General features: G+C 42.0%; 4 protein-coding genes across 8 annotated transcripts; 2 read left to right on the plus strand and 2 right to left on the minus strand.

The window, feature by feature from the left end:
* Positions 1-712: 712 nt before the first annotated feature.
* Positions 713-7154, minus strand: TMEM69 (transmembrane protein 69). Of its 2 annotated transcripts, XM_028123362.2 has the most exons (3): positions 7077-7154; positions 4485-4624; positions 718-2248 (listed from the first exon to the last, which is right to left on the minus strand). In XM_028123362.2, exons 2-3 carry the CDS (start codon positions 4524-4526, stop codon positions 1541-1543), a joined length of 750 nt encoding a protein of 249 aa, XP_027979163.1. In that variant the 5' UTR covers positions 4527-4624; positions 7077-7154; the 3' UTR covers positions 718-1540. The 2 variants fall into 2 exon arrangements, with proteins under 2 accessions (XP_087878570.1, XP_027979163.1); XM_088022444.1 differs by lacking the exon at positions 7077-7154 and having other exon boundaries at positions 713-2248; positions 4485-4549.
* Positions 7155-8140: 986 nt separating this feature from the next.
* Positions 8141-67713, plus strand: GPBP1L1 (GC-rich promoter binding protein 1 like 1). Of its 3 annotated transcripts, none has more exons than XM_028123346.2 (12): positions 8141-8271; positions 33231-34237; positions 34827-34941; positions 38393-38522; positions 39067-39353; positions 52774-52846; positions 54074-54267; positions 61239-61379; positions 62236-62394; positions 63184-63308; positions 64738-64840; positions 65738-67713. In XM_028123346.2, the coding sequence occupies exons 3-12, from the start codon at positions 34882-34884 to the stop codon at positions 65888-65890; spliced, it is 1425 nt and encodes a 474-aa protein (XP_027979147.1). In that variant the 5' UTR covers positions 8141-8271; positions 33231-34237; positions 34827-34881; the 3' UTR covers positions 65891-67713. The 3 variants fall into 3 exon arrangements, with proteins under 3 accessions (XP_027979147.1, XP_027979146.1, XP_087878571.1); XM_028123345.2 differs by lacking the exon at positions 8141-8271 and adding an exon at positions 8775-8914; XM_088022445.1 differs by lacking the exon at positions 8141-8271 and adding an exon at positions 9328-9346.
* Positions 67714-68280: 567 nt separating this feature from the next.
* On the plus strand, positions 68281-72852 carry CCDC17 (coiled-coil domain containing 17). The gene is given in 14 exon segments (XM_088022446.1): positions 68281-69051; positions 69160-69234; positions 69338-69560; positions 69668-69830; positions 70050-70133; positions 70221-70366; positions 70587-70703; positions 70936-71081; positions 71188-71285; positions 71433-71636; positions 71790-72030; positions 72032-72214; positions 72421-72502; positions 72505-72852. Coding segments are annotated over 14 exon segments (1980 nt in total). The 5' UTR covers positions 68281-68907; the 3' UTR covers positions 72579-72852.
* Positions 72853-74476: 1624 nt separating this feature from the next.
* NASP (nuclear autoantigenic sperm protein) lies at positions 74477-115218 on the minus strand. Of its 2 annotated transcripts, XM_028123343.2 has the most exons (15): positions 115046-115218; positions 92161-92211; positions 89405-89515; positions 86934-87014; positions 85111-85220; positions 83398-84408; positions 78474-78553; positions 78022-78107; positions 77832-77905; positions 77082-77270; positions 76796-76962; positions 76111-76167; positions 75944-76021; positions 75134-75262; positions 74477-74665 (listed from the first exon to the last, which is right to left on the minus strand). In XM_028123343.2, the coding sequence occupies exons 1-15, from the start codon at positions 115102-115104 to the stop codon at positions 74585-74587; spliced, it is 2364 nt and encodes a 787-aa protein (XP_027979144.1). In that variant the 5' UTR covers positions 115105-115218; the 3' UTR covers positions 74477-74584. The 2 variants fall into 2 exon arrangements, with proteins under 2 accessions (XP_027979144.1, XP_027979143.1); XM_028123342.2 differs by lacking the exon at positions 83398-84408 and having other exon boundaries at positions 115046-115217.
* Positions 115219-115697: the final 479 nt, after the last annotated feature.

Raw genomic sequence — 115697 nt, forward strand, 5'->3', positions numbered from 1 at the left:
CTATGGGCTTTCATTGGTAGGCTTCTCAATGCTCAGAACAAGGTCTAGCTCCGTGGGTGTTGTGCTTGTTTGCTAGGACTGCTGTAACAAAGTACCACAGAAATTTAAATGGAATTTTTTGTCTCTTGTCTAAAATCAGGGTGTTGGTAGTTGGTTCCTTCTGAGTGCTAAAAGGCAGGCATCTATTCCAGGCTTCTCTCCTTGGAATGTAGATGGCTACTTTCATGTACACGTGGCATTTTCCCCGTATGCATGTTTATCTCTAATTTCCCTTGTTATAAGAATACCAGTAATATTACATTACAGCCTACCCTTAGGATCTCATTTTAGCACTATAACCTCTGTAAAGACCTGTCTCCAAATAAGGTCACATTCTGAGATACTGGGACAAGGACTTCAACATACAATTAAGCTTATGAAATTCAAGTTAACTAATATTTGAATACCTGTATTATACAAAGATAACATATACCAGGTGATACCATTTACTGATTTATATTCTTATGCCATTTAAAATGTTTTTTTCCTTTTCTATAAGACTAAGAATCTCAAGAGACCAAGTTTTCAAGTTAGATTCTAAGGTGTTGCTTTTGCTTGTTTTAAAAAAGCTTCTCTGGGGGCACCTGGGTGGCCCAGATGGTTAAGCATCTGCCTTTGGCTCAGGTCATGATCCCAGGGTCCTGGGATCAAGCCCCACATCGAGCCCCTGGCTCAGCATGGAGCCTGCTTCTCCCTCTCCTTCTGCCTCTCCCCTTCCTCATGCTCTCTCTATCTTTGTGTCTCAAATGAATAAATAAAATCTTTACCAAAAAAAAAAAAAGCTTCTCTTTGAGTTAATGTGTAAAACTAGATAGCCCCGCTTGTAAGAACATCAAGATGGCTCCAGCTTGACTTTTCCTATTTATATATACTAGTGACTTTATTCTTTTAAATTTTTTGACTAGCTGGTGTTATGTGGAGATGGAGTTGTGTCTATAAAAACTGGAAAATATGTTCAGCTTTTCTTTGAACATGGCTTCCCCTCATGACACTGCTCCCTACTGACTTTAGAGCCACAGATCCTTCCAGCTCATATAACTAGATTATACCAGATGAAACGAGCTTGGAAATGCAATTCCCAGGGCAATTGCAATGAAAACTCCACACTGGAACCACCTATTATTTTCAGACACTAATGGATATGAAGTTTTCCTCTTGTGGGAGAATGTGCCTGTCTTTTGCCAATGATCATAAGGCTCTAACAAAAAGGATTTCCATTTTTATTATTTTACATTCTTCAAAACAAGTAAAACATTAAAATGTATAATTCATAAACTAAAAACTGTAATCTAAAGTGAAAATGACTTGTTAGGGATTTTCAAACTGTTGTCAGGTAATTCCTATGAAATAAAGAAATGAAAAAAAATCTGTGAAGAAGAAATAAACATTGATGGAGGAAAAGAGCTGTTAAACAGGAGAAGTATAAAAAGGTGATGGCAAAATACAACCTTCCAAGGCTTATAGCCAACATGCTAACGTCATCTACAGAGTAGTTTTGTATTTATTCTACTTGAACAGGTCTCTTGGGTCCTTTCTCTGGATAAGTATCTTTAAGTAATAAAGTGATTATAAATGAAAACAAGGCCACTAAAGTGACTACTATCTTAAGGGCTTTGAACCAATTGGGATAATGTGGCAAGAGAAAAAGTTCAATGTGTAATGCTATCCCCAAACCTATTATTACTGTGACTATAGCTTCACTGAGTCTTTCAGAAATAAGGAAGGCAAACCATGAAAACACAACAGGAGCTGTACTATTAGCTAAATTGAGGAAGTCTGGTTTGGCTGTACTACCTTCTGGCAGAGCAAAACCCCATCTGATCCCTCCCAAGAAAGATAGGAAACTGGCTCCATAAGCCATCTGAGTAAAAGCTAATAAGGGGATGTAAGTCTTTGTCATCACCATGACCAGTGGTGGAGCAACAAAGGGGATTAGTCCTGCCAGAGTTATGTATAATGCTGGCTTTGGGCTGTCAAGCAGGTAAGTGATGGTGCTTGCTGGCTTGGCTGGAGGTATTTCTTGCTTTTGCTTCTTAAAGCTGCATGGGGAAGTATGATAGTATTGTGTCTTCCTCATATACACTGGTAATGAAGAGAAAAACCAAGGCCTTGGAAACAAAGGGGTAAAGTTCTGCTGGTGACATGTCTTGAGAGAAAGTGTTTCTATTTTGCTGGCTCCTACTCGGACTGGGAAAGGGTACTTCAGCATCTATAGAGAAAACAAAACCAACAGACAAAAACAGATTTTTAAATAACCACATGTTAGTTAATCCCAAACTGAAACAATATAAAAACAAACCATCTGCTTTCTATTAGTACATCAAACTTTGCGGAAAGGTTGGACTACAGGGTGCTATTAATGCTAGCTAAGACAAGCAAACAGCTATACAACATGCAAAAGATACTACTGGAAAGAAACCTAGTGATGTATTTTGGCCTACCACTAATTTTATCCCATGAGAGGAATATCTGAAAGAATAGGTAAAGACTATATCTTTAGTATCTGGCATTTTAAACTGTCTCTTCTATTTATAACGTGCAAAAAGGAGCAGCATTAATTACTGTGGGAATGCTGTTTTGTATAAAGTAATCTACCTTCCAGTTTAGCTTTAGAGACACTAAATACTTTCCATAGCTCCATTACTTCCTATATGTCTTTGCCTAGAATTCTAACATACTACTTTTTTTTTTTTTTTTTTTTGAGGCAGGGAGTGGGGAGGGGCAAAGGGAGAGGGGGAGAGAGAGAATCTCAAGCAGGCTCCAAGTCCAGTGTGGAGCCTGATCCCACTACCCTGAGATCAACACCTGAGCTGAAATCATGAGTCAGATGCTTAACTGACTGGCTACCTAGGCGCCCCCTAACATACTACTTTTCTATCTAGGGAACCTATCTTTTAAAATTCAGCATGAAGGTTTCCCCAATCTCAATTAATACTCCTATAAGTACCTTATGCACACTCCTATCATAATTCTCACGGTGAATTTAAATCATGTGTTGGTCAGGGTGCCTGGTGGCTCTGTGGGTTAAACGTCTGCCTTCGGCTCAGGTCATGATCCCAGGGTCCCTGGATTGAGCCTGCTTCTCCCTCTCCCACTCCCCCTGCTTGTGCTCGTGCCCTCTCTCTCTCAAATAAATGAATAAAATCTTAAAAAAAAAAAAAATCATGTGTTTGTCTGTCTCAGTATACTTGAGGGCCAGGCCAGTAATTTTTTCTTTGCCTTAAAAAAAAAAAAAAAAAAAAAAAAACACAAAAAAACCCTCCCCAGTGCCTTTCATGGTACATGGCCAAAGTAATAACCTTTCCTGCTGATTCTGTGCTTTAGTGAGCAGATTCCAGACTTCAACTAGTTAATAGATGAAGAGTAACTCAAAAAGCACTGGATGAAAGAAAAAAATGAAAGTTATTTAAGAATCTTGGTGACTCCTTAAAATGCTAGGAATTATTCCATCCTGGGGCCTTTTCTTCCTTTTGTTTGGAATGTTCTTCCCTGAGCTACTTGCATGGCTAATTCTCTCTCTTCTTACCTCTCTAGTTTTTTAAAAACAGATTAATTTAGGGTGCCTGGATGGCCTAGTTGGTTAAGCGACTACCTTCGGCTCATATCATGATCCTGGAGTCCCAGGATCAAGTACCGCATCAGGCTCCCTGCTCAGCGGGGAGTCTGCTTCTCCCTCTGACCCTCCCCCCTCTCATGCTCTCTCTCTCAAATAAATAAAATCTTTTTAAAAAATAGATTTATTTGTTTACTGGGGGGAGGGGGAAAGAATCTTCAAGCAGACTCCCCTGAGGGTGGAGTCCAATGTGGGGCTCAATCCCAGGACTCTGAGATCATGACCTGAGCTGAAATCGAGTCGGATGCCTAACTGACTGAGATACCAAGGTGCCCCTATTTTTTGTTTTAAGATTTTTTATTTTTAAGTGATCTCTACCCCCAACATGGGGCTTGAACTTACTACCCTGAGATCAAGAGTCAACACCCCTGGCCCCTCTATTTTTTTTAAGATTTTATTTATTTGAGAGAGCACGAAAGAGCACATGAGCAGTGGGGGAGGGACACGGGGAGAGGGAAAAGCAGACTCCCTTCTAAGCAGGGAGCCCCACATCAGGCTGGATCCCAGGACCCTGATATCAGGGCCCCAGCTGAAGACAGATGCTTAACTGACTGGGCCCAGGCACCCCTGACCCCTCTATTTTTAAATGCAATCCTAAGTCTATTGTTGATAGTCCCTATTCCCCTTCCCTGCTCTTATAGTTCTCCAGAGGACTTACCCCTTGCAGTATTAAATACTATATACAAATACTTATACAAATAAAAATACTTGTTTGTATTTTATCCACCCTTTCCCCCATCACCTAAACATACGAGGATAAGGATTTGTCTTTTTTTTCATTGCTATTGCCCCAGCAAAGCACTGCCAGCAAGTATTTGCTGAATAAACCAACCTTTGAAGATGCTTGAGAAAATTTCTGGATGAAATGAAGCATACTGGGTCCTACTGAAAGTCTTGCTCAGGAAGATGCCAGGCAGTTCTGATTAATGCGTTTTTACAGCTAAGTGGAGGAGCTGAATGAGAAGCATGTTGCTGTGTATAAAACAAGATGTCACTTAATTTTTTTCATTTTATGCATAATTTTTTATAAGTAGGAACTCGAGAATTTTTTCCATATAACACACTTACCTTTGAAAACAATCATTAATGTTTTCTGGAAATCACTAATACATTAAGTAAATAATCCTTTTCTTCTCTGAACCATTCTTTTAGCTTTTGCTAAAAGCTGGTGTAACAGAAAAAGTATTGCCAGAGACAGAAGATCTGTATTTTACAAATACCTCTATAGGGCGCCTGGGTGGCTCAGTCGGTTAAGTGGCTGCCTTCGGCTCAGGTCATGATCTCAGGGTCCTAGGATCGAGCCCCGCATCGGGCTCCCTGCTCAGCGCAAAGCCTGCTTCTCCCTCTCCCACTCCCCGTTTGGGTTCCTGCTCTCGCTGTCAAATAAATAAAATCTTAAAAAAACAAAAACAAAAAAACAGATACCTCTATAATTCCCCAGCTGTGTGACCTTGGGTAAATTGCTTCCCTGAAGTGTAGTTTTCTCATCTTTATTTTTTTTAAGATTTTATTGACAGAGAGAGACACAGTGAGAGAGGGAACACAAGCAGGGGGAGTGGGAGAGGGAGAAGCAGGCTTCCCGCAGCAGGGAGCACGATGCGGGGCTTGATCCCAGGACCCTGGCACCATGACCTTAGCTGAAGGCAGACGCTTAACGACAGCCACCCAGGCGCCCCTAGTTTTCTCATCTCTAAAACTGAAGGTTATAGCTTCTCTGTTCTCTTTTTCAACTTAGTTATCTATTTTGGGGCTTAGATGTTTACAGCTCAAAATAATGATGGTAGCAATTAATACAATTTAGCTGTGAACCAAGCACTGTAACTAGTGTTTTATATGCATTAACTCATTTATTTTGTTTTTTTTTAAAGATTTTATTTATTTATTTGAGAGAGAGAGAACGAGAGATAGAGAGCACGAGAGGGAAGAGGGTCAGAGGGAGAAGCAGATTCCCTGCTGAGCAGGGAGCCCGATGTGGGACTCGATCCCGGGACTCCAGGATCATGACCTGAGCCGAAGGCAGTCGCTTAACCAACTGAGCCACCCAGGCGCCCCTTATTTTGTTTTTAAGATATTTTTAAGTTATCTCTACACCCAATGTGGGGCTTGAACTCATAACTCCAACATCAAGAGTCACACGCTCCCACTGAGCCTGCCAGGTGCCCCTGCATTAACTCATTTAATACAATAACCTCATCAACTTGGTGCTGAGAGACAGTATAGCCTGTTGGGTTAGAGTGAAGATTTTGGAGTCAATTTGTGTTGGGATCACGGCTCCACGACTTACTTATTAGGTATGTGATTTTGTACAACGTATTTAATTTTGTTATGTTGTAGTTCACTCACTTTTGAAACAATTAAAATAACTACATAGCTTCGTTGTAAAAATTAAATGAATTAATATATGTAAAGAGCTGCAAACTGTCTCTGACACCAAGTAAGCGTTCAAAAAATAATAGCTATGGGGCGCCTGGGTGGCTCAGCCGGTAACAGCCGGTAAGCGTCTGCCTTCGGCTCAGGTCATGATCCCAGGATCCTGGGATCGAGCTCCACAACGGGCTCCCTGCCCCACGGAAAGCCTGCTTCTCCCTCTCCCACTCCCGCTGCTTGTGTTCCCTCTCTCGCTGTGTCTCTGTCAAATAAATTAAAAAATCTTTTAAAAAAATAATAGCTATATTCCCACCCTACACAAGAGGAAATGGTTAAGAACTCTAACGTAAGCAACCAGTAAGTGGTTGAGAATATGAATCTCGATCTGTCTTACATGAGTTTCATTCTTAAACAGGAGAATGAGGTGTCTAAAAGATCCAAAAACCACATTTGCTACCTAATTAAATATTTTAATGAACTGATTTCTAGGTCACAGCTCTTAGGGCCGGGTAGAGGAATCTATATACCAAAGACTTATCTTGGGCCTCTGACTACATCTTAGATAGCACCTAACATCCACCTCCTGACTTCAAACACATATCTGCAGGGCCCACACACTCACTGTTGGTCAAAAGCACCTGCGTAAGGGCTTTCCAGACCACCCCACTTAAAAATCTCAACGCTCTCTTCACATTTGGAATTCTCTATGCACTGTGACCATGTGCTTTCCAACTCATGGGTGTTAAATGTAAAGAGTGATAGCCTGTATCTCGGGGACGGCCACTGGTGAGGAAATGAAGGGCAAAGACCTAAGGGTTAATCCGCTCAATTTAGGTTAAAACGCCCGATACTGCCACTGCCCCAGAGGAAATAGTTGCAAACTGCATGCCTCAGAGCCGACTTCTGAGAAAAGGGCGCGCTGTGAGAATACAAGGATCCTCGGGAAACTGCCTGACATTCCCCGCGGCTTTGATTTACTCTCAACCCTTGGTGCCCCCTCCCCCCAATTTGTACACTGTGGCAGCAGCCCTGCTGTCATATATATAAGTATACTTGCCAGTGTCGAACGGGGGTTGGAGAGCTGAGTTGCCAGAACAGCCAGGTACTCACGAAAAGGCACTTCCGGCAGGTGGGGTTTAGCAGTCTCCCCCCCCCACTTCCGGAGAACAGACAAAAAAAGAGTCCGGGTGGGGACTTGACCGGCGCTAACTGGTTCCCGGGCAGGGCTTTCCATCTTGAGTCATTCTTTTAAATCTGAAATTCTGGAAGCTGGCTTTTGAAGTCTGTAGGGTACCTGAATGGTCCTTGCCTCTCTCCTCCAGGTTTCCCAGCCCCCAGAATCTGGCCCTCAGAATTCGGAAAGGTAGGGCAGAACTACTGAAACAATCTCAAGTGATGGTGTTGTAGGAAGTTTGGAGAAATTCGGAGTCTAGGCCAAGTGAGACTTGGCCAAATTGCTTGCCATCTCTGGAACTCATAACAGGGTTTCTAGGATAGATGGGGCACATCTTACTCTGTGTTAGGGTCCTAAACTACTAACACTAAGAAAAACAAAACTGTTACTTCCATTCTCTTTGCTTGGACCTGGAAACTCCATTAAGAAATAAGAGCACAAAGGGCAGGATTTTCGCTTCCATAAGTGTGGTGATAACAGTCTTGGGCTTAGGGTTGATCTGAAAAGTTAGATCATTTTCTGTCACCCTTTGCTTTAACTTTTATTTGTTGGTTCTGTGACCTTGGACAAGTCTTTCTTCTCTGGGCCTCCGGCCTCCATTTTCATAGTCTATCAAGGACACAGCACCAGACAATTTGAGCGTCGTTGGCCAGTTCCTCCATTCCCCCGGATTCTGGTTAATGTAGCTTCGTGGTTGTCGGCCATCATATGGCTTAGCGTCCCTTGCAGAATGGGCCCATTGCGAATTCTTCGTAATAGTAACCGCTTCTAATCCCAATAGGCTTTCACTTTTATTTCCTTCTCTGTCTGTCACGGCAGCGCCGCCCCTTCTAGTAGTGCGATACCCAATGAGACTTTAGGTCAGAGAAACAGCTCCTCCGCCCTGGCATAGGAGCGGGCTGCGGACAGATATCCGCCTTGCGCGGGGCCAGGGGCCTGACGCCAGCGGTCGGGCGGAACTACCACTCCCAGCGGGTAGCGCGTCAGGCCTAGCCGCGCAGGCCTCCAGAGCACGGCGGTGTGGCCCGCTGGGCGCTGGAGTCTTAATGTGCGCACTGAAGGAAGGAAGGAGCGGAAGGTGGGAAGGGTCGGAAAAAACGATCCTACGAAGCCGGTTTGCTAGTACTTGTACGGGTAGTTTGGGGACGCGAGCATACCCAGAAGTGGGGTACGGGAGGGTGAAGGGGCGGGGAAAACGGTACACACATACACACCCACCCACTTATTCACACGCTTCCAGGCCCTGTGTTGGGCCAGGGAATAATAAGAGGGGTTCCAAACTCGGCTGGTCGCCCCCTCTGAGGCGGCGCAACGAAAGGCAGAGCATTCAATTCTGCAGAGGGGTGGGGGCAACTACGCACAGCCTCAAGCCCCGGTGAGGGGGGTTGGGGAACCGCGCAGGGAGTAACTGCCGTTCACGCGGCGGGACGTCGGCGGCGTGAGGCGTCGGCAGGGTCACCCGAACAGGGCTCCTGCGCTTGCGCTCCTGTGGGCGGTGCGAGTGGGTGGGCGTGTGGGGGGCGGGGTCGGAGGGGGGGAGGGCCAGGCTGGTCGTCGCTCCTCCCACCCTGCCCCTCCGGGGCCGTGTGGGCCGGGCAGCCATTTTGGGAAGAGCTTTGTTATGGTTGTGGGCTCTCAACCTCTGCAGGATCAGGAAGCTGGGGACGCGCCCTCAGACGCTGCGTCTGGTCGGTCCCTAGCTGTAGCCCCACTGCAGTCGGGTAAGTGGGGGTTCCGGAGAACTGGGCGGTGGGGGATCTTGAGTCGTTCCGGCGCGGGGCTCCGCCCGGTGCCCAACCAACCGGCTGTTGAAACTAGTTGAAGGAGGCTCTCACACAGGTGGTTGGTGTCGGTCGGCCTGGGGTGGGGCAGAGAAGCCGAGGGGCCAGCGGTCCTGTAGGTCGGATGGGGCACCTCCCTCCGCGCGAGGAGCTTTGCAGTCGAGTGTCGCCGCGGCTTTGCCCGAGCGCTCCTACTTCAACTTTGGTCTTCGGGTCGGAACGCTCACCTGCGGCTCTTTGGCTCCTGTCCAGGCGTTCCGGCTTGTCGGTGGTTGAGTGGCTTGGTTTACGGGTTTCTTTTTCTTTCCTCCCTGATTTAGAGCCAAGGGCTTTTGTTTTCCAACGAAGGAAAATTTAAGAGGAAAAAATCGTGTAAGTCAACTGTGGGGCAACTGAGGGGAAAAGAAGAGCTTTAACCACCAACGTTTAGGTTCTTGGTTTCGAGGTGTTTTCTTTGATTTAGATTAAGTCGGTATCCAGCACCTACAGATTGCCTCCCTCCCCCGAAAAAAAGCTGGTCGATCTTGAAGAGTTTTAAGGAGGATTTTTTTCTGTTTTAAATCTACCTCTCTCCACCCCCGTGAAATTCAAAAGAAAGGCTGAATCTAAAATGGCTGTAGCTTGGGGAAGTGCCCTAAGCTTCGGTAACTTAAATACGTTACCGTGTCTTAAATTTTTGGTTGTTTCACTTATGAGGACAGCAACTGAATCTTTTGATATTTTGGTCTTCCTGCAATTGCTGTCTTGTCTTGAAGAGTCCTTTTAGGTGAAAACAAAGGTGAGGCTAAAGAAGTTTGCTTACTCCAAAAGTTTACGTAAGAGTGGGTGCGGTTTTGTGTGTGGGGGGGTGTGTTTTGTGGTTGCTTATAGTTTTGAAATTGTGCTAGGATGGTAATTTTATCAGCCAACTTTGTGCTCTGAGGTTGGTTTGCATTATTTGTCGAAATACGCTCTTAACGTTGATACTTATTGCTTACCAGGAAAAAAAAAAAGTTAATCGTGGTTCATGTTTTAGTTTAGTAACAAGTCACACGTTTCTTTGTAAATCCCATCCAAAAGTAAAGTGATTGGTAGTCTTCAAAAGACTTAGATTTGTAATTTGGCGGACTTCTGGCCTTTTCTGTGTAATATTTGAAAAGGAATCAGAGTGCTCTTAAGTTTAGGACATTTATTGCAATGGTGAGACAAGTGAAAACGAACTTTAGATGTGGAGCTCCTGATTGTTGTGCCCTTTCAAACAAAAGGCTGTCTTTTTGTTTGCCTTTTTTTTTTTTTTTTTTTAAACCATTAGATCCAGAAGTTTAACTGAAAACACAAAGGCATACAATGGAAACCAAGAACAGATAACTTCAGTGTTTGGGAAGGTGCTTCACTTTCAGGTGCAATCTCTCTAAAAGATAAAAATAATGAAATCCTAGTTGTGAATGAGAACTTGGGAATTAATAGTTAAAATAAGCTGTCATCTTCCCTGGGGAGTCAGTTTCACTTTACCTTCCTACATTCTTTCAACACACAAGTTTATCTTTGTTAGTTCCCCTGGGATTTTTTTGTTTTTAAATTATTTTGTTGATTTTATAGGAAAAACATTTGAAGTGCCCTATAGAAATAACAAGTCCATTGCTTTATTTTTTGCCATTTGCCTACTGAACCCATAAACTTGGGTACTCAAAATGGTTTGTACATGTTGATACATTTTTTTCGTTTGATTGTGGATAGTATCTTATCAGAGTTCTTGAAATGGGGGGTTGATGTTAGGAAGCCTTTTTATTTTGAACAAAATGCAACTCACCAGTTTTCTCATCAGTAGCTGCTTAAAAGCTTGGCTGAAGGGGGCACATGCAACCATTTTAATAAGTTTGGAATGATATGGAGTCTGGAACACATTTCTGTTTATAATTCATTTTTAAATTCTCAGTTAAAGATATGATACACAATTATGAATCATACTTCAACAGATTGCATATCTTTGTTTTATGGTTAATTTGTAAGTACTTGGTAACAGTGATAACAAATGTGCACGGACCTAAGCAATCTGTTTCTAAGTCATTAATCATTATGGGTGCTGTCTTTATGAAAATAAGACTATTGGAAAGGTGAAAGGCACAACAATTTTAAAGGATCCCAATTAAAAGAATACTTAATGGAAAAGGTAAATTTTGCGGTGGGTTGTTTATGGTTTTTCAAATAGATGGGAGGAAAAATCTAGGTAGCACATTGATATCATGTTTCCTCACATACCACTATAGTTGCCATTGTTTGGAATTTAATATTTGGTATGCTGAGACCTAGTTATCCAGGTCGTTTCTAAATCAGACTCTGATTTTTATTTCCCATTGAAATCTGCTCCAAAACAAAACTGGCTACAATCAGACTTGAAGAGTAGTTCTGTAAGAATAATCTGAACTTATTTTGTCCAGGGGTAATCTTAACTAAGGAGGTAAAATATTGCTAATGTTACGTAATATGAATTTTTATAGGTGATTTCAAATATACTGGGCGAACATTTCAAGAAGTCAAATAGCTCTTTTCCTTTACTAAAGCAATCAGCTTTTTCTCTTTCTCATTTCAAGAAAAGCTACAGGCTCTACTGTGGTGCCAGTTTTGGTGTGCTAAAGGCTAGAAATGCCTAAATAACATAAAACATTTTGTCAACAAAGAACTTAGTTTAACAGATAAGTGGACAGTGTTACAGGATGACAAACATAGAAAGCTGTCTTTCTTAAAGAAGTTGGCTTTTAACATACTCATTATGTTTACCTTCCTTTTCTGTGATAAAACTGCTTTGCCTTATGTTAACCAGATATCAGGCTAGAGAATCACCAGCATGAACAAAGTTTTAGTACACTTTTCTGAACAGTAGGTCTATTTATGTGGAATATATTTTGCTTTCAGAAAAATCAAATTCATTTAAGTTGAGCTATACTTCAGATTTCAAACTCTTGTTTCTGCTGATTGTAAGTTTAAATTTCATTATATAAAAAACTCTCTTCTGAATTATTGCTACCTTTGAAGTATATTGAAAAGTTGTTTGGGGGGGCTCTTTGGCTAGTTAATTAAAAGGTAGAGCCATTCCAGTGTTCCTGCTATATGTTTATGAATTATTAGCTCTACTTTTTAATTAGTCTTACGAGGTCTGATGGAAAGGGTAGTTTATTGTGGGCTTCATAAGCTAGAGGCTGTAATAGAGTCCAATATATATAATCTCCTTCTTCAAAATACTTTTTAGAAATAGATATTAACCCTTCTACAGTGAGTGTACAGAGGTTCCAAGAAGTTAAGTAATTTACATAACATAATGAGAAATCTGGATTCAGGGAGCTTTCCCTGATTCTAAAGCTCAGTTTCTACCACATCATATAGAGAGATGGTATGGTAATTAAGGGCCTCAACTATACAGCCTGGATTGGAATCTCTGCATTGCCATTTACTGCTTGGTGACCTTGGGAGAGTTTAAAGTGAACTTTGTGCCTGTTTCTTCCTTTGTTAAATGGGGGATAATAGTAACTTCTCACAGGATTATTGTGGCAAATAAATAAAATACTATTTGTAGAGTTCTTAAAACAATGTACTTCATAATTGTTAAAGAAACTGTATAAAATTGTCTTAATGAATGTCCTTTTACCAATCAAATGAAATTCATTAAAATCTGAACATTGTTGCACATGGAGGTTCTTATTTTTCTTTCTTGGGTATTATTTTTCTGTTCATTTTTCTAGTTTATTTGAATCAGAATCCAGTTCCCACTACTATAACTGGCATTCTTTCAAACCTCTTAATTTGTATGTTTCTTCTGTGTGTTTTTTTCCCTTGCACTTTGTTGAAGAAGCCAGTTTATTTATCCTGCACAATTGCCACATTTGAGATTTTCCTGAATTCCTGTAAATTGGCATTTGGATATTGAGGCTTACATTGAGATTTGATGGGGGTGGGGAGGAGAAGACTAACTTCATAGGTGATTTGTGCATTTGGTTTTTTTTTTTTTTTCTGGTTTGTTCAGTGGTTCTCATGTATCATTTACTTAAAATTTCTCTGTTGAACAGCACAGAGTAGTTAGAAGAGTTATTTACCCTCCTTTGTTATGCATGTAAAATGGAGTGTTAGGTTTGCCAACTTAGAATACTAACTTTTCCAGGCAGTGTTTTTCCTGTCCTTTTTTTCTTCATAGTTTGCATTTTTGTATAAAAATTGAGCCAAGTATCCTGGGTTTGCAGTGGTTTTGTTTTCTGATTTTGGTTACTGGTGAGTAGTTTTCTTAACCTATTTGGTTTGAAAATTTTTCTTATCAAAACTGTTTTTCCCAGGGCACCTGGGGGCACAGTTGGTTGAGCATCAGACTCTTGGTTTCAGCTCAGGTCGTGGATCTCTGGGTCCTGAGGTTCTGCGCTCTTGAGGAGTCTGCTTGAAACTCTCTCTCCCTCTCCCTCTGCCCCTCCCCTCTGCACTCTCTCTCAAATAAATAAATTTTTTTTTAAGATTTTATTTATTTATTTGGCAGAGACAGAGCAGGAGAGCACAAGCAGTGGGAGTGGCAGAGAGGGAGAAGGAGAAGCAGGCTTCCCGTGGAGCAGGGAGCCCGATGCGGAGCTCGATCCCAGGACCCTGGAATCATGACCTGAGCCGAAGGCAGTCACTTAACCAACTGAGCCACCCAGGCACCCCTGAAATAAATAAATCTAAGAACAAAACACTTTTTCCCCTATTGCTTATGCCCCCCTCCCAACGCCCTTAAGCGTTTTATTCTTAACACCTATTGACCTTCTCCCCCCACACCCCAGGGGAAAACATCCAAGCGTATTCTTAACACTACCAATATTCACCATTTTTTTTTAAAGATTTTATTTCTTTATTTGAAAGAGAGAGAGATCACGAATGGGGGATAGGTGCAGAGGGAGAGGGAGAAGCAGACTCCCTGCTGAGCAGGGAGTCCGATGCGGCCTCCATCCCAGGACCCTAGGATCATGACCTGAGCTGAAGGCAGATGCTTAACCAACTGAGCCAACCAGGTGCCCCTATATTCACCATTTAATCATCAACTTTCCAACAGTCCCCAAATTATAGATAAAGATTTGAAGCAAAAAGAGGTGGAGTGACTTTCCCAAAGTTACACAGCTAGTCCATGGCAGAACTAGCTAGATCTAGTCTGCTCTTCTACCTTAAAAGTAATGTTTGGATTGAGGGGTGCCAGGGTGGCTCAGTCATAAAGCATCTGCCCTCGGCTCAGGTCATGATCCCAGTGTCCTGGGATTGAGCCCCGCATCGGGCTCCCTGGAGCCCGCTTCTCCCTCTTCCACTTCCCCCTGCTTGTGTTCCCTCTCTCCCTGTCTCTCTCTGATAAATAAATAAAATCTTAAAAAAAAAAAGTAATGTTTGTGTTGAAAGCAAAGTTTATGCTTGAGAAGAGATTTTTAGAAATGCTTGTAAGTAAAATGAACGTGAAGTAAAAATGTATGTCTGGTGATACAGTGTTCACTGTTACACCTCTCAGTTATAAAAATGATGTATAGTTTTTTAGATGTGACAAAAAGTTTGTTCCCTATTAGGGAACTGGAGCCTTTCAGGGTCAGTGTAGCTGCAAATATTTGATAAAAGTTATCACTACTGAATGGCTTGTTTGTAGTATAGTTGATACAGTGACTTTTGGAGCAAATGCTTTAAAACCATTTTTGCTGGTTCTGAAACCTTAGTTTCAGGTATTTGCATAAATCTAATGCACTTAGTTACCTCAATCTTACAGCCAGAATTTAATGTGTCAAATTGCATTAGGTAATAAATTTCTATAACATACTATTCTTACTTGGAACTCCTGATTTAAGTAAATTCCCTTTTTTTCAGTGGGTTAGTGAATGTTTAGTTATGGCTGCAGCAAGTGTTCATGACTGTTGAATGACACAGTATTGGAAAGGAGATTACCTGAAAAAGGTTAATAAATTTTACTCTTGAAAAATTTTGCATTTTGTGAAATTACTTTCAGGAAATGTTTTTTGGAACAATGAAGCAGAAGGTGGCACAATGATTAAAGTTTATTACTGATGGTAAGACTGGCAAGATTCCTGTGTTGGACGTTCTAATTGGGTTTTAAAGTGACCTTTGTTGTTTCTTTTGACCATTTACCATTTTAACCCCTTTCGTATACTGCCTTTTTGTGAATCTTAGTAGGAGAGGAAGCTGGAAAGGCTGTGTGTATGTAACTTGATGTGTACACACATATACATACCTTATACATACAGTTTCTGTCCTGAACACCTGGCATTTGTGACCCAAGTTGTGCCAGTCACGGACACTTGACTGGGGACTTGGATCTGGAGTGAGAGATGCAGAGGAATCAAGGACAGTTCAGAATCCATTCCGTAGGCTTGTGTTATTAGCAGTGGCAGTGTTAGCAGGGCAGTTTCCTAAGCAACTCTTGCTGTGGTGTGACCTTGACTGGTGATTTTAGACTGCTTAGCTTTACTCGGTTTCTACATGTTTGCAAAGTCAAGGAGGCTCTCAGTCATTCTCTGAACTCCCAATATATTTCTGATAAATTCCTTTTCTGTTTATCTAAGTATAGTTTCTTTTTTTCAACCAAAGACCCTGATTTATAAAATTGACTTATATAATTTGCTCCTTCTAGAAGATTTTGTTTGTGACTGCCTCTATTAGGGTAGTCTCCTAACTCATGAAGTGAAAAATCTATATGAATGTATTTTTTAAAGACAATCTTGGACAAGAATTTTCCTTTTTCTCTACTCCCAATTTTTTAAAGCAGTAGTTGTCAGCCTTTTAAAATTTAGCTGGAGTAAGGCCCGTGTACTGTTTATTAAAGTTCCCGATGTGACTTTCTGTCTTTTAAAGATTCTTTTATTATTACAAAAGCAGTATTATGCTAGATAGAATATTAGGAAATATACATATGCAAAAGTAAAAATATTCTCCTCATCCAGAAATCACTACTGTAACTTGTGGTGCACTTTTTCCAGATCTTTCTCTAAGCACATATACGTAGGTTTTTATTTTTATTTTACTAAAATGAGATTAACTTGCAACTTGCTTTTTTTTTTAAAGATTTTATTTATTTATTAGAGACACAGCGAGAGAGGGAACACAGCAGGGGGAGTAGGAGAGGGAGAAGCAGGCTCCCTGCCAAGCAGGGAGCCCAATGCGGGGCTTGATCCCAGGACCCTGGGATCATGACCTGAGCCGAAGGCAGACACTTAATGACTGAGCCAGCCAGGCACCCCGCAACTTGCTTTTTAGTTGGTGATACCCATTCTTTAGTGTGAATAAATGTTTATTTCTTCTAATATCCAGGTGCAGTTTAAATTCCCCCAGGGGCCCTTGGGTTGTTGAGGCGGTTAAGCATTTGACTCTTGGTTTCAGCTCAGGTCTTGATCTCATGGGTCACGGAATTGGGCTCCACGCTCAGCAGGGAGTCTGCGTGAACATTCTCTCCCTCTGCCCGTCCTCCCCGCCCTCAAATAAATAATCTTAAAAAAAAATAAAAATGCATAAGTGAATTCCCCCAGGTGATAGCTATTCAGTACTAGCTAGCTATTCAATACTAGTATCTGATCCAAGACCTTGTTACATATAACACTTTAATTTCCTTATGTCTCTTTAATCTAGCATAGTCATTTTTCAGTGACACTGAGTTTGAGACTGCTCTATCTGTCCTGAAATGGTTTTGTACAGTTGTGTTCTGTGTTGTCATTTAGTTTGTCCCTTTAATTCTTATATTTTTCTCTAAGGTGTACATCTAAAAATTTGATAGATTCACATCAAAACATTTTTGGCCAGAATACATTGTAGATATATCATTCTGCATTTTATTTATAAAACATGTAATACCCGTTGACCTACTTTCACAGTGCTAAGATTGAGCCTTAGATTAAGGTGATAGTAGTCTGATCCATATATTAAACAGTGAGTCTTCTCTCCTTGCAACAAGAAAATAATTTGCATGAGGTTACTTTGCATTAGAAGTTCCCAGTCCCTTATCAGTCATTGTCCTAATTTTTTTAAGACAGCTTTATTGAGATATAATTTACATAATCTAAAATTCACATTTTTTTAAAGATTTTATTTATTTGAGAGAGCAAGCATGAGCAGGGGGAGGGGCAGAAGGAGAGGGAGAAGCAGACTCCCCGCTGAGCAGGGAGCCCGATGCAGGGCTCCATCCCAGGACTCTGGGATCATGACCTGAGTCAAAGGCAAACACTTAACCATCTGAGCCAGCTGTTCTTTTTTATGGCTAAATAATAGTCTGTGTGTGGTGAGGGTGGCACATTTTCATTCTTTTCTTTTTTGAGATTATTTATTTTAGAGAGTGGGAGAGCAAGCAACGGGGAGGGGCAAAAGGAAAGGGAAAGAGAAACTTAAGCAGACTCCTGCTGAGTGCGGAGCCAGATGCAGGGCTCCATCTCACAACCCTGAGATCAAGGCCTGAGCCGAAACCAAGAGTTGGACACTTAACCGACAGTGCCACCCAGGCTCCCCTCTGTATCCATTCATCCATATGTGGACACTTGGGTTGTTTTCATATCTTATCTAAGTCTTTGGGTTGTCTTTTCACTTTCTTGAGGGTGTCTGTCTTTTAAAGCACACTTTTTTTTTAAGTTTTATTTATTTAATCTCTACACCCAACATGGGACTCAAACTCAACGACCCAGAGATCAAGAATCACACACCCTTCTGAGCGCACCAGCCTGGCGCCCCTGAAGCACAAACATTTTTAATTTTGATGATATCTAATTGATCATTGCCTAACCTAAGATCACAAAGATTTACTTACGTTTACTTTTAGCTCTTACATTCAGGCCTTTGATCCACTTAAAGTTAAATTTTTTTTTTAAAGATCTTATTTATTTACTTGAGAGAGAATGAGAGAGAGCTCACAAGCAGGGGGGAGGAGCAGAGGGAGAAGCAGATTCCCCGCTGAGTAGGGAGCCTGATGCAGGACCCAATCCCAGGACCCTGGGATCATAACCTGAGTTTAAGGCAGATGCCTGAGCCATCCAGGCACCCTAAAGTTAATTTTTTTAAAAGCTTTATTTATTTTAGAGAGGGAGAGATAGAGCACAAGTGAGCTGGGGGAGAGAAAGAATTCTGAAGCAGATTTCAAGTGCGAGTCCGATACAGAACTCGATCCCAGGACCCTGAGATCGTGAGGTGTGGAGCCTGCTTAAGATTCTCTACCCCTCCCCCCCATCCCATCCCACCCCCCAGCTTATGGGTGCTCTCTCGGGGGGGGGGGTAGGAGGGGGAGCTTTTTTTTTTTCCTTTTTTTAAAGAGTTTATTTATTTGAAAGAGCATGAGCAGAGGGAAGGGCAGAGGGAGAGAGAATGTGTTTTTGAGAGAGAGAGAGAGAGAGAGGGTGCATGTATGCACAGTACGGAGTGAAGGGGCAGAGGAAGAGGGAGAGAGAGAATCCCAGGTAGGCTCCACACTCAGCACAAGCCTAACACAGGACTGATTCCCACGACCCTGAGATCACCACCCAAGCTGAAACCAAGAATCAGTCGCTCAACTTACTGAGCCACCCAGATGCCCCAAGCCAAAACCAAGAGTCAGCAGCCTGGCTGCTTAACCAACTGAGCCACCTAGGTGCCCCTGAATGTGATTTCTAAGACTGTCGTATATGGTTTGTTATATCAGTGCCACTCACTTCTTTGAATTCTTTCAGTTGGCTCAACCAACTGAGCCAACCAGGCGCCCACAAAAAGGTGTTTTTATTAAAGCATGGGGACAAGACCCATGGGCAGAAAGAGCTGCCAGTTTTTACAACTTTTTTAATTTTGTGAGCTTCATCAGTTTTGTTTATGTGTATCTAACCATTTCCTGCTATGCAGTATTGTACAAATATACCACAATTTAATCATTATCCTGTTGGTGGACATTTAGTGATTTAATTTTTTGTCTATTGTATACAGTGCTATAGTGAACAGTTTTATATTTTTTGTGTGGTGTTCATGTGTGATTAAAATTAGTGGTCAGGGTGCCTGGGTGGCTCAATTGGTTGGGCCTCCGACTCTTGATTTCGGCTTGGGTCGTGGGATCCAGCCACACATCAGGCTCTGCACTTAGCAGAGAGTCTGCTTGAGATTCTCCCTCTCTGTCTGCCCGCCCCCCAAAAAATAAATAAATCTTTTTTAAAAAATGGTGGGTCACAGAGGTTGCACAACTTCTTTATATTTGCCAAACTTTTCCAAAGTGGTTGTATGGGTTTACAGTCCCATCAGCAATATATAAGAATTTCTTGTTCACTTTACATGTTTACCAACACTTGATAGTTCAGAATTTGTTTTTGCCAGTTTGGTAGGTGTAAAATAGTATGTCATGATTTGACTCAGGTTTTAAAAGTATGAATTTGTGATTAATTCAAAGTAATGTTTTATATCATGCTTTATATTATTTCAGTAGAGCATTTGCATATCACATGCATATCTCTTATGGGCAAGGTAATCTGTTAAATGTCTAGTTATGGTTTTTGACAGAAATAACTTTGTTGTCATTGAGTTTATGTACTAGAAATAGATTTTGTGTTGTTGTTTATTGGACCCTAATCATATAATAGCAGACATCACTTATCCATATTAATAACCATGGAATTAAGTATTTTCTTTTTTTTTTTAAGATTTTATTTATTAATTTGACAGAGAGAGAGAGAGCAAGAGCAGGAACACAAGCAGGGGGAGTGGGAGAGGGAGAAGCAGGCTTCCCGCCAAGCAGGGAGCCTGATGTGAGACTCGATCCCCTGGGATTATGACCTGAGCCAAAGGCAGACGCTTAACGACTGAGCCACCCAGGCGCCTGGAATTAAGTATTTTCTTAACAGACAGAAATGCTCTAGTGGAAAAAAGTCTTTTTTCGTTGTTGTTTATAAAAATGCATTTAATACAGCAAAGCAAAATACTTGAAAAGTAACTTTTAAAAATTAAGTAGAGAGAAAACAAGGTAAATGCTGGTGTTAGGTAAGCTTACATAAAGCATGCCTTAAGTTCCATACATAGATGTTCTAGGGACAACCACACGTGTGTCTCAAAGCTTCCTAGCCATCAATGCCTGGCTTTCTACTGGTCTGATTGGATCCAGAGAGGAGTCTGCAAAGTCTATGCTGCAGTGTACAATATAGTAGTCACTAGCCGCATGCAACTATGGCATGTGAAATGCAGTTAGTGGAAAAAATCTTAGAGGTGTCCTGTATCCCTTTTTAGTACATTGAAAGACATGCTCAAATTTTATGTCCTTTAGAAATTCTTAGGTAGGGGGTGCCTGGGTGGCTCAGTCGTTAAGTGTCTGCCTTCGGCTCAGGTCATGATCCCAGGGTCCTGGGATCGAGCCCCGCATCGGGCTCCCCGCTCTGTGGGAGGCCTGCTTCTCCCTCTCCCACTCCCCCTGCTTGTGTTCCCTCTCTCGCTGTGTCTCTCTCTGTCAAATAAATAAATCTTTAAAAAAAAAAAAAGAAATTCTTAGGTAGGAATTTGTCTTCTCTAAAACTAAAGTACTTAAATACTAAGGTAGAAAATGACTTTGGGCTCTTTCCTGTCTGAAGTATCAACATGAGGATGGATTAAAGATGAACTAAGCAATGCACCAGTAACCCTGGTATTCTTCTTATTGAGGACTTAAGGAGGAAAAATTGATGTGCAGACAGTTAGGAAGCGATTATAGACTATGTAGGGTGACTCAGTCCTTTAGATGAAGTGAAAGTGGTAGGCTAAAGACCTTATTAGTTTTCTTTTCAAATCCTGGGATTTGTTTGTTTGTTTGTTTGTTTATGCAATCTCCATTCCTAACAGGGGGCTCAAACTCATGACCCTGAGATCAAGAGCTGCATGCTCCACTGACTGAGCCAGCCTGGTGCCCCTCAAATCCTGAGATTTAGAAAGGACTTATTAAAGCCAGTGAATATATGAAGGTATACATAGGTATAGGCTTGGGCTCTGCAGTTTAAGTAATGTTCAAGGAGAGGTTTTAACAGTAAGATAAAGGAAAATACCAATTGATGAAATTGTCAACATCTCTTAAAAAAAGAAGTTATTATTTAATGGGTATGCTATCTGTACTAAAAAATTATCCCATTTGCTATTAATCCCTACCCAAGTGTGCCCTGTTTGTAGGGGAGATAAATACATAAACAGGTAAACGTAATGCATTGTGATAGATGCTTGAGTATAGGTATATGTGTGATAAAATGCTTCATGAAGTGCCACTTAGAGATGAGAAGTGCCTGGGTGGCTCAGTGGTTAAGCGTCTGCCTTCAGCTCAGGTCATGATCCCAGGGCCCTGGGATCGAGCCCCGCATCGGGCTCCCTGCTCCGCGGGAAGCCTGCTTCTCCCTCTCCCACTCCCCCTGCTTGTGTTCCTGCTCTGGCTCTCTCTCTCTGTCAAATAAATAATAAAATCTTAAAAAAAAAACACAAAACCCTGCTTTAAAAAAAAATGAGTGAGACAGTGAAGAAATTACAGAGAAACAAAGTGCTGTATCAAAGCTTTTAAGTAGCCATTACATTTACAGGGCAAAAGGAAAAAGTAGTAATCACAGGGATCATAGGGAGAGGACCACGGTATCTTAATGCATCGGTTGCCACTCACGCTGCTCTGAGAATTATTTCACCAGTTCTTTATGAAGAGTATACGTGTAAGGATGCCAACTTGTTTTTTTCTTAAGGTGAGCTGTCCTTTTTTCCCCAGATTTGTCTGTCTTCTACAACATTTATTGCCTTTTCTCTTATGAAGTGGTATTAGGATTTTTTTTAAATGTTTTGCTTATCCAAATAAAATTTACAACCAGTATCAACCCTTGAAACATACTTTGAAATTTTATATAGCTTTCTGCAGTCCACCAATGAAAACTGCTGGTCTAGTGATGTAATGTGATGGAAACCATGAGAAGGCATTTTAAGAGGGGATTGGCAGGGCACCTGGGTAGCTCAGTCAGTTAAGCATCTGACTCTTGGTTTCAGCTCAGGTCATGATCTCAGGGTTGTGAAATCGAGACCCACATCAGGCTCCATGCTAGGTGTGGAGCCTGCTTAAGATTCTCTCTCTACGCCTCCCCCCCATCCCATCCCACCTCCCAGCTAATGGGTGCTCTCTCGGGGGGGGGGGCGTAGGAGGGGGAGCTTTTTTTTCCCTTTTTTTAAAGATTTTATTTATTTGAGAGAGCATGAGCAGAGGGAAGGGCAGAGGGAGAGAGAATTTTTTTTTTTTTTTGAGAGAGAGAGAGGGTACATGTATGCACAGTGCGGAGTGAAGGGGCAGAGGAAGAGGGAGAGAGAGAATCCCAGGCAGGCTCCACACTCAGCACAAGCCTAACACAGGACTGAGTCCCATGACCCTGAGATCACCACCCAAGCTGAAACCAAGAATCAGTCGCTCAACTTACTGAGCCACCCAGACGCCCCAAGCCAAAATCAAGAGTCAGCAGCCTGGCTACTTAACCAACTGAGCCACCTAGGTGCCCCTGAATGTGATTTCTAAGACTGTCGTATATGGTTTGTTATATCAGCGCCACTCACTTCTTTGAATTCTTTCAGTTATTTACCAAGAATCATTTCACAGTCATCAAAAATTATTTTTAGTGATCTCTTAGCTGAGAACTAGGTTATATCCTTTTTCAGTTCTGTGAAATACAGGCATACCTTGTTTTATTGCACTTCACAGATACTGCGTTTTTTTCAAATTGAAGATTTATGGCAACCTTGTGTTGAGCAAGTCTTTTGGTGCCATTTTTCCAACAGCATTTTCTCACTTCTTGTCTCTCTCTCACATTTTGGTAATTCTCACAATATTTCAAACTTTTTCTTTTTTTTCTTTTAAAGATTTTATTTGAGAGTACGTTCATGAGAGAGAGTGTGCCAGGACTCTGGGATCATGACCTGAGCCGAAGGCAGACTCTTAACCAACCGAGCCATGCAGGCGCCCCTATTTCAAACTTTTTCGTTATTACTATATTTGTTATGGGTGATCTGTGATCAATGATCTTTGATGTTACCATTGTAATTATTTTGGGGCATCACTGAGATGGCAAACTTAATAAATGTTTGTTCTGACTGCTCCCGTTTCTCTCCCTCCCCTCAGGCCTCCCTATTCCCTGAGACACAACAATGTTGAAATTAGGCCAGTTAATAACCCCACAATGGCCTCTGAGTGTTCCTGTGAAAGGAAGAGTCGCAGGTGTCTCACTTTAAATCAAAAGCTATAAATGATTAAGCATGTGGGGAAGGCAAGTTTAAAGCTGAGACAGACCAAAAGCTAGGCCCCTTGAGCCAAACAGTTAGCCAAGTTGTGACTAAAGGAAAAGTTCTTGAAGAAAATTAAAAGTGCTACTGCAGTGAATGCATGAATGTCAAGAAAGTGGAATGGCCTTATTGCTAACATGAAGAAAGTTTGAGTGGCCTGAATAGAAGATCAGACCAGCCATAGTAACATTCCCTTATGCCAAAACCTGATCCAGAGCAATACCCTAACTCTCTTCAATTCTCTGAAGGCCGAAAGAGGGGAGGAAGCTGCAGAAGAAAAGTTCAAAGCCAGCAGAGGTAGGTTCATGAGATTTGAGGAAAGAAACCATCTCTGTAACAGAAAAGTGCAAGGTGAAGCAGTAAGTGCTGATGTAGAAGCTGCAAGAACAATCCAAGTCAGGACCCTCCAGCAGCAAAAAGATTATGACTAGTTGGAAAATCAAATGATGGTTAGCATTTTTTAGCAATACAGTGTTTTTAATTAAGCTATATGTACATTATTTTTTAAGCATAATGCTATTCACACTTTATAATACAGTATAGTGTAAACAACTTAGGTGTACCATGAAACCAAAGAATTCATTTAACTAGTTCTGTGGTGATACTTGCTTTATTGTGGTAGTCTGGAACTGAATCTATAATATCTCCAAAGTATGCCTGTACACAGACTGTAAACTACCTGATCTGTTTAATGATTTGTCACCCAGTCATTAAATTTGTCAGTTTCTAAGAGACCCAAAAGCCTTTTCTAAAGAAGGCTTACCAAATGACTATATCTATTACTCTTGTACTTACAGGAACTTTATGAAGCTAAAATCAAACACAAGACTGGTTAAAAATTAGACACTGCATATTTTTGGATTTTCCCATAGATTATTTAAAATTTATATTAGAGGGGCACCTTGGTGGCTCAGTCAGTTGAGCGTCTGATTGTTGAGTTCCGCTTGGGTTGTGATCTCAGGGTGGTGAGATCAAGCCCTGCATCGGGCTCCCCACTCAGTGTGGAGTCTGCTTGGGATTCTCCCTCTTCACCCTGCCCCCACCCCACGCATGTTTTCTCTCTCTAAAATAAATAAATAAAATTTTAAAAAATATTAGAGCCAAACCTCAGTGGTGAAATGGAAGTAACTTTTGAATTATTGCATCTAGTGCAGGTAGAAATGGAAATTTCATTTCGTGGTTGAAAATGTGCTTATAATTATGTTTTAGAATTAAAATGGGATGTCCACATCTGAGGGGAAGAAATTACTGGAATTAAATGAAGTGGTTTTTGTTTTTATTAAGTTTAAGGCGTTATAGCCTAGATTGCATTTCAGGACCGCTTGTCCTACCTAACATATAGATGTAGGTGTTCTGTTTTTAAGAGTGTGATTTATTTTGCTAGGAACTTTTTGAAACAGTAGAATTCACAAAGTCACTTTATATTAAGCAAATAAGTGTATGGTAGGAATGAGTAAATGTGCATTGAAATGTTTGACAGTGAACGAAAGATTTGCACTTAAAAATGAAATCCTTCAGCAAAAGTTAATTGAAATGTTTCTTCATGTCCTGAATACGTAGTCAAGAAAATGTAATATAGGGAGGCCTGGGTGGCTCAGTCAGTTGCGCGTCTGCCTTCGGCTCAGGTCATGATCCCAGTGTCCTGGGATGGATTCCTGCATTGGGCTCCTTGCTCAGCAGGGAGCCTGCTTTTCCCTCTGCCTGCCACTCCCCCTGCTTGTCCCCCACCCCCGACAAATAAATAAAATCTTTTTAAAAAAAGGTAATATAAACCCCCAACATATGTTTAATATATTTCTTTTTTTAAAAAAACACGTTTTCAAAGTTTATGATATGTTCCTTTTATTCAGATATATAACATTGATCTCTTGGAAGTAAATTTGGACCTTCTCACCCTCAACAACTTAGAACCGTGTGAAATGTAAAACTGGGACATGTTCTTGGTGTAACTTGGACACAGTTTTAGACACACTTCAACAAGTCCTCACTGAGCTTCACAAAAGATTGGTTTTCCCAGCATGCTTTACCAGGAGCATTACTGAGTCTGTTAACTACATGAAATAATGCTCTATACCTTATCCACATTTTCTATGCTTGTCATATTTGCTTTCAGAAGCAAAGCATTCTTTGATATTAGTAAGGGGTCCGAGATGAGATCATTAAACAGAAATTCCTGTCATGACACTTGACAATTAAAATACTCCAACATGAATTAAAAGACTTTATTTTTCTTTTTAATATACTTAAGGTGGTATATCATAGTAAGATGGGTGAGAAGGGGAAAGGCACTTTTGAACCAGGGAGATGGGAAAAAAGAACCAACATGATTCCTTGACTACAGGTGCCTTCTCAGATCAGTTTTATTTTTTAAGTTTTTAAAGATTTATTTATTTAATTTTAGAGTGAAAGCACATGTGAATGGTGGTAGGGGGTGGGGGTGTTCTCCAGCAGACTTCTTGCCAAGCACGGATCCGAATGTGGGGCCTAAGACCGTGACCCGAGCTGAAACCAAGTCGGACACTCAACCAACTCAACTACCCAGGCTCAGATCAGTTTTAAAGAAGTGAGCATAGAAGTGGAAGGTAGGGAAGTTCCTTTCAAACTCTTCAAATCCACTTACCCCTTTTAGCTGGTCATTTGGCATAAGCCTGATAATCTTTTGCAGAAAGAACCCCTTGTGGCTTCTTCGCTTTCTTTTCTCAGCTAGATGTGAATATGGCAGGTCCTTGGAGCTTCATGGCTCAGTAGTACATGTTTTGAATTATTTTCCCTATAATGGAGTTGGATTTATGGGTCCTGTTCTTTTAGGATTCTCATGGCTAAGGACATGAGATTGAAGTTTTATTAAGATGAGGAGCCATGTGCTTACCAGCCACATTTCAGTGTGTGTTTTTTTCTTAGCACAAAAAGGTATTATTTTTCAAGTCTTTGAGTTTTGCCTGGAAGCCAGACTTGGCTAACACAAAGAGAGGGGTACAAAAAGAAAGGCAAAAAAACCCCATATTTACATTAATTAACATCCCTATTTAGTACACTTGCTCCATAAGACTCTAAGGAGTTCTGTTTTTCTGATCATAGGAATCATACTTTATGACTGGAGAATAAGAACCACAGTGTAATTCAGAAGGCAGTGAAGTTAGAAGACTTGGTTCCAGGCCTGACTTTACTGATGATTAGATGTGTTACCTCGGACAAGTCCCTTACCATTTTAGAGCCTGCCTTTGTTTGTTTTTTTTGTTTGTCGAGCTCTACACCCAGTGTGGGGCTTGAACGCACAACCCCAAGATCAAGAGTCACATGTTCTACTAATTGAGCCCACCAGGTGCTCCTGCCTCATTTTGTTGTTAACCTCCGGAATGGATGGCTAATCTGGCATCAGTGGGAGGAGAGAGGAAAGGGTAAAGTGTGTTAGGAGTTATATAGATCAGTGTTTGAAGAATTCTCCCGGAATAGTACTAAATAGTTCATCTGCCTTTGTGTTTAGTTTCATCCGTCCTTCAATTAAGAATCAATTAAAATGTGATGTTTCTCATGTTTTTATGTTTGGTTTAATTAATCTTCAAAGCAACATGTGAAACAGTACAACTTTCATTCTAGAGGTAAAGAGACTGGGAGCTACCCATCAGATTTTGGAATTAGGACGTATCTGTGTTTCTTGGAGTTGTGAGGGAAAAGTAGTTTGCTATGGCCCAAGGAATAAATGGGTGAGAAGATGAAGACACTAAGGATACACTGCTTTTTATAGAAGTTTATTAAGACTGAAGGGACGGTGCCTGGGTGGTTCAGTTGGTTAAGTGACTGCCTTCGGCTCAGGTCCTGATTCTGGAGTCCTGGGATCGAGTCCCACATTGGGCTCCCCGCTCAGCAGGGAGCCTGCTTCTCCCTCTGATCCTCTCCCGTCTCATGCTGTTTCTCTCTCTCTCTTTCTCTCTCAAATAAATAAATAAAATCTTAAAAAAAAAAAAAAAGACTGAAGGGAAGTAAACATAATTACCTAGAGGGAAATACAGACTCTAGGAAGGGGTTTTGTTTAAAGCTGGGGGAGAGGTGGTTGTGGGGTTTTTTTTGTTGTTGTTAATTCAGGTGAAACCGGTGTAGCTAGAGGGTGAAGTTATCAGGAGTAGTAGATGGTGACACTGCTGGACTGTGAAGAAAATGATGGATTGAAATCAACATAGTGGTAAAGGGAGCCTAAGGTAGAAGAGCTTGAGGGAAAGTCCTTGGCAGGAACATTTACTCCTTGCATTACAAGCTTAATTATAAAGGATAAAATTAGATCATGTTGTGAAGTACTTTGTAGATTGCTAGGCATATATGAGCCCAAGGCGGATGCTTAACCAACCAAGCCACCCAGGTGCCCTCAGGTCAGATCTTGATCTCAGGGTTCTGAGTTCAAGCCCTGTGTTGGGCTCCATGCTGGGTGTGGAGCCTGCTTTAAAACATACACACACACACACACACACACACACACACACACACACACACATATATTATTTAATAAAATGTTAATATGTGAATATAATACATATTTTATATATAATACATATTTTAGAAATCTTGATCTCGGGGCGCCTGGGTGGCTCAGTCATTAAGCGTCTGCCTTCGGCCCAGGTCATGATCTCAGGGTCCTGGGATCGAGCCCCACATCAGGCTCCCTGCTCGGCGGGAAGCCTGCTTCTCCCTCTCCCACTCCCCCCCTGCTTGTGTTCCCTCTCTCGCTGTGTCTCTCTCTGTCAAATAAATAAAATCTTAAAAAAAAAAAAGAAATCTTGATCTCCCCTCCAGTTTAGTCTTGTGCAATGTTTTTTAAAGTTCTAAGGAAGTTTTAAGTGATGTATTTTTCCTTTCCATATTTCTCAGTAGTTTGCAGAAGCGCCTTCAATTAGTCACTCTAGAAAGATAGCCACAGGGCGCCTGGGTGGCTCAGTTGGTTAAGCGACTGCCTTCTACTCAGGTCATGATCCTGGAGTCCTGGGATCGAGTCCCGCGTCGGGCTCCCTGCTGGACAGGGAGTCTGCTTCTCCCTCTGACCCTACCCCCTCTTGTCCTCTCTCTTTCCTCAAATAAATAAATAAATAAATAAATAAAATAAAAATCTTTTTTTAAAAAAAGAAGGAAGATAGGCACAGCTCCAAAAGTCATCACCAGAGAATAAAATTTTCCAAAAAATCACAAAGTAATTTCATTACAGAAACATTGACTAATAGGGAAGATAAAACAAAATGCCCATAGTTCCACCATCCTAATAAAACCATTATTGGCATTTTGTAATGTTTCTCTTTAATCTTTTGCTTCCAGAACAGGAATTTCTTTTTTGTCCTCTTTCATCTTTTATTTGTTCCCTTCTACTAAACACTCCCATTTGTCATCTATCTCCTCCCCACTAGATACTCTGCACATATGTGTATAGACCACACTCTTACATAACTTTACATACTCGGTGTCAGTATATATTCAGGATGGTGGATAAGTAGTTATGGGATATATGTCAGCTTTAGAACTTTCACACCAGTAGCAAAGCATTGCTGATTAATATTTCCTCTGCAATGACTGCCTCAACTGGGACTCTGCTAGAGATATTTGGAATTGAGAATTGATTGAAAAGATGGTATATAAGTGTCAGTTGGGAGCCTGGAATGTGCCTAGTGGGGTTTGAATAGGAACTGTTCATGTTTAAAATTGAGGTATTTTCCTTTGTGTCTAACAGCTTAATAACCTAATGGGTGATTCACCTCCTTGCCTTGAATTTCATGTTCTCTGTGGTTTAAACCAAAATTCTTTTTTTTTTTTTTTTTTTTTTAAGATTTTATTTGAGAGAGAGAAGTGAGCATGTGCTCAGGGGCGGGGGGTGGCGGGGGCAGAGGGAGAGGAACAAGCAAACTGTGTGCTCAGCGTGGAGCCCGACACAGGGCTCAATTCCAGGACCTGGAGATCATGACCTGAACCGGAATCAAGAGTCTAACGCTCAGTTGACTGAGCCACCCAGGTGCCCCTAAACCAAGATTCTTTTTTTTTTTTTAAGATTTTATTTATTCATTTGAGAGAGAGCATGAGTGGAGGCAGAGGGAGAAGGAGAAACAGATGCCCCACTGAGCAGGGAGCGGATATGGGACTCGATCCGGGATCATGACCCAAGCCGAAGGCTGTGCTCAACCAACTGAGCCACCCAGGTGCCCCTAAACCAAGATTCTTAAGATAAAAATCATGCAGCAGTTATGTCTTGTTCATAAAAACCTATTACGTGGGTATTGTTATCGTACACTTATTACTGGGAGTTATAGGTATAGACCTTCATAAAAAAAAAATTCTGGGGGTTCCTGGCTTGCTTGGTTGGTGGAACATGTGACTCTTGGTTTCAGGTTGTGGGTTTGAGCCCCACATTGGGGTGTAGAGATTACTTAAAAATAAAATCTTAAAAAATAACTCTTGGAGTTACACTGAAGGAACAGTAACCAGTCAGCTTTTACTCCCTATATTAATGAATGATGTGATGGTCATCTGCATAGTTTGACAAGCTAGAAATGAGCCTATATTTCTCCTTTACACCCACCCCCATATCCCATCAGTTATGAAGTTCTGTTTATTTTTCTTCTTCCTAAATATTTTGTGAATTGGCTTCTTTTAATTTGTTTATATTAAAAGCTGGTCTTTTCTAGAGTGTGTCTTGCAGTCACTCCTGATTTTAAAAATCTCTAGCCTGGGCCACTGAACCATATCAAGGGATGGTACTTGAATTAGCTGTTCCTCTTGTGCAAGCTGGTCCAAACTTTAAGTCTGGGCCAAAGTGCTAACCGCCCTGTCCCAGTTCACTAACGAGGCATCTCTTTGCTAACCAAGAGCAAATTACAGGCAGAGATTCAGCTTCTCTTCTTCACCTGGGACCCTTTTGAAAAGGGGAGTTTCCTGATTCATATTTAAGAGTCTTTGCTGTATAACAATATATACAGGTCTGTTCAAGTTTTCTACTGTGCCAGATTTGCCAGGTAATAGAAATTATCTAAGATTTTCAAATTTATTAGCATATAAATTGCTCATGATACTGTTTTCCTCATATTTCTTAATCTGTTGTGTTTATGTCCCCTTTTTCTTTTCTTTCTTTTTTTTTTTAAAGATTTTATTTATTTATTTGACAGAGAGAGATACAGCGAGAGAGGGAACACAAGCAGGGGGAGCAGGCGAGGGAGAAGCAGGTTTCCCGCAGAGCAGGGAGCCCGATGTGGGGCTTGATCCCAGGACCTTGGGATCATTACCTGAGCTGAAGGCAGACACTTAACGACTGAGCCACCCAGGCGCCTCTATGTCCCCTTTTTATGCTGTCTTTTTTATATGTATCTTTTTCCCCCAAGCAGTTTTACCAGTTTGTCTCTTATTACTCTTTTAATTATAAATTTTTAAAATTATCTCCATTTTTTCTTTCTTTTTTTTGCTTCTCTCCTGGCTTTTGGGGTTTTTTGGGGGGGGGGGGTTTGATTTTGGTTTGCTTTGATTTTGGTTTTGGTTTTTTTGTCTGTTTTTTGAGAGAGGGAGAGAGATGACCTGAGCCGAAATCAAGAATCAAAAGCTTAACCAACTCAGCCACCCGGCCGCCCCTTTAGTCTTTTTTTTTCTAAGTGTTCTTAAAGCTTATTTTCCATTAAGTACTGTTCCACCTATTGCAGATTTATTCATAGTGGTTTTTTGTAATTCTGCTTAAGTGTTTTGAAAGTTTCTTTATCAGCTCATCCTTTCTCCCACAGTAAGAAATCTGTCTCCTGTACTTTTCAGTACCCAGTATGTAACTAACTCCAGTTATTTCTCCTTCCCTTACATGAATTCCTTCCTTACCACACCCATACCTGTACAAAGCACTTTGCTGCATGGAAGCCAACTTGCTTGCCCTTGTCCTTCTGCCAGGAGCCTTCCTCATTCTACTTAGGCTCCTGCACCCTGAATTGGGCTGCCCTCCTACTCGGACACTTGCCTTATGTTTCCTAATGGGCTCTGACATCCTGCACTGGTCTACTGCCATACACACATTTCCCTGTCCTTCACCCTGCATGGGCATACTTCACATCCTGGTTAGGCCCCAGCACCCTGCTTTGTGCCTCTGCTGCCCATAGATCATACCTTACTTGGCCCCACCTAATGGCTTTGGACAGGATCTCTTCAGGAAGGTGAAGGAGAGTGGGAACTTAAAGAGAAAAGTTATTTTCTAAGTTTAATACAGTATGGTTAGAGGACAAGGAATATTTTATCCTTTGGAACCAAGACTTTTAGCTAGTATAAGGTCAGCTTTTATGACTTCTATATGTGTTGAAGGAATATATGTACTCTGGGTGATTGATACGTGTCTATGTGTATGTATATGTATGTATTCACCTTATAAATTGCAAATCTTTTACTTTTTTATGCTTGCTCTGTTACTATTTTAAGTATTACAAGTATATAAAAAGTGTAGAGAATGGTGAACATGTGGCGATTGGGGGGAGCGATGCACCTGGAGAGAGCTCAGAAGCTCTTACACGTCTCACCTCACCCTAAGTATCTCTTACATCTGGCTGTTGATTCATGTTTTTTATCATATTCTTTAATAAACTGGTAAATGTTTTAAAAAAAGTGAAGACACGGGATGCCTGGGTGGCTCAGGTCATGATCCCAGGCTTCTGGGATTGAGTCCCACATCTGGCTCCTTGCTCAGCGAGGAGCCTGCTTCTCCTCTGCCTCCCACGCCCCCTGCTTGGGCTCGCGCGCGCTCTCTCTCTCCCTCTCTCTCTCTCTCTAACAAATCAATAAAATCTTTAGAAAAATGAAAAAGTGTAGACAACAAGTGAATAGCCATGTATCACTCACCTAAGAAGTAATGCATTACAGGCATGCCTGGGTGGCTCGGCTGGTTGAACGTCTGCCTTTGCCCAGGTCATGATCCCAAGGTCCAGGGATCGAGTCCCGCATTGGGCTCCTTGCTCGGTAGGGAGCCTGCTTCTCCCTCTGCCTGCCATTCCCCCTGCTTGTGCACTCTCTCTCTCTCTGACAAATCAGTAAAATCTAAAAAAAAGAAAATTCTAAAAGAAGGAAGGCATTACAGATGCAGTTGAAGCCACCAAGACCTCTTTTGATTCCTTTCCTTTCATTTCCCCACAGAGGTATTTACTGTCCCAAATTTGGTATTTCTTATTCCTGTGAACTTAAAACAGTAGATCAAGGCTGCCAATTTATTATATGAGAAATATCCTCCACACTAGACTTTACCAATAGAGACCAGAATTGCCTACAGATGCAAGCCTCCTCTTACATCAAAAAACTTTGTAGCCCCTGGAAGAATGTTGGGAATTTGCCAAAGAAATATTTATGTCATCTCTTACAGTATATCTTAAGTCAGAGCCTAAGAGCTTAAGTCTCTCAGTTGATAACTAGATATCTGAAAAGGAAGGAATGCTATGACAAATGACTTGTTTTTAAAGATCTAGCTGTAGGGCGCCTGGGTGGCTATAAGCATCTGCCTTCGGCTCAGGTCATGATCCCAAGGTCCTGGGATTGAGTCCCTCATTGGGGAGCCTGCTTCTCCCTCTCCCTCTGCCTGCTGCTTCCCCTGCTTGTGTGCTCATGCTCTTTCTCATACTCTCTCTGTCAAAATAAATATTTAAAAAAAAAATAAAGATCTAGCTGTGGTATTAATTGATGACTGTGGTAATAAACAAGTTATATGGCTTTGTGATTACTTAGAGCAAGTTATTCACGTTTATGAGAGAAAATGTAAATCTAACAGACTTATTTGCATTTATGAATTACCTTTGATAGCTAATTACAGATGTGGTTATATAAAACAAACTCTGTCCAGGTGACTTGTCTAAAATCCTTTAAAAATTATTAAAAGAATTATAGCCAATTATGTTGTTGTTATAGGTGGTGACACATTAAATTAATGTCTAAATTGGACTTAAAATTTTTATTACTAGTACCTATTGACTGATAATTTGTATCTCATTTTAGCAATTCTGTGTAACAGTGATTTTGCCTCTTGTGATACTGTGTTTCTTTGCTTTTTTATTTATAGTGATAGATTCCTGTGGCCTTTTAAATGACTGAATAATGATTGAAATGGATCCAAAATAATGACTACTCTACTAAAGCAGTAGAAGACTCTTCATATCACCTTCCAGCTCAGTTCAGTCTTCAGGAAGAGGCAGAACAAGTGAAATAGAGAAAACTGAAGAAAAGAAAACCTCACTTTGGAACTGTTTTACTTCTTAACTTCTTTCTTTCTATTTGTTTTAATTTTGCTGTGAATTTAAATAGTGAAGACCAAAGAAATAGAAAATACATCTGGGAGCTTTATATAACCCAAAAAATTTGCCTTGAAAGCTGCTGTTCTTTGGAGGAAAACATATATTAAATTCCTGTCTGATTAAAAACAAGATTTCTTATGTCCTTAGATTTTGAAGAATAAAACATATAAATACATATCTGCACACCTTCTAGCAGCTCTGTAGGAATAATGAGATTTGTAAATTAAGGGCTTTGTTATGTGGATGTTTTGCCACTGAAATTGACTGCTCAGAAGATCTTTTATAGCTCTTTAATGTTATATTCTTGATCTGTTGCTTTGATGGCATTATTTGCCCACACAGCAGTTCACCTGTGTTTCCAGCTATGACCTGGTTATGAACAGTGTTTGCACTCAATGTGCAAATGTCCATGTATTATCTATTTAAGCAACATCATAGTGCCATCACTCAAGGAAGTTGAATGAGGTGAATATAGACATAGCTCTTTCCCCTTCCCCCATTTTTTAAATGTAACAAATACTTTTTATGTTCCCCTTCCCCTTCCCCTTTCCCCTTCCCCTTTTTGGAAACGTGTCAGGAACTAGATAGTTAAGATGAACAATTGAGGGGACTTGAAAGAGTGATACATACAGAGCCTGGCTTCCTTGTGCTTTATCACAAGGCGTGCTGCTGGCCAGCCTATTTAAGCACCCTTTTAACAAGAGAACCTCGTGGGAAATCCAGCTGGCAGACTCAAGGAGTTCGGGAAACAGGACCACAGAGGTTACACTCTGGGGTAAATATTCTCCTATCTCTAACTTTGGAAGAAGGCTGTATGTATATGTATTATGGAAAATAGCTACTGTTTTCTGGTCTATTTAATTTTGGAGCACTTTAGTGGGGTGGTGTGGAGACACAGTGGATCTCCTAGGAAAACTGATGCTAGTGGGTATTTGAGGGAATTAATGTGAATAAAAGAACTCTTGAGAGATTGTTATCTTCCTTCTCTAGGAAGATCTTTTCTGCTTTTGCCACAAGTTACCAGAGTACCTGAAGCAGGTTAATCTCTTTTCATAAGTACCAGTAGTATTAAGTAGGTGTTTATTCTTAAGGTTCTTCTGTTAAAACTCAAGAATTCATTAGTTTTCATATAACCTTCCAGGTCTCTGTCAAATTTTTCTGTTTGTGTTTTTCATAGTCATTATTCATGGGCTGTTGCTTTTGTTTAGAACTTTGAGGTTATAGAGTCTGATAAGTAGTCTTAGAGAGACTCAGAGATGGCAGGTCTTTCTGTAAAGAGGGGAGCTTAGAGTAATCACAGACTCTTTTGTACATTGGTATCAGGTTCTTGCAAGTATAAGTGAGTGGAGTTTTCTCATTTTCAGATCCTGGCCATGAGGTTGGATGCCTCACCTTGCTGAAAAGAGACACTGGACCTAAATGGCGCAGCATGACTTTGTTCCTGCTTGGCTAAATTTCTCAACACCACAGTCAGCTAAGGTAGTGTTCTTCATTCCTTTAGTAACCTTCCAAATATCAGTTCTTTTTATCCCCAACTTATTGATGGCCTCTGTTTTGCAGTCTAGGTGTTTTTGTGTATTCAACCTTGCCTGAGGGTTTAAAGTATGTTTTCATAGACTTACTACATTTCTTTTAATAGGATATAAATAATTAGGCAGTCTAAGTCATTGTGGGCCCTGCCATTGCCAAGTATCTCCCCTTCCCCTTATTTCATTATATGCTAAGCTTTTCTCATGTGGCACACTTAAGACTTCCTGGATTAGGGGCGCCTGGGTGGCTCAGTTGGTTAAGTGTCTGCCTTCGGCTCAGGTCATGATCTCGGGGTCCTGGGACCGAGCCCCATGTAGGACTCCCTGCTCAGCAGGGAGTCTCCTTCTCCCTCTGCCTCTTCCCCCACTCTCCACACCCCACTCATGCTTGTTCTCGCTCGCTCTCAAATAAATAAATAAAATCTTTATTTAAAAAAAGATTTACCAGGGTGCCTGGGTGGCTCAGTTGTTAAGCGTCTGCCTTCGGCTCAGGTCATGATCCCAGGGTCCTGGGATCGAGCCCCGCATCGGGCTCCCTGCTCAGCGGGAAGCCTGCTTCTCCCTCTCCCACTCCCTCTGCTTGTGTTCCCTCTTTCACTGTCTCTCTCTGTCAAATAAAATCTTAAAAAAAAAAAAAAAAAGATTTAGTGGATTAACTGCACTACACTTTGGAATTAAAACATACCTGCTAACCTATTACTTAGGTATAGAGGGGCAGAGGTAAAGGGGAAATGGTTTTTTGGGGAAATGGACCCTTGGGGTAAGTGCACATTTGTCTGTAGTAGTAGATGAGGAGGACGAAAAGGGAGAGACATTGACTACTACATGGATCTCAGATTAAATACTAGAAATTTATGTTTTAGGGGTAATAATCTACGTAATGATTTCAGGGGGAAAATGAATGTTGCATTAGGAATAAAGACAAGTGAAAACAACCAGTTCATATAGAGTGAAGTAGCCCTAGTCACAGTACAGAAGAATGGCCTCAATTAGTGGGGCACCTGGGTGGCTTAGTTGGTTAAGCATCTGCCTGTGGCTTGGGTAGTGATCCCAGCGTTCTGGGATCAAGCCTCACTCGGGTGCCTGCCTCTCCCCCTGCTTGTGCTCTCTCTCTCTCAAATAAATAAAATCTTTAAAAAAAAAAAAAAAAGAACAGCCTCAGTTACTGATAAAGGAAACCTTTGGGAAGCTAATAAACTTGAAAATGATTCCCATTTTGCCAACTAATAAGAGGAGGGACACAGTTGATACGTAATCTCAAAAAAAAAAAGGGCCTATCTTCCCTATTTTTTAAAATATTTTATTATTTTACAGAGAGAATACAAGTGGGGGAGTGGTGGGGGGAGAGAGAGGGAATCCCAAGCACACCCCACACAGGGCTCAATCCCAGAACCTTGAGATCATGACTCAAGCTGAAATCAAGAGTTGGACACTTAACCGACTGAGCCACCCAGGCGCCTTCCCCTGTTTTTTGTTTCGTTTTGTTTTGTTGTGTTTTGTTTTTAAGACTGTATTTATTTACTTCAGAGAGAGAGAGTTGCCCGCGCTTGAAAGTGATGGGGAGGGGCAGAGGGCGAGGGAAAGAGAGAATCTCAAACGCAGGGCTCTATCTCACAACCCTGAGATCACCACCCAAGAAGTCAAAATCAGGAGTCAGACACCCAGCTGACTGAGCCACCCAGGTGCCCTTTCCCTATTTTTAAACGTGAATTTTGGGGCAGATGTTCCTGATCTATCTAAACCTACAACCTTTTGCTCTAAACTTCATTTTCAATTGCCCTTTTGAAATTCCCAGGATCTCGTAATTGACATAATCTGACCCAAAACTTGGGGACGGTAGACCTGAGGGATTAGGTGTGGGATCCAGGAAAGCATTTAAAAGTATGTAGATCTTATTATCTGCAAAGAATAATCTAGCACAGTGAAGTAAGTATAAAGAATTGGGAAATGAGATTTCACTATTTCCAGTAAAGTTGCAGTAAACAAAGTTCTGCGGTGTTGGGATAAGTAAGGGTAGACATAAAGCAATGAGAGCAAAGAATAGAGAATTCAAAAATAGTCCTATATATACAGTCAGTCGATTTTTGACTAAAGTTCCAAGGTAATTTAATGCAGAAGTGATAGTCTTTTTAGCAAATGGTTCTAGAACTGGATATATATATGTATTATGTATATATATGTGTATGTGTGGGAAGTGAGAACTTTGACTTCAACCTTAACTTCATATCACACACAAATAAACCTGAAGTGGTTCATAACCTAAATTAAAGAGCTAAAAACTATAGAACTGAGAAAATAGATGTAAAGATGTCTATGCCCCAACCTGTAGTTTTCCTCTACCCCTTTGTCAGATATATCCATATTTTTTACAGCCTTTTATTTTAGACTTTGGTCTCTTACTTGAAACTAAAGAATGCTCTAAAAAATAATAAAATAAAATAATTTAATAAAAAGAATGTTCTAGAGGGGCGCCTGGGTGGCTCAGTTGTTAGGCATCTGCCTTCAGCTTGGGTCATGATCCCAGGGTCCTGGGATGGAGCCCCGCATCGGGCTCCCTCCTCCGCGGGAAGCCTGCTTCTCCCTCTCCCACTCCCCCTGCTTGTGTTCCGTCTCTGGCTGTGTCTCTCTCTGTCAAATAAATAAAATCTTAAAAAAAAAAAAATGTTCTAGAATAAAATTATTTGGAAAAGGGAGGGGAATGAAAGTTCATCTGTGACTGTGTTTCTCAAACTGCTTCCTTTTCATTGTATAATAAGACTTAGTTCTCCCTGACCTCTTTCCTCATGTGTAAATGAGTAAAATGAAGCTGATGCCAAATATAGTACTGTTATGAATATTAAGTAATGTTTAGAAGTAAGTTTTTTATAAAACTATAAAAACCGTGTAGTTGTTAATGACCAAAGTGTTGTGGTATTTAAACCATTTCTTTCTCCCCGGTTCCACAATAATTTACAGAAGTAATAAAGCTGTTAGAATTTTTTTTAACTAGGCATCTTGCTTTTCCTTTCCTCTTACAAGGTTAACTTAATATCTTTAAGTGTAAAGTTTGAGGGCTTATTTTAATGGATATCGACAGGGTTTTTTTTTCCACCCTCTCTCGTGCAAATAATTAAAGTAGCTGCCTTTTCTCCCCTTCTGGGATGCAGAAAATGAGTTAATGAGTGAATATGTAACCTAGGTCTACGACCATACCACCCTGAACGTGCCCAATCTTGTCTGAATATGTAACCTAGGACTTCTCTAACTTAGAGGCCTGTAATACCCTTATTATGGCCCATATGCTCATAGTGGGGGTTTCTTCCACCTTTATTACTTGTTTTCTAAAAGGCTGATGCAAAACCTAAGATACTGAGATTGATATCTTTTTAATTGGTTTGCTTCTCTATACTTGATCATCTTAGTCACCTACAGCCACATTCGAAAAACACGGAGAGCACCTACCCCGAGGAGATCGTAGATTTGGAGTAAGCCGTCGTCGACATAATTCCTCTGACGGCTTTTTTAACAATGGACCTCTTCGAACTACAGGAGGTGAGCCATGCCCCACTTCCATGACTATATTTAAGCTACTCAGTTAGGACAAGCCCACATAGGGGGTGCATGTCCATAATCTTGATATGCTGTTGTGTTTTTGTTTTTGTTTTTAGATTTTATTTATTTATTTGAGAGAGAGAGCATGAGAGGGGGCAGGGTCAGAGGGAGAAGCAGACCTCCCTGCTGAGCAGGGAGTCCGATGCGGGACTCGGTCCTGGGACTGCAGGATCATGACCTGAGCCAAAGGCAGTCGCTTAACCAACTGAGCCACCCAGGTGCCCCAGATAGCTGTTTTTTAAACACGCTTCTCAGTTAAATCTTCCAGTTGTCATTATTCAGTTACGTTGGCTTTCTAACATTCTTGTGTTCTCATGTGTCATTTATTCAGTTGAAGATCTCATCTAGAAATTACATTAAAAGAAAAAGATAATTTTGTGGGCTTAATCTTTTATTTTAAAAGGTCCCCTGAAGGGCTTTTGGTAGTACTGTAAATCAGATCGGAAGCAAAAATCTAATGTGTTACTTGTCCTTACTATCCTAGATTCCTGGCACCAGCCCTCCCTGTTCCGCCATGATTCTGTGGACTCTGGTGTCTCTAAGGGAGCATATGCTGGAATCACAGGGAACCTATCTGGTTGGCATGGCTCTTCCCGAGGTCATGATGGCATGAGCCAGCGTAGTGGGGGTGGCACAGGGAACCATCGCCACTGGAATGGCAGCTTCCACTCCCGGAAAGGCTGTGCCTTTCAAGAAAAGCCACCTACGGAGATTAGGGAAGAAAAGAAAGAAGACAAGGTGGAAAAATTACAATTTGAGGAAGAAGACTTTGTAAGTATGAAGGTTTAAATGTGTGGTTAAAACCTAACAAATAATGCCGTAAATAGAAGACCTTGTTAATAAGGAGAGGTTTGAAGAAATTACTAAAAAGGAAGTCCCTAAGTTTAGATTTTTACTGTTTTTAGAGGGAAAAGTTGATTGTATGAAGATAATGACCAAAATTCCTATGTAACTTTTAGCAAATCTTCATGTTTTTCATCTTTATGCTTTTGAAACGTCTAAAAAAATTCTTAATTTCCTTTAAGCTTTATAAGGTTCAACATTCAAAATTTGATACTCAAATTATATAAAAATGTGGTCTTGCATGTTGAATTGTCTTTCTCCAACTATCATAAGAGGTTTTTTTCTCTTCATTTTTCCCTCTTATATAAAATAATTGTGATGTTATAAATATGCAGTTGGGAGTATTTAAGTTGTTGGGAGTATTTAAGTTAACTAAAACTTTGCCGTTGTGTATTGAATTATATGCCTTTTGGCTTCTCAACCTAAAGTAGAGTTTTTAGTTCACCTTAAAAGTTTACTGTATTTAACAAACATATCCAAGTTATTATCATTTTAATATGTAATTGATATCTTTAAATTAATAGTTTGCATTATTTTTGGTACTAGATCTTGCAGATCCTTTGTATATTCTAGACTTGTTTGTAGCATAATCTCAGTATAAATTAGCCACTTTCTGAGTGCTCAACAACTGCATATAGCTAGTGGCTACTAGTGCAGCTCTAGTTATTTTTAAAAGTAGCGCATTAAATTAGCCAATCATTTCTGTGATGGCCATTTTAATATATTAATGAAGCCAACTGAATAAGAGTCAAATTGAGGCATCAGCTCCTAAGTCTAGCAAATGTTCTGGGATCCTTTAAATGTAATGTGAATTCCTAACCCCCGAGCACCTATCCTTCAAAATTTTTTTAGTGGAAAGGTTTATACTACCCCGACATACTGAATATTGTCCAGAATGTTCTAAATATGCAGTGGTCCAGAAATTATGACACTAAATTATAACTTTCATTATTTATTCAATAAACTTAGCACATTTAAGAAAGACCAGTGGGAATAATTAACAAAATCTGTGTTGCTCATCACGCTTTGGGAACTTGGTTAAAATCCTTGATCAAACCAGCAACAACAAAAAAGTTTAATTGTATTCCTAGGAGTTTCTTTTTGTATTTTATTCCATCTAAGTAAATTAACCCACGGTAATGATAATTTATATATGATATGAATGTTTATCTAAAAGTATATTTTGCATTGTGACCAAAGCCAGCTGAGCATATAGTAAAGTTTATTTGGGTCTCTTTATTAGTTTTGGTTTCTTATGTGCTTTGGTAAAAAAGAGATTGTAGCAAACAAGAAGTAGTGTTGGGTAAAGTGGAAGGTGCTTTTTTTTTTTTAAGAGTGCCTTTTGAATAGGTTCTATACTACTGATTGGCAGAATTTTATAAGGCCCATTATCAGTTCTGTGGCATTCCCAGTGGGAAATAAATCGACAACAGAAAGAAAAATGTGAAAGTAGCACTATCTATGCCTGCTGAGTGATTTAAGTGAAAGTTTGCTGTCAGTTAAACCTGAACCAGGTCAATAAGGGCAAATTAATACTGCGTTTATGTTTTAAAGTATCTTAAGTGTCCATAAAAGTATGTACATGAAAGGAGAAAAATGGTCGGGTATGCACTTCATCAAATTAAAGCTTCCCTAATCCTGCTCTCTTCACTTCCCCCAGAGGTAATCGCCATCTTGACTTCAGTGCTTTATCATGTTTTTGGTAAACTTTTATTACATGTATGTATGCATAAACAATCTATAATATATCATTTTCCTTGATTTTTATGTTTATATGGATAATATTGTAGTTCTCTTTTATTTGCTTAAAATTGTTTTGAGATTTATCTGTATTTGATACATAACGCTATAGACCAGTGGTTCTCAACCAGGAGCAAATTTGGCCCCCCCACACATTTGGCAATATCTAGGGAAGTTTTAGTTGTCACAGCTTGAGATAGTGCTATTGACATCTAGTATCTGGAGATCAGGGGTGTTGCTAAACATCGTACAATGCACAGGACAGCCCCATAACAAAGAATTACCTAGCCCCCAATGGCAGGATTACCATGATTGAGAAACCTTGCGTTAAATCTTTTTCACTATTACATGATATTCTATTGTGTGAATATACTGCATTCATTTATCCATTTTCCTGTTGACAGACATTTAGGTTGTAAAAGATCATGGTTTGGAGGACAAATCTAAAGGATTGGAACTGAGGTAACTAGAGAAGGAAGAGTCAAAAATTTCTATTTTGATTTAAAGCAAATTGATGAATAATAAGTAATTTGAAAAGGAAAAACGGGCGCCTGGGTGGCACAGTTGGTTAAGCGACTGCCTTCAGCTCGGGTCATGATCCTGGAGTCGCAGGATCGAGTCCCACATCGGGCTCCCTGCTCGGCGGGGAGTCTGCTTCTCCTTCTGACCCTCCCCCTCTCATGTGCTCTCTCTCTCTCTCTCATTCTCGCTCTCTCAAATAAATAAATAAAATCTTAAAAAAAAAAGAAAAGGAAAAACAGGAGCATAATTGAAGGGAGAAAACGAATTCTTCGTATCCAAAGGATGGGTGAGATCTAGAGATGTGCTTACAGAAATAAAGATAATAGTTGAGGTTGCTGGACAGATAAGAATCACCTAAGGAGAGTGATATATTCAGAGAGGGGGCTAGAACCTGTGGAAATAGCAGTAAGGAGGCTGGGAAATGGTTGAAGAAGAAAGAGTAGTTAACCAAAAAATAGCAAAATCAAGGTATTTTGGGGACAAATCATTTACAGTGAATTTTCTATATTTTCTATACAGTGTATAATTAGAAAGTTATTTTCTGTTTTAAAATGGTATTAGTTTGATGTAATGAACAGTCTTATAGTTATCTTGGACAAGTTAAACAGTCCTAATTTTTACATAGATAGTAATGTTTACCTTGCAGTGTTACAGTAAAGGATAAAGATCACCTAGGTTGAAATTAACTGGGGGCATCTATCTGGCTCAGTTGGTAGAGCCATGTGAGTCATCTCAGGGTCATGAGTTCAAGCCCCACATTGGGTGTAGAATTTACTTTTTAAAAATTCAGTTGTATTTTTAGGTGCCAGCAGTAAGCAGTCGGTAAATGAAGTTTTATAAAATGCTTTTAGTGAAGCCAAAAAACCTTTTAAAACTGTTTAGGAGTAAAATGTGTAGGAATAAATTTAACCAAAGATGTGAAAGACCTCTATACTGATCCATAAGATATTGCCAAGAGAAATTAAAAATCTAAATAAAAGATACCATTGTGAATGGGAGGCTTTGAATTAGAATGACTCAACATGGTTAGGACATCAGTTCTACACAACACCAACCAGCATGTGTTCTTATAGAAATGGACTGGGTTATTCTAAAATTTTTATTGAAATACAAAGACTGTAGAATACCCAAAGTGATCTTAAAAAAGAACAGAGTTGGAGGACTTATACTACCTAACTTGAAGACTTAGTACAAAACTGTAATAATAATCAAGATGTTACATTATTATAAGGATAAACTAATAGTGGAGCAGAATAGAGAGTTCAGAAATAAACCTACAGGGCGCCTGGGTGGCTCAGATGGTTAAGCGTCTGCCTTCGGCTCAGGTCATGATCCCGAGGTCCTGGGATCGAGTCCCGCATCGGGCTCCCTGCTCCTTGGGAGCCTGCTTCTCCCTCTGCTTCTCTCTCTCTCTCTCTCTCTCCCCCCCCCCGTCTCTCATGAATAAATAAATAAAAAATCTTTAAAAAAAAAAGAAAGAAAGAAACCTACATTTATATAGTCATTTGATTTTCAAAAGATAACTAAAGCAGACCAATAGAGAAATATGTTTTTAACAAATGGTACTAGAATAACTGTGTGTGTATAGAGATAATGAGAGTATATATATATATCTATCCTCTCCCCCTACCTCATAGCATACCAAAAAAAAAAATGAATTTGAGAGGAATTATAGACCCAAATGTAAGGCCTAAAACTATAAAGCTTCTAGAAGAAAATTTGGGGGAATGTCTTTATGGCTTAGAGGATAGAAAAAGATTTCTTTGGACACAGTAATAACCTTACAGGAAAACATTGATCAATTGGATTTCATCAAAATTTAAAATACCTGCTTATCTCACAGACTCAAAGAAAAGAGTGAAAAGGTTTATAAAGCATATATGTGAGGGGCAATTGGGTGGCTCAGTCAGTTAAGCGTCTGCCTTCGACACAGGTCATGATCCCAGGATCCTGGGATGGAGCCCCGCATCGGGCTCCTTGCTCAGCGGGGAGTCTGCTGCTTCCTCTCCCCCTGTCTCTCCCCTCTGCTCCTGCCCATACTCTCTCTCTCTCTCTCAGATAAATAAGTAAAATCTTTTTTTTTTTTTAAGATTTTATTTATTTGACAGACAGCGAGAGAGGGAACACAAGCAGGGGGAGTGGGAGAGGGAGAAGCAGGCTTCCCGCCGAGCAGGGAACCCAATACGGGGCTCAATCCCAGGACCCCAGGACCATGACTTGAGCTGAAGGCAGACGCTTAATGACTGAGCCACCCAGGCACCCCATAAATAAAATCTTTTAAAAAAAGAAAATATATATATATGTGTATATATATATATATAAAGCATATATGTGAAAAGAGATTTGTATCCATAATATAAATAACTCCTAGAACTCAATAATAAAAAAACAAACTGAATATATATTTTTCATTTCTTTCTTTCTTTTTGAGAAAGAGAAGCGAGTGAGGGGTTTGCAGAGGGAGAGCAAGAGAGAGAATCTTAAGTAGGCTCCACACCCAGTGCTGAGCTGTTGAAACTCGGGGGCTGAATCTCAAATCCCTGAGATTAGGACCTGAGCTGAAATCAGGAGTCAGACACTTAACCAACTGCGCCACCTAGGCACCCCTCTTTTTTTTTTAAGTTTATTTATTTAGGGTGCTTGGGTGGTACAGTCGGTTGAGCATGGGACTCTTGGTTCCAGCTTGGGTTGTGATCTCAGGGTCATGAGATGGAGCCCCACGTTGGGCTCCGCGCTGAGTGAAGAGTCTGCTTTGAACTCTCTCTCCCTCTCTGGGCCTCACCACCCCCACGCCACCCCCGGACTCCCACACACACACTTTTTCTAAAAAAAAAAAAAAATAAATCTTAAAGTTTATTTAAGTAATTTCTACACCCATTGTGGGGCTCAAACAACCCTGAGATCAAATTGCATGTTCTTCCAACTGAGCCAGCCAGGTACCCCAACAACTCAGTATTTTTTCTTTTTTTAAGATTTTATTTATTTGGCAAAGAGATAAAGAGCACAAGTAGGCAGAGAGGCAGGCAGAGGGAGAAGCAGGCTCCCCAGTGAGCAGGGAGCCTGATGCAGGACTCGATTCCAGGACCCTGGGATCATGACCTGAGCCAAAGGCAGTCGCTTAACCAACTAAGCCACCCGGGCGCCCCCAACAACTCAGTATTTTTAAAAATGAGCAAGATTTGAACAGATTCTTCACAATGAAAGTTACACAAATGGCCAGTAGTCACATGAAAAAAGATCAGTGTCATTAGTCACAAGGGAAATGTGGAAATTCAGATTATGAGATAACTGCTACCCATTCACCAGAATGGCTAAAATATATAAGTCTGAAAACACTAATTTGGTGACATTTTCGAGCATTTGGAACTCTCATATATTGTAGGAACATGAAGTAGTACAACCATTTTGGGAAAAGGTGTGTGGCAAATTTTTGTATAAACTAAACGTAAACCTGTCCTGTGACCCAGCACTTCTAGATATTTACTCAAGAGAAACAAAGGTATATGGGCATTTATTACAATTTTATTCATAAAAGCCCCAAACTGGAAACAGTTTAAATGTCTTTTGACACAAGAACAGAAAACTTGTGGGTATAATAATGAAATGGACTACATAAATTCATTAATAAAGAGTGACTAATAAAACAACACAGTGAATTTCAGGGAAGCCTTACGCAAAATGGTGCATACTGTCTGATTTTGTTTGTGTGCTATCCTAGAATAAGCAAATAATCTATGGTGGGAAAGAAAGAGCAGTGCTTGCCTATGTGGAGTGGGGATTGTCTGGGAAAGGACATGAGGGAACTTTCTGGTTGTGGTAGGTAATTTTTGTTTTTAGAGAGGTTGAAGAGTTATAAACATTTTTCAAAACTCAGGGAATGGTATAGTTAGTATATGTGCATATCATTTTATGTAAATGTTATTTTATTAAAAAATAGGTTAACATCACCAGTCATGGTGGAAATTGATAAAATAAACCTCCTGATGTGATACACTGAGGATGCAACCTCACTTCTGTAAATTCCTTCCAGCAATGCATAGCCTGAATCTACCCATGAGAAAATATCATACAAACTCAAGTTGAAGTTTCTACTATAAAGAATTATAAAAGATTCTACAAAAGAACTAGCCTCTACTCTTTAAAAATGTCGTCATGGGGGACGCCTGGGTGGCTCGATGGTTAAGCATCTGCCTTCAGCTCAGGTCATGATCTCCAGGTCCTGGGATCGAGCCCGGCGTAGGGTTCCCAGCTCTGTGGGTAGTCTGCTTCTCCCTCTCCCTCTGCCTCTCCCCGTTCTTCTGCTCTTTCTCTCAAATAAATAAAATCTTTAAAAAATAAAAATGTCCTGAAAGAAAAAGTTCCAGATTAAAGAAAACTAAAGAGATAAGACAACTGAAGGAAGCCTGCGAGGAACACCTCACTGGCTCAGTCAGTGGGACTCTTGACCTCAAGATCGTGAGTGAGTTCAAGCCCCATGTTGGGCGTGGAGGCTACTCAAAAAAAAAAAAAGGCAGAATGCAATCCTTTGGAGACGATGAGAAAACAGTGTACATTTAAGAATTGTTGTTTTGCTATAAAACTAATCAGTGTTATAGTTTGAATAAGTGTTACAGATTAGATAGTATTTATTGATGTTAATTGCCTGATTTTTACAGTTGTACTGTGATTATGTTAAGGATGAATGGTTTAGGTTGCAAATGGTTCAGGAAGAAATATATTTAGAGAGAATGTTGGAACAAATGGTGTAAAATGTTGACGTGAGAATCTAGACATCTGTGTAGGATGTACAGAAACTTTATTTTTTTTAAAGATTTTATTTGACAGTGAGAGCGCAAGCAGGGGGGACGCAGAGGGAGAAGTAGGCTCCCCGCTAAGCAGGGAGCCCGATGCAGGACTCCATCCCAGGACTCTGGGACCATGACCTGAGCCGAAGGTAGATGCTTAACTGACTGAGCCACCCAGGTACCCCAGAAAGTGGGGGTTTTTTGCAACTTTGTTGTAAGAATGAAATAATTTCTGGGGCGCCTGGGCAGCTCAGATGGTTAAGCATCTTGCCTTCGGCTCAGGTCATGATCTCTAGGTCCTGGGATCAAGCCCCATCTGGCTCCCTGCTCAGTGGGGAGCCTGCTTCTCCCTCTCCCTCTGCCTCTCCCCTTGCTTGTACTCTCTCTGTCTCTCTCTCTCTCAGTGAATAAAATCTTTTAAAAAAATGAAATTACTTCAAAATAATAAGAAAGAACAGAGAGAGGGGCACCTGGGTGCCTCAGTTGGTTAAGCTTCCAATTCTTGATTTCAGCTCAGGTCTTGATCTCAGGGTCGTGAGTTCGAGCCCTGCATTGGGCTCTACCACAGGGTGTGGAGCCTACTTTAAAAAAATATTTGTTTTAAAAAAAGAGAGCACAGAGCAACTGGTATTGAAGAACCAAAAAAAGAAAAATAAATCCATGGACGTTATTTACAACAAAATAAAGTGAGGTGTCATACGTAGGGACAAACTACCAAAAACTGTAATACCTGGGTAGTGATAGCATTTTTGGAGGAGAAATTGAAGGAAGCAACAGGACATCTGGCAGTACCAAAAGAGCCAGCAGTTCTTTCTAGATAGCTTAGAGGGTGTGTTTGAGAACAGCTAGAAATCAGTAGGAGTGGTTTTATGAAACTAGTCAGTCAATACAGAAGTTCTGGAATGATGTATGAAGGGTCTGGCTGGATCAATCGAGAGAGAAACCACACAGTAATTTGTACAGGGAAAGTACAGGATTGGGGTAATGAGCAGTTGGCTATATAAGGGACAGCCAGTAACCCTAGGGCTAAGATAGAGTTTGTTAGAAAGGGCTTAGTGGTGGTTCACTGAATGACAGAACAGTTGCTCGGCTGCTTCCAGGGAACATGCTGAAAATCTGCCCTCTTGAATACCTGGTAGAGCTGTTCAGATATCACTCTGCTACAAAACCACTCAAGTCAAAGCTCACTTGCACTTTAGAACCTGGCTTAGCAGGAATGGGTGCTGCAGGAGCCTGTTGAGTAATAAGCACATTGGAACAAGAGGCAGAAATCTTTTTCTTGCTCTCTACTGACAAAAAAGTTAACTTGCCAACTGGCAAATGGAAAAATTTTAAGTGCCCGGATACATTTACACAGAGCAGTCAGAAAGGACGACTTTGGAACTAAGAAGCAATAAGTTGATAAACAGCACTGAGTATTATCATTGTTTATGTTAACCAGCCAATATATTGCCCTTCTAGAACGTAGACCCTCAGTGAACACAACACAGTTGGAAATAGGATCCAGATTGAGTTGTGGAGGTGGAAACGATAGAGACGAAAGAGAAGGTTCAGATAAAAGGGAGGGAGGAAGGTAGGGATGACATCCAGGACATGAAAGAAACTAAGCCACCATATTTTTGAACACTATGAAAACAACAGAAGAGGGGCGCCTGGGTGGCTCAGTTGTTAAGCGTCTGCCTTCGGCTCAGGTCATGATCCCAGAGTCCTGGGATGGAGCCCCGCATCGGGCTCCCTGCTCAGCAGGAGGCCTGCTTCTCCCTCTCCTACTCCCCCTGCTGTGTTCCCTCTCTCGCTGTGTCTCTCTCTGTCAAATAAATAAAATCTTTAAAAGAAAAAAAGAGAAAACAACAGAAGAGAGCACTCTAAAGCTTGATGTCAGAAAAACTGTCTTGACCCACATTCACAAAAACTAATCATGTAAATGAACATAAAGGATCAAGAGAATAAGGAACAGAATAACATCCTCACAGACAGTGCAAAGTATACCTGTACAGCATGTCCACAAAACAGATAAGAACCATTTTAAAATTTATTACTACGGTGTTACTACTTTAAAGTTTAAATGATACTAAGGGGCGCCTGGGTGGCTCAGTTGGTTAAGCGTCTGCCTTCGGCTCAGGTCATGATCCCAGGGTCCTGGGATCGAGCCCCACATCGGGCTCCTTGCTCAGCGGGAAGCCTGCTTCTCCCGCTCCCCCTGCTTGTGCTCTCTCGCCCTCTCTGTCAAATAAATAAATAAAATCTTAAAAAAAAAAAAAGGAACATGAGAATAATCTTTTTTTTTTAAGAATTAGAAGAGGACAAAAATTTTTTTTTTAATTTTATTAGAATGAAGAGGGGTGGGGGAAACAGCGAGAGGGACAAGCAGACTGTGCTGAGTATAGAGCCCAATGTGGGGCTCGATCCCATGACCCTGAGATCATGATGACCTGAGCCAAAATCAAGTCGGACGCTTAACCAACTGAGCCACCCAGGTACCCCAGAAGAGGAAATTTTTAAGTGAGGAAGAAACAGATTAAAAGAGTTCAGGGAGGCAAAGTCAGTTAAGTGTCTGACTTGGTTTCCGCTCAGGTCATGATCTCAGGGTCATGGGATCAAAACCCCAAGTGAGGCTCTGTGTTCAGCAGGGGAGTCTGCTTGGGATTCTCTCTCCCTCTCCCCATACCCCTCTCTACCTTGTGTATATGTGTTCTCTTCCTCTCTCTCTCAAATCTTTTTTTTTAAGTTAGAATTGAGGGGTTCATGGCTGGCTCATGACTCTTGGTCTCAGGGTCGTGAGTTCAAGCCCCACATTGAGGGTAGAGTTCACTTAATAATTTTTTTAATGTATCATTATTTTAAAAAATAATAGACTCAAGTGAAAAAAGAGTACCCTTTGAGCATCAAGTCCCAGTGACTATAAGAGAAAGAAAATCAGACATTGACAAAGTTTTATAATAGAAGTCAGTGGAATAACAATTACAGTACTCAGAATGTTAGCCAAAGATTTTATACCCTATCACCCTTCAGTTATAAAAGTGGGTGGCTCAGTCAGTTGGGTTGCTGACTTTTTTCTTTTTTTTTCAAGATTCTATTTATTTATTTGACAGACACAGCGAGGGAACACAAGCAGGGGGAGTGGGAGAGGGAGGAGCAGGCTTCCCACGGAGCAGGGAGCCTGATATGGGGCTCAATCCCAGGACCCTGGGATCATGACCTGAGCTGAAGGCAGACGCTTAACCATCTGAACCACCCAGGCGCCCCTCTCTTGTCTTCCTTCTTGTTTAGTCTCCCTTTTTCTCAAATTTTTAATTACTCCTTTCCTGATTTCTAGCACCTTGAGTTGAGATAGCACGTTCTAGCACGTTGAGCAGATGCTCAACGACTGAGCCACCCAGGCGCCCTGGGCTGCCGTCTCTTGATTCCAGCTCAGGTCATGATCTCAGGGTTGTGAGATCAAGCCCCCCATCAGGCTTCGCGCTCAGCAGGGAGTCCACTTGAGATTCTCTCCCTCTCCCTCTGCCCCTCCCCCCACTCAGGCTCTCTTTCTCTCTAGAAATGAATAAATAAATCTTTTAAAAAATAAATGTCACAAATACCAATGTGTAAGGACTTGGAATATTGTTCCCAAGACTTTTCCTGAGGGAAGTACTAGACTAGAAGCTGCAGACAGTGAAACTAACCAGAAAAATATAAAGGAAGAGTGGTAAATACTAAGTATATGGTTAACTGTAGAACTAAAAGAGTTAAAAAGAGAGTTTAGCATGTAATAGCTATGGGCTCTGACAGTCTAGAAAAAGCATAACTTCTTAATGGGAGAATGGGGAGAGCCTGTAAAAAATAACATTTTATTAGTCATATTGGTGGTGTAATGTTGTTATTGTTACCCTGACACTGTTGTATGCAGTATGGGATAAAGTGATTGAATATGATATTCTATACCTTTATCCTTGAGCATCAGGATTCTTGGCATAGAAAAAAGGAAGTATAGATACAAGATGCCTGGTAAAAACTCAAGTTTCTCAGTATGAGTTAGAAATATCAATAAGAGGTCATGGTATATTTTATCTTTGAAAATAAATATATATTTGCAGATTCTGTCCACTGAAAAGATCTAAGAACAGTGACCACCCCCTTAGCAATTGGCATCCCTAATGCCCAGATTGTGGTCTTGAAATACCGTTTCTGGACAGGATATTTGTAAGATAAGCTTGGAATATTTTGTCATACTACATAGCAAAGAAGTAATTAAAGACTACTACGGTTGTATGAAAAGGATTCAGAAGCCAAATTGTTGAAGAGGTTCCCACTGGCCAAATACAGATGTTTCGTGCATCAAAGATATTAACTGATTAAATTTGTGAGTTCATAGTGATACCACCTTAGAAACAAGCATGTAGTCTACCTTTCCCCATGAATTGTACCACTAAGTCACCAAATAAATGAGAGGAAGTTCCTTTTTATGGAAGTGTACTAGCTAATAGAGAAGGAATGACAAAACTGTAAGATCATCGTTTTGCATCTTTTAGTGAGTTAATAGTTTTAGGCCATGAGCATTTATGTCTCCGCGGGAAGCCTGCTTCTCCCTCTCCCACTCCCCCTGCTTGTGTTCTCTCTCTCTCACTGTGTCTCTCTCTGTCAAATAAATAAAATCTTCAGGGGGCGCCTGGGTGGCTCAGTCGTTAAGCGTCTGCCTTCGGCTCAGGTCATGGTCCCGGGGTCCTGGGATGGAGCCCCGCATCGCGCTCCCTGCTCCGCGGGAAGCCTGCTTCTCCCTCTCCCACTCCCCCTGCTGTGTCCCCTCTCTTGCGTTCTCTCTCTTTCTGTCAAATAAATAAATAAAATATTAAATAAATCTTCAAAAAATTTTTTAAAAATTTAAAAAAATGTTTCTGGTTTGGCAGGTAATATCCTGTTGGCTTAAACTGAGTGAACTGAGTGGTGATTACAAGAATTTTTGCCCATTTGTTTTATGCAGGTTTTTTTATCTGTATTATATTTTACTATTTTTAAAAATCAGTGGAAAGAAATAGAAGATACCATATAAACAGGGGCAGTATCTCTGAAAACCCTGAATAGAATGTGACTAAGAACACAGCCTATTACAACAAGAAAATACAGCTTTTATCCATGGGGCCTCCCTCTACCTATACTTTTCCATCGAGAGGAGTGTATTTATCAGTCCTTCATATTTTGTCCCTAACTTTTCCATTTACGTGGTGAGTGGTTCTTCAATATGTATCTGTGCTTGTTCTATACTTGCGGTTCTCACCTTGATGGATTGAAAATACACACCTGCTCGGGCCCATCCCTAGACATTGTGATTCGGAAGCTCCGTAATGGAGTCTGGGCATCTTTCTGTTGTTTAATGTTCTATGGGTAATTGTGCTGAAAAGCCATTTTCCTACTCTGTTACCATATTGTAAAATTTGGGCTTGGACACCAGTGTCATACCACACCTCTAGTTGTTAAGTCCAGTTTATTGCTCTTAACACTTTTCCATCCTTCCCCCTCATCTCTTTCTCTCTCCCTGTTACCTTCATTATTCTCCTGAACTATGGAATTGGTCTCCTCTAATGGTCTCCTAGTTGATGTTTAAGCCTCTCAGATACATCCTTAAAGCTGCACCAGACTGTTATAAACTTAATGATTATGGATTATGTTTACTGCATGAGAAATGATCTTCAGTACCTACAGAATAAAATTTAGTCTCCCTAAAAAATCTGGCTCTTGCCCTACTTTGCTAGACATCTCTTTGACCACAGAAAGGTCCCCTCCTTCCCTAGTACTAATCATTCTGAACTTGGCGTACATACCCTATCGGAAGATGCGAACTTGCCCATTTAGTCTGTTTATTTAAAAAAAAAGTTTTGGGGGGCGCCTGGGTGGCTCAGTTGGTTGGGCGACTGCCTTCGGCTCAGGTCATGATCCTGGAGTCCCGGGATCAAGTCCCACATCGGGCTCCCTGCTCAGCGGGGAGCCTGCTTCTCCCTCTGACCCTCTTCCCTCTCGTGCTCTCTATCTCTCATTCTCTCTCAAAAAAATGGATAAAATCTTTAAAAAAATAAAAATTAAAAAAATTTAAAAAAATTTTTAATCCTCTTATGTTAAAGGGAATGAAACCCAAGAGAGCCTAAGATTAATACAAGATCTATTGATTTAGCATTTCAGTATTTTCTGCTTGCTTGTTGATTCTGAATACAGCGTTAAATATGTGCTGCTGATAATTATTCGATAGGTTCCATGGTGATGACTACTTTGTGAAAAGTGCCAAAATGATAAGCTTTCTCTGTCAACCATTTATATCCCTTTTTTCCTAGCCTTCTTTGAATCCCGAAGCTGGCAAACAGAATCAGCCATGCAGACCTATTGGGACCCCTTCTGGAGTGTGGGGTAGGTGGATTTGCCATTTTAAAGGCACAACTTTAAATTTTTCTTAGCATGGAAAGGAGCAAAAATTCTTTATCTCTTTTTTGTTTCTTTTTTTCTCATCTCATCCATTTGCACATGGTAACTAACACCTATTATCTCTCACTGTGCCCACCCAAAATACCCCTGAAATGTAATGGTAGTGGAGTCATAATACAGATAATGGAGAGCTTGTAAAGCCCTGAATTTGAAAGCAGATTTTAAGCAAAGGGAGAATTATCTAAAGCTTATGAGAAGTAATGTTTAATTAACATCACTAATTCATTTATAACAGTGAATTTTTTGTGTTATAACTGTTTCTTAAATATTTGGTAGGCAAATATAGTGGTATTTTCTAAGCATTCTTTCATATTAGTAGATAGTCTTCCAAAGTGTTCTTTGAAAGGCTGTATGATACCACATCCTGTAGAGAACTTTGTTCAGCCAGGTTCCAGTTGTTGAGGGTTTTTTTGTTTAAGGGTGTTGGGGGGCAGGTTTGGCAGTTACAAATGTTGCTTGTAGAGGGCAAGGTGAAAACATAAATACACACAATTATGTGTACATGTTGGGAATAACTAGCCTTATAAAAAAATTAAGAGACAAATCAGTGTATTTCTTAAAACCTGATCTGTAGTTTTGGAATCGTTGGCATTTACAAATGAGACTCTCCTAGTCCCTACATTAATTCAGTAGTTAGGCATCTTATTGGGAAGGCTTTAATATATCTAAATACTGGTTTTGGATCTTGAATTATAGGATTAAAGGTGCTTGTTGTACCGTTTCCCCTTTGTTAATAGTGTAAGGCTTTGCTCCACTTTGCCTCATCAGAAGGTCCCAGGGTAGCCTCCTTTCCCCAGTTTCCACATCTCTCTCCACTCCCATGCTGACAGGAACTGCCATACTTGGATATATTCTTGATTGGTGTGTGCCTGAGTGATCACACCATATACTAGACAAGTTAGGCCCCTGAAGGACTACTAACATCTTTGGGCTTCCTGGTTGATTTATGAATTTAGCTTCATATGCAGCCTTTTTCCTATAATTCCCAAATAGTGTCATTTTTGAGAATATCTGTTAAATGCACACCAAGAAATGTTTGTTCCTCAGTTTCACCTGTCCGCTGTTTTTTGAAAATGAGGACTTCATATAAACTGTGCTACGTATTAACCAATGTTTGACATTCTTTTGTCTCTTCACTATTGTATTTCACAGAAAACCCACCTAGTGCCAAGCAACCCTCCAAAATGCTAGTCATCAAAAAAGTTTCCAAAGAAGATCCTTCTGCTGCCTTCTCTGCTGCATTCACCTCACCAGGATCTCACCATGCAAATGGGAACAAATCATCAACCCTGGTTCCAAGTGTCTATAAGAACCTGGTTCCTAAGCCTGTGCCACCTCCTTCCAAGGTATGATTTGGAATCAGCGTAAGAACCTTACATAGCAGAGGTTTGGGAATAAATCAGGAAAAAATTCAGTAAATTTATTTTTTCCCATTGAGTCATTCACCAGATACTCATTTAGTACCTAATATATGTATAGTATTTTACTCTGTCTCCAAACTCTCTACTTCTGCTAATTGGACTTTTAGTAGGCTTTCTCATACTCATTAGCTTCATCTCATAAACTTGCTTCTTCTGATTTGCTGTTTCCATTAATAGCATCAGCATCCATCTGATCACTTGGCTGATTATCTAGATTGGCTTCTTCTTTCCTCCTCCTCCTCATCACTCATTCCCCTGTACCAAGCAGTTATAAATTCCCTGTCACTTATTCCCTCTATGATGTCCTATGCCCTTGTCACCTCCCATGTACTATTGTAATGCACCCTTGTATTTCCTCATCTCTCTATATTCATCTTGCACAAGACTGCCAGAATGATCATCCTAAGACAATTTGAATGTATGACATCCTTTCCTCAATCACTTCAGCAGTCCCAAACCATCTATAGCAGGGTTTGGTAAATTTCTTCTATAAAAAGTCAGATAATAAATATTTTAGGCTTTGCTGGTCACCTATGACACTAGGTTTTTGTTACATTTACCTTTCTTTTCTTTCCTTTTCTTTCTTTCTTTTTTTCTTTCTTTCTTTCTTTTCTTTCTTCTTTCTTTCTGTTTTTTGTTTTACAATGCTTGAAAAATGTAAAAAGTGTATTACTAGCTCATGGGCCATATAGAAACAGGCCTCTGGCCCGTGAGTGTTCCTGACCAACCCTGATCTTACAGTACAGTGTCCGAACTTCTTAGCAGTGGCATGTATAATTCTTTATAGTTTAAGCCTAATCCATCTTTTATATTTTACTACCCCTTCTTTCTCTTACCTGGAAAATTATTCATCCTTCAAATTCACGTTGTCGTTTTGGGAATCCTCTTCTATCACACATATCTTAAGATCTCATTAATCTTTATATCTATGTTTGAATAGCACTCTTGTCTCTTATCACAATATCTATAACACTTAGTTACATTTATTTCCCCACTTGTAATCTCCTTAAGGGCAGCCTTCAGATCCTTTTCATATTCGTATCCCTAGCACCCTCACAAAAGCACCTAATAATTGCTTTAATAAATTCTAGCCACTGTACAGAAGTAATTAGAATTTACTTCGTGGGGCGCCTGGGTGGCTCAGTCATTAAGCATCTGCCTTCGGCTCAGGTTATGATCCCAGGGTGCTGGGATCGAGCCCCGCATCGGGCTCCCTGCTCTGCGGGAAGCCTGCTTCTCCCTCTCCCACTCCCCCTGCTTGTGTTCCTGCTCTCGCTATCTCTCTCTCTGTCAAATAAATAAAATCTTTTTTTATTATTTTTTTAATAAAATCTTTTTTTTAAATGTGTTTTTTTTTTTTTTACTTCATTATTGAGGAAAACCAGTGAGCATTTATTCATTTTCCTCTGTGCAAGCACTGTGTTTGGTGGTTCTGAGCAATACAGGTAAGTACATTAGTCATGACTATCCATGAGCTGAAAGTCTAATTGGAATAATAAGATATAACAACATGAAAGCTCATGTGATGTGTATGAAATAAAATAGTCACAGATGGCTAATAATAAATTCTAGACAGACTTAGAATAACTAAATGAATTAAACACTAGTGTTCAGTTCAGATTATGACCATCAAGGAAAATTTTGCTGAAAACTTGTCATTTGAACTGATCTTTGGAGGATGGTCCAGATTTGGGTAGGCAGAAAAAAGTCTGGAGAGTATTACACATCATTAAGAGAAGTGGTAGTTAAATACAAATTCTGAAACCAGAAAACACTGGCAATATTTGAGGGATGGTGAATGATCATTTTAATTACTCCTGGGAGCACTAGGGAAGTATCCAGACTAGGGGTCCTTATCCTATTGGTAACGAATGAAGCTTTCAGGGTAGATAAGATCTCTAAGGAAGAAGAGTGGAAGAGTAAAGAATGGGAAAATAAAACGTGGAGGAATATTTAATAATTTATAAATATTAGGAAAATACCGATATAGTCAGTAGGACTAAGAAACTGTAATTCAGACATCAAAAAAATAGTATACTATCACAAAAATCTGGGTTAGGTGAATTTAAGTTAGCAACTGGGGTTGTCAACACTTGGTACAGTTGCTGCTGACAAGTTGATGAAAATAAATGAAAAAAAGGGTTTTGACCTTAGCAGTTGTAAAGGTTTAGGTCACCTTTGAGTTGAGGTTTTAGGAGAGTAGTGTAGGGATGAAACAAGATTTCAGGGGATTCTGGAATTATGTGGGTGGAAGTGGAGGTAGTGGCAATTTTGAGACTTGATAGTGAAAGGAAATAGAACATAGGTGGTGGTAAAGTTAAGTGAAAGGATGGAGAAAATCTGTAGGAAGAAGCCCTTGTAATATACTTGAAAGAGGTCATTAAAGAATCGTGACCTAAGGAAGAAATGAGTAGGAATAAAACTGATAAGTGGAATTTTCTTTGAAAGGGTTTAGGATACTTGTTTGTCTGATGTAGAAGGGAAAGAATGTGAATTTAAGTCAAGAGAGCAACTACTATCTAGGAAACAGTATAGCATGGAAATTAACAGCAGGGCTTTGGAGTAGTGTCCACTTTGCACCTCTTTTGTGATACAACCGTGGACAAGTTTCTTAAGTTCTCAGTTTTATCATCTATAAAATGGAATAGTAGTACCTATCTTTTAAGGTTTTTGTGAGATGTAAATGAGATTTTATGAGGTATTTAAAACTGGCATATAGTAAGTGCTAATAAATTACAGAGATTATTATCAACACACTTTGTTCTATTCCTTAAGAAGTTTTATAAGTGTACTTCATTTGAAATGTCTGTAAGCATTCTGTTAAACCATAGAGAGTATAAAAATGAGTTAAAACAGTATGTCCTCAGACACCTAAGAAAGCTTTTGAGAGTGAAGAAGTGGCAAGTACAGAAGTCAGGACACAGAGCTTAAGATTAGTTTAGCTCTGTTGTGTAGGACTATCCTAGTCGAGGATGGAATGAAAATAGGAAAACTAAGGTAAAGGCTGTGAATGTCCTTGCAGAAGGTAATGAAGCCTGAACAGGGATGATGAAAGTGGGCAGAGAACGGAGGTGGTGAAGGCACACAGTGGGAAGGAAACAGGACACCGCACATTCTTCTCTGGGAAACAGATAACTATGGAGCCATTCACTGGAGTTAAGAGAGAAAGATCAGTTTTCAGGAAAAGTTGATGAGAGTGGTTCTGCACGTGTGAAATGTGAGGTATCAGAGGAAGGAAGAGGTGAGATGACTGGGATTTATCCAGTCATTTTCTTTAGGCATTCAACGGTTATTACAAGTGAGTATCACTAGAGGTACAAAATAAATCTTAAAGAGTTTGTTATCTAGTAGAGGGACAGATAGAAAAAATAAATGTTCTCCTATGCATGTAGAGGGGGGTCCTCAGACTCTTTTTATAGATAAGGTCATATTTGAACTGGGTTTTGAAGTGGAAAAGGAAAGACTGGCCATGTGTTGACATCCTCCTATGTTCCAAGACCTTCATTAGGCCTTTTACATGTATTCTATAACATTTACTCCTCTAATCCTAGGACGGCAAGAAATTATGTAATATAAGGTTCCATAACTAATAAAGTGATGGAGTCAGGACTCTTAAACCAGGTTTGTCTGACTTCAGTCCAGAGCTCTTTCTGGTGCTTCAAACTGCCTCCTATCCTGAAGGATTAAAAAGGAGGGAGGAAGTTGAGAATTCAGGTCAGACTATAATTTTCAGCAAATTATTTAGTTTTGCTAAACTTACATAAAAATTAATTGGAGCTAATTATATCTGTCACATAATTGTGGTAAAAGAATGAAATTAAAGTTTTTTGTTTTTTTTTTTTGAAATTAAAGTTTTAAAAATACTTGGAATATAATAGTGGCACATCTTAAGTAGTCAGTAAATAGTAGTTTAGAAACAGTAGGAGGGGCGCCTGGGTGGCTGTTGGTTGAGCATCTGCCTTTGGCTCAGGTCGCGATCTCAGGGTCCTGCGATCGAGTCCCACATCGGGATCCCTGCTGAGTGGGGAATCTGCTCCCTCTCCCTCTGTCCTTTCTCCACATGTGTTCTCCTTCCTGCTCTCTCTCAAATAAGTAAATGAGAAGATCTAAAAAATAAATAAATAGAAACAGTAGTTCAAGGCGCCTGGCTGGCTCAGTCCATGGTGCATGTGACTCTTGATCTTGGAGTTGTAAGTTCCAGCCACATGGCATAGGGATTACTTAAAAACAAACAAAAAAACCAGTAGGAGTTTGTTAGGGAGCAAGTAGATGGGGCTTTCCAGGCAGAGGAACCATTGTTACCAGAAAAAAAAAAAGGAAAAACATGCCATGTTTGGGAAAAGACAAATGATTAAGTATGGCTGGTAATTGGGAATTGGTGGGGGGGAAGTATTAGTTAAGCCAGTCCAGTCATGGAGGTCTCTCTTTTTTTTTAAGATTTTATTTAAGAGAGAGCAGTGGGAGTGAGAGAGCACAAGCAGGGGGAGCAGCAGAGAGGGAGAGAGAAGCAGGCTCCTCACTAAGCAGGGACGCAGGGACCCTGGGAACATGACCTGAGCCAAAGGCAGACGTTTAACCAACTGAGCCACCCAGGCGCCCCCATTCATGGAGGTCTTTATAAAAACTCAGAGGTTAGAGGTAGAGATACAGTTTTACATATTTTCTACATGGTTTCAACAATTTAAATGATTAAGCAGTTATAAAATAATTGGTTTTTCTGATGAAGTTAACGGAGAAACAGATAGATTATAACAGAAGAACACTGAGGCTAGAGCTCTGAAGAATACCTGCATCCACTGAAGGGAATCCAGAAAGGAAAAGAGGACAAGTTCGAAAAGATGGGTAATAGCAATCTCTCATTCTCCAAAAACAGATTTTTTTTTAAGAATTTATTTATTTCAGAGAGAAAGAGAGCATGAGAAGGGGGGAGGGGGAGGGAAAAGCAGACTCCCTGCTGAACAGGGAGCCCGATGCTAGACTCAATCCCAGGATCCTGGGATCATGACCTGAGCCGAAGGCAGATGCTCGACCAACTGAGCCACCCAGGCGCCCAGATTTTTTTTTTTAATTAAGAGCTGGCCTTGGAATATAATACAACGACAAGATTTTTGGTTATTTATTGAAAATAGGGATAGAGATGAGTATTACAGAGAATTGATAGTAATAATGAGCAAGTATAAGACAGCAGATACTGACTTAAGCAGAAAAGTTAGGCAATAAGAGGATGATGGTATAAAGGAAAATAAATGTTTGGGTTTTTTTCCCTAGCTTCAGTAAGGTAGCTTAGCATGTTTGTAGATAAAGGGGAAGAACTTATTAGAACAAAGGAAGAAATAAATTCTGAAAGGAAAGAGAATGAATAGAGTTACTGAAAACTTGAGTAACTGAAAATTAAGATTAAATTGGAATAAAGTTGGGCAAAGATACAGGTATCCTGTTGCATGTAACACTGTCTGGTAAACTTTCCATACTACTATGGCAAAAACTCAAGTGTTGGAGTGTCCTGAGGTGCCAGTGTTAAAGACAAAGCATCTGATAAACCGTCTACAGCTCTGCGGAAGCTGCTGGGGAACTGTCATCTTTGATAATGAGCCTTACATAAGCAGCCATCTTTAGGTTTGCATCAGTGCAAGAAAAAAAATTAATCTCCATTCCAGTTGGGTCGTTGTCTCTTATCTGCTTGCATCTTCTTTTTGGAGGCATTGCAAAAAACAATACTACATATTACTTGAGTAACCTTAGACAAATTGTGTAACTTTCTTAACCTTAGTGTCATTTTTTTGTAAAAAGTTGACATAGTTATACCTGACCGGGTTAAGAATGAAAACAGTATGACAGCCATCTGATAGATACCCAGTCATATTAATTTCCTTCTTAAAGCCTGCCTCTTTAATACCAACAAAGAAATTCTTTTCACTCAGATCTTTCCTTTTTCCTGGCAGTCTCTCAGTTCTGATTGTTTCATTCTGGGAAAATGGACATTTTTCACTTGCTTCAGCCTCACTCCATTGATGTGCTGTTTTCCTGTTTTCCTCAGGTAGTGTGATTGACTCAAAAAGAGTCGGGTGTGCCTGGGTGGCACAGTCAGTTAAGCATCCAACTTTTGGTTTCTCCTCAGGTTGTGATCTCGGGGTCATGGGATCAAGCTCTGCATCGGGCTCCACACTGAGTGCGGAGTCGGCTTGAGATTCTCTCTCCCTTTCCTTTTGCCCCTCCCACTTCTGTGTGTGCTCACTCTCTCAGTCTCTCTCTCTCAAATAAACAAATCTTTAAAAAAAAAAAATATTCTAGTTGCACTACAGTGCCCAATCATAATTGGGATCAGGGCCAGAGTGACAGAATGGGCCTAGACCCCACAAGGCCAAGCAAAGAAGGGACCAAACCAGAATTGTCTAGCCATTTACATTGCCCACACTGGCCTAGAAGTAGCTTCCTGTCATTGAAGTTCTTGGAAAATAACCTTTTTTTTTTTTTTTAAGAATCAAGATTACATCAGAGGTTAACAAACGTGCCATAAAAAGGGAACACTTTAGGGTCAAGTTTGGGAAATGCCACCTCTCAAATTCACATGTATAGTTAAATGCTTTGGGAAATAGCATAGTAAAGAAACCTGTTGAAGTTTATTCATCTCCACATCTCCCACACTTACTAAACTAGAGCTCTCTTTTTTGAGAATACCATTAATATCCCATGGTACTTCTCATTTCCATCTGCTTTTTTCCTTCAAGTGCCTAACCTCAGAAAGAGGTATGCATACCTCCCAAACATGTTAAGATGGGTAAGCTCTAGGAACTCATGTTCCCACATAACATTTTATTCTTGCTTTATGTGATCTTCCAGGCTGAGCTTCTGTCTCCATACTTGTTCTGACTGATTTGTTTTTTCTTCCCATGTAGCCCAGTGCATGGAAAGCTAACAGAATGGAACACAAATCAGGATCCCTTTCCTCTAGCCGGGAATCTGCTTTTACCAGTCCAATCTCTGTTACCAAACCAGTAGTACTGGCTGGTGGCGCAGTTTTAAGCTCTCCTAAAGAGGTGAGTGAAGATAAGGCCAAGCAGCCTTTTCTAAAATTGCTATTTCCCATTTACTTATACTGAGATACATGGTGTGACATGTAAAGCTCTAATTCCATTTCCTTTGTAGCTGTGTTTAGCTTAGAGTCATTTCTTTTTTTTTTTTTTTAAGATTTTATTTATTTATTTGACAGAGAGATAGCTAGAGCAGGAACACAAGCAGGGGGAGTGGAAGAGGGAGAAGCAGGCCCCGCCAAGCAGGGAGCCCAATGTGGGGCTTGATCCCAGGACCCTGGGATCATGACCTGAGGCAGACGCTTAACAACTGACCCACCCAGGTGCCTGCTCAGAGTCATTTCTTTACTGGTAATTCGCATTTGCATCCAAAGATGGGCAGTAGCTGAGTGGAGTAGTTGCTCAGTAGTAGACTGGGGTCAGCCTGTGTTAGACTGGCATAAAAGATCAAAGAGGTGCTGTATAAGCCATACAGTCTGAACTGCAAAAACCCTGGAAAGCTGTGGGTTGCCTGGGTGGCTTAGTTGGTTGAGCATCTAACTTCAGCTCAGGTCGTGATGCCAGGGTCCTGGGATCAAGCCCCAGTCGGGCTCCCTGCTCATCGGGGAGCCTGTTTCTTCCTCTCTGTTCCTCCTCCCTGCTCGTTCTCTCTCTCTGTGAAATAAATAAAATCTTAAAAAAAAAAAACAAAACCTGCAAAGCTGAAGTCTGTTTATTTTAATGAAAAGGATAGTTTACTTTAGGTAAAAGAGTGATAATTAGGCTACCAGATTCTGGAAATCAGTACCATGTAGAAGTGACCCAGAGAATCCCAGTTCTTGCATCTGCTGTCAGGAGCAACCTATTTGTGGTATTTGCCCAGAGTCCTTCCAGCACTACTCCTCCAATAGAGATCAGCTCCTCTCGCCTGACCAAGCTGACCCGCCGAACTACCGACAGGAAGAGTGAGTTCTTGAAGACTCTAAAGGACGACCGGAATGGAGACTTCTCAGAGAACAGAGACTGTGACAAGCTGGAGGATGTAAGAGCATAAGGCTTTTCTGGGGCAACATAGGGGTTTTCCTGTGTTGTGTATGTCCTTTTTTAAGTCTTTAATGGGTCAGTGCTGTAAAAAATTGGTAAATTATAGAAGCTTTCATCAGTTAGGATTACATTTAATTGCAATATAAGAAAATCTGACAAATAGAACCACAAAACAAAGAGGGGTGTTTTTTTTGTATCCCACAACAGGAAGGTTAGAGGTTGCAGGCTAAGCAGGTAAGCTCATTGGGATTATCAGGAAACTTACAACTTTTGGTCACCTTGGACTGGGGTAGTTACGGACCTCTATTACTTCCCATCCGTATTCTGGTTAGGGAAAGGACAGGGAGCCAAAAACCTGAAAGGGGATAATGTCCCTTTTAATAATGCTTTCTTAAAAGCCACACCCTGCAATTTCCAGGAGTACAACATTGGCCAACTATCAAATGGCAACTCCTAGCTGCAAGGGACTCTAGAAAGGTGAACTTTTTAAAGGCTGAGCACAATAGTTTTTTTAGTCCAAATTGTTAAGCCTAGAGCATTGAAGCTGCGTCAGTATCTAGTAGCATCTCCCACCATTGACATAACCTAAAGTTAAGATCCTGACCAGTTGGTATACTTGAGAAATCTTAGTAAGGTGAACAAGTCCTCATTTTTAAATGGGGAAAACCTGTGGGCTGAAGTTGTTTTCTGGAAAGCACATTTCCTTGGTTCTGACTCCTTAATCTTGTAGATTGTGTATCTTGCCACAAAGGGTCATTGAACCAAGTGTGTCCTTCCCTTCTTTCAGTTGGAGGACAACAGCACCCCTGAACCAAAGGAAAATGGAGAGGAGGGCTGTCATCAGAACGGCCTTAGTCTCCCTATAGAGGAGGAAGGGGAGGTCCTCTCACACTCCCTGGAAGCAGAGCACAGGTGAGTGCAGATCAGATCACAGGGCATGCTGTGTATGGCCTATAAGGAGCTTGAACATCCTTAAGACATCCCAGATGGAGTCTGGCCTACAGAGAGAAGTGTTCATGGGCCATAACTTGTTCTCTCTTTATGCCCCAGCTTGGCCTCTTGCCCACTGGACATTCCTTTACAGATTTGCCAACTTTTTCACAACTTTCCTCTGTAAGGCTTTCATTTAGTTTAGTTTCAGACTAGGTTTATAACTCCATTTGCAGAGGGGAACCTATTTTCTAGGACCGTTTCTTGGACCCTCCTAGCCCAAGTGAGCCTTTATAAGACCCCTTTAAAAGGCCTTGGGAGGCCATGCCTCCCCACAGGTGGAGCTTGTTCTTTAAATGAGGGCCTTGAACATAGAGCAGCCAGCTGTTTGGGGCACCTGGATGGCAGATGGGGCCTGCCATGTGTGGCAGTACCTTCCTAAAATGAAGTTCCTGTCCTGAAGAACTTTAGAAGTCAGCAAAAGATCACAAGAGTATGAAGGAGACCATGGTGCCATGAAATTGAAGGAGAACTTAGGTACATGTGGAGATGTGCTGATCTGCTTACTAGAGACAAAAGTGAGATTTTTTTTTTTAAAGATTTATTTCTTTGAGAGAGAAAGAGAGTGGGGGGAGGAGCAGAGGGAGAGGGAGAGAATCTCAAGCAGACTCCCCACTGAGCGTGGAGCCCCGTCATTTGCACAACCCTGAGATCATGACCTGAGCCAAAATCAAGAGTCGGCCGCCCAACCATCTAAGCCACCCAGGCACCCCAAAAGTGAGATTTCAGGGTGCCTGGGTAGCTCAGTTGAGCGTCTGCCTTCAGCTCAGGTTATGATCTCAGGGTCCTGGGATTGAGCCCCGCATCGGGCTCCCTGCTCCGTGGGAAGCCTGCAGCTCCCCTTGCTTGTGCTTTCTCTCTGTCAAATGAATAAATAAAGTCTTTTTTCTAAGAGATTTCTTCTTCTGTTTTGTCAGAGAGGGCCCTTGCACTTTGGCTCTTATGCAGTCTTATTTTCTGCTGCTTCTCTCTCCTCTCTGTAGCTCTTATACTCTAGAAAGAGCAACTGTGGAGATCCCTCATTTAATTCAGACACCTAAGTAGCCATAATTAAAGCTTATCCCACTGGGGAGGGGCACTTGGGGGTCCTGGAATTGGGCCTGTGTCGGGCTCCATGCTCAGCAGGGTGTCTGCCTGATTCTCTCCCTCCCCTCCTCCCGCTCATGTGTGCATGCATTCTCTTTCTCTCTCAAATAAATAAATTAAAAAAAAAAATCCCACTAGGGAGAAAAGAAAAATCCCAAGTGGGGTACTGTTGCCCCTGGGCAAGTAAGTTTTCTCTGGAAAGTTGTGGGCTTTGCACTTATGCTTAAAGATGTCGTATTTTCTTTGCCTGACCTCCCTCTACCAGGTTATTGAAAGCAATGGGATGGCAGGAATATCCTGAAAATGATGAGAATTGCCTCCCCCTCACAGAGGATGAGCTCAGAGAGTTCCACATGAAGACGGAGCAGGTATGCCATAAACCTTCCCTGGAGATCTGTTAATGACTAGGAGAGAAAGGAACAGGGCAGTGATTGCCCTTAGAGAGCCTGTTTTGTGTGAGAGAAGGGACCTTGGAAAAGAAAATAGAAAGTAAGTTGCCATAGTAGAAATACAGAAGAGCAAATCAGTGCCTAGGCAACAGGGCTCTCCAGTAGTGGGTACAAAAACTGGGTCAGTAGTTAGCAGATTCCAGAAAGTAGTATGTTCTTTCATCCTGGCAGCTCTACCCCCTTATAGAACCACAAGGCTGTGTTCCAGGGTTATGGGCTGAGCCCTGGGCCTCTAGGGAAGCAGGCTTATTCCCACAGCCTCCAGCCCTGTGGTTTCCCTCTGATACTCTGGCCTGAGCCAAGAAACTACCTCTGAATTTATCCAACAAGTGGTTCAATGCTTCCTCTGAGTGAAACGCTGCCAGATCCTGAGATTTATAGCAATGAACAAGGTAAATGGAGTCTACAAACTTCATGGAGCTTATATTCTGGTGGTATTTATATTTTACTTAACACTTATTTTTATTTATGGTATTTATATTTAAAGCACAAACTAAGTCCTATAAAGAGAAATTACAGCTGACATAAAGACTCTGCTATTCAGAACTATTCTCTCAATCGTTGTCATCACCTGAGAACTTGTAGAAATAAAGAATCTGAAACCCTGCCTACTGAATCAGAATCTGCATTTTTAAAAAAGATCCGTAGATGATTGATTTGCACATTAAAGTTTGAAAAGCACAGCTATAAGAAATCTTGGATCTCTTAGAAGGGCCCCCTCTACATTCTGCCTAGAATTGAATACCTGCCTTTTCCAGGTCCCACTGCCAGTGTAGTCTTTGACGGTTTTCTTTTTTCTTTTCCTGCTAACCATAGCTGAGAAGAAATGGCTTTGGGAAGAATGGCTTTTTGCAGAGCCGCGGTTCCAGCCTGTTCTCCCCTTGGAGAAGCACTTGTAAAGCGGAGTTTGAGGACTCAGACACGGAAACCAGTAGCAGTGAAACATCAGATGACGATGCCTGGAAGTAGGCGTATAAATGCTCACAGATCTGACCCAGTAAACTCAGCTTGTGTGTTTAGGGAGTCTACAAAAGAAATCGTTCTTTTCCTTTCTTCTGTTGTTGAATCCTTCATGCACAAGGGAAAATAATCATATCCCAAAGAGAGAGCAGTTGGTTTGTTTAGCTTTTATTGTTGTTCCTCCCTGTTATCTGCTTAATAGAAGTTTGTGTGATGGGAAAGATTTTTTAAATACACACACACACAGACACAGTATCTATGGGGTGACACACGGGTGGGAGCTGCCCGTGCAGAGAGGGGAGGCTGGTCAGCCCAGCCCTTGGGGCGCTCACCCCCGTGCTCAAGCAATCATTGTCAATGACAAAGTGACTATTGAAGTTATAATTGTATTAAATTAATGCTAATAATCTGGATATTTTATTTTATTTTTGGCTGCTCGGGTAACGTTAGCCCATAACCAAGCATACATGGTTTTCTTCTTTCTTTTTTTTTTTTTTTCCTTTTTTGGGTACAGCTGTAAAATATTTGGATATAGGAAATGTGTTATTCTTGCAGCCTTGATATTCAGGGTGGATTGTAAAATATAAATTTTTGTGAGATTTCAAAGATTAAGATTATTTTGATAACATTATTTACAGATTTAAAAGAATGTGGTTATCACAAGTCTGTTGAGGGGGAAAACTACTGCATAAAATAACTAACTTGGAATAAATATTTTGCATCAGTTTCGATCGTCTTGTGTAAGAAGTATATTTCCTTTAAAACTAGATGAGTGGATTCTTTGAGGGATATACTTTTAGAAGTCTTAGGGAAATCTGAATTAGACATAGCTGTTTCTCCTTTTAGCAGATACTTTTTTGATGCAGAAAAACTTGTGCAATAAATTATCAGTAATAAAATCAAAAACCCAAGTTTCCTTCCTGAAACTGATTTTCACTTGCCTGGGTATTTACCAGTGTGCATGTTTTAAGGAAGGTTCTGTGCCTCAGTTTTCCTGCTAAAGAGGAACATGGGAAAGGGTTTGAGCCAGTGCTGTGACCCGTGGAGGGTGACCAGTGGTGACCAGTGACCAGTGGGGGAGGCAGTTTTTCATTCAGCATACACTTCCCCAGCTCTCCCTGTATGCCAGGCATTTTGCAAGGCTCAGGGGGTGCAGGGAATGCCCAGCCCAGTAGAGAAGAGAATAAACAATTATATTACAAAAATGAAGCCTTTGGGCCAAAATCTGATGGACAAGTAGAAGTTAAAGTAAGCACACACTGACACTGACACTCTTTGGCCATCCCTACAGTACACGCTCCCTGGTGGACAGAGGTCCAGGATCATTAATGGGAGACAACCAGCAGGGTAACAGCCCTGATTGCATGTTAGAAAGGTAACCAACTTGTAGTGTCTCCAAAAGGGATAGAGGCTAGAGGCAGAGAGACCAGCATGACATTTGCTAGATTCTGTAAGGCTAGGAAGGCAGAGACCCTATGTGCCACACTCTGTATTACATAGTCTCTCCTGCTGGTGTTATAAGCAGTCCATGTAGAAATGGTGGTTGGGGTAGAGCAGTAAGAACTATCATATTTTTGAATATATCTTTTAAAATATTATGTACTAATAAGAAAACTTGCCGGGTGCCTGGGTGGCTCAGTCCATTAAGCTTTTGGCTCTTGATTTCTGCTCAGGTCGTGATCTCAGGGTTGTGGGATCGAGCCCCAGTCGGGCTCCTTGCTCAGCAAGGAGTCTGCTGCTCTCTCTCCCTCCCCTCTCCCTCTGCCCCTACCCCCGCTTGTGTTCTAATAAATAAATTAAAAGAAAACTTGCCAGGTATGATACTCCATTAATTGTTGGTCCTGATTTCAGTATTAAAATGGGGGGGGAGTACATCTTAGAATCCGTGAAATACTATAAAATGAATATAGTTGCAAAAGTATTAAACTGGAAGTGAGAAGTTGTCTGAGAGAGAGATATCCTGCCAGTGGGGTGTTGAGCTTTGCCACTTACTAGCTTTCACAAAACAAATTTCTTAAAAATGTGCCCTTTTTCTTGCTTGGAATTAAGCTGGCTGAGATCACATGCTTTGAAACACTTGTAACCTGTTGCTGGTCACACCTTGGCCTTACATGGTGAGGGAGTTGCTACCGTTAAGTCCCTGTCTTGTTTAGAAAAGGGAGTTTGTTGAGAAACATGGGGCTAACTCAGAGCTCCTGATGGATACGTATATTTGGGGAGGTGGCAGAGATCTGATCAGCACAAAAGTCTCCTGGTCAGACATGAATGAAGGGGTACCTTTCTATATTTGATTCCCTCATCTGATAGATTATGTTCTCCCAGAACTTTAATTCCTTGGGCTGTGCTAATTATCATCCCTCTCTAGCCAAACAAAACAAACCCCCCCCCCCCCCAAGGAAATCGGGACTAGGGAAAAACTGCTAGCCTTGGTGTGACTTGGTAATACAAAAGCTGTGGTTGCTTCCCGAGGGGCAGAGTGCAAGGGAAAGCTTTTCAGCCTAGGGGAAAAAAGATTCCTGGCAGAAAGCCCAAAAGGGCAGACTGCTTCCTCTCCCAGGTGTTTCCTAGAACGGAGAACACTACCTTGGGTAACTTGGGCAAAACAAGAATGAACAAGATGATACTTCCCTGCCAGAGACTGTTCAATGACCAGTGATGGGGACTATGCGACAGGGGCCCAGCTAGTCTAGGAGGCAGCCATTTGTCCCCCTTTACATAATGTAAGGCAGAGAAACCAAGATGTAGTGTGAAAAGGGACTTGCCCACGCTTATGGATTGAGGTGGAGCAGACGTTATGACACTTTCTCAAGCCAGGGGCTCCTCCCAGAGGTGACCAGCCTTTCCCCACCCATGCTCCAGGCCTGCCTGGACCTGTAGTTGCTCCCCAGGGAGCTAAGTCTCCTCCCCAAACAAACTTAATCTTGTAAACTCAGTAAACCTGGCCTTTCCGCTCTGCCTCTGGCTTTGTTTCATCCTCCTTTCCCTTCCCCTGCTCTCTGTCCTGTCTCTTGCAGGTCCTGGCTGGCATGTCAGGAAAGGGGTCCGCTCCCATGGCCTACTCTGGGGAGCCAGGGCTCCTGTTCTGTGGGTCCTGTGACATGGTTTTCCGCTCCTGGGAGCTGTTGGCCACCCACACTCAGCGCTTCTGCATTGGCCGTCCGACCCGAGAGGTAACACCTGGAGCCCACTTCTCAAAAGGGCCGCCTCTGTGGCCACATGGGTGGGTTTTCAAGCAACTCTGACCCTCAGGATATTTCATCCCCACACCCTGTCGCCAGGTGGTGCCACAAGAACACCAGGGCCTCCCAGAGCAGGCGGCCAGCAAATTGGCTACTAAGAAGCTAACAGAAGAGGTACTCCGGGCTTTCCCCACCCGCTCCAAATTTAGCAACCTCCCTAGGCCTACAGGTCACGCAGATCATGGGTCAAGGAGGTCACGGAGTCCGCTATCTCCAGGTGCAGCGACTGCGGCTGTACCTACAGGAAATGCGACCCTGGATAACAGAGGTCTCCAGGGGATTAGAAGGGCCCCGGAGCCAAACTGAGGTGCAGACTCAGGGCCCCACCCCCGAAGCTGCTGGAAGCCCTGGCGAGCGGCTTCGGGCGCTGCAGGGGACTCACGCAAAGCGGGTGGCGGAGACGGAGTCACAGAGCCGGGCCCTGGAGCGACGCAGCGAGGGTGAGGGAAATGGACCGGGGGGGGGGGAGTTACGAGCCCTCCCCGCCCCTCTCCCTTTGGCTTTGAGTTTGTCGGACTCTTTGCGACTCGGTACCTTAACGCCTCAGAATTGAGCCAACGCCTCCAAGGTTTGGCCCAGACCCGGGGCGGGATATCACGCCTTTTCGGTCTGGAGCGGGAGCTTCGAGAACTCCGGGCAGAAGCCGGGCGAACGCGGGGAGCTCTAGAAGTGCTAGGTGCGCACGTTCAGCAGCTACAGCCGGAGCCTGGGTGAGACCCGGGGTATTCAGAGCGCGGCAGAGCGGGTCTGGGGGCCGGTCCCGGTCTGGGGGCGGAGCCGCGGCGGGAGCCTCCGGAGGGCGGGGCCCGGGAAGCGTAGGCGCCCGCGCAGCTGGAAGGCCGCACGTGTTCGGTCGGGAAGGGGCGGGGCTTCCGGAGGCCGGGCCTCTGGATCCGCAACTTCTCCGCGCGGCTGTCCCCCGGCCCCAGGACCCGGCTCAACGCCTTGCGAGAGGCAGAACTCTGTTGTCCGGTGCTACAGGCCAACCCAGGGACTCTGGCTGCCGAGATCGGGTGAGGCCCGGGGCCCGGGGCGGCATGGGCGAAGCGCTAATCAGTCCTGGAAAGACGCTACCTTCTTGTCCCCTGTTCCCTCCCTAGGGCCCTGCGTGAGGCCTACGTTCGAGGCGGGGGCCGGAACCCCGGCCTTCTGGGCCAGATATGTCAGTTGCAGGTGGAGGCATCAGCGCTGGAGCTGCGGCGGCTGCGGACCTGCAGAGGTGAACAGGACGGCCTCGGAAGCGGTGGTCTTAATCCTGGGAGGAGAAAAGGGCGGTTGAGGGGGCCGTCTTTGGCAGTGGGGACCACCTGAAGGTGGAAAACTTGGGTGGTCTTTGTGGCAATGGCTAGAATGTTACCTGGCAAGTTCAGCCTTGTCCAGAGAGACCTAAAGCTGGAGAGCTGCTCAGGATTGCACCATCTGGTTACCAGAGGCCAGAGGTGACGGGTGGGACTTTCTCATCGCAGGAAGACGGGCAGGTGCCGCACTGGGGGAGCTTCTAGTGGTGGAAGCCGAAAACCGGCGCCTGGAGGCAGAAATCCTGGCCTTGCAGATGCAGAGGGGCGCAGGCCCTGCGTCCTGGGGTTAGCGAGCACCCTCGTCCCACACCACTTAGCTCTCCCCAGCAGGCTGAGCCCAAGGAAGGGGTTGGAGGGTGGGGAGTGAGGCGTGTGTTTGTGGCCCTGCCCGTTCCTGCCCTCGCGCATCTTCAGGTGTCCGTGCGTGTGAGTTCGGCTCTCCGGGAAAGGGTATCTCGGCCCTGTTACTTGCTGCGTCCTGCTCAGAGATGCCCTACTCTTAACTCTCTGCTCCCAGGGCCTAGCGAGCCTCGACCCGTGGTGAATCCCCCCCGACGCCTGGGGAGGAGGGAAGATCCCCCGCGCCTCCCGCCGCCGGTGGCTCCCCCGCTGCCGCCCCATCCACACTCTACAGGCATCCTATTGAGTGGCACAGAAAAGGCCGTGAGGACCCAGGGGTTGGGGCCGGGGCAGCTCTGTTTTGTGTAGCTGGGGAAGCATGGGCGCCGAGGAGGCTCTCCGCAGGAGTCCACTCTTCCCCCACCCACAGCTGCAGGTTCCTGGCACCCTGACCAGGAACCCTGGCCTGGATCCATACTTTCTCCTGCCGGCTCCTGACGTTCTGGGCCCTGCACCCTATGACCCTGGGTGAGGCCTGCTCCCCCTGTGACTTGGTCATCCCTTCTGATTAAGGAGAGAGACCCACTAGGAAGAGCTAGGATTGGGGAACTGACAGGGTGAGGAGAAGGGATGGGGGGCGATGTATAGGTGTCCCCTGAGACCTGTGTTCTTCAGGGCTGGGCTGGTCATTTTCTATGACTTCCTTCGGGGCCTTGAGGCTTCTTGGATTTGGGTGCAACTCACGACTGGCCTGACACGAGATGGACAGGACACAGGAGGGGCCACAGCATTGCCCCCAGCCCTTTGCTTGCCCCCACCTCCAGCTCCTGGGCCCACAGGCAACTGTGCCATCCTTGCCAGCAGGCAGCCCGTACCCAGGTCAGTAGGTGGAGATTGACTTGGATGCCTTTTGTCACAATTGAGGCTTTTCCCTCATTCTGCTGTTTTCCCATCTGTATACAGGGCCCCTGGCTCCCAGAGCTGTCCAGGGAAAAACAGTTCTGGCTTCTGACATAGTTTCGGTTGTTCTAGGCTGCCACCTTCACCATCAGCAGCCCTGGTCTGTGAGCTACAGGCCTGGCAGGGGCTGGCATGGGCTAGGGAACCACAGCCAAAGGCTTGGGCCTCACTGGTGCTATTTGACCAGGATCAAAGGGTGCGAAGTGGCCGTTGGCGTCTTCCACTTCGGGCCCTTCCTCTGGACCCCAGCCTTACCCCTGGACAGTTGAATGGGATTCCCCAGGTGAGTGTGGACAGGGACTGGATCTCCTCCCCTCCAGGTACAGATGCAGTACCATTTCAACTCTCTGCAGGTAGGTGAGGTTGAGCTCTTTCTGCGACTGGTTAATGCAAGAGATGAAGCTGTCCAGACACTGGCCGAGATCAACCCAGCAAATGCCCAGGAGTACCAGTACCCACCTCCACTGAGGGACCACCTAAAGCTAGGGATACTGCAGGTGTGATTGGTGTGGTTAATTGCTAGCATTTGTTTACCTGCGTGTTCCAAGTAGTTTCTGTGAATTAACTCCTTTCTCATACATCGTTACAAAGTAATTATGTAAACAGATAAGGAAATCAGCTGCACAATAAGGTTTACTTGGTTTACATTAGGTAGTCAAGATACAAACCTCTTGCTAAAGATACACTTGTTCCTGTTCCACAGATACCCAGGTCACCTGCACTGGAAGCAAGCTCGCTTGCCCCAAAAGCTGGCTTTGTTGACCCTCCTCCTCCTGCAGAAGAGCCCCCTCAGCAGCAGAGTCAAGGATAGATGGTTTGGGCCCTCATCACAGCTTTGACCCACCCCCTCTGGCTTTCTGAATCTAGGAGAATGTGGTCATGAGTACCTTAACAGGCTCAGACCTAGGACTTAGATGAGGCTTGTTGCCAGACCTGCAGCTTTACTACTACACGTTCTCAAGAGGATCTAGAAGCAAATAGCAGATACAAGCTCAAAATAGGTCCAATCACAGCTTTACCACCTTCCACAAATACTTGGCCTTTATCAGTTTTCTTCTTGTAAAACAGATGTGAGGATTAAATGGATGTCAGGTATTGTCAGTATTGCCTGGAATATAAATTCTTTGAAAGATAAGCAGGGGGCACTCTAATTTGTTAAAGGAACTTCATAAACTTACCTTTTTTTTGCGCTAAAGCCCATCTTGTTGCCACACTTCGTTCAGGACATCCTCCGGGAAGCCTTCCAGGCTATAAAGGTCCCCGTGAACTAGGAGCTCCTCCCATACCTTATACACTTAGAAATCTGGCTAAAATTTGATATTGAGCCTATCCCCAGAACCCAGTGCCATCCAAAGTTCAAAGGCCTAAAATCCTCAGGACTTGGAACATGCAGTACAAGGGCATCTTCAAGAAGTTCAAAGCCAAAGATTTCTACAGCCATGAGTTACCATAACCAGCCCAGAAAAATTCCATTTTCTCTATTTAGGAAATAAAACATAAACTGGAAAACTGCCTGACATTCAATAGTCAAATGGCAGGTTCTGACCTACTGTCTGTCTAGTGCAGCAAAGTAACCCTATGGGTGGTCAGAATTACTAACTCCCTTTAGGTAATGTAGGGCAGGCACGGTTTGGAATTCAGATCAATAGTAACTGGTATTTAACAGGTTCTTAAACTAAGGGTCAGGGCTGAGGCAGCTCAGGCAGGGAGGGTCTCCCACTAGCCTTGCACCCTGAACATCCCCAGTGGGATGGCTTTAATATCAGTATCCTGAGCACCCTTTGACTGGACTGGTGGGCCAGTTTCTACCTTTCAACCCCACATCCCACACTGAAATGCTTCAGGTAGTTTGGGATCCCACTGGAAGATTTTTTTTTTTAAGATTTTATTTAAGAGAGAGAACATGAGAGGGGAGAAGGTCAGAGGGAGAAGCAGACTCCCCCCCAAGCAGGGAGCCCGATGAGGGACTCGATCCCGGGACTCCAGGATCATGACCTGAGCTGAAGGCAGTCGCTTAACCCACTGAGCCACCCAGGCGCCCTGGGAGATCTTTAAACACAAGTCCAGACCAGGAGCATTTTTTAGCATCTTTATTTGAGAGGTCAAAACTGCAGATGGGTAACAATTTAGATTCAAGTTATAAGATATATTCCAGCCTTTCTGTACAGAAAACAAAACTCCACCAGCCAGCCTCCCCACAAATTCCTCCAACCACATCCCACGTGTCCAGTCCCTCAAGCCACTTTCAAACCAGAAAGCTCAATTCTCTACAGTTAGCAGACCAGTTTTCCTCAAGGATCACTTTCCCCCACCCCTCCCCCTCACAAGTTTTCTTCAGTTCTTTTTCCAGGACAGAATTATTGACCCCAATTGGAGACTAGATGGGTAACAGTTATCACTCAAGGCCTGGCTCAGGTGGTTATCAGTTCACAAAGTCCACCAAACAGTATCAGCACCAAAGAGCAAGATCTTTACCAAGTCTTGTTTTTGTAGCCCCCATCATGGGGACAGCACCACTGAAGGTTTGTATTTAAAATGGAAAAGATATAGCACCATTAGAAAACAAAGAGCCTGGCTATGCTTGATTTGATTGCCTCCACATTAGACCGACAGGAACTTGGATGGGAACTTCCAACAGAGATCAGTACAGAAAGGGGCAGGGGGAGTGAGTACCTTTGACAACTATATCAAACCCAGAGTGCTCCAAGGCACAGATTCAGCCAGTATATTTAAGAAAAAAAATCATCAAAGCCTCAACCTTTGCTTACAATCTTTATTGAAGTTATACAAAAAGAGGCCCCCCAAAGTGAAAAAATACATTATATACAAAAACACTTTCCCTCAGGAGGAAGGCTCTGCGCCCTCTCTTAACATGCAGTGCTTTCAACTGTGGCTCCGGCCTCCACTGTCCCCTCCACTGCTGCCCGGCTTTCAGCCTGATTCTCAGCCTGGAAGATAAATAGGGAGCCTGCGCATAAATGACCCTAGTTTAAGCCGTTCTGTCTTTACACAACTGAGTAGGCATTAGAGAAAGTGAACAGGTCTCCTAAAGCCTGCTTTGCTCCCTACACTACTAATAGCCCATTTCCTAAAGTCTCTCTAATAGGGCTGACGGAGCCAAGGTTCATACGGTACTTGGAAAGGGAGCAAGCAGAAATCACTCAATGGTCTTGCCAATTAAGTGCCTTCTCAAACATTCTTTAGAGTGGGACCTGTGCTGTGTGTATAGTTGCCATTCGTCAATGAGACATCCTACATTCCATAACCAGTTTCCTGCACACTGTTTCTATGAGGGTTGCATACAAGTAATCCGAACAGGCTCAAGGTGAGGAACATGCACTTAGGAGGACTAGTTTCCCCAGGGCCTGAGAACAAGGGGAAATAAGGCAAGAGTCCAAGCCCTCTTAACTGCCCACCTCCTCCTCCATGTTTTCTGAAACTTCATTTCCACTGGAGACGGCATCCCCACTGCCTCCATTCACCTCTAGCTCTTGTTTCGCTTTCTTTGCATCATCTTTTCGGGGACTCTCTTCCTCTGGTTTCCTCTGAAGACAGAATTGGGAACGCTTCACAAATGTGCTGAATGTTTTTAAAAGTACTGCAAAAGTTTTTAAAAACCCCTTCATTCCTCTCCTCCCCCACTGCTGCCACCCCATGGTGCAGAGATCCTGAACACCAGTATCCACGGCTCTCAGGGTCTCTCCCATGGCCACAGGAAGCAGACGCCAACCTGTGCTCAGTACAATCAATTGGTCAGCCACAACATACCAATCCAGCCTCTCTAGGGGGAGGGTGGGGTGAGGGTGAGTAGTAGATCTGAATAGTAACCAAACCCCAAGTTTATAAATCAGGACACAAAGCAATCAGTCTCCCACAAGAGGAAAAAAACGACTGTAATTGTAGGCAGAAGATGGACTCCTAAGAGTTTCGGCAGGTCTGCTGCTGAATGACTACTGTCAAAGAAAACCCGCCAGCTTTGCAAGCTGAGCCGATTATTCTCAGCTGCTTTCCTGATAGTCCTGGGCCAAAAGTGGCCTGGAAAACTGTTAGAAGACATAGTCAAGTGAAAACTACCTTCATTCAAATCCTCACCAACTTTGCAAAATGAATGTCTTATTGCACCAAATATTAAGGAATGTATTCCTGGTGTATCATTTGAAGCAAAAAACAAAACAAAAAGCAAACTGGAAAGAAAACAGAAAAGAAATGACCACATGTAGATTTACCTTCTTTCTGACAAGGTGGGAGATATCACTCACACAATTTGATGAGGAAGCACCATCCGTTGATTTTCTACTGGCAACCTGACAAAAAGGACTCTGTTAGCAATGTACAACTAGACAGGACACAAAAAAGCCTAATATTAAGTGACAAAAATCACCTGAATACTCACCATGGAGACTGAAGTGCCTCCTCCACTAGGAGTGAAACCTGAAGTAGAGCTCTCCACCTGTGCGAGAGTTGACAGACCCAAGTGGGTCCCAGGAGAGAACCCACCAGGTCACCCACACACCTACAACAGGTACCTACCATCCAAACTAAGACCTCAAATACTAGTGGGCCTCCATATACTAGCAATTATCATTCCACCCCCCTCTACCTGCACTCACCACCCCCAAACCAGGAGCTTTAGGCACAGGGTAAATATTAAATTAACCCATCCATATCATCACCTGTGGCACTATCTATACAGAGGAGTTCTCAGAGATGGAAGTAATAGCTTACATTTATTAAGCAAATACTATTTGTACTGTCAGAAGTATTTTAACATACAGATACTATTATCCCCATTTTACAGATGAGTCAACTAAGGCAAATAAATGTTAAGTAACCTGTCCATAGTCACACATAGTAAGTAGCAGATATATAACCTTAACCCAGTCTGGCTCCAGAGCATATTCTCTTAAGCATTATACTACTTAATAGGAATAACTAGATAAATTCTCATATTCCTTCTGACCACCAACTCCCTGGAAACCGTATCACGGTTCCTAGGCAAATAGAACACTAATACCATGATGTCTTCCAACAACATCAACCATGCCATTATCCAAACTTCAAAAGGAAACCAAACCAACCAGAGTGGCTTTCAGAGCCAATTCAGCTACATTCCCACTACGCTGGGAGTCCTTTGCATCTTCTATCTTCTCTCTAATTTCAGGTAGCAGTTCCTTCAGCTCCTCAATTTCTTTCTCATATTCAGTAGATGATCCTTCAGCCTCCTTCAACTGCTCACTTAGTACAGCTACAAAGAACAGGCTGAAGTGATCAGTAATAGTTACCACCAAAGGATCCATTTTTTTTTCATATTGTCGATTACCAGATCCAGTCAAGCTTATCGTCAAATAGCTGATGCTCACTCACCCATTCTCTTCTCAATGACTTCAATAGATTTGCTGAACTGTGCCACTGCCTCATCATACTGAGAGTTATACCCATAGGCCAAGCCCAGCTGGTAATGGGTCTCTGCAAGGAGACGATCATGGGCTTCCAGGTACTGCTCTTGCAGGTTTAGGCAAGCCTGGAACTCCTCCACAGCTTGGACATAATTCTCTAATGAAAAAAGAATAGCAAGCAAATGGACAGCATTTAATATATAATACTTCCAAATTGTAGACCATTCTACAGGAATGCTCTCCTGTTTTAAATTACATTTCTTTGTAGCATCTCCAGGACACTGAACTATTATTAAAAAAAAAAATATCTAACTGGGGAGGGGGAAAAAAAACCCTACTGAAGAACTTCAGAAGAGATGGTTCACTATTCTAGGAACTATAGGAACCCAAACCAACTGTCCTTTTAAAGCCAATTGCCAGGGGTGCCTAGGTGGCTGGCTCAGTCAGTTAAGCATCTGCCTTCCACTCAGGTCATGATCTCAGGGTCCTGGTATGGAGCCCCACATCAGACTCCTTGCTCGGCAGGGAGCCTGTGTCTCCCTCTCCCTCTGCCCCTCCCCCTACTTGTGCTCTCTCTAAGAAATAAAATCTAAAAAAAAAAAAAAAAAGCCAATTGCCCACAACTTATGATCAATCAAGCTGAATTTTAAGGAATTAGAGGAAAAACTGGGCGGGGGGGGGCACATTAAAGGAAAGAGTAAAATGGAAAATGTATTACCAGATTCAACACTAACTTCTCCAAGTTTAAGATGGGCCTGTGCAGCATAAAGCTGAGCTTCTTTTGTTTCTTGCCTGAAAGAAGGAAAAGATTATCAGAAACCTTAATAGCATTTGTCCAAACCTAACTGATATTCTACTTCCAAGCTCCAAACTCCCAACCTAAGCCTAGAAACACTGAAAAGTATTACCTTTTAAAAATGATCTTTGCTAAATCCAGCATATCCCAGGCAAGTTCTAGATTCCCGATCTCCTCCTCTTCATTTTCTTGAAGAGACTAAAAAGTATATCCAAATCATTGGTATTAGGCAGAAGTATAAGACAGGAATCTTATCACAAATCTAAATGCGTAATACAGCTTAAAAAATAACATGGTATGATTCAAAATTTGGACTTTCTCCCTAAAACCTACAGAATGGGTCCCTATAATCCTTCTATCCGAAGTCATCACCTATGTCAGTGATATCTAACAGTGACGTGTTGGGTCCCATCAGAACATCCTCGGATTAAACGGATCTGTGTATTCCAGGCATGAACAAAGAGTCCCCAATCCCGAACCAAGAAATGACTATGATAATCACACCTACCCTAGTAAGCTACAGTCCTACAATAAGAAGATGATACTGAACAAATAATAATTTACCTTGTTTTCAAGAAGTGATTCATTTGGTGTTTCTTCAGCCTTGTCATTTTCTTTATCCTCCTCTTCTGAGCCTTCAGTTTCTGTAAGCAAAAATTCCTCAGTATTGAGAATACTAAGGATATCTTCCTTCTAAGTACTCAAGAGATTCCAATAAATGCCTGTCAACCTATATTCTGAGTAGAACAGGCCAGATGCTAAGTCAGTTAATATTTGAACTGAATATAAATATAAAGCCAGTGATTACAGTCTAATTCAAGTGTAACCTAGATTTAGATTGTATAATCTTACAGTGTGTGGTTTACACCTTCAGTGATCAGAAGGCTGTACGTTTCTCTTCTAAAAGTCAATTTGGATCATTCAGATCAGGACAGATTAGCTACTGTATTCTTATTGTAGAAGCTCCCATATACTTAGCCAGAAGCAGTTGAAGAACTCAGCCAGTGTTCCTGGTGTCTTTAAGCAGCCATTTGTTATATAACACTAACATGCTGAGAAAGTACAAAAAGTTAAATTACCCCAGTCCATTCAGAGCAAGAATGCTCAAGAGACTAGCTTTCCCACAACACAGCTGTGGAGAGAAAAGCATAGTCCTTACCAACTCTCACCAATGAGCATGCCACAGACTCCAGCCAGCTCTAGCATGTACAGAGAATTGAGTAAGCAGTACCACAACCAATTGTTTTTACTCCAGTATAATGTTAAAATTTGCAGCCATATTGACACACTATTTCACCATACTGACATATATTCACAAGTCAACTGCCTTTAAGGACAGGCTGCTAATAAATAGCTCTACGCACCACTTAGAAGTTCAAAATGTCATAGGATTAAAAATGGGCTTTTGGGGGCACGTAACAATTCATGAATTGGGTATAATGCGCCTACCTCTGCCACCTTTCATTAAACATTTTTAACGCAAGCAAAAGAGCTAAAATACCATCTTCCTAACAAGCTATTATGGGAACATAAATATGCAATTAGGCCTTAGAGCCATGAAGTCAGGCTAAAGGACTTTTATCTTTAGCAATACTGCTTAAGAATGGGAATAGGCACAGAAAATTCCTAAACATTATAAATTAGTAAAGACAAAGTCCTGTAAGAAGGGCGCCTGGCTGGCTCGGATAGTGGAGCATGCAACTCTTGATCTCAGTGTTGCGAGCTCGAGCCCCATGCTGGGTAGAGAGATTACTTAAAAATAAAATTAAAAAAAAAAAAATTCCTGGGCGCCTGGGTGGCTCAGATGGTTAAGCGTCTGCCTTCGGCTCAGGTCATGATCCCAGAGTCCTGGGATCGAGTCTCACATCGGGCTCCCTGCTCCTTGGGAGCCTGCTTCTCCCTCTGCCCCTCTCTCTCTCTCTTTCTCTCATGAATAAATAAAAATAAAATCTTTAGAACAAAAACCAAAAAACAACAAAAAAATTCCTCTAAGAACCAGTTACAAGTTAACTGACCTCTATAGCAAACAGGTTTTATCAAATGACTCACTCTTCCCCTGTTGACCATATAATTTAGTGTTTCTGAAATAAATACCCACCATCATATACCATTATCTTTCTGTACCCAAATTTCCAAGTTATCTGTATACTTAGTACCCTGTCAGACTAGATGGGTGGTTTTATTAACTCTGACAATGAGGCCCATTCTCAAGACGGATGAGGTAAATCTATGCAACAAACATTTTACCTTCCTAATTTGTAGGAAAAATTGACAAAATGTGTATTGTTAGTCTATATTCTTAAATAATCTGGTATCTGTTCCTACTCATGCCAAAATGCCAGGTGACATCTAATTAGATTAAAATCTTACTGAGTTTTACATCAAATTTTTAAAATAAAATTCTTACGATAATCTGAGAAAAATACTTGTTTCCCTTGAGAAATCTGTACTACCTTCATGGAATGGTGAGAAGAAAGTTAGGTTAATGAGAAAGCCATTACTTTAAAACAACACTTTCCAACCTGGTAACCTATACCCAGGTATTAATGGGAATGCCCTGATGTCCTCAGTGAAGTGATCTGTTAAAATGGAATCTTCTTTGTAGCATGCCTATTACCATCCTTTGGAAAAATGGATACACAGCTTTATACCATTTCTCTGATTTGTAGCCTGTTCAAAAGTTAAGGGCACAGGATAGCGCAAAGAAAAATTCCTCTTAGAGACAATCTGCTGATTCTCTGGTTATCCTAGCCCTCTTAAGTCAGGGAAACACTACAGATTGACCAGTATAGTCTAAGCATGGCCAAGCTCTGTGCCTACAATTTAAAAACTTTGTTCACTTACCAATCATATCTAGCATAACACTTATAATAAAACAACAGACCAATTATCTTTATTAGGGATATGGACAGCCTGAGAGGTGGTAAGAAATGGGATTTTAAGAGAAAACCTCTGGGGTGCCTGGCTGGCTCAGTCAGTAAAGCATGTGACTCTTGATCTGAGGGTTATGGGTTCAAGCCCCACATTGGGTACAGAGATTACTTAAAAATAAAATTAAAAAAAAAAGATTTGAGAGAGAATACCACTTATAAGATTTTTTGCAGGCAAGTGCTGCCACATAAAGTGGAACAGAGCACAGAGAATAAAAGTTTAGGCCTTAGGGGCACCTGGGTGGCTCAGTCATTAAGCGTCTGCCTTTGGCTCAGGTCATGGTCTCAGGGTCCTGGGATCGAGCCCCACATCGGGCTCCCTGCTCAGCGGGAAGCCTGCTTCTCCCTCTCCCACTCCCCCTGCTTGTGTTCCCTCTCTAGCTGTCTCTCTCTCTGTGTCAAATAAATAAATTAAATCTTAAAAAAAAAAAAAAAAAGTTTAGGCCTTAGAGCCAGGTTTGGGTACCTCAGCCCTCCCCGTGTTGGCTGTGTGACCAGGGCAAATTACTTAAGCTCTTTCTGCCATTTCTTCATTTGTAAAATATGGAAAACTGTACCTTCTTTATGAGCAGCACGGTACCCAGGGCACATACTAAAAAAAAATGCAACTGATGACTCCTAGGCTTTTATAAGTACTTTAAAAAGAATGACCAGAGGGACGCCTGAGTGGCACAGTCATTTAAGAATCTGACTCTTGGTTTTGGCTCAGGTCATGATCCCAGGGTCAGGAGATCAAGCCCCACATCGGGCTCTGTGCTGAGCGCAGTCTGCTAAAGTTTCTCCCTGCCTCACTCTCGGCAAGTAAATAAATCTTTAAAAAAAATAGTGACCAGAAAGTTTCTGATAACAGGTGGGTTAAGGGAGGAGATAAAAAGTCACCTTCCTCACTGTGAGGCAGGCTTGGGAAGAACATACATTCATGTCACATCTAGAGTCTGATTCTAGTTCTATGACTTGGTGTGTTTGACCCTAAACAAGTAACATAACCCCTAAGCCTCAATTTCCTCGTGGCTCTAAGTGGAATAATACTACCTACTAAATAGTATTATTTTGGAATCAAAAATAATGTATGTGGGGGCACCTGGGTGGCTCAGTTGTTAAGCGTCTGCCTTCGGCTCAGGTCCTAGGATTGAGCCTACATTGGGCCTACATTGGGCTCCATGCTCCGCGGGGAGCCTGCTTCTCCCTCTCCCACTCCCCCTGCTTATGTTCCCTCTCTCTGTCAAAAAAAAAAAAAAAAAAAAGTATGTGGGAGAGCTGTAACAATTTTGCTTTATGATCCAACTGAATAGTTTTTGAACTGGAGAAATAGGACCTCTCTACTGTAGCTTATTATTCAAAGTCCAATTTAAAAGAGCCAGCAGAACTTCTTACTAACTTTGATCACTATCATTAAACATTAAGACATGGTAGTTTTTTAAAAACTGAAGAATTCAGTTGTGTGCTTTTTCCATAAAGAACTCCTAAAACCCAACAAGCAGCCCAATGGTGCTACCATTTAGCCAATTCACTTCTAGTTACCATGCCCATGCTGGCTGGAGTACAAGGACCTGCACATAGGTAGAATGTAGTTTACCAGAATGAGCTGCAAATACTGAATAGTGGGTCTTTGAAAATCTAAAACTAAACAGAACTCTTAGTCTGTCAATTATACAAAGTGGTAACTATTAACTAGACTATACCTGTGGTTATTAATACCAACATTAGATGAGCCTTACAGACAGTAGAATCCTCAAATGATAGTACAACTCAAGTCAGACGTGCCAATTATGTAACTGCTAATTAGAGGCTTATACATCTTGATGGAATTGAATCAAAATTAGACCAATAATACTACGCAAAGCATCCACACTTTATAACGTTCTTAGTAACAAAACCTTCAGTTTAGCAGCCAAAGCAAGCATGAAATGAGGGGGAAAGCAGCAAGAGGGCTAATGGTTAAGTTTTTTGTTATCTTTTGGAGGGGGCTAATTTAAAACTAATGTAAATAAGCCTCTAAACACTTCCTGAAGACTAAAAGTAAAAGAGGGTCATCAGAATTCTTTCACTGTGTTAACTGCCTTCATTTAAATGGCATGCCTGCTTAAGTGTACCAATTCACTGGATTCTACTGCTCTAATCCTGCTTCCTAAAGCAGAGAATAGGAACCATGTGAACAGTAAAATAAATAATCCAGAGGCATGCAAGTGAACATCCATTCAGCATTCTCTGCCAGCCTAGCCCACTATTTCCCTACCTACCCCACCAGCCCCCATCCACCTCTATTGGCTAGTATGGTACAGGTTACTGATAGCTAGCCAAGTCTCAGAAATCACAGAGAAGGCCTATTTTGCAGTTAGTAAAAGCGTTAGTTTATAAGCCAGCTGAAGACTTGCTTTTGATTTAACTTGCTCAACTTATCACAATCTTCTTAAACTATCCCCATTTTCATTTAGCCCTTTCCTAATCCAAAGGCAGACGGAAAATCCTGAATGGAAGGCTGACTTTTACCCATGATTAGTGTGAGTCAAATCCAGAAATGTACTCCACCCACTGCAGCTCTTGCATATCCCGGTTACCTTCACCCTCTTTCATCTGTTCTTCTCTCTCTTGTGTTTCTTCATTAGCAGCTATCTTAACTTTGTCTTCAGGGGATTTCTCAGTAGCCCCCCAGGCTACCTTGGTCTCAACCCCATCTCCAGCTGCCTCAGACTCTTCTATGGGCAGCTTAGTCTCCTCCTGGCTAGGAACCAACTCTGCCCTGACCTTCTCCTCTAGTCCTGTGCCATCTTTTGTTTCTGTCAGTCCTTCTGCATTAGTCTGTTGTTCAACAGGAGTCTGACCTCCTGCAGCTGACAGTCCATTGACTGTACCATCCTTAGGGAGAACTGTGGCCTCCTGCCCAGGCTTCTCAGAGACTTCTGACCCAGCTTCTGCAGCTGAGGCCTCTGCTATTGTCACCTCTGGTGACTCTTCAGCAGGAGGCACTTCTTGCCCTACCAGCTGCTCAAGAACAGCCTTTCCTGGCTCATTTTCAGAGGCAGCTACCTGCTCCTTTGGCTCATCCCCACCCATATCCACTGGCTTGACTGTTGAATCTATAGGCTCTGCTTCTGCCTCCACTGCAGTACTCTGCTTTTCGAGAGCTGTAACAGGCTGCTCTCCTGAAGCTTCTTTTGGCTTCTCCTCTATGCTCACAATTACTTCTCCCTCCTTCTCCTGACCTCCTTTTTCTCTGCATTCTTCTTGGACATCAGTTCCACAAACTGATTTTCCTTCCCCAGTATCTGGTACTTCCTGTTCTGGCTTCCCAGAAGTGACCTTGGCTTCATTCAGTCCTTCTGGTGCTGCTATTTCTTTTGCCTCAGTGGTTTCAGTTAACTGATCTGGAGTGGATTCAACTTTTTCCTGTAGTTCCTCCTCTGCAGGCTCACTTATATCCATGTCTTCTCTTCCACCCTTCTCCATTTCAGTCTCCTGCTCTTTATCAATTTCAGGCTTTACCAGAGACTGGTCTTCTGGTTTTTTTGCTTCTTCTTTTTCTCCCATGGCGTCATAAACCTGTTCTCTCAACTCTTCCCTTGCTTCCTCTACATGGTTAAAGAACATGAAGCATAAACATGTCTTCGAATTTAGTGATCAAGGCATAAATGGAAACTAAAAATACATTCCCTTTAAAACCTCAAACAGCCTGGCTTAAATTTTAGCAGATGGCCTAAAAACTATCTGTCCCCTTGAGAAAAAGCAAAGGGAAAAGTCCCAGATAGCAGAGCAACTTATTGCAAAGGAAACCCAAGCTCCTTAAGTGAGATATTGTTTTACTTGAGCATTCTGATTATCAGTTAGGTTAAGAGATGCCAAGCTTTTTGCTCTCCTCTAAACATCATAAACCTCCATCTAATATGTAAAACTCTAGTAGCTAAATTCCACTTAGAATTTAACATTTAATTTTCTTAGACACAAAAAATGTAAAAAGACTCCAAAAGCACTGCTATTAAAATAACTGAGCTGTACAGACTTAAAATTTGCATCAAAAAATATTTAAGGTTGTTAGGTATTTAAAATAACAATTTAAATAACCACATTTATTGGGGAAATTAAGTTTTCCTTTTATAAAACCCTGCTCTCAGTTTCAGTTAATTGGCTATCTCCACTGTAGTCTCCACCAGATGCATGTATCACCCCAGACAACTTAGGAGAGACCATCCAGGATAGGGAGAGCCCTAGTCCCATCATTGGTACATAAGAAATATACGTCGCATCTCCTGAATGTCACAGGCAACTCCACATACCATCTATGTTATCATTATTTTCTACCAGAGATTCGTCTTCTGTTTTTTCTCCTTCCTCCTCTTCCACATGCACACCTTCCAGGGCATTTCCCAACACACCATTCTCCATTCTAGGAGAACAAAAGGAGAAAGCACTAAAGGTATGATGGCTAGAACCTAACAGTTTTTCTAAGACCAAAAAGCAATCAAGTGCAGAGATTATAAACTTTAAGTATTTATGGAAGAAAAGCAGTGATCAAAACTAATATAAATTAAGGCAGTAAAAGCACTGAAAGAAAAAAGCATACCCTTCATCCCACCACCTAAAAAGCACTAGTGACTACTGTCAAAAAGATAAGATCAATATTCACTCTACAATAAGGCCATAATATTTCCCAAGCTTCACATCCACCCATATTTCTTTAGTTGGCTTTAAAACATTCTGGAAAGACTTTCATGACAATCAGAATGATCTACAAAATTAGAAAACTTACCAGAATTGAGATTAAATGAGCCACAAAACATTTGCTAGTTTGTGTACCCTCAAAATGTTGTTCTGGTTAATAAACTCCAGTGGAAAATACACAACTTTCCAATAGTTAAGACTACTGGTTTGGGGCGCCTGGGTGGCTCAGATGGTTAAGCATCTGCCTTCGGCTCAGGTCATGATCCCGGGGTCCTGGGATCAAGTCCTGCATCGGGCTCCCTGCTCCTTGGGAGCCTGCTTCTCCCTCTGCTTCTCTCTCTCTCTCTCCGTCTCTCATGAATGAATAAATAAAATCTTTAAAAAAATATATTAAAAAAAAAAATACTGGTTTTGGGGCACCTGGGTGGCTCAATCATTAAGCATCTGCCTTCGGCTCAGGTGGTGATCCTAGGATCCTTCGATCGAGCCCTACATTGGGCTCCCTGCTCAGCAGGGAGCCTGCTTCTCCCTCTCCCACTCCCCGCTGCTTGTGTTCCCTCTCTCTCTGTGTCTCTCTCTGTCAAAAAAAACAAATAAAATCTTAAAAAAAAAAAATTAAAAAAAAGACCACTGGTTTTATTTACTAGACATTCTCATACGCTAGTGTTTACAAACTGTCCTTCATTAAGTCCTTGTTAAGGATGACTGTTTTGTGCTGAGAGTGCTTTTAAAAGTTCTCTTATACTGGACTTTATGGTCCAAAAATAAACTATGACCATTCACTAATAGAAAAGAACTCTTCTTCTAAAACCCCAAAAGATGGGGCGCCTGGGTGGCTCAGTCGAGAGTCTGCCTTCGGCTCAGGTCATGATCCCAGGGTCCTGGGATCGAGCCCCGGGTCGGGCTCCCTGCTCAGCGGGAAGCCTGCTTCTCCCTCTCCCACTCCCCCTGCTTGTGTTCCCTCTCTTGCTGTCAAATAAATAAAATCTTAAAAAAAAAAAAAAAAAGACCCCAAAAGTTAAAACCCAAGCATAAGTTTAATCTACATCAAGTGCCTTCCAAAACTTCCATCAATATTTCATGTTCCTTCTAAACCCCCTTTCTTAGTAAAAGCAGACTCACCCAGCTCATATGAATCTCAAAGCTAGTAAATAATCTTGGAAAGCAAAGAAACTTATAAAGTTTTAAATAGACCACTAATGTGATACAAAACACCCTACTTAAAAACAAGTCAGACTGTTGATTTCGGCTCAGGTTATGATCTCAGGGTTGTGAGATGGAGCCCCACATCAGGCTCCAAGCTCAAGGTGGAATTTCTGCCTAAGGATTCTCCCCCTCTCCCTCCACCACCACCTCTCCGCTCACTCGCTCTCAAATAAACCTTTAAAGAAACAAAACAAAAAACAAAACAAAAGCCCCTGCAGCTTGAAAGACATACCTTGCCAACTCCAGAAGTGATTTCCCATAGTAAAAGAAGGCTTCTCCACACTCATTAGCAGTCTCTCCATACTTCTTACCTCTACAAAGAAAATAAACATCTAATAAGACCTGAATTAACGTTTAATCAAAAATACTTATTTCTAGCTCTCTGAATTATAAAATGGTATTTCTTCAGTGACACATCCTTCTAGGAAACCAATACTCCCCTTTCTTCTTGCTTTCAAGTCAAGTTCAAAGGGACTTTAAAAAACAATGTATGGGGCGCCTGGGTGACTCAGTTAAGGGTCCGACCCTTGATCTCAGCTCAGGTCTTAATCTCAGGGCTATGAGTTTAAAGCCCAACATTGCGGGGTGCCTGGGTGGCTGAGTCGTCTGACTTCGGCTCACGTCATCTCAGGGTCCCAGGACTGAGCCCTATATCAGGTTCTGCGCTCAACGGGGAATCTGCTTTTCCTCTCCCTCTGCCCCTCCTCCTGTTCCTGCTCCCTCTCTCTCTCAAATAAATAAAATCTTTAAAAACAAACAAGTGGGGTGTGCCTGGGCGACTCAGTCGTTAAGCACCTGCCTTCGGCTCAGGTCATGATCCCAGGGTCCTAGGATTGAGCCCTGCCATCAGGCTCCCTGCTCAGCAGGAAGCCTGCTTCTCCCTCTCCCTCTGCTGCTCCCCCCGCTTGTGTTCCTGCTCTGTCAAATAAAATCTTTAAAAAAAAAAACAAAAACAACAACAAGGGGCGCCTGGGTGGCTCCAGTTAAGTGTCTGCCTTCAGCTCAGGTCATGACCCCAGGGTCCCAGGATCGAGCCCTGCCATCGCCCCGCATCGCATCGGGCTCTCTGCTCAGCAGGGAGCCTGCTTCTCCCTCTCCCTCCTTGTGTGCCCTGTGAAATAAATAAAATCTCTTAAAAACAAACAAACATAGCCACATGTTGGGCTCCAAGCTGGGCATGAAGCCTACTTTAAAAAAAAATTTTTTTAAAAAGCATGTGGGTGCGTGCACCCGCGCGCACATACACACAATGTATGAAGTTAATATATTACCTGGTCTTTCTCTATATATATATGTATGTTCCAAGTGACATCAATTTGCTGCAGTTATAGTATATAATCTCAGAGCCAAACTACATTAATAGGTATTTCTCCTGCTATAACATGAGTGTCAGTATGGGCCAGAACAGTTAAAGGACCTTTGGCAGGGACCTAAAGGATGAATGAGGTATATGGAAAGACATCACGTTACTAGATTTAAGAACTTATTCTCTGGAGTCAGACTGCCTGTGTTCGAATCCCACCTCTAAACCTTAACTAGCTGTATAAACCTTATACTCTGTGCCTTAGTTTTCTCATCTATAAAATAGAAATGTTAAGAACTGTTCAAAGATCTATTCTAAGAATTGAATTAATAATGCCTGTAAAAGTATTTAAAACAATGCTTAGAAATACAAATAGCACTATACCTAAGTTTTAGCTATTAATATCCAGACAGGAAAGAGGGAAAGGGAAACAAATCACAAGTGTGATAAATGGAAGGAGGAGGTACTTTACATAGAGTAAGGAGACTAGTTTTCATGAAGGAAAGGACTGGAAGAAGTCATGCAAAGTCAGTCCAGCTAAGGGCTTTTACTGCCTAGTGAGAATAAATAGAGAAACTAAGCACAAAGTATTATGAGGGTTATGTTTAAGTATAATCTACTAGATTAGAATAATGCATGTCAAATTTTCCCCCTAAATATCCGTAAAGGCAGGACAGTGAAAATACGGATCTCTAGATATCTGATAAGAAAATAAGCTAAGAAGTATGTTTCTGGTTATTCTTAAAAACTTAGATTTCAGGGGCACCTGGGTGGCTTAGTCGTTAAGCGTCTGCCTTCGGCTCAGGTCATGATCCCAGGGTCCTGGGATCGAACCCCAGATCAGACTCCCTGCTCAGCGGGAAGCCCGCTTCTCCCTCTCCCACTCCCCCTGCTTGTGTTCCCTCTCTCGCTGTGTCTCTGTCAAATAATTAAATAAAATCTTAAAAAAAAAAAACAACTTTGATTTTAGGGGTGCCTGGGTGGCTCAGTAGTTAAGCGTCTGTCTTTGGCTCAGGTCATGATCCCAGGGTCCTGGGATCTAGCCCCGCGTGAGGCTCCCTGCTCCGCGGGAAGCCTGCTTCTCCCTCTCCCGCTCTCCCTGCTTGTGTTCCCTCTCTCGCTGTGTCTGTCAAATAAATAAATAAAATCTTTAAAAAAAAAAGTCCCAGAACAAAGTAGGATGAATTGGTCACCCTAACTACTGGTGCCTGAAAAACAAACTACCTTACTTAGGGGGGAAAAAAAAGTGAGAATGCTCTGTGATATGCAAGTCTTATCGTTAGTTACAGGAATAAACTTGCACATGAAAAACATCCAATTTTTTAAAACTCCATCCCCACCCAAAAGACAACCTTTTAACAAACACAATATAGCACATCATAGCAAAACACAGTACTTACAAAAGACTAGCTGCTTCCTGGAATGCATTGACAGCTGCTGGAATATCCCCCATCACCAGATGTTTCTGTCCTAAACCCAACAGTTTCTTTGCTTCATTATCCACATCCAGACTGCAAGAAAAGTGGTATTTTTCAAATGTCAAATACTCTTTAAAATCAACATTTTTTAAATACCTGTTACATTTATAAACCATTGTATTTTAACTTCTTTAAACCTCTGACCACTCCAGCAAGGTTTAGCTAACTCACATTTTTCACTATAAAAGCAAAAGAAATCATAAAGCAACATTCAAGAGCTTTACTAGATTTTCTTTGAAAGGTTTATATACTCACAAAAACCTATATTGTATGTTACTATAAATATTTGCTAATTAAGCAACAAACAAAAAATCATGAAAGAACCATATATTCATACAGCAAGTTGTACTACCTCTAAGAAAAATAAATCAAGAAACACATAGGTAGGGGCGCCTGGGTGACTCAGTCGTTAAGCGTCTGCCTTCGGCTCAGGTCATGATCCCAGGATCCTGGGATCAAGCCCTGCATCGGGCTCCCTGCTCCACGGGAAGCCTGCCTCTCCCTCTCCCCCTGCTTGTGTTCCCTCTCTCACCGTGTCTCTCTCTGTCAAATAAATAAAATCTTAAAAAACAAACAAAAGAAACATTTAGGTAGACAGGGCAAAAGACAGTGATCTCAATTTAATATAATATGTGGAACTGACATAAACACACATAGATGAAATGGAACAGAGTACAAAAACAGATCCACATAGACAATCACTTGAAATTCTGACAAAGGTACCAAGACAATTCAATGCAGAAAGAATAATCTTTTCAACAAATGGTGCTGGAATAATTGGATATCCACATGCAAAAAAGTAAACCTCAACATTATTATCATACCACATACAAAAATTAACTCCAAGTGGATTATAGACTTTAATTTTTATTTATTTCTCAGAGAAAAAGAGAGAGAGCACAAGCAGGGAAGCAGTGGGGGCCCAAGGAAGAGAGAGAAGCAGGCTCCCCACTGATCAGGGAGCCCGATGCGGGGCTCAATCCCAGGACCCTGGGATTGTGACCTAAGCCGAAGACAGATGCTTAAATGACTGAGCCACCCAGGTATCCCTGGATTATAGACTGAAAACCATAAAACTGGGGCACCTAGCTGGCTCAGTCTGTAGAGCATAAGACTCTTAATCTCAGGGTTGTTGAGTTTAAGACCCACATTGGCTGTAGAGGTAACTTTTAAATATATACATATATATAGGGGCACCTGGGTGGCTCAGTTAAGTGTCCAACTACCCTTGGTTTCAACTCAGGTCATCATTTCACAGGTTGTGGGATCCAGCCCCAAGACAGGCTCCATGCTCAGTGGGGAGTCAGCTTGAAGATTCTTTCCCTCTGCTCCTCCCCACCACTGGTATGCTTGTACTCTCCCAAAAAAATAAATCTTCGTGTGCGTGCGTGCGTGCGTGTGTGTGTGTGTGTGTGTAGCATACATATGTATATATGCATTTACAAAAAACAATGAATAAAAACATGCAGATATTCTGCAGAAGGAATAAACAGAATTTAGAACAGTGATTGTGAACTTAGGAATTATCAGGAAGTGAACTTAGGAATTATCAGGAAGTTTTATTAAAAAACACACAAGCCTGAATTCTACCTCAAGCTTAACAAAATCTCTAGGGATGCAACCCATCAATCTACCTTTTGGCTAAGCATCCTAGTTAACTATTATGCTTACCTCAGGTTCAGAACCATAGTCATATCAAGAGGGGAAGTTATGTGGAAGTAGATGTGGGCCTAATATAAAATTTAGAACTTTTAAACTAGAATAACATAAAATTGAAAATGGCAACCTTACAAAATTGAGATCTAAATCAGAAGTATTCAAAGAAAGAATAGGTTAGCATTTGCCAGGCATGTAACAAATAAGGAGAACTTTCAATTCTAATATTTTAATCAAATGTGAAAAACCTAGAGACATCCTTGTCAGGACTCCATACTTTAAATTACAGACAAGTGGGCGCCTAGGTGGCTCAGTTGGTTAAGCAACTGCCTCCAGCTCAGGTCATGATCCTGCAGTCCCTGGATTAAGTCCCGCATCGGGCTCCCTGCTCAGCAGGGAGTCTGCTTCTCCCTCTGACCCTCCCCCCTCTCATGTGCTCTCTCTGTCTCAAATAATAAACATCTTTAATAAATAAATAAATAATAGACAAGTACCTCAATATTGTCTTTTTTTTTTTTAAAGATTTTATTTATTTATTTGACAGAGAGAGACCCAGTGAGAGAGGCAACACAAGCAGGGGGAGTGGGAGAGGGAGGAGCAGGCTTCCCGTGGAGCAGGAAGCCCGATGCGGGTCTGGATCCCAGGACCCTGGGATCATGACCTGAGGCAAAGGCAGACATTTAACGACTGACCCACCCAGGCTCCCCCTCAATATTCAGTCCTAACTGTTATCTATCAAAAATAATACTGCCCTTTGGGGCACCTGAGTGGCTCAGTTAAGTCTGCCTTCAGCTCAAGTCACGACCCCAGGGTTCTGGGATCGAGCCCCACATCAGACTCCCTGCTCAGCAGGGAGTGTGCTTCTCCCTCCCATCTACCCGCCACTCCCCTGCTTGTGCTTCCTCTCCCTCTCTACCAAATAAATCAAATCTTTAAATAAATAAAATACTGCCCTTAAACTTATGTTCCAGATATAATGTTTATGTTCCAGATATAAATCTGTACTCTGTAAATAATCTTACCTCTCCACTTTATCTGCAGAGGTAGAAGGAGCAGGAGCATCTTCTTCAATCCTGTAATGAAAAATTAAGGGAAAAATAATTAAAAGGAAGGCCATTTTAAGCCTGGAAATTAAATAAAGAAAAACATAAAGCCATAATAGAGCTACCATTTATTAAATGCCCAATAGGATATAAATATCTTAAAAGTAATATGATATATACTATTGGAGCCTGTATATATATATATATATAGTATATATATACATGTATATATATATAATACATATAATCAAATTTAATCTTTACTCATTCAAGTACCTGTTATAAATGCCCTATTTGCTAGGCATGAGATACACTACACTGAACAAAACAGTCACATCCTAGCTTTGAGTTTATGATCAGGTGGAAAACAGCAAAGTATTTGTTATAATGCAGCATATGTATTCCTGAAAAACCTCACATTCTGTTAAACTCAAAATAAAGTTTATGTTCTTTTAAAAAAAAAAAAGCAAAGTGTCCAAGAGCATTCAGTTTTCTTGAAAGGATTTTGTTTTTTTAACATTTTATTTATTTATTTGACAGACGAGAGAGATCACAAGTAGGCAGACAGGCAAGCAGAGGGGGAGGGAGAAGCAGGCTCCCCGCTCAGCGGGGAGCCTGATGCAGGGCTCAGTCCCAGGACCCTGGGATCATGACCTGAGCAGAAGGCAGATGCTAAACCAAATGAGCCACCCAGGCGCCCCACTTTTGAAAAGTTTTAATAAACATCTTTAAAACATTCCAAGGGCATCTGGGTGGCTCAGTCAGTTGGGCATCTGCCTTTGGCTCAGGTCATTGTACCGGGATCCTGGGATCTAGCCCCACATCCGGCTCCCTGCTCCTCAAGGGCCCTGCTTCTCCCTCTCCCCCTGCTTGTGGTGACAAGTGAATAAATAAAATCTTGAAAAAAATTTTCAGGGGCACCTGGGTGGCTCAGTCGGTTAAGTGTCTGCCTTCGGCTTGGGTCATGATCCCAGCGTCTTGGGACTGAGTCCCAGGTCGGGCTCCCTGATCAGCAGGGAGTCTGCTTCTCTGCCCCTCCCCTGGCTGGTGCTTTCTCACTCTTTCTCTCTCAAATAAATAAATAAAATCTTTAAAAAAAAAAAAACTTCATAGTTGTGTTTACTGAAAAGATTTAGAAATAACGACCAACTCTGTAGCAATGAGTACCCCATCCCTAGGCACCCAGACTATACTTCTAAAACTCCATTTCCCACTAAAAGTAACCAAGGCTCCATTGAAAAATAATAGATTCTAAGCTGGGGCAGGTCAAGTACAAAGGTGAGTTTGGCTTTCATACCAGAAAGCAACGAAGCTATATCTAATATGACTTAGAGTCATGTATACTTACAGTCATGCAAAAACGAATTATAAAGCAAATATGGGGACTCCAGGGAAAATCAGAAGAACACTTCTTTGTATCATTTTTGCAACTTTTCTATAAATTTAAAATGTTAATTTTTTTAAAGGTTTTATTTATTTATTTGACAGAGAGACACAGGGAGAGAGAACACAGGCAGGGTGAGGGAGAGGGAGAAGCAGGCTCCCCGCTGAGCAGGGAGCCCAACGCCGGGGCTCGATCCCAGGACTACGGGATCATGACCTGAGCTGAAGGCAGACACCTAACAACTGAGCCACCCAGGCGCCCCAACATGTTTCATAATAATGCACAAAAACATTAGGGGCACCTGGGTGGCTCAGTCGGTTGAGCATCGCCACCTCTTGATTTTGGCTAGGGTCATGATCTCAGGGTCATGGGATCGCCCTACATCAGGCTCCAAGCTCATCAGGGAGTCTGCTTGGGATTCTCTCTCCCTCTGCCTCTCCCCCTCAGTCACACCTTCTCCAAAATAAACAAATCTTTCATAAAAATTTTTTTTAATTGGTAAATAAAGTGAGAAAAATTTACAATACACTTGTATTTGCAATTTCTTTACAATACAGTTGTACTTAAGATAGGTTTAAAGACATGGTTGATTTAAGTTACTATATGGGAACCCTATAGATTGACCCCATGCACTTAGTATTCATTTAAATCCATGGCATTTTAAGGGGCTCTCTGCTTGGCGGGGAGTCTGCTTCTCCCTCTGCTTCCTACTCGTGCTTTCTTTCTCTCTCAAATGAATAAATAAAATCTTTAAAAAATATAAATAAATAAAACAGGGGGCGCCTGGGTGGCTCAGTCGTTAAGCGTCTGCCTTCGGCTCAGGTCATGATCCCAGAGTCCTGGGATCGAGCCCTGCATCAGGCTCCCTGCTCTACGGGAAGCCTACTTCTCCCTCTCCCACTCCCCCTGCTTGTGTTCCCTCTCTCGCTGTGTCTCTGTCAAATAAAGAAATAAAATCTAAAAAGAAAATTTTTTGAATGAATGAATAAATAAATAAAAACAGGGCGGCTGGGTGGCTCAGTTAAGCATCTGCTTTCAGCTTGGATCATGATACCAGGGTCCAGGGATCGAGCCGCAAGTGGGGCTCTCTGCTCGGCAAGGAGTCTGCTTCTCCCTCCGCCTCCCACTTGTGCTCTCCCTCTCTCTAATAAATAAATAAAACCTTAAAAAAAAAAATCCTTGTCATTTTTACCTGCCCTTTCATCACTTTTCACATACATCCCAAAGGTAATACCCAGATAAGGACATATATTATTTGTAAACGTGCCCCCAAGCACTCCAGATCTCAAATGAGATTTGAGAATGCTGTTAACTGGTGAAATGGAGAGGGGCGCCTGGGTGGCCCAGTTGGTTAAGTGTCTGACTCTTGAGTTCAGCTCAGGTCTTGATCTCAGGGTTTTGAGGTCAGGCCCTGTGTTGGGCTCCACACTGAGGACAAAGCCTACTTAAAAAAAAAAAAAAAAAAAAAACTGGTAAAAAATGGAGAAAAGTACAGTGGGGAAAGAGGCAACCTTACTACAGGTACTTTACTACCAAATATTACTCAGAATTGGAATACATACTGCAAGAAAGCTAGAAGTATGAGAATAGAAGCTATAGAAGATAAAAGGGCTCTCCTTATGTGGACAATTACTGAAAACTCTCCACAAGGTTAAAAACAACACAAATAGAATGGAGTCTATTAGTTTTCCACAACTGGGCTTTCTTCTTGTTTAGCTATAACAAATTTATGAAAAGAGATGAGTAACACATGCAATATGGACAAAAACAAATGATCAATGAAAAAATAGCTTATTCAATTCAATAAGTATTAAATCTAATAGACATTTTAATTTTAGTACCTACTGTGTGCACTGGAGACAGACAGTCTCCAACCATACAGTTAAAAAAGCAGAGGGGACAGGGGGCATCTGTCTGGCTCAGTCGGTAGAGCAAGGGACTCTTGATCTCGGGGGTTGTGAGTTCAAGCCCCACCTTGGGTGTAGAGATCACTAAAAAAAATAAATAAACTTAAAAAAAAAAAAGAGGGGACAGCTTGTTTAGAAACACAGAGAAAGGCAGAAGCAATTAAATGACAGGTGAGGATTAACTATATTGGAGTCTCAGTCCCAGAACATGCTTTAAAGACAAAAATGTATTCTTTTTAAAGTTGTCAGTTATGGGGCGCCTGGGTAAGCTCAGTCGTTAAGCGTCTGCCTTCAGCTCAGGTCATGATCCCTGGGTCCTGGGATCAAGCCCCCAGTCGGGATCCCTGCTCCGTGGGGAGCCTTCTCCCTCTCCCTCTGCTTGTGTTCCCTCTCTTGCTGTGTCTCTGTCAAATAAATAAATAAATAAAATCTTTAAAAAAAAAAAAAAGTTGTCAGTTACTTTCAGCAGAATCCAAAATCTTTGCTTCTAACTCCTAATCCTTTTGTGAATATTATATTGGTCAACAAGTTTGATGAAAAACCCTGAAGAATGGGGAAAAAACTGGGTTGAAAATAAGCAGAGACTTCATAGCTAGAGCCACAGGGATGAAGCACAATTTAAAAGGCAGTACACTTCAGGGGTGCCGGGGTGGCTCAGTCATTAAGCATCCATCTGCCTTCAGCTCAGGTCGTGGTCCTAGAGTCCTGGGATCGAGTCCTACCATCGGGCTCCCTGGTCAGCGGGAAGCCTATTTCTCCCTCCCCTACTCCCCCTGGCTTGTGTTCTCTCGCTGTCTCTGTCAAATAAATAAATAAATAAAAATCTTTTAAAAAAAAAAAAAAAAAGAAAAGGCAGTACTTCTAGCTGCAGGTAAAGCACATAATCTGCCCAGAAACCTCGAATGATGGCCTTCAATCCTTACCTACAAACACTTTCTGTCATAGCCTGTTACGTTTAAACAGCTTCACTAGGGTTATTTTGGCCAGATTCTAACACAAGCTTCTCAAATTACCAGTGGTTAAAGGACCAGATTTTTTATTTCCAGTGTACAACAGATTTTTTTTTAAACAATCACTCCTTGCTGTTTTTATTTTTATTTTTTTTTTTTAGTAATCCCTACACCCAACATGGGGCTCGAACTCACAACCCCAAGATCAAGAGTCACATGCTCCACCAACTGAGCCAGCCAGGTACCCCATCAGATGAATTTTTATTAAATAATGCTTACTCCAAATTTTTATACTTATCTCTTTGTAGACCAGTAACAAACAGTTCACAAACCACTATTAGTCTACGAACCACCAATACTAGTCTACAGACCACACAATGTGGTGGTAACATAAATGTGCAAAAAGAATATAAGCACTAAAAATGCTGTATATACACACTACAAATATTGGGGCACTCCACTGGCAACAAAAATACACAAGATGTTTTATACCCCACACAGATTAGGGGTGAGGTGCAGTACTATATAACTTTCACTATTACCCATGACGGAAGTTAACAGGTACCAGATTCACCCTCCCACCTCAAACAACTAAAAAAAAAAATGGCCAAGAACATAAAACATTAGTTTTCAACACAGAACAGCTAGTAGCACAGGACACTGATCTGACAGAAGGGAAACAAATGAGGTAAGTACCATAACTGTCCCCAACTTACTGCTTAGAGAATTTTGTCCATAGCACAGAGGAACTCAAAAGGACTCTGTCTCATAAAATTGAGACAAGAGTCTGGGGTTTGGAGGCCTAGGTGGCTAGAATTTACAGAACAGAATGGAGAAGAGATAGCAAGCTCCAGATATCTGCAGAAAGTTCCCTTCAGTCTTTGGCTAACTACTGATCAGCTTCTACATGAGAAAACTACTGAGGCCTACATAAAGGTTACTAGAAAAGCAAAGATGAAACAATCTTCAGAGATCACAAAGGGTCTAAAAGAACTCACGTTCCCAATTGTCAGGGTAGAAATACCTGTACCACATGGCAAGTACCGTTTACTAACAGAGTTAATTAAGCTCCAGGCCTGCCTAACAAAACTTAAAGGCAATCTTCAAAAGGACTGAACTATTTCCAAGTAATTGCATCCCAACATCAAAATATATTCAATTTTTGCACTCAGCAATAAACCACACAATGTCTGATAAGTTATGTAAGTAAAAAATTATCAGGCAAACAAAGAAGCAGGAAATTAAAATCCATAGTGAGAAAAAGGTAATCAATAGAAACAGACCCAGAAAGGACACAGATGATAAAATTAGACAAGGACATTAAGGCAACTATTTTAAATGTAGTCCACATGTTCAAGAATGTAAAGGAAAGCATGAGCATGAGAAAAATAAAAGGTATTTAAAAAAAAAAGTAGACTCAAATCACACTTCTGAAGACAAAAATACACTTGATAGGATCAATCAGACTCGGAAGAAAATTACTAGAAAAAAAATTTTTTTTGACAGAGACACAGCAAGAGAGGGAACACAAGCAGGGGGAGTGGGAGAGGGAGAAGCAGGCTTCCCGCAGAGCAGGGAAGGGAGCCCGATGTGGGGCTAACCTGAGCCGAAGGGAGATGCTTAACAACTGAACCACCCAGGTGCCCGAAAATTACTAGAAATTTAAAGACAGCAGTGGAAACTCCAAAATGGAACCAAAGAGACTTAAAAAATAAATAAATAAATAGAACTTCGGGGTGCCTGGGTGGCTCTGTCTGTAAAGTAACTGACAAATCTCTCTTGATTTCAGCTCAAGTCATGATCTCAGGGTCTTGAGACTGAGCCCCATGGTGGGCTCCACACTCACTGTGGAGTCTGCTTGAGCTTCTTCCTCTCCCACTGTCCTTCCCCTCCTCTCTAAAATACTTTTTTTCTTAGGTTTTATTTGTTTGACAGAGAGAGACAGAGCGAGAGAGGGAACACAAGCAGAGGGAGTGGGAGAGGGAGAAGCAGGCTCCCCGCAGAGCAGGGAGCCCGATGCGGGGCTCGATCCCAGGACCTTGGGACCACGACCTGAGCCAAAGGCAGACGCTCAACCTACTGAGCCACCCAGGCAATAAACTTTTTTAAAATAGAACTTCATGAGTCTGAAACACTAAGCAGACTAACATAGATGTGGACTGGAGTCCCTGAAGGGATAGAGGTGGGAAAGGAAATATTTAAAGGAATGGAGTAAAGTATTTAAAGAAATGATGGCAGGGGCGCCTGGGTGGCTCAGTCGTTAATCGTCTGCCTTCGGCTCAGGTCATGATTCCAGAGTCCTGGGATCAAGCCCCATATCGGGCTCCCTGCTCGGTGGGGAGCCTGCTTCTCCCTCTGCCTGCCACTCCCTTTGTGCTCTCTCTCTGAAATAAAATCTTTAAAAAAAAAAAAGAAAGAAAGAAAAAAAAAATGATGGCAAAGGCGCCAGGGTGGCTCAGCTGGTTAAGCGTCTGGGCTCAAGTTGTGGTCCCGAAGGTCCTGGGGTTTGGCCCCACATTGGGCTCTCTGCTCAGTGGGGAGTCCACTTCTCCCTCTCCCTCTGCCCCTCCCCATGCTCATGCCCTCCCTCTCTCAAATAAATAAAATCTTTAAAAAAAAAAAAAAATGAGGGGCGCCTGGGTGGCTCAGTCGTTAAGCGTCTGCCTTCAGCTCATGATCCCGGGGTCCTGGGATCGAGCCCCGCATCGGGCTCCCTGCTCAGCGGGAAGCCTGCTTCTCCCTCTCGTCCTGCTTGTGTTTCCTCTCTTGCTGTGTCTCTGTCAAATAAATAAAATCTTTAATTAATAAATAAATAAATAAATAAGAAGAGCGCCTGGGTGGGTCAGTCTGTCTGTGTTAAGTGTCTGCCTTCGGCTCAGGTCATGATCCCAGCATCCTGGGATTGAGCCCCACATCGGGCTCCCTGCTCAGTGCAGAGTCTGCTTCTCCCCTCTCCCTGCCTGCTCATGCTCTCTCTAATAAATAAAATCTTAAAAAAAAAAAAAAAAATGAAATGATGGCAAAAACAAAACACCATAAAAATAATAAATTTTAGGGGCGCCTGGGTGGCTCAGTCGGTTAGACGTCTGCCTTCGGCTCAGGTCACGATCTCAGGGTCCTGCGATGGAGCCCCACGTCAGGCTCTCTGTTCCACGGGGAGCCTGCTTCTCCCTCTCCCTCTCCCTCTGCTTGCTGCTCTGCCTCCTTGTGCGCTCTCTCTTTCTCTCACACAAAATTTAAAAAATAATAACAAATTTTAAAAACGAATGATGGCAGAAACCTTGCCGATTTTGATGAGAAGTATAAATCCACAGATCCAAAAATCAACAAACCCCAAGCAAAAGAATCATGAAGAAAAATACACAAAAGTATTTAATTGTCAAGTTGCTGAAAACCAGTGATAGATAAAAAACCACAGGGGCGCCTGGCTGGCTCAGTCAGTAGAACATGTGACTCTTGATCTCAGGGTGGTGAGTTCAAGCCCCATGCTGGGCATGAAGCCTACTTAAAAAAAAAAAAAAAAGATATAAAATCAGGCAAAGGAAAAAGATACTTATATAATCATAGTAACAAATAATGATAGTCAATTTCTTGTTATAAACAATGCAAGCCAGAAGATAGTAAAGCAGTATTTTTAAAATACCGAAAGAAAAGAAATTATCAACCTATTCTATAGCTAATGAAGTTAATCTTTCAAATCAAGAAATAAATCCTCTTCATTCCTATAAAAGAGAGGATTCACCACCAATAGGCAATTTTAAGAAAAAAGGAAATCTAGGCAGAGAGAGACACCTAGGTGGCTCAGTCGGTTAAGTGTCTGCCTTAGGCTCAGGTCATGACCCCAGGGACCTGGGATGGAGTCCCACATCAGACTCCCTGCTGCTTGTGCTCTGACAAATTCTTAAAAAAAAAAAAAAAAAAAAAAAAAAGGAAATCTAGGCACAAAGAAAGTAATACCAGGTAGAATTTGGATCTACATAAATAAGAAGCATTGACAATGGTAAATGAGGGCAAATGTAAAACATTTTATTTTTTAATCTTTTTTTTTGAACTTTAATGAACATTTGGTTCATTTCTAGTTTTTGGCAATTATGACAGCTGATGTGAACATTGCTGTGTACGTATTCTAGTGGAGAGCTACACATTTTTTAGTACAAACTGAAAAGTGAATCAAGTTATAGGTGTTTTAGGGGTGCCTGGGTGGCTCAGTCATTAAACGTCTGCCTTTGGCTCAGGTCATGATCTCAGGGTCCTGGGATAGGGCCCGGCATCAGGGTCCCTGGTCAGCAGGGAGTCTTCTTCTCCCTCCCCCACACCGCCTGCTTGTGTTTCCTCTCTTGCTGTCTCTCCCAATGTCAAATAAATAAATAAAATCTTTAAAAAAGTTATAGGTGTTTTAAAGATTTTAGAAGCAAAAACAAGCATTCCCAAAGTTATTAACATAAATATTTTAGCAATAAAATCACATATGGAAACATTTCTAAATAACTAGTTTTTAAAAAGCTTTCCCCATTGGGGTGCCTGGGTGACTCAGTTGGTTAAGCAACTGCCTTCAGCTCAGGTCACGATCCTGTAGTCCCGGGATCAAGTCCCACATCAGGCTCCCTGCTCAGCAGGAAGTCTGCTTCTCCCTCTGATCCTCTTCCCTCTCGTGCTATCTCTCATTCTCTCTCTCGAATAAATAAAATCTTTAAAAAATAAATAAAATTTAAAAAAATAAAAATAAAAACAAAAAACTGGGGCGTCTGCCTTCAGCTCAGGTCATGATCCCAGGGTCCTGGGACCGAGCCCCACATTGGGCTCCCTGTATGGCGGGGAGCCTGTTTCTCCCTCTCCTTCTACTGTTCCCCGATTGTGCTCTCACTCTAATAAATAAAATCTTAAAACCTTTATCTTGAACAGATTATTTTCAGACATCTGCTAGTGGGTTTACTACTGACAACCATTGTTTTTAACCTCCTAATGTGTTTAACAAAGAGCTAGGAGTACAAGCTATAAATATGTGTCAATTCTGCTATTCTCTTGCTATTTGTTTATCCTTGCATTATCACCTTCAATTCACCATTTCTAAGCAGAAATCTTTAAACACATTGTCCATTTTGTTTTTTTAAAGATTTTATTTATTTATTTGACAGAGAGAGAGAAGGAGAGCAGGAACACAAGCAGGGGGAGTGGGAGAGGGAGAAGCAGGCTTCCTGCGAGCAGGGAGCCCGATGTGGGGCTTGATCCCAGGACTCTGGGATCATGACCTGAGCCGACGGCAGACGCTTAACGACCGAGCCACCCAGGCGCCCACATTGTCCATTTTGTAAGAGGTAGCTGAAACTAGAAAAAAAGTCTTACCTAAACTTATTGTGGCTATCATTTAGCAGTATATACAAATATTGGATCATTATGTTGCACACCTGAAACTACTGTCAATTTTATCTCATTTTTAAAAATCCTGGGGTGCCTGGGAGGCTCAGTCGTTAAGCGTCTGCCCTCGACTCAGGTCATGATTCCAGAGTCCTGGGATCAAGTTCCACATTGGGCTCTCTGCTAGGTGGGAAGCCTGCTTCTCCCTCTCCTACTCCCCCCTGCTTGTGTTCCCTCTCTCGCTGTCTTGCTATCGAATAAATAAAATGAAAGAAAAGAAAAAAAAGAAAGGAAAAGAAAAGAAAAGAAAAATCCTAATGTTTAGGGGCGCCTGGGTGGCTGAGTCAGCTAAGCATCTGCCTTCGGCTCAGGTCATAATCCCAGGGGTCCTGGGATAGAGCCCTGCATCAGGCTCCCTGCTCAGTGGAAAGCCCACTTCTCCCTCTCCCTCTGCCTGCCACTCCCCCTGCTGTGTGCTCTCTTTCTGTCAAAGAAATAAAATCTTTAAAAAACAGTTAAAATTAAAAGAAATCATGCTTAAAAATAAATCATAAATAATGCAACTGTCATAGTGTCAATCTCTGTATCATTACTAAAGCTTAATTCTTCCCTATTTTGGAGAACACTTCCTTAAGCTGTAACGTAAATTCCAAGAACTGGACTTTACCTTTCTAACTTTCCTTGTCCCGCATTCCATCAGAAGATGTAACAAGGAGCAAGGCTGGATGGGTGTGTACAGGAGCCATATTATTCTGTTTTAAGGCCACCTAAGGCTTTAAATTTTTATTCTGATGTGAGTCACTGAAGGTGTAACATGATCACATTTATTTTTTATATACTCTAATTGTAGTATAAAAGACAGTTTGAAGTAGATAAAATTAGAAACAAGAAAATCAGGGCACCTGGGTGGCTCAGTTGGTTAAGCGACTGCCTTCAGCTCAGGTCATGATCCTGAAGTCCCGGGATCGAGTCCCGCATGGAGCTCCCTGCTCAGCGGGGAGTCTGCTTCTCCCTCTGACCCTCTTCCTTCTCGTGCTCTCTATCTCTCATTCTCTCTCTCAAATAAATAAATAAAATCTTTAAAAAAAAAAAAAGAAACAAGAAAATCAGGGCGCCTGGGTGGCTCGGTTGGTTAAGCGACTGCCTTCAGCTCAGGTCATGATCCTGGAGTCCCAGGATCAAGTCCTGCATCGGGCTCCCTGCTCAGCAGCAGTGAGTCTGCTTCTCCCTCGGACCCTCCCCCCTCTCATGCTCTATCTCATTCTCTCTCTCAAATAAATAAATAAAATCTTTAAAAAAAAAAATCAGTAATAACATTATAAAAATAACATTGTAGGGGCACCTGAGTGGCTCAGTCGCATAAGTGGCCAACTTTTGGTTTCAACTCAGGTCATTTTCTCGAGATCATGAGATCAGGCCCAGTGTTGGGCTCTGCTTCAGATTCTCTCTTCCTCTTCCTCCAGCTCTCACCGCCTGCACGCTCTTTCTCTCTCAAATAAATCTTTTTTTTCTTTCCCATACAGATTTGCTTTTATTTCCACACTCAGCCCATTGAGAGAAGCTGGCACAACCTGAATGGTGCCAGGACACCAAGGTGTGCTGCTTCCCTGAGGCGCCTGGGACACAGCCACACTGGCCCGTGCACACGGGGCAGGATCTTTTAAAAAAAATACCTTTAGGGGTGCCCGGGTGGCTCAGTCATTAAGCAACTGCCTTCGGCTCAGGTAATGATCCCAGGGTCCTGGGATCGAGCCCCGCATCAGGTTCCCTGCTCCGTGGGAAGCCTGCTTCTCCCTCCCCCACCCCCCTGCTTGTGTTCCCTCTCTCACTGTGTCTCTCTGTCAAATAAAATCTTAAAAAAAAAAAAAAAACTTTAAAAAATAACACCGTAAAGCACTCACCAGTGATAAATTTACTCCCACTGTTTCTGGCCCAGACAAGTAAAAAGGGCCTGAACTAAGGTAGTACTAGTAAAATGTGAGGAAGAGATGGATTAAAGCAGTACTTCTCAAACTTCAGTCAACCTGGGAATTACTTGGAGAATATGTTAAATGCTAAGTGAAGTACGTCAGAGAAAAATACCATATTCCACTCGTATGTGGAATTTAAGAAACAAAACAAATAAAAAGAGAGACAAAAAAACCAGACTCTTAAGAGAACAAACTGATTGGTTACCAGAGGAGAAGTGGGTGGGAGGATGGGTCAAATAGGTGAAGGGGATTAAGGTAAGTACACTAACCGTGATGAGCACTGAGTAATATATAGAATTGTTGAATCACTATACTGTATACCTGAAACTAATATAATACTGTATGTTAATTATATTGAAATTAAAATTTTTTAAGTAAAAGAAGAAATTTACCCTACAGATATACTAGTCCATCATTTATTACAAGGTTATTCACTGTAGTGCTAATTGTAATAACACAATACTGGAAACAACTCATATGTCTATCAGTAGGGAATGTGTTGAGACAGCCACAGAATAGAACACAAGGCAGCCACAAAAAAATTAAGGAAACTGCACCCTGATGAGGAATGATCTTCAAGATATATTGCTAAATGCTCAGAAATGTGTCAAGTAGGCTACCATTTATACAACAATGTAGAATAACTACATACTGTTTGCTTCTATATGCAGAAGGTTGTCATTGAGGGATACATAATAAATTCCTAATGCTGGTTCACTCTGAGAAGAAAAACTATGTGACTAGAAAGTAAAGGGTAGAGGAACATTTCACTATATAACCAACATTCTGGATTTTAAATCAGGAATGTATTTTCTAGTCAAAAAAATAATTAAAATACTTTTTAAAAATCAGATACCTGCCAGTATGGCCTCACCTCACACAATCAGCTAAAGTTAAATAGTGACCACTCACTTTAAGGGAGGAGAATTTACTACAAGCCCTATCACTTCACTTATTCCTATTTGGCCCTCTAGACTTAGCATTTCTAAGCCCTGTTATAGAATACCACGCTACTAAATATTACCGACTGTTTGAAAATTAGAAAAGGAAAGAGTCCAGAATTCTTATTTCTGAGGTTGGGAAACTTGAGTGCTATCCAATCAAAATCAGGTGAAAACTGGAGGACTTACATATTAAGACAAGTTGATTTTGAGGAGCTTATAAAAAACTAAATGGTTAACATTCAATAGAGAATTCAGAGCAAACATCTGACTACCAAACATAACACATGCAGTACCTATTCGTTTTCATTTAATCCTCTCACAAACTTTGTGGCAGATGGCAATGCTCCTATTTTACAGAGAAATAACTTAATTACACAGGTGATTTGGTAACGTATATGACACCAACCCATTTCATACTATACTTAAATCACCTATTGACTTCCTGTATTGCCCAAGAAGATTAAGCTCTAAGGAAAAAATCGTATCTACCTTATTCTAGCTGTATCCTAGCACCATGCTCAAGGCCTGGCACCTAATCAGTATTTGTTAAAATAAGTGACCACTCCTGAATCACTAGGGTAGAATTAGGGCAAGTGACTTTGCCCTGTGAGGTGCCTCAGTTTCATCAACTATAACTAATAGTACCTATCTCACAGGATTTGTTTTAAAAATTAAACAAGAAAGTTCACAAAGCACTTCACTCAATGTTTGATATATAATGAATCCACAGCAATTACTAACAATGAAACAAAGAAATGGAGGTTATATCAAAGGAAAATGAAATTAGGAGGGGGTGACTGGTATCAGATTCAGGAAAAAGGTTAAGATCTAATTAGAAAGCTAAGAAAGACTAATTTAGCATACAGATAATCAATGATTACTTTTAGCAATGTTGTTTAGATGGCATGAAGGGAAAGAACCCAGACTGATACAAACTGAACAAATGGTATACTCAGTACACACCTGCCCTATTAGATTATGATCTGATGACCAGAAACTGAGCCTGAATTCATCTCTGTATCTCTAAAACCTAACACATTAAATATGTATTAAATACATTTGCTAAATGGTTAAGCAAATAGAAGGGAAGAAAAGGGGATCTAGGAAGGCATATTCTTGTCTAAAGAAGTTTGACTACAAAGTTAAAGAAGCAAAAACAGTAGCTAAACAGAGATATATGATGGAAGAATGGTTTTTAAATGCATCCATTTTAGGATGTTTAAATGCAGAGGAGACTGCTATCTGAGGGGAAAAAAGAGGAAGCACCAAGAGACCAAATAGGTAGTTGCTGCTGGACAACTAGATATGCAGGGTGGGTGGGAAGCAAATCTTCAATTATTATCTTCAACATGTTTTTTAACATAAACTCTCTATGAAGAAAGTATTCTATATTCAAGAGTTTTCTTCTGAAAACCCTTAAGTTCCCTAAAAGGTCTCAACCCTCTAACCATTTATTCTGTATCTGCTATAGCCAAGCAGCTGAATGAACGTCCTAAGAAAACATACAAGAGCACTGAATGGACTCACTTTAAATTCTTGCCACAAACATAAAACAGAGACAACACTGGCAATCCTACCACACATCCTGTAGAATTTTTCTTCATGAATATTTTTTCCATGTCTCCAAAATGACTGCTTCTTCTTCAAATCTCCTACACCCTACCACACTCCCCCCTACTTCTAACCTTGCCTCACACTTCATGGAACAGAAACGATTACAACAGGCCTTCCTTCACCACACCAAAACTACCAACCTGTTTGCATGTGTACCCCTATTTTCTGCTATCCTTATTTCTATGAATAAAGTTTCCATGCTAGAATCTTCATATAGCTGGTCCCTTGCCATTCATATGTCATAGAGGCAATCCCTGACCATACAATCTAAATTAATCACCCAGTTACTTTCACCTTAAAATGGGTAAATTAAGATAAACATCTGCACAACATTTTATCATTAACATTCTCTAATCTATGTACAGTCCATAGCCCAGTAGTGGAAACTTCATCTGAGAAGATGGACCTCCTCTGTCTCCTTAACTGTGGTACCTCTAGTAACTAAAACAAATGTTCAGTATATATAGGGGAAGTACACTTATAACCTGGGAGACAAGAAAACTGCTTCACAAAATTTTCCTAAAAGAATGAATCTCAGGGGTGCCTGGGTGGCTCAGTCAGTTAAGGGTCTGCCTTCAGCTCAGGTCATGATCCTGAGAGCCTGCTTCTCCCCCTCCCTCTGCCTGAAGCTCCCCTTGCTTGTGCGCTCTCTTTTCCTATCAAATGAATAAAATCTTAAAAAAAAAGAAAGAAAGAAAGAAAAAGAAGGAATCTCAGTTAACTTATAGAATCCCCCCCCACTATGGCCACCACGAGAAACAGGAAACCAAGGCCCACGGTGGAAACCAGAAACAGAATACAGTTTTCCAGACAATTATATTTATCATCATCTATCACCTCCCTACAAAGTTTTAAGTTACCCTTACAAATAAATGTAAGCTCAAGCTCTACTTATGATAGAATGGATAAAGTATGGTATATTCATACAGTGAAGCACTATACAGCACAAAGAAATCACTGAACAGTATGTAATGTGGATGATTCTCATAATGCTGAGTATAAGCAACTAGACATTACTACATACTATATAATTCCATTTATATAAAGTTCCAAAAACTGACAAAACTAATTATGTTAGAAGTCAAAAGAGCTACCACTGAAGGAAGGAATGTGATTAAAAGGGCGGGGGGTGTTTCTGGGTTCTGAAGGCAGATGCTCAACGACTGAGCCACCCAGGCACCCCTCAATAAATACATCTTTAAAAACAAAAGTTTTTTAGGGACGCCTGGGTGGCTCAGTCAGTTAAGCGTCTGCTTTCGGCTCAGGTCATGATCCCAGGGTCCTGGGATCGAGCCCTGCATCAGGCTCCCTGCTCGGCGGGAAGCCTGCTTCTCCCTTTCCCACTCCCTCTGCTTGTGTTCCCTCTCTCATGGTCCCTCTTTCTGTCAAATAAAATCTTAAAAAAAAAAAAAAAAAAGATGTCCATACTATCAGAGAGATTTATAGGTTCAACACAATCCATATCAAAATTTCAATGGCATATTTTGCAGAAATAGAAAATTTCATCCTGGGTGGCTCAGATGGTTGGGCGACTGCCTTCGGCTCACTCAGGTCATGATCCTGGAGTCCCGGAATCGAGGCCCGCGTCCGGGTCCCTGCTCGGCGGGGAGTCTGCTTCTCCCCCTGACCCTCCCCCCCTCATGCTATCTCTCGTTCTCTCTCTCAAATAAATAAAAAATCTAAAAAAAAAAGGAAAGAAAGAAAATTTCATCCTACAATTTATAAGGAATCTCAATTGGATCCCAAAAAGCCAAAGCAGTTTTAAAAAAGAGCGAAGTTGGAGGGCCCACTTCCTGATTTCAAACCATTACAAAGCTATGGTAATGAAAACTGTGGTAACTGGCATAAAGACAGACAAATAAACCAGTGTACAGAATAAAAAACCCTGAAATACATCCTCACATAGGGTCAAATGATCCTTGACAAGGATACGAAGACCACTTCATGAGGAAAGGACAGTCTCTTCAACAAATGGTGTGTTGGGAAAACTGGATATGCTGATGCAGAAGAATGAAGTTGGATCCTTATCTTACACCATACACAAAACTGGGCTGAAAATGGATTAAACACTTAAATGTAAGGCCTGAAACTAAAATTCCTAAAAGAAAGCGTAAAAGACACTTAACCACTTAGCCACCCAGGCACCTCCCCCCCCTTTTTTTTACTTTATTTATCAGAGAGTGCTAGCACAAGCAGGGAGTGCAGCAGGCAGAGGGAGAAGCAGGCTCCCCGCTGAGCAAGGAACCCTACGCAGGACTCCATCACAGAACCCTGGGATCATGACCCAAGTGGAAGGCAGACACTTAACCGACTGAGCCACCCAGGCATCCCTGGACATCTTTTTTTTTTTAATATTTTTTTTTTAACTGAGGGGCACCTGGGTGGCTAATTCGGTTAAGTGGCTGCCTTAGGCTCAGGTCATGATCCCTGTGATCAAGCCCCACACTGGGCTCCCTGATCAACAGGGACCCTGCTTCTCCCTCCCCCTCTGCCCCTGTTCTGCCTGCTTGTGCTGTCAAATAGATAGATGGATAGACAGATCCATAGATTTTTTTAATTGAGAGTATGTATGAACAAGGGGAGGGGTGAAGGGAGAGGGGGAGAGAGACTCTCAAGCAGACTCCTCGCTGAGAGCAGAGCCTGATGCAAGGTTCGATGTCAGAACCCTGAGACTATGACCTGAGCCGAGAAACCAAGAGTCAGACACCCAAACCACTGAGCCACCCAGGCACCCCAGGACATCTTAATATTAAGCATTCCAACCCAAAACAGGGTAAGTTTCCATTTATATCTTCTTGAATTTTTCAGCCATGTTTTATAGTTTTTACTTCAAAAATTTGTACAAGGGGCGCACAGTTAGCTCAGTCAGTTGGGCCTCCGACTCCTGGTTTCAGCTCAAGTCATGATCTCATGGGTTATGAGACGTAGCCCTGTGTCAGGCTCCATGCTTGGTAGTCTGCTTGAGGATTCGCTCCCTCTGCCCCTGCTCCCTACTCTCGCGCACCCAGGCTCGCTTGCTCTCAAATAAGTCTTAAAAAAGCTTGTACAAGTTTTTCACTGCTTGGTCAGGCTTATACCTAGTATCTAACTCTTTGACTCTATTTTAAATGGAATTGTTTCCTTTTCAGATTGTTCGCAACTCTTTTTTTTTTTTAAGATTTTATTTATTTACTTGAGCGAGGGAGAAAGAGAGACAGAGAGAGAGCACATGGGGGGGGTCAGAGGGAGAAGCAGACTCCCCGCCGAACAGGGAGCCCGATGCGGGACTCGATCCTGGGACTCCAGGATCATGACCTGAGCCGAAGGCAGTCGCTTAACCAACTGACCCACCCAGGCACCCAGAACGTAACTGATTTTAAGATTTTATTTTCAAGTGATCTGTACACCCAACACCGGAAGCAAACTCACAACCCTGAGAGCAAGAGTCACATGCTCCACTAACTGAGCCAGCCAGGTGCCCCAAAACACAACTGATTTTTATTTTTATTTTTTTAAAGATTTATTTATTTATTTTGAGAGAGTGAGAATGAGAGGGAGAGAGAGAGTACATGAGAGCGGGGAGGGTCAGAGGGAGAAGCAGGCTCCTCGCCGAGCAGGGAGCCCGATGCAGGACTCGATCCTGGGACTCCAGGATCATGACCTGAGCCGAAGGCAGTTGCTCAACCAACTGAGCCACCCAGGCACCCAACACAACTGATTTTTAACTTAAAACTCTGCAGGGAACCTGCCTGGCTCAGTCAGTAAAGGATACAACTCTTTATTTCAGCGTTTTAAGTTCGAGCCCCTGTTGCGTGTAGAGATTATGTAAAAATAAAACCTTAAAAAAAACTGCAGAATTTATTAGTTCTAACAGTTTTTTTGTGTAATCTTTCGGGTGGACTTCATTTTAAATTTTATTTACTTATTTTTTAAAGATTTATTTATTTGAGAGACAAAGAGACTGAGAGCGAGAAAGAAGGCATGCCAGCAGGGGGAGGGGCAGAAGGAGAGAGAGAGAGAAGCAGACTCCCCACTAAGTGCTCACCTCATGCAGTGCTCACCTCATGAACCTGAGATCATGACCTGAGCTAAAACCAAGGGACAGATGCTCAACCAAGCCACCTAGGCACCCCTATTTTATTTATTTTTAAAAATTTTAATTCCAAAAAAATAATAAAGTTTAATTCCAGTATAGTTAATATACAGTGTTGTATTAGTTTCAGGTGTATAATACAGTGATTCAACAATTCTATACATTGCTCAGTGCTCATCATGGTAAATGTACCTTTTTCCTTTAAGTAGGCTCCAGGCCCAGCATGGGGTTTGAATTCACAAGACCGAGAGTCCCATGGTCTACAACTGAGCCGGCCAGGTGCCCATGATAACTGTACTTTTAATCCTCTTCATCTCTTTCACCCTTCATCCCACCCACCTCTCCTCTGGTAACCATCAGTTTGTTTTCTATAAAGAGTCTGTGTTTTGGTTTGTCCTTCTCTTTGTTCAATTGTTTTGCTTCTTAAATTGAGTGGACCTCATTCTTTAAAGTGGTAAGTGAAGAATGCTTTTGGACATGTATATAATTAGCATTATCAAGGTTAATAGGATGTGATGATGAGTTAATTGTCTTAAGAGTACAAGGTCAAGGGTGCCTGGGTGGCTCAGTCAGTTAAGCACCTAACTTCAGCTCAGGTCATGATCTCTGGGTCCTGGGATGAAGCCCCTCGTCGGACTGCCCGCTCAACAGAGTCGGCTTCTCCCACTCCTCCTCCCTCTGCCCCTCCTCCCCACTTCTGGGCATGCTCTCTCTAATAAATAAAATCTTAAAAGAAACAAAAACAGTACAAGGTTATATTCCTCTTATTGAGAAATAATTTCAACACATTTATTTTTCTGCCCTGACTTCAAAAAAGTACCTTGAAATTACCAAGTAACAATTCAACTAAAACAATCTTCTAATAGTTTTTTGTTGTTTTCCTCCCCAGATCCACCAGAGGGACTCTTCTCCCACTTACACATTTGAGCTAATACCTACCTTACTCCTCTCCCCCACTGCAAGATAGGTACTCTGGTATCCTGGCTAAATCTTTCACACAAATAATTACGACATTAATTCATCATAAACCCATGGAGCTAACTCACAAGAAGTTATCTTAATCTTATTTTAAACAGCAAAATACTGGGGGCGCCTGGGTGGCTCAGTCGTTAAGCGTCTGCCTTCAGCTCAGGTCATGATCCCAGGGGCCTGGGATTGAGCCCGTGTTGGGCTCCCTGCTCAGCGGGAAGCCTGCTTCTCTCTCTCCTACTCCCCCTGCTTGTGTTCCCTCTCTCACTGTCTGTCAAATAAATAAAATCTTAAAAGAAAAAAAAAAAAACAGCAAAATACTAAGCACTAACGTAACACCTACACCAACACAAAGGAAACAAACCACTTGTGGAAATAGAAAGGACAAATCCAGAACTTTAAGATTACTGAGCTAAACCACTTATTTTTATTTTGACATCTCTTCTCAAGCAACAAATAAGCAGCGCGGGAATTAGACAACAGCTAAGCCAAAATTCAGTGCATTACATAAGACTCCTTTCTGAGCTTTCTTTTCTCCTTACACACTGCTATATTCTTTATCTTTTGTAACATAAAAAGATTAAGAACTAGTTAGAAAGGTAATAAGAACAAAGACTGATAGAGCACTTAGTCAATGATTACCTTTAGCGATGTTTAAATTGCACAAGACTCCGAAGAGGCCAAAATGAAGCTTTTTACAGCTGACAAAATTGTGGTCCAACATCCCTCTACTTAAGCAATGAAGTTGGTATCAAAATCAACTCTGAACTGAGGTTTATTTGTTATTCCATTTTTTCTCCCTACTGGTTTTAAAGTTATACATGTTTTTATTTCTTTCAGTGGTTATATTAGAATTATAAAGTGCATCGTATGAAAATCTAAACAAGTCACTTTTTTTTTTTTTTAAAGATTTTATTTACTGGGGCGCCTGGGTGTCTCAGTGGTTAAGCGTCTGCCTTTGGCTCAGGTCATGATCCCAGTGTTCTGGAATCGAGCCCGGCACCGGGTTCCCTGCTCAGCAGGAGGCCTGCTTCTCCCTCTCCCACTCCCCCTACTTGTGTTCCCTCTCTGGCTCTGTCTGTCAAATAAATAAATAAAATCTTTTTATTTTATAAAATCTATTTATTTATTTATTTGAGAGAGAGCACGAGCGATGGGGGAAGGGCAGCGGGAGAGGGAGAGGCAGACTCCCTACTGAGCAGGGAGCCCAATGCGGAAACCCATCCCATCCCAGAGTCCTGGGATCATGAACTGAGCCGAAGGCAGACACTTAACGACTGAGCCACCCAGGCGCCCCTAAACAAGTCATTTTCTTTACCCTCCCCCTTAAACACCTTAGACACTTTACCTCTGAATACCCCACTTACTTTTTTTTTTTTTTTTGGTAAAGATTTCATTTATTGACAGAGCACAAGCAGAGGGAGGGAGAGGGAGAAGCAGGTTCCCCGCTGAGCAAGGAGCCCGATGCGGGACTCGATCCCAGGACCCCTGGATCATGACCTGAGCCGAAGGCAGACGCTTAACGACTGGGCCACCCAGGCGTCCCTACCCCACTTACTTAACTGAGAAATGCCATCTTTACTGTTCCCTCAGACTAGCTAATTAGGTTTTCATGTAATTAACTCCCTAAGTAAGCTTCTTCATGGGTAATGAAAGTATAAAAATGAAATACTGGGGTTTAACGCAGACTGTGCCACTTATGAATATGGAAATTATTTCACCACTCTAATCTTGATTTTTCTTACCTGTAAAAGGAGGATAACTACTTCATAGCAAACTCATGTGAGTCAAATAAAAACATTCAAAAAAAGCACTTAATACATACAACTGGTCAGTTTTAGTTTGCGACTCATGGTAGGAGGAACTTATGGTTTATTTTCCTTTCTGGAGGCACAAGAGTTCTTTCTCAGTGCATGACCTGCCAGGAAGCTGGAGACTAGTTCACCACTAACTTAACTTTAGCTATACACAGGTAACATCTGGAAATCTGCAATCCGTATTCCTTGATAATTTTATCGCAAAACCAAACCAAACCCGGGGCGCCTGCATGGCTCAGTTATTAGTCTGCCTTCGGCTCCGGTCGTGGTCCCAGTGGGATAGAGCCCCACATCGGGCTCCCTGCTCGGCGGGAAGCCTGCTTCTCCCTCTCCCACTCCGTCTGTCAAATAAAATCTTAAAAGAAAGAAAACCAAACCCTTAATACTTTTACTAAGGGTTAAGAGGGCAAGGATCCCTCTAAGTGGAATATTGCTAGTCGTCTAGCGCACCATAAAATGGTCTCCTGAGCCTCAGTCTCAAGTAAGGAGCTCCTTAAAAAAAAAGATACCACACGACTCACAAAGCTCAAGCTATTCTGTCCTATCAATGAATGATGAGGCTGAAAACAGAGCTTGAAACTAAAATCGTATTTTCTAAGAGTTCCCCCGTGATCCTGAGGGTGGTTTGTGAACCACTGCTCAACGTGAGCCCAACAGGGAAACGAACCAAAAAGTGGTAGGTAGCATAGGCAGAGATAAGTAAACCTCCAGTAACTGTGAATGTACCAACACCATCTTAGTGTTAAGTCTATAAACCAATCATAAAACGTCACAGCAACCTTTTTCTTTATGTGGAGAAAGCTAACTTCCAAAGTGCAGAAGGGAAAAAATAAAACCAGGCCCCTAAAAAACAAGGGATGACTGGGAAGTCAGACCCACTAGATGGAAACAGCACTTGCTTCCTCGAATTAACTGAGTGCTTCCTTTCACCGTTCAAGAAATACCCTACGTCTGACAAGCATTGTGGCGCTTTCAAAGCAATCGTTTCTACCCAGTCCTAATACATTTCGCGCCTACTACCGCCCATTCACCCAGCAAACAAACACTGCTGGAAGGGGAGTTTCACGCAGCGCTGGGTGAAGATACTTTGAGTCCCGATTAAAATCCCTCCGAAGCAGCCAAGTCTCTGGCCAGCACTCCCGAAGCCTAAAGAGTCACTATGCTCTCCACCACAGGTCTAAAAACGAGGACAGCTGAGAGCAGGAGGGCAGGAGATGGGCGAGGAGACCGTGGGAAACAAGCTTCACCACGCCACACCGCGGAAGTTGGAAAATCTCCGCGAGCCGCACAGCCCCAAACAATGGAGTTTTCCCGCCTCCTCAGGACCCCGCCCCCTGCTCCAGAGCCGGCGGAGGAAAGCGAACGCTCGCCCACGTGGCCCCGCCCCCTGAAAGCCCCGCCCCCTCCCGAGCCCACCGGGCCAGCCTCCCTCCTCGTGCAAGGGTGTTTTTTTTTTGGCGCCAAATCTGTTAGTTATTTTCCCGGGTTGCTTGGGGACACTACTGGAGGAGCGAGCCAGGAGTGCGGGGACAGTACGGGCATAAAGACAAACGGGAGCCCTGTGGCCCCGCCTCCTCGCCGATAGCCCCGGGCCGGGGGAGGAAGAAGAGGGGCAGACGATGGAGCAGCCGCCGCTGCCCCCGGCAAGATGGCGGCCGCGAAAAGCGGGGCAGGGGGCGGCAGCCGACTAGTGTTACTGCTAATGCGCGAGGTTCTCTGCAAAAGGTGGGTTCCTACAGTCCGGGCCTCCCCGAACTGCGACGGCTGCTCAGTAGGAGGCAAGTCCTTCCGCTCCCGGGTCTGTCCCTCCCGGGGAGCCCCCGGCCACCACCCCCTCCCCGTGGACTGGCCAGTGCCTCAAGCTCTCCATGGTCCCGCTTACTTGTCGGCGGAATCCAGCTCCGCATTGATGGCGGCAGTGGCTGTGGACTCTGCGGCCATCGTTCCCCTGAGGTGGTGGACCAGCGGGCGGAATAGAGTCTGTGAGGAAAACAGAGGAAATTTGGGACGCCAGAGACCTATTGAGAGACAGAAAATGGCAGATTGGAGACCCCGCGCGGCTGGGTCCCTTTATATACGAGAGCCCTTTGCCCCGCCCATCCACTTCCGGATCCTCCCCCCCGAGTTTAAAGGGCCAGGACTCTGCCCCAGTCCAGCCCAAGGACACCCTCGCACTCCCCGTCTTGCTCTGTGGGGTACCTTCTCTCCCTGGCCCACTTTCCCCCAGAAAAGCAACTTCCTGCGCTTCTAGCAAGTCGCGTAAGAACTGGAATCTTGGTACTACAACTCCAGACTGGGCGTCGACCGGCGGCTTCCACATAAGGAGAAGCTGGCGCTGCTCTGCATGTTTGGAGCGTGTAGCCGAGGGTCTCTTTCCGGCCCTGATACTTAGTGAGGTGACCGAAACTTTCTGCCTGTCCTCTCAGTCCTAACGGATGGACACGTAAGAACCGGGCACGGGTACAGCAGCAACGGCTAGAACTGATTTCGGTGAGAGACTCGTGGCTCTAAGCCTCAGCAACAATTGACGCAAG

Source organism: Eumetopias jubatus, unplaced genomic scaffold, assembly GCF_037043125.1.
Source record: "Eumetopias jubatus isolate StellerSeaLion01/CBP00866 unplaced genomic scaffold, mEumJub1_p1.0 scaffold_4, whole genome shotgun sequence".
NCBI lineage: Eukaryota > Metazoa > Chordata > Mammalia > Carnivora > Otariidae > Eumetopias > Eumetopias jubatus.

Coding starts and splice junctions, on each gene's coding strand:
- TMEM69 (XM_088022444.1), bottom strand. CDS start 4,526: ATGCTTCATTTCATCCAGAAATTTTCTCAAGCATCTTCAAAG. Junction 2,249..4,484: donor TTTCTCAAGCATCTTCAAAG/GTTGGTTTATTC, acceptor TTTTCTCTATAG/ATGCTGAAGTACCCTTTCCC.
- GPBP1L1 (XM_028123346.2), top strand. CDS start 34,882: ATGGCGCAGCATGACTTTGTTCCTGCTTGGCTAAATTTCTCAACACCA. Junction 52,847..54,073: donor GACCCCTTCTGGAGTGTGGG/GTAGGTGGATTT, acceptor TGTATTTCACAG/AAAACCCACCTAGTGCCAAG. Junction 64,841..65,737: donor TCCACATGAAGACGGAGCAG/GTATGCCATAAA, acceptor TGCTAACCATAG/CTGAGAAGAAATGGCTTTGG.
- NASP (XM_028123343.2), bottom strand. CDS start 115,104: ATGGCCGCAGAGTCCACAGCCACTGCCGCCATCAATGCGGAGCTGGAT. Junction 92,212..115,045: donor GAGCTGGATTCCGCCGACAA/GTAAGCGGGACC, acceptor TTTTCATTACAG/GATTGAAGAAGATGCTCCTG. Junction 78,108..78,473: donor AATCACTTCTTGAAAACAAG/GTAAATTATTAT, acceptor TATACTTTTTAG/TCTCTTCAAGAAAATGAAGA.